We start from the raw sequence: 131,929 nt of genomic DNA on the forward strand, positions 1-131,929 counted from the left end.
GTTTTTGTTGACATATCATATCAAATCTCTTCAAACTCCTAATGGAGTATAGTCACTGTCTTGCCTTCTTTGTAGCTGCGTTGATATATTGGGACCAGGTTAGGTCCACAGATATCTTGACACCCAGGAACTAGAAACTGCTCACTCTCTCCACTTCTGATCCCTCTATGAGGATTGGTATGTGTTCCTTCATCTTACCCTTTTGGAAGTCCACAATCAGCTCTTTCATCTTACTGACGTTGAGTGCCAGGTTGTTGCTGTGGCACCACTCCACTAGTTGGCATATCTCACTCCTGTACACCCTGTCAGCATCTGAGATTCTGCCTATAATGGTTGTATCATTAGTAAATTTAAAAATGGTGTTTGACCTATGCCTAGCCACACAGTCATGGTTATAGAGGGAGGGTAGAGCAGTGGGCTAAGCACACACCCCTGAGGTGCACCAGTGTTGATTGTCAGCGAGGAGGAGATATTATCACCAATCTGCACAGATTGTGGTCTTTCAGTTAGGAAGCCGAGGATCCAATTGCAGAGGGAGGCACAGAGGCCCAGGTTCTGTCACTTCTCAATCAAGATTGTGGGAATGATGGTGTTAAATGCTGAGCTATAGTCCATCAACAGCATCTGGATATAGATGTTTATATTATCCAGGTGGTCTAAGGCTGTGTGGAGAGCCATTGAGATTGCATCTGCCATTGATCTATTGTGGTGATAGGCAAATTGCAGTGGGTCCAGGTCCTTGCTGAGGCAGGAGTTCAAAGCATTTAATCACCGTAGAAATGAGTGCTACTAGGTAATAGTCACTAAGGCTCACATTATTCTCCTTAGCCACTGGTATTATTGTTGCCTTTTTGAAGCAAGTGGGAACTTCCGCCTGTAGCAGTGAGAGGTTAAAAATGTCCTAGAATACTCCTGCCAGTTGGTTGGCACAAGTTTTCAGAGCCTTACCAGCTACTCCATTGGGATTTTCCACCTTCTGAGGGTTCACCCTCTTTAATGACAGCCTAACATCGGCCTCTGAGACAGAGATCACAGAGTCACTGGGTGCAGCAGGGATCTTCGCAGCTGTAGTTATATTCTCCCTTTCAAAGTGGGCATAGAAGGCCTAATCTTTCTTGTTTTTTTGTGTATAGGGGAGGGTGATGGGGGGGGGTCAATGTGTCTGTTCTGCTTTTGTTCATTTTTTTCTGCAGGGAAGAGGGATTCGTGGGGGGGCGATTGATGATCGTGCTGCCATTCTTTTCTTTTTTTGTTTCATAGCTATCTGGAGAGGAAGAATTTCAGAGTTGCATACTGTGATAGTAAATGAACCTTTGCAACTTTGAACCATTCCAGAATCTAGTGATTCTTGAAAGATCATAACTAGGTGGCTTCACAATCTCGTCAGCTACCTCTTTCAGAATCCCGGGGTGTAATCCATTTTGTCCAAGTGACTTATCTATCTTCAGACCTTTCAGCTTCCCAAGCACCTTCTCCTTAGTAATAGTGACTATACTCACTTCTGCTCCTTGACACTCTAAAATTTCTGGAATGCTGCCGGTGCCTTCCACAGTGAAGGCTAACACAAAACCTCTCCGGCATCATTTTCCAGCAGTCAATGTTCACTTGTACTTCCATTTTAATCATTATATATTTGAAAAATCTTTTGGTATTCACTTTTACAGTACATCGTTGGCTTGCTTACCTTCATATTTTATATTTTATCTCCTTGTTGCCTTTGTTTGGTTTTTAAAAGCTTCCGAATCCTTTACCTTTCTACTAATTTATGTTATATTGTATGTCCTCTCTTTTGCTTGTATCTGTCTTTGACTTTCCTTGTTAGTTACAGTTGTCTCATCCTATCTTTAGAATGTTTCTTCTTTGGGATGAACTGATCTTGCATATACCTTCTGAATTACTCCCAAAAACTCCAGCTATTCCTGTACTACCAATACCCTGCTAGTTTCCCCCTACTATCAACTTTGGCCAGCTCCTCTACTGTACCTTTACTCATCTGCAATCCAGTTTTAGCTTCTCCTTCTTGGAATCTGCAGGGTAAATTTTATCATAGAATGATCACTGTCCTTCATGGTTCTTTTTCCTTAAGCTCTCAAATCAAATCTGGTTCATTACATGACACCCAGTCCAGAAATGCCTTTTCCCTGGTGGGTTTGATCACAAACTACTCTGAATGCCATCTCGTAGGCAATCTTCTCTTGGGATCCAGCACCAAACTAATTTTCCCGATCTACTTGCAGATTGAAATCTTGCATGACCTTCACAAAATTGCTTTGTTTTTGAGGCCCTTCCCATTTCCCATGGTAATTTGTAACCCACATCCTGCCTACTGTAAGAAAACAATAACAGAAAATTTAGTGATATTTGGAAGAATCCATGCACATTTATGAAAGAGCTATCATGTTTGGCAAAAGTTTTCTAGTTGAGTGAGTACCAGATAATGTAGAGTTTTGGACTCACAAAAGGCTTTTGATATAGTGCCATTCTAGTGGTGATCAAACAAAACTAGAGTTTGTGGGATTGGGGTTAGGGTATGATATATTATCATGAATCGCAGTTTGTTGAAGAATTTAAAAAAGAATAGATAATTGGGTAATTTCTGGTTGTGACCAGAGGGCTGTTCAGTGGCAGTGTTGTGGCACGAGACTTCACCATCTATGTTAATGATTTGGAAGAATGCACTAAGGATATCAATCCAAGGTTAGAGATAATAAAAAGCTGGATGCCAATGGTGTATTGTGAGGATGTTACACAGGCTTTGGGGGATGTAAATAGCCCATTAATGGATAAGACCCTTGCAGATGGAAAATAATCTGAAAAAAATGGGAAGTTATCCACAATGATAGGAAAAATAGAAAAAAAAGTATTAAAAACAGTGAGAGATTGAAATGAGGCTGTTCAGAGATACTTGGGTGTTCTTGTACATGAACCACTTAACACAAGGGTGCAAGCAATTAGGGAGGACTTTTTGAGAGAGGATTTGACAAGAAGAGGATAGGTGACTTACACTTGGATCGGAGGAGCAACACTTTATATTCTGTCTGGGTAGCCTTCAACCTGAACATCCAATTCTTGAACCTCTAGTAATTGCCCACCCCTCCCTTCACCATTCCCTATTCTTGTTTCCCTCCAACACCTTCACTTCTTACCTGCCCATTACTTCCCTCTGGTGTTCCTCCCCTTTCCCTTTCTTCCATGTTTTTCTGTCCTCTCCTATCAGATAACCCCTTTCTCGGCCTTTATGTCTTTCACCAATCAACTTCCCAGTTCATTACTTCATCCCCTCCTCCTATCACCTGTCACTTGTACTTTTTCCTTCCCTCCCCCCACCTTCTTATTCTGTCTTCCTCACCTTTCCTTTCCAGTCCTGATGAAGGGTCTCAGCCCAAAACGTTGACTGTTTATTCCCATGTGTAGATGCTGCCTGACCTGCTGAGCTCCTCCAGCACACTGTGTGTATCACTCTAGATTTCCAGCATCTGTAGTACCTCTTGTGCCTATGATTTACTGAAGTTGTATATTGTGTACAGTTTTGGTCTCCCTCCCTAAGGAATCAGAATTAGATTCAGGTTTATTATCACTGGCATGTTTCATGAAACATGCTTAGCAGTAGCAGTTTAATGTAATACATAATCTAGCAGAGAAAAAAAATAAATAAGTAAATCAATTACAGTATATGGATATTGAATAGATTAAAAATCATGCAAAAACAAATAATATATGCTAAAAAGGTGAGGTAGTGTTTACGGGTTCAATTTCCATTTAGGAATTGGATAGCAGAGGGGAAGAAGCTGTTTCTGAATCGCTGAGTGTGTGCCTTCAGGCTTCTGTATCTCCTACCTGATGGTAACAGTGAGGAAAGGGCATGCCCTGGGTGCTGGGGGTCCTTAGTAATGGACGGTGCCTTTCTGAGTCACCACTCCTTGAAGACATCCAGGGTACTTTGTAGGCTCGTACCCGAGATGGGGCTGAATAAATTTACAAACCTCTGCAGCTTCTTTCAGTCCTGTACAGTAGCCCCCCGCCCCCAATACCAGACAGAGATGCAGCCTGTCAGAATGCTCTCCACGGTACATCTATAGAAGTTTTTGAGTGTATTTGAAAGTTGGATATGGCCCTTGTGGCTTAAGGGATCAGGGGGTATGGAGAGAAGGCAGATATAGGGTTATGAGTTGGATGATCAGCCATGATCATACTGAATGGTGGTGCAGGCTCAAAGGGCCGAATGGCCTACTCCTGCACCTATTTTCTATGTTTCTATGTTTTTTGTTGACTTGCCATATCTCTTCAAACTCCTAATTAAGTGTAGTCGCTGTTTTGCCTTCTTTGTAGCTGTGTTAATATGCTGGGACCAGGTTAAGGTCTCAGAGATCTTGATACCTAAGATTATGAAACTGGGTTTCGAGGAATGAAACACTTGCAATAAAAGGAGTGCAGCAAAGGTTCATCAAAATCGATTCCTGGTTGGGAATGTTGTGGGAGTGATGTGAAACCAAGAGATTTGCACAGAGTTCAGAAGAATAAAAGGTACAGAATTCCTACAGAGGTTGGTGTTTCCCCAGATTGGATGTAGTTTGAATTGTCTACCCAGGAATCCTTTGGATGCGCAGTCACTGACCATATTCAAGACAAGGTCTTGATGATTGAGGAGATCATGATCTGAGTGCTGGGAAGTATTGCTGAGTAGATCACCAGTGATCTTGTTGAATGGTGGAGATGGGTACTTCTTTCTGCTTCTTTCATTTTCAGTTACACAAGTTTAGATCAATTTCATGAGTTAACTTTTTCTGGCATTAGGTTAAATACCTTTTAACTCATTTGTTACAGGCTATTATGAAATATAATTTACTACAAGTTACTAAAGTCTGTTGAATTTTCAATGTGTTTTACAAATATGAATATGTAGTCTCCACTGCCTGATAAGACCTACATTTGTTGTCCATATATTCAGCATGCCATCTGAATGGAAAAGAGGCATCCAGTTCTTGTGCTTAAAATTGGTCTTTGGTTCTTTCTCTATGCAACTAGGGCTCCCAAGATGCTTTGGCAACCTCTTTGTACAATCCGGATGTCTTCACTGTGTCTAGAATTTGGTCAAGTTAACTCAGGAAAATAGTTAATATGTGGTTTAGCAGCAGTTCCTAAACAGTTGCTCCACCAGGAAAATAACCTGTCAAGCTTGCAGACTCATTAATGTTGCGCATTACAGATCTCTGTGGACCAACTGACAGAAGTACTTACAGACATAGACAATCTCTCACTTCTGCACTGAGGTTCCCACCCGTTTCATCTATTTTACCAGTACCCAAGACCTGCGTGCTAATCTGCCTCAATGAGTACCATCTGGTAGCACTTACAGCATCCATAGTGAAGATTATCATAGCACAAAGTCTTAGAGCTAATCTGGATCCACACCAATTTGCCTACCACCATAATAGACTAATAGCAGACATGATTTCTCTGGCTCATACCTCTGCTCTGGACTATCTGGACAACATAGACTCATACATCAAGCTGCTTTTCATTGACTGCAGCTTCTTGTTCAATGTAACTTTCCTATCCAAATTCATCATCAAATTTCAAGACCTGGGTTTTTGTATCTCCCTCAACTTCCCCATTGGCAATCTGCAATGAAAGAGGATTGGTAACAACATCTCCTCCCTGCTGACCATCAATACAGTTGTACTTCAAGGCTGCCTGCTTAGGCCCCAACTCTACTGTCTGTATGCACATGACTGTGTGTCTAAGCATGGTAATGACGTCATCTTCAAATTTCCTGATGAAAGTACTGTTGTGGATGAATGATAGAGGTAGGTCATCTAATTGAGACAAGCTGCAAAAACAATCTCTTTCTCAATGTCAGCAAAACTAAGGGGACTTCAGGGAGGGGAAGGCACTCATGTGCCAATCTAATCTGGGGGAAGTGGCAGTGAAGAGAGTCAGCAGCTTTAAATCCCTGGACCTGGCTCCAACACATAGACACAATCATAAGGAAAGCCAGTGTCTTTACTTACTTAGGAGGTTAAGGAGGTTTGGCTTATTGCTGAACAGTCTATCATATTTAAACAGTTATATACTCGTACTGTTAGAAGTATCCTGACTGGAAGCATTATCATCTGGTATGGCAACTTGACTGCTCAGGAATGTAAGAAGCTGCTGAGAGTAGTGGACTCTACCAAATGCATCACAGACATCTCCTTCACAGCCAAGAGAAAATCTGCAGATGCTGGAAATCCAAAGCAACACACAAAATGCTGGAGGAATTCAGCAGGCCAGGCTGTAACAGCCTGGAAAAGCATGGAAAAGAATAAACATTCAGTGTTTCAGGTCAAGAGCCTTCAGCAGGACCGTTGAAGGGTCTCAGCCTGAAATGTTGATGGTACTCTTTTTCATAGATGTTGCCTGTCCTGCTGAGTTTCTCCAGCATTTTCCGTGTGCTACAGGCATCTCTCTCCCCACTACTGGCAGTATCTACAAGTAGAAGATAACATCTATCAAAGATCCTCAGGATCCTGGCCATGCCATCTTTTCAAGCTACCCATCGGGCAGGAGACACAGAAGACCCTCCCCACCAGGTTCAAGAAGAGCTACTTCCCTTCAACTATTCAGTTCATGAACCAACTGGCAAAACCCTAATCACCACATGATATGATCACTTTGCTGTAAAACACTTCTTTTCTGTTCTATTTGTGTTTTTCTCCTGTAAAAGTTTGTGTTTGTTTTGCTTGTGAATGCTGCTACGTGCCTGTGGTGTTGCTGCAAGTAAGTTTTTCATTTCACCTGTGCGTATATATGTACAGTACTTGTGCATCTGAAAATAAACCCAACTTTGACTTTTGTCTGCAGCATCAGATACTTTCATTTCACTTTTGTTCCTGAGTTTACAGGTTGGAATGCATATTTTTTGCAGCCTTAAATGAAATTATGGTGAAAACATGAGGTTCTCTCCATTATAAATAACTGATTTATGAATTAAGAATTTTGAAGCAGAACATTGTTAACCTTTTGCATTACCAGCACCCTCCCATACTTGCTTTATTAAAGAGTTTATTGAATGATCATTTCATTCTTCAGCCAAAATATGCAAACATGCATATTAAAGAGAATCTTATATTTGAAATGCACATAATTAATACTTGCTTTTACCTTAATTCCACGGAAATAGTCCTGGTGATTTGAGTCTTTCTTTGTAACAATGTGGAATTAGAAACATAGAAAGCCTACAGCACAATACAGTTCCTTCAGCCCACGATCCTGTACCAAACATGTACTTATTTTGAAATTACCTAGGGTTATCCATAGCCCTCTATTATTCTAAGCTCCGCGTACCTATCTAGGAGTCTCTTACAAGGTCCTATAGTATCCGCCTCCACCACCATTACCAGCAGCCCATTCCATGCACTCACTAATCTCTGTGTAAAAAAACTTACCCGACATCTCCTCTGTACCTACTTCCAAGCACCTTAAAACTGTGCCCTTTTGTGCTAACCACTTCAGCCCTGGGAAAAAGCCTCTGACTATCCATACTATCAATGCCTCTCATCATCTTATACACCTCTATCAGGTCACCTCTCATCCTCTGTCGCTCCAAGGAGAAAAGGCCAAGTTCACTCAACCTATTCTCATAAGGTATGCTACCCAATCCAGGCAACATCCTTGTGAATCTCCTCTGCACCCTTTCTAGAGTTTCCACATCCTTCCTGTAGTGAGGTGACCACTTAATTTCTAAAGTAAGTACATGTTCAGCACTGCATTGTGGGTTGAAGATCCTGTATTGTGCCATAGGTTTTCTATGTTTCTATGAAAAAGTTTTACACTTTCCAGTCTCTTTGAAAGCATTATAGGATTTGTTTTTGGAATGAAGCATTACAATTTTTTCATTTCTACCAATATTGGTTGCTCATGATGATGAGCAGCAATTTGTAAGCTGATTGTATTAGCAAAATCCTGTAATATTAATATTGGTGGATCAAGGATCAGTCTCGTTTGATATCTCAAGATCTCCTATAGTTTAATTACATAATAATATGGTTTAAGAATATTTAGAAAATGTGCATTTCACTGTGAAAATGTCCATATAAAATTTATTCCCTTTGGTATACAATAAAGTTGGAATACATGTTTTCAAATGCATGTCAAAACAAAATCAGTGAAACATTTTCAGTGATACAACAAAGTTTGCTGTAAAAAGCCCTTTTCCATCTTATTCTGAACAAACTGGATCATAATTATCTGGAAGAAATAGAGACACTTAACTGGAGTAGTATGACCATTTACCAAAAATATGCATAGACAGAGTCCTTCCCTATGTAACTGTACAAACCTGCAATAATGCTTTGCCTTGGCTATTAAAGTCCAGGGCCTCATTATACAGTATTGTAATGAAAAAGATGTTTTAGTATGAGTAAATTTTTCTGAAGCTTTTTGTATTCTTTTCTTTCATTTTTACTTAAATAGGGGAATACTTACTTTCAAGTATTTTTGTCATTACTCCGAAGCAGAGAAATAAAAAGACATAATTTTCAAAGTATTTCTCAGTCCTGTAGTTGAAAACAGGATATTTTCTCAAGATTAACTTGAGGGTATTTTCTCCAAAATATGCCCCAGATGCAATGGATGGTGGCACTGAAATTTAAAGCAAGGGACACCCCCCCCCCCCCCCCGTGATGCAACAGCATCCATCGAGGTTAGGGGCTCATTTTCCTTGATGAAAGTTCTAACTACACCAGAATGCATCACAACCTGAAACCTGAAACATCCATGGGTGAACCTGCCTCAGGATTTCAAAGAAAACTAAACAGCCAGAACTGAATTAAAATGGAAGCTGGCAAATCTGGACTTCAGACTTTGTAAACAGGCAGATATTTGGACACCTCAGTAGACATGATCACACATGAAGTTACTCCAGCAAAGTGAACATTATTAGTAATGTGCCTTAAAAATATATTGGCAAATTTTGAAAACGTTCATTATTATTGAATCTAGTGTGTTAAAATTTAATATCAAATTATTTACCATAGGGTAACCTACAAAGTAACTGTTCAGTGCACACTTAATTTAACAAGAACAATTAGTTGTTCTTGATACCATTCAAATGCATTAAAACAGTTTATGGGCTGAAGTGGAAAAATGTTATACTAATGATTGCAGGGACCAGTTTAAGGATAATCACTGTCTGTATGAGTGCATCATCTCAGTTAACTATTTGATTCAAAAGAAGTGCAAAAGCTGGCCTCAAATTGTCAGCTTACTGGAAAAGAACACTGCATTTTTAATAGCTCTTTACAGATTCCCAGGAAACCCAAAACATTTTTAAACTTGCCTTAACTATTCATCTAAAGAAAAGCAACATTTCATCATAAACTTTTAGAAATGCAGTTGTGTTTTGTTTAAATACAATTCAAACAATACAATTCATCTGTAAATCTTAGACCCTGACCCTCAGTCTTAGTAAACTGACTGTTTTGCAAATTACTATGATAAAAGATTGTCCAAACCTATGTATATAGTTCCATGATAATATATTGCACTTAACACACATACACACAAAAATGGCTTTATTTCTATGGCTTCTTTTGCCATTCACTGTATTTTCCTTTAGTTATGCCAGTCCAATCCCTAAGAAAGGAGGCTTACTGCAATTATTGAAAAAACATCATAAATGATTTCAAGTGCTCTGTCTCAAATGTTGTTTCCTGCAGTTTTTTAAAGTTATCAAAAGGTAAGCTAAATTTCTAAAATCTGAAATAAGACACCATGTGAATTGAGACAAAACATCATTTAACTTCCATAATAAAAATATAGGATGCACAATTAATGGGCTGTCTATAGGAAAGCTGCAGCATACCAAAAGGATCAGGTATTATCTGAACACCAGGATGCATTCAACTTTGAAAGACATTGCTATGCACTTTATAATCTATATATAATATGTACAAAACTAAGAGCTTTATTATTGCCATTCTCTTTGGTTACAACACAAGGGGATGATATCTTTTATGCCTATGTCCTCAATGTGTTTAAAGTAACATTTGTATCACAGTCCTGGGGAGGCCAAAGGAATGAAAAAAAAATCAAAATCAATAGGAGGAAAACATGGATCATGGCTTTGGAGCAATTGACTGTTGATTTTTATGTTATCTTATTAAGGTCTTTATTCCAAAGCAATATAGAAATACTGTAGACAGTTTGGACCACCTGCCTCAAAGCCCAGTGCAGATGTCACTACACCACCAGGAGGCACACTTTCCATCTGTGCTAGATTGAGTGTCAAGCCAGCAACTCATTAAAAAAAAGACAAAAGCTAAAGAAATGGCAAGGTCACCACCTGATGCAGCGAGGAACAATAGCAGCTTGCTAGTATAGCATGCTCTTTCACTTTGAACTTTTGCAGTAACTTATGTAGCGTGGATTTATATAATAAACTCATACTTTTTCTTTCATTCCTTTGCTCTCACATTGTGTATGGTTCATTAGCTTGGTCATAATTGCTGAGAACTATATGAACCTCCAGTTTATCCTCTTCATATTTCAGCAAGAGTGAGCTTGTAGGATCCTGCCATTTCTTCAACATTCAGTTGGAATGTGTCTTCATTGGAGTAGTGCTTCACAATGTTATCATCCATATTCACTAAGATGCTAACAACAGAATGACAATAGGTCAATATTTACTTTTTTGATAATATTCCTGTAGATTTTATTCTGCAATTTTACCACCTTTAGATCTTAAATGGCATTACAATCACAGAGCATCATAAGGACTAAAACAATTTTAGAAATGATGAATCAATTAACATTATGGAATAGTAAATATAAGCTTTGAAATTGACAAATTGAAGGAGGGAAATTTTAAAAGGAGGACAATTCTATACATTTCGAGTTCCTGAGTCAGTCTCAATCAATTCCTTTAGTGGAAGTTCCCTTGATACATCGAGGGGGGTGGGGCGGGGAGCCATCTCACAGAAAAATATGCTGGAAAGGCATTGGAGTAGAACATTGCCTGCATCTGGCATTTAAGGCTCTTGCTGAAGATGGGAAGGATGACCAGCTGAGGTAATACTACTAAATGGCAGTTGTCGCATCAACGTAAGTTGTCTTAGAGTTATAAATAGGGCAGGCATGGGATGAGGGTGTTGACAGAGAGATGGGCTTAGAACTGGTGGACATCAGCATGCTCAGGAGGAGTTTGGATTGTGAGTGAAGAGCATGAATGCATCACAAAGAGCCTCTTGAGGAGTGGACAGGAGTGAGGAGCAGTATCGAGTTGATGAAGCTTTAACACTGTTAGCAAATCAAGAGTCAATAAGCAAAGCTGGATATGAGGAAGGAATTGACGAAAAAGGATGAAATGCATGGAGTAGGTGAGATTGGCAAGGACAACTGGGGTAAACGGTAAGATGCTGAGCATATTCTGGAATGTGAGAGGAGCTGAACTGTTATTCCAGAAAGGTGAGAAATGGGGTTTGTAAGAACTAGAAACATTTCTGCAGTGCCTCAATTTTAAAGATAGCAACTAGTTTATACTTAAAGGAGGAGGTAGTAAAGGGGGTTTTAAAAGATAAGTTGTCAGGAATGTCTCACTTACAAGATAATCTTATATTAATTTGAGTTATGAGAAGGAGCAAAATCATCTTTAAAATGGCTGAGCTGGAGCTCAGAGCAGAGGGTGAGATTTTTTCAGAGTAATTATCAATTCTGTGAATCTGGGCTGTGATCAAAGTGATAGCGGGGGAACAGTTAAATATAAAACTAACATTGTTGAATGATTTATCCCAAGACAAGCAAAATAATTCTAAACCATTACACACTCACCCCTTCTTGCACTTTTTGTAGACTTTTGCAATTTTCTCAAGGGGAAATTCATATTTCTCTGAAATCTAGAATGAGAAGTCAATTACTACTTCAAAGAGACGAAGAGAATACTATCTGAGAAGCTGCAAAAAATGGAACATTAATTAGTCATCAGCAAACATAGTCACTACCGCAAGAGATACAAAATGCTGGGGGAACACATCTAGTCAGTCAGCATCTTTGGAAATGAACCAACAGTTGACATTCCATGCCAAGACCCTTCAGGATTGAAAAGGAAGGGGATAAGATGCCAGAATATAATGGTGAGGGGATGGGAAGAAGGACAAGCTAGAAAGTGATAGGTGAAGCCGGGTGGGTGGGGGAGGGGAGTTGAGGTAAGAAACTGGGAGGTGATAGGTGGAAAAGGTAAAGGGTTGGAGAAGAAGGAATCTGATAGGAGGGGAGAGTGGAATATGGGAGAAAGGGAAGAAGGAGGGACACCAGGGGGAGCTGCAGGTGAAAGAAGAGGTAAGACACCAGAGTGGGGAACAGAAGAGGGAGGAGGAAAACAAACTACCGTAAAGAGAAATCTATGTTCATGCCATCAGGTTGGAGGCTACCTGGAAAAATACGAGGTGTTGCTCCTCCAACCTGAGGGCTGCCTCATCTTGGCAGAAGAGGAAGCCACGGATGAACGTTGTAGGATGGGAATACAGGTAGGAATTACAAAGGTTGGCCATCAGGAAATTGTGTGCAGATATAGCGGAGGTGGTTGACAACATAGTCCCCCAATTTATGCCAAATCTCACCAATGTATAGGAAGCCCCATCAGGAGCACCAAATACAGTAGGTGACCCCCAACAAACTCACAGGTAAAGTGTTGCCTCACCTGCAAGGACTATTTGAGGCCCTGAATGGACGTGAGGGAGGAGATGAAAGGGCAGGTGTAGCACTTTGACCGCTGGCAGGGTTACGTGCCAGGATGAAGATTAGTGGGGAGAGACAAATGGACGAGGGAATCACATTGATTGTTGCAGAATGCGGAGGGTGGTGGGAGGTAAAGGTGCGTTTGGTGATACCAATTGAAGATACCAGAATTGCGGAGAATGATACATTGCATACGGAGGCTCATGAGTTGGTAGGTGAGGACAAGATGAACTCTTTCCCTGTTAAGGTAGTAGGAGGATGGGGTGAGTGTAGATATCTGGAAAATAGAGGAGTTACAGGTAAGGGCAGCATCAATAGTGGAGGATGGAAAACTCCATTCTTTGAAAAAGGAAGACATATCTGATATCCGGCAAAGGAAAGTCTCATCCTGGGGACAGATGTGGTGGAGTTGAAGGAACTATGAAAAGGGAATAGCATTTTACAGGATGCAGGGTGAAAGAGGAATACCCCAAATAGCTGTGGGAATTAGTAGGTTTATAAAAGATATTGGTAGACGCTTTGTCTCCAGAGATGGAGACAGAGTTCGAGAAAGGGGAGAGAGGTATCAGAAATGGGCCAAGTGAAGTTAAGGGCAGGGTAGAAGTTGGAGGCAAAGTTCATTAAATTGATGAGTTCAGCATGGGTGCATGAAGCAGCACCAATGCAGTGGTCACTGTAGCAGAGGAAGAGTTGGGGAGTGTTACTGGGAAAGGCTTTGAACATGGACTGTTTTACATAGCCAGCGAAAAGGCAGGCTTAGCTGGGATCCATGCAGGTATCTATGGCATAGAAGGTTTGGAATATGGAATGTTCCATGCAGGCAATGAAAAGGCAGGCATGACTGGGGCCTATGAGGGTGCCCATGGCACACCTTGAGTTTGAAGAGAGTGAGAGGAGCCAAAAGAGAAATTTTTGAGAGTGAGGCAGTTCAGCCAGATGGAGAAGGGTAGTAGTGGAGGGGAACTGGTTGGGTCTGTTGTCAAGAAAGCAGAGAACTTTAAGATCTTCTTGATGTGGGATAGAATTGTATAGGCTCTGGTCATCTATAGTGAAAATGAAGCAGTCAGGTCCAGGGAATTGAAAGTTGTTGAGGAGATCAAGAGCATGTGAAGAGTTATGGGTGTAGGTGGGAAGGGACTGAGCCAAGGGGAACAGAATGAATTGAGGTATGAGGATACGAGTTCAGTGGGGCGGAAGCGGGCAATACAATGGGCCTACACAGTCGGTCAGGTTTGTGGATTTTGGGATGGAGGTAAAGAATGTGCAGAGCGGGGTGAGGGAACTATGAGGATGGTGGCAACTATGAGTGATCTCCAGAGTTGATGAGGTTTGTGATGGTGTGGCCTAATAGTCCAGAATGGGGTCCTTTTCAGGGAGTAACTAAGCAGAGGTGTCTAAGAGAGCTCCCATCTGGCCTCAGCAGGTCAGTTTGCCACACTACATCAGCACCCGTTTTGGCTGCGGGTTTGATGGTGAGGTCGAGATTGGTGTGGAGATAATGGAGAGCAGTGCTTTCAGGGGGGGTAAGGTTCAAAGAAAAGAGAGGAGTGTTTAAGTTGAGCTGGTTGATGTCTCCTTGGCAATTAGAGATGAAGAGATCTAGAGTGGAGTGTCCAAGAAGAGGTGAAAGGGTCATTGATGTGGGGTGGTGAATTTTTGGCAGAGAAGTGAGCTCAGAGACGGTGGCAACAGTAGAAGAACTCAACGTTGTGGCAGGGACAATGGAAGAAGAGCTTGGCGTTGTGGAGTCATTCTGGCCTTCTGATGGAGGGAGGGGGTGTATGTGACAGAACCAGTGAGGTACAGTTCATGCCTCACAGCCTCAGCAACCCACGTTCAATCCTGGCCTCTGTGCTGTCCGTGGAGTTTGCATATTCTCCATCTGACTGCATGAGTTTCCACCATAACCCAAAGGCATGCAAATCAGTAGGCTAATTGGCCCACTGTTAATTGCCCCCCATGTGTTAATGAATTGTAGCATCTGGGGTTAGTTGAAGAGAATGGAGCATATAAGGAAAACAGAGTGGCTAATGTGATTGCTCACAAACAACAGAAAATCTGTAGATGCTGGAAATCCAAGTGTAAAGGGGGTTTCTTCTTTTTTGTTACTGTGTATGTAATCAAAAGGGCTTCTTTTGTTTTGTTAAAAGCAGGAATGTTTCTTTGTTGCGAGAGAGTGCTGGAAGAATTGTATTCCTTTGTAAACCAAATGGGGATTAATGTTCTTTCTTCTGAGTCTGTAAGCTTTTGTTGACGGGCTTTTGAGGAGATCGGCGCGAGGGGATCGAGAGAGAGGACGCAATGCTGTAAGCGGGGCGAGGATCGGACCCCCCCCAAGCGGGGGTCCGATGCCGGGGTCTGAGGCCGGGAGGTACTCCGAGGAGGGGGGGCATGAAGCTAGATGTGCTTGGTTGGCCACTCAGAGGGTCCTGAGCTGCGAGTCGAGGAGTTCGGAGGGGATCGAATGGTGGCCAGAAGACTTCAGAAATTGAGCTCCAACGGTTGTGCATGAAGTGGTTTGGACTTTGATAAGTTTGGCGCCTTTTCTTTATTTTTTCTCTTCATATATACTGTATCGTTATTAATCACTTAGTTATAGTAACCTTTATAAATTGTACTCATTTAATCGCATATGGTGTACTGTCTGTTTTTGGGCGAGGCGGGGACATCACACAGTATCCACACCAGCTGATTACCCAGTTTGGCGGGGCCGAAGGCTGCTCCCCCTAGACGAGAACGAGCTGAGCGAGCCTGAGGCGACCCAGGGGGTTACACAAGCAACACACACAAAATGCTGGAGGAACTCAGCAGGCCAGGTAGCACCTATGGAAAGAAGTACGGTTGACGTTTCGGGCCAAGCCCCTTCTGCATGAATGCTCCATCAGTGAGCTTGACAGTCTGAAATTGTCTCCTTCAATGTTTTAAGAAAATGTGAAAGATGATTGAGTCTAGATTGCTGTCCCGAAGAGCTCTTGCAGTGATGACCTAGGGCTGAGATTATCTTCCCTGCAGTAAAAATGATCTAGTTTCTGCTCAGGCTAGCTCCAACCATTTGACTTTTACCAGAGTTATGACACCATACTTGGTCAAATGCTATCTAGAGTCAGGAGCAGCTACTTCCACCCATCTTTGTGAGTCTAGTCTTAGGTCAAAGCATGGACTAAGTTTGCACTAAAGTCTAGAGTAGTGTGGACCTAAAGAAACCCAAATGGAACATTGTTGAATATAGAACATTGAATATTGTTGTAAAGAATAATCGAAACTTACTGCCTCCATTAGTCCTTTCAGCGAAGGAGCTTTCAACATTAATGCATCAAACACCTCTTCACATTCCTTCCTGACATAAAGCAAAACTGAAAACAGATAGGAGTTTGAATGTAAAGCAGAACTCAGTGCTTAGCGAAATTTGCTGACCTTTCTGTAACATTTTAAATTAAAACTTTATACAATTGATTAAAAAAATAACTATTTTTGAAAATGATTTCAAAGTGATTCAAGCATTTAAGCATATTAAATGTATCATTGTATACTGATATACAATACATACAGCAAATAGTTCACAATTTCATATATGTGACAGTAGGATTCATAAAATCAGTGTTGTCATTCTTCATAAATTGAAAGCCAATCCAACAAACAATCAGCCAAAAATCCACATTGAAACTGAGTGAAGGTCATGTTTAATGAAATTTTCCACTGTCCATGTTTCTGGTAAGTGCTGGACCAACTCTGCATAACTTACCTTGTCAACATTGTGTTTGTGAACACAGTCCAGGTTCATATTTGCAAAAGTGCCAGAACATTTTGTGTACCAATATGCTGCAAGCTACTAATGTTGACCAAATAACAACAATTGTACCACGGGAATTTGATTCACGTAAGTCAGCTGATGGCCAGATTTTCATGTGATGTTGGAGAAAGTTTCTCAATAGTATGCCATCCCTTATCTATCATGGTATCCAGGTCAAATTATCCTTACCTCTAAGTAAAATCAAAGGCATTTAAAAGCAAAACAAACACTATACAAAGCATGCCCACATGCACAAATCAATGCTCAGTTGCTTGAGCTAACCTTTCGTTTATAGTATTCTTGTTAGCCTTTATTAGCTCCTCGCTAACTCAAAATTGGTTACATTCTCTAAATTACACTATAACCAAGTATAGATCCCCCACTAAAATTACAGGACCAAGCACTGCAGATCGAGTTAACATTTATGTAGTCTTGATGGATTATGATCTATAACAGAAGAGGGAATGTGGAGAGCAGCATCAGTGGGGAGAGACTATATTAATGAAACCACAGATCATGATCACAGTTTATCTCAATGGGAAGCCTAAATCAGGTTCTAGTTAAGATACACCTGTGACTGGGTGCAATTCTTAGAATCAGTACGTGGTAGATTAATGGGACAATCAAATATATATATATATATAAATAAAAAACCACACACACACACACACACACACACACACACACACACACACATACACACACACACACACACACACACACACACACACACACACACACACACACACACATCATACATTATGTTTATAAAATTATAAGTGGCATATTGTATGTAGGTTAGACAGTCAAATAGAACGTTTTTCCCCGGGTAGAGCTGTCAAGTACTACAGAACATGGTGAGAGGGGAAAGTTTAAAGAAATAGACAGTAGACAATAGGTGCAGAAGTAGACCATTCGGCCCCTCGAGTCTGCACCGCCATTCTGAGATCATGGCTGATCATTCACTATCAATACCCAGTCCCTGCCTTGTCCCCATATCCCTTGATTCCCCTATCCATCAGATATCTATCTAGCTCCTTCTTGAAAGCATCCAGAGAATTGGCCTCCACCGTCTTCCGAGGCAGAAATGAATGCAGAAATTTTTTTTTAAACACAGAGGGTGATAGTTGCCTAGAATAGGATGCCAGGGATAGTGTTGAAATCAGATACAACAAATACACTTAAGAGGCTTTGAAGATTGGCACATGATTAGGCAGGGAATAGAGGATATGGATCACACACAGGCAGAAGACAATTTAATGTGGTATCATGTTCCCATGGACATTGTGGGCTAAAGGACTGTTTCTTGTGCTGTACTTCTCTGAGATCCAGATTCTAAATGGGTGGCACAATACAGTGCTGCTAGTAGAGCTGAGATCTGGGTTCAATCCTGATCTTGGGAACAGTCTCTGTGGTGTTTGTACATTCTCCCTGTGACAATATGGCTTTCCTCTTTGTGATCAGGTTTCTGTACACAGCCAGAAAGGCATGCACGTGTCTAGGTTATTTGGTCACTGTAACTGTCCCTGGGATGTAAATGAGTGGAGAACCTGGAGAGGGATGATGAGAATGTGAGGAGAAGGGATTAGTATAGGTGGATGTTTGATGGTCAATGCAGATGTGGTGGGCCAAAAGGTCTATTTCTGTGCCGTATTTCTCTCTGACTGAAATCCAAAATATTTGCTTTTCAAGCATTTGTTTTTTGTTCAGATTAAACAACTGCAATCTCTGAAGCAACATGGAGGGTGTAAGAATGAAGTTCCAAAAGTAATTAGGAGGGCTAAAAGGGGCCGGGAAATACTTTTGGCAAGTAAGAGTAAGGAGAATCTAAAGACATTCTGTAAGTTTAATAAGAGCAAAGGGATAGCAGGATGTGGGTCCCACTTGTGTCTTTGGGGTAATCTATGTATGGAGCCAAGGGATGTATGGAGCCAAGGGATGTAGTCCATTGGCCTCCAACCCTCTGCTGTCCATGTACTTATCTGGATAGCTTTTAAATGTTGCTAATGTGCTCACTTCAATCACCAATTCTGGCAGCTCATTCCAAATAACCACTACCTTAATACTCTGCCCCTTTTAACCTCTCTCCTCTGATTTTAAACCCATACCCTCTTTTTCTTTTAGCGCCCCTTCCTGGGAAAAAGACTATGTTCTTTGACCTATGAAGTCACCCTTCTATTTCCTACATTCCAGGAACTAAAGTATTATTTTATGCCAGCTCTCCTTGTAACTCAGGCCCCCAAGTCCAGGCAATATACTGGTAAATCTTCTCTGTACTCTTTCTAACTTAATAACATCTTTCTCAAATCAGAGTGATCAGAGCTGTGCACAATACTCCAAGAGCAGCCTCACCATGTCTTATACAGTATAACTGCAATTTAACTTCCCTGACTGGCCAGCATGCCAAATGCCTCCCTATCTACCCTTGATGCTACCTTCAGCTTACTATGCACATGCACTCCTAAGTTACTCTGTCCCAGGGCCCTACCATTTACTGTATGTCCTATCCTGGCTTGATCTCTTAATATCCAGTCCATCCCATGACTGTGCCTGGATGGAAAGCCATTTACCAGTCCTCAGATCACATACCAGGCTGATCATATTACAACATGACCTATTTCAGTATCATCTGCGGATATACTAACCGTGCCTTGTACATTCACATCCGAATCATTCATACAAATTGCAAACAACAGAGGTCATTCTGGAGGACACAGACCTCCAGTCAGAGAGTTAAAAAAACCTCAACCATCACAATCTGCTTCCAATCACTGTGCCAATTATGAATCCAATCTGCTATTTTGCCCTGGATCACATGTGATCTTACCTTCTAGACCAGTCAATAAACTGTCTGTATTTACCAAGGAAATGGACATGGAGGAGATGAGTTTAAGGAAGGATGTGTTGATTGTCTAGAGTATGAAGGTATTCAGGAGGTGGAGGTACGTTTTGGAATCTAGGGCTAGATATGATCTATCCCATAATGTTAGAGGAAGCAAGTGAGGAGATCCTTCTAGTGACTTTTGCATCATCATAACTAAAAGTGAAGTACCAGAAAGCTGAAGATAGTTAATATTGTTCCTTTATTTAAGAGCTGCAGGAATAACCCCAGGCAAATTCAAACCAGTGAGCCAGTGCCAGGGAAAGCATTGGGGTAAGTTCAAACAGAAAGAATTCATACACATTTGCAAAGACAAAGGCTTAAAAATGGATAAGGCAATTAGCTTTGTGAGGGGCAAGTCCTGTCTCCCTAATTGGATTGAGTTTTTTAAAGGAGTTAAAAAGATTCATCTAGGCAGGACAGTAAATGTTGTTCCATATGGGGAACTGAGAGAGGCACTCTATATGACTTTATAAGTCATATACAAGGTAAGTAGTCAAGCTCTCTTTCCCATGATAGAAGCATCAAAAATAAAAGGGTATATGTTTAAGGTAAAAGGAAAGAGTTTTAAAGGGGATTTAAGGAAAAGTTTTTTTTTGTTTTACACAGAAAGTGGTTGACATCTGGAATGTGTTGCCAGAGAAACTGCTGAAATCAGTTACAATTACATTTCAGAAGCATTTCAAGGCATAGTTGGACATGACCTATTGCAGGAAATTGAGATTAATGTCAATGGACAAAATAGTCGCCATAGATGTGGTAAAATGAGGGACCTGTTTCTATCCTGAACAACTCCACTGCTTTGCACAACAAATACAATGTAGATCAGGACAGTTTAGGTTATTAGCGCTAGCACACAGCAGCGGCCACGGAAACATAATATATAATTTTAATTGCATCTTGTTGACCACCCAGTAGATCTTGGCTCAGCACTAGAAAAACGTGTGCCAAACAAAAAAACAAACAGCTTTTTTGGAGCTTCAGCTGAATCATTGTGCAGAGTACTTGACTTTGAAGTCAGTTTGTTCTTGGGGAATAACGTCTAACGGTCACAAAGATAAAAACATAAAGGACAGTCAGAACAAAGAGAGGATTGTAACCAAAGCTCTACAATATTTTTTAAAAGAGATATTGTAGAAAAAATGCTTAATATTCCAAGATACACAAGATGTCCAAAAAGTCATGTACAAAGGAATGAGAGAACTAATTGATATGTAACATTTTATTTCAATGTGTTGAAATGGATTGTCAGACAAACTTTACACCTGGGCCATCAGTAAATACCCATAATGGATAATTTACACAAAACTACTTTTTAATTCAATCTTGATGCGGATATCGCTGGTCCAGGATTTATTCCCCATTTCAATTGCCCTCAAGAAGGTGGCACTGAGTTATTTTCTTATGAACGTTTCCCACAGTGCTGACGGGGAGTGAGTTCCAGAGATTATACTCTGTGATCATGAAGGGACATCCACTTACTCCCAAGGGTGTTGCGTGAATTGGGGAGAAAGTGCAGCAGATGGTTCTCCCATATACTGGTTGCCCATGCTTCTTTTAGTGGAAGAATTTGTGGGTTTGGGACAGGCTCTCAAGAGTAGCCTAAGTGAAGAACTGTAGAACATTTTGTAGTGGGTATATTCTGCAGCAGCAGTGCACAAGCAGAGAGAATATTCTTCCCTACATCAGGATTAGTAGTATAAATTACATTTACACTCATGAGTAGATTAATTGTATAATTCTGACCACCAGTTATTTTGGATTCAGACAAGAATCCTGTCAATTCATTGTTGCTATTTTTGTCTCTTGCCTAAATCCGCTGCCTCTATTTTAATCCAATTCCTGCATCACATCCACCTTCATCCTTATCTATCCAGGCATAGGCTGAAAATCACTGGTAATGGATTCTCTCCATGTGTTTCCACATGCAGACTGACTATTCCTTATCCATCTCACCACTACTTCCATCAACCCTCTTGTGTCTCCAAATTAAGAACATAAGCAGATGGAGCAGAATTAGGTGATCTGCACCATCGCGTCTTTTCTGCCATTTCATCATGGCTGATCTAATTTTCCGCTCAGCCCCAATCTCCTGCCTGCTCCACGTATTCCTTCATGCCCTGACCAACCTCTATCAACCTAGAAGATTCTATCAATCTCTGCCTTAAATATACATACCAATTTAGCCTCCACAGCTGCCTAGGGCAACAAATTCCCCAGATTACCACTCTCCAGTTAAAGAAATTCCTCCTTATCTTTATTCTAAAAGGATGCCCCTCTATTCTGAGGCTATGTCCTCTGGTCTTAGACTCTCCCACCATAGGAAACATCCTCTCCACAATCATTCTGTCAAGGCCTTTCACTATTCTGAATTCCAGTGAATACAGGCCCAGAGCCATCAAAAGATCTTCATATGACCAGCCATTCAAACCTGGATTCATTTTCACAAGCCTCCTTTAAATCCTCTCCAGTTTCAGCACATCCTTTCAAAGATAAGGGGCCCAAAACTGTTCACAATACTCAAGTGAAGCCTCACCAATCCTTTATTAAGTCTTGACATTACATCCTTGCGTTTACATTCTATTCCTCTTGAAATAAATGCTAACATCGCATTTGACTTCCTCACCCTGCAAATTAACCTTTAGGGAATCCTCCACAAGGACTCCCAAGTCCCTTTGCACCTCAGTATTTTGTATTTCTCTCCATTTAGAAAATCGTCTACCCTTTCATTTCTTCTACCAAAGTGCATGACTATACACTTCCCAACACTGTATTCCATCAGCCACTTATTTGCCCATTCTCCTAACCTGTCTAAGTCCTTCTGTAGCCTTGCTATTTCCTCAAAACTACCTGCCCCTCCACCTATCTTTGTATCATCTACAAACTTTGCAACAAAGCCATCAGTTCTATCATCAGAATCATTAACATATAACGTAAAAAGAATCGGTCCCAACACAGAGCCCTGTGGAACACCACTGGTCACCGGCAGACAACCAGAAAAGGCTCCCTTTATTCCCACTTTTTGCCTCCTGCCAGTCAGTCACTGCTTTATTCATGCTAGAATCTTTCCTGTAACACTATGAGCTCATAGCTTATCAAGCAGCCTCATATGTGGCAGCTTGTCAAAGACTTTCTGAAAATTCAAATACACAACTTCAACCAATTCTCCTTTGTCAATCCTGCTTGTTATTTCTTCAAAGGATTCCACAGATTTTCCCTTCAGGAAACTATGCTGATTATGGTCTGTTTTATCATGTGCCTCCAAGTACCCCGAAACTTTTAGCAATCAACTCTAACATCTTCCCAGCTACTAAGGGCAGACGAACCTATAATTCCCTTTCTTCTGCCTCTCTCCTTTTTTGAACAGTGGATTGACATTTTCAATTTTCCAGTTCTCCGGAACCATCTAGTGATTCTTGAAAGATTATTACTAATGCCTCCACATTCTCTTCAGCCATCTCTTTCGGAAACCTGAGGCATACACCATCTGGGCCACGTGACTTACCTACCTTTAGACCTTTCAATTTACCAAGAACCTTCTCACTAGTTATGGTAACTTTACACACTTCATACCCCCTGACACCTGAACCTCCATCATACTGCTAGTGTCATCCACAGTGAAGACTGATACAAGATACTCTTCAGTTCATCCACCATGTCCTTGTCCCTCATTGCTATCCCTCCAGCATCGTTTTCCAGCAGCCAATATCCTCTCTCACCTCTTTTACACTTTAAGTGTCTGAAGAAACTTTTAGTATCCTCTTTAACATTAACAAAAGTAAGCTAGCCAACTTTACCTTCTCAATGCCTTTTTAGATGCCTTCTGTATCCTGTAACTTCCCATTCATTTTTGCTCTAATATATGCCCTCTCTTTGGCCTTTTATGCTGGCTTTGACTTCTCTTCTTAGCCATGGTGGTGTCATCTTTCCTTTAGAATACTTCTTCCTCTTTCTGGAAACAAATTTCCAAATTGCTTCCAGAAATTTCAGCCATTGAAATTTCAGAAATTGAAGTTACCATTCAATGCACTTTAGTAAACTATTTAAGAACTTTTTAAAAGCTATTTATTAATGCTTTTTGGGAGGGTGATTTTAGATGCATATCATATTTATACTGAGTTAAATACTGTATGTAATTAGTTTTGCTACAATAAGTGTATGGCACACTGGAAAAATGTTGAATTTCCCCTTGGGGATGAATAAAGTATCTATCTATCTATCTATCTATCTATTGCTGCTCTGCCCTCATCCCTGTCAATGTTGTTTTCCAATCAATTCTGGCCAGCTCCTCTCTCTTGCCTCTGTAATTCCCTTTACTACATCTGACTTTAGCTTCTTTTTCTCAAATTTTAGTGTGAATTCAATCATATTGTGATCACATTCCCCTAAGGGTCTCATCAGCAAGAACAATGAATCAGCATACAGAATGGAGGTGCAGCGGCTAACAGACTGGTGCAGAGCCAACAACCTGTCTCTGAATGTGAACAAAAGAGATGGTTGTTGACTTCAGGAGGGTACGGAGCAACCACTCCTCGCTGAACATTGACGGCTCCTCAGTAGAGATCATAAAGAGCACCAAATTTCTTGGTGTTCACCTGATGGAGAATCTCACCTGGTCCCTTAATACCAGCTCCATAGCAAAGAAAGCCCAGCAGCGTCTCTACTTTCTGCGAAGGCTGAGGAAAGTCCATCTCCCACTCCCCATCCTCATCACATTCTACAGGGGTTGTATTGAGAGTATCCTGAGCAGCTGCATCACTGCCTGGTTCGGAAATTGCACCATCTCGGATCGCAAAACCCTGCAGTGGATAGTGAGGTCAGCTGAGAAGATCATCAGGGTCTCTCTTCCTACCATTACGGACATTTACGCTACACGCTGCATCCGCAAGGCAGACTGCATTATGAAGGACCCCACGCACCCTTCATACAAATTCTTCTCCCTCCTGCCATCTGGGAAAAGGCACTGAAACATTCAGGCTCTCATGACCAGACAATGTAACAGTTTCTTCCCCGAAGCTATCAGACTCCTTAATGCCCAGAGACTGGACTGACACTAATTTACTGCCCTCAACTGTGCCTATTGTCTTGTTTATTATTTATTGTAATGCCTGCACTGTTTTGTGCACTTTATGCAGTCCTGGGAAGGTCTGTAATCTAGTTTGGGTTTTTTTCCTGGGTTGTTTTTCACGTAGTTCAGTGTAGTTTTTTCGTGTAGCGCCATGGTCCTGAAAAACGTTGTCTCGTTTTTACTGTGTACTGTACCCGCAGTTATGGTCGAAATGACAATAAAAAGTGACTTGACTTGACATGGGATGTATTAGCATTTCTAATCTAATCTTCCTATCAATAACAGTCCTTCTATTAGCTACTAAGGCCCTCAATGGACTTTCTCCCTAAACCCCTCCACTTTGCTCTCTCTCTTTCCTCCCTCAAGATACTCCTTAAAAGCTCTTCCTCCCAACCTAATTAACTTTTAATGATTCAATTATCTGTTTGACTGCATTCTAGTCAAATGCTTAGACTATTTTACAATGTTAAAGCATGATATAAACATGAGTACCTATAGTTGTTGTCATTTCCTTCTCACTAAACTAGGTTTTTTGCAACACAACAATCTAAAAGCCAGTGTCTAGCCTTTTACATTATCATTCTTAAGCAATTGACATCAGGAAATGGGATGAGAAATATATGTGAAGGTTATCTTAACAAATTGGCAGAACTTATTCATAGGGAATTATTCAATGTACCTCCATTGATAAGGCACTCTAACTTCACAAATCAATTAAACCACCTCCCACCCATAATAAATATAATAAATGATATCTATATCAAAATAGGTCATATAATGTTAGGGAAGTTATTATCATTTTCACTTTTCAAAAAATAAAATATTTTCTTTAAGGTTTCCTTCAAAAGTTAATCAAAGTGTATCTTCTTCTGTCACCCAATGGTATATTAAGATAGGTGCTCATTACTGCTCTATTTCACCATTTCACCAGAACCATTTACCTTTCTTTGGTTCTTCTATCCTAAGAATCTTGTTGGGTGATCCAAAATCTTCATCTGGTGAGTATGGCAGTCTTTTTAACCCTGATCTGAAACATTAATTGTGTATTCACTTCAGAATTGAATTGCAGCAGTACATGAGAAATTGTTTAGAAATTAAAAGCAGAATATTCTCATGGCTTATTTTTATTGGCCATGCATTGTTACAGAATAGCAAAGTTGCATTCGTCATTCTTTGTAACATGCAAGACAGTGACCAAAACTTAAATTAGCAGATTGGCTGAATATCAAACCACAGGCACACATCAATAAGGTATATTGCGGTCATGGTGCTCTTTGAAAGGATTGGGATTAATACCACTCAGTACACACACATTTGCTACACCAGCTATTTCAAGTACTTTCAAGAATCCAGGTTGACCAAGGTCCTCATGAGACTTGACCCACGTTGTATCCTCAGATCATTCTCACCTCTGAATCGTAGACTTAAAATATATTCAGGCAAAGGAAAATAAGCCACATTACATAGATAGATATTGGCCTTGGTAATAGCAATGTCCTATTTTGCCTTGATTAGAGATGTCAGAAGTCTTCAGTAGGCAAAAATTTAGTTCAAAAGCTTGAAGCCTACCATCTCCCTCTCTTTATATTCCTCTGCTACCATTATCTTGAAAAGATTGAGATTTAATAGTGAAGATGTGAGAAATTAAGTTGGTTAGCTTCTGAAACTGAGTGTGATGCATGGTAAACATATAAATATTAATGGCGATCCAGGCAACATGTCAGTTTTGTGTTGCCTGCTCATGGCAGTTGTATCTGCTTAGAGTGCACTGTAGATGCATCAGCTGAGGTCCAATGAACTTGCAAAAACTAAACCTAATTACACTAACTAAAGTTAACTTGTATCTCTTACAGGGAATGTCTACTGGGGCCGAAACAGCTGCTGGCAGACAGATCAAATAATTGTCCAAGCACTTGGCAAATGGAGTTTCATGTCATGCAAGATGCAGCACTTTGTCAGAGGACTCTAACGGCAGACTGTTATCTAAGAGGAGAGGCATTGTAAATGAGTGCAGTACAGAGGGATCCAGGTGTTCTAATACATGATCATAAAACATTAGCAGGAAGGTTCAACAAGTAGTCAATGAAAGAAGTGGCACTGTGGCCTTTGTTGCAAAGGGTTTGCGGTTTTAAGATATGTAAGTTTTGAACAATTGTACAGGAGTCTCGTGAAGCTACTAAAAACCTGAAATACAGGGGACAATTTTGGTCGCCTAACCTAAAAATGGATAAAGTAGCATTGATGGCAGTCCAGAGGAGATTCACCAGGCTAATCCCTGGAATGAGTTGGATATCTGCCTCCACCACTCCCGCCTAAGTAGCCTCCTTCCTGCCGGCATGAACATCCAACTCACTGACCTCCGTTGATACCCCTCCCCTTCCCTTACCCCCATCCCTATCTATTATTTTAGTCTGGTTCTCTTTCTCTCTCTTTTCCCCCCTCACTATAATCTCTCTCCCCCAGCCCTACCTTTCTTTCTCTTTTATTTCCCATAATTCTCCACCTTCCCCCTAGCCCATTTCCCTCCAGCCTATCACTTCCCAGCTCTCTAGTTCATCCCTCCCCCCACTTCTTATCCCCCTCGACCATCCCATGTTGCTTCACTCCCGATGAAGGGTTTCGGCCCGAAACGTTGTCACTACCTCCTCCCATAGATGCTGTCTGGCCTGCTGAGTTCTGCCAGCATTTTGTGTTTTTTATCTACACAGTTTATGTTTGTTTTCTTTGGTGTTTAAATGAGGTGTGAACTTATTGATACATACATGTTCTTGAGGGAATATGACTGGGTTGATGTTGAGGTGACGTTATTAGTGGAATAGTTTAAAATAAGGGCCTTAAGAAGCTATTCGTTGTACATGGACATTTATTTTCACATAAGGTGGTGAATCTTTGGAATTCTCAATACCAGAGGGTTATGGCTGCTAAAAAAATCATTAGAAGTTGGAGATAGATTCATTTTTAAAGATCAGGAAAATGAGGACCATGAGGAACAGGCACAGAAGAAGAGTTGAAGGAAGACTATGATCTTATTGAATCATGGGACGTGCTGGAGAAGTGTGGTAACCTACACCTGTGATCTTGTCTGCCATAAAAAGGACTTCAGTGGGTGAGGGAAGAGCATCATACTTAAACTATTCTTTTTTCTTTAGTCAAACAGAACTGCTGTAAATATTCACACCATCATATTTGGCATTGACAGCTTTATTGCACTTTAGGATACAAACCATCAAAACTAATGGAAAATAAAAAAAATACCAAGAGTGATACATAAATAAAATAATCAATTAATTTTAAACATCAACAAAAACTTACCCTTCACCTTCTAATTCATCTGTTCCAGTCGGGAAGCCCTGTGAAAAGTCAAGTTTATCATGACTCATTAATCTGAGTTTAGTAAAATTTTATTCTTATAACATCTTACTAATGCGCCGTATCAATATTAGTACCCTGTTATCCATATTCAGAATTAACTAACTAAAACTTTTGGCATTTTGATTCATCTGAATAATCCTTTTGCAAGTTACTTTGATGAAATGTAAATAATTTCTGTGTTCATGATATTTACGTGCAGATTTTCCCTTATTTTGGATGTTTGGGAATATAACAGTCAGAAAGTTCCAATAAAAGCTGGTTATTCTACATCAATCTGCTGCCTTTTATCTCTATACACTGTAAAGCACTTTCACTTTCAAAGTTAAGCACTTTCACACAACTACAAGACTTACACAACTCCAATGAAACACTTATCAAAAGTCAGGCGGTGGAATGTGCAAACATACAGAATATACACTGGGGAATCTGTCTACTGAAGCTGGCACAGTCTCTGTGATTCACTATAGCAGAAAGGAATGGTCCAAAGGGAGAAAAGCAATCCCAGGTGAGTGTATTTCATTATGTAGAATTAATAAACATTTACTTAATTGTTAAATGCTTTCTAATATTTATACTCAGTAATTCTTAAATTATACTATTTTAAAGAAATTGAAAATTATGTTTGGTTTTAAACAGTGTTAGAGTGTTTTTAAATAGTTGTGGATGTCAGAAACAGTCACTATCATTCAAATTCACTCGCAGGTTTGGCTTCACCAGCCCCCAAAGTACTTTTGTGGAATGGATAATCCCTGTGCTGCATTAGGTTTTGCCTCTCAGAGCTGAGCAGATGTCCAAGGATAAAAGATGAATTGGATGGCTAGGTGACCAGGAGGCTTGAGTAGAGAACAACCTTGCAGAAATTTTGGGCTAAAACCAAATCACATTTTCGAACTCAAAACTGGGAGCACAAAGGGTGGGAATTCAACAACGCAGATAGAACAGAGACCATTGCTCATGCAGTGGAGGAAGAGTTAAAATGTTTTAGTGACAAACACTTCAGATATGCACCACAAACAAACAAATGTACACATTAGGGGCAGCTCCATGGACCCAGATTCAATCTTAGTGTGGAGTTTGCACATCCTCCACATGGGTTTCCACTATGCAAACACACACGGGTATAGAAAACTGGCTTCTGTACATTCCATCTTGCTGTGACGTGAGGGAGAATAAGTTGAAGGGGTACAGGGACATAAGCAGTCAGGGGAATGGGGCTTATGCAATTACTATTAGGAGCCCATCATGAGCCAAATGGGTCAAGTAGCCTCCTTCGGGACAGTTACAAGTAACTTCTGTAGATCTGACAGTATATTGTCAAAGTACATCATGAAACAGTCTGTATAATAAATCATGACTCAATGGCATTACCAAAATGAAGCATTTGCAGGATACATGATTCCAATGCACATTGAATGTACGTGCCTGGGTTGAGTCTGGCTGAACATGGTGATCCTAGCCATTTCCGTCTGAACTCTCCCAATTTGGTTTCTTGTCCTCTTTCCCCCTGCAGTTTGAGCCTCTCCGCTGTCCTCACTGTCAGGTGTCTCCCCATCTACTCTACTAGTAACAAGCAGGAGACCCTGATCACATGCAAATTTTAAACCAGATTCCAGCCATTTACTGTCAGCTTGCCAGCTCAGTCCCAACACAGACATCATGTAACAAGTTGCACAGACTGATGATCTTTCCAGGGACTCTGACTGCCTAGCGTGTCATCCAAGGAATCCTGCAGGAAAATGGGGATTCCAGCAATATTCGAAAGATGCCCAACTACTCATTTTGAGCGATGCTTCCGGATAAAATAATGCTCATACCTCAAATGAGGAGGCAATGTAAGAAGACATCCTTTTATATAAAAGAGCAAATCCTGCAGCATATTAGAAAACACAATATATAACAGTAATGCTACAATTGAAACCACCTACTGTACAAATAAAGTGCAATTTAAAAAAAAATATTGTAAATAAACATATCCAACATACATGCACAGTACGTTGCTGGATGTCAGGAATGAAGAGAACTGGCTGAGTGACAAGATCGGGAATGGATTTGAAGATTGTGGCCTCCATCTGCTTGTGGTTGGGAATCAAGGGTATCTTTGCATCATGGACTGCAATTAGAAATTGATTATGTATTTGGATTAAATTATAGTTAATAATTATTCATAAACTGGTTGATTGCAAGACTGTGCCTGCGGTAGAATAACATATTCCTTGGTTACAGCACATACCTCATAAGCTACAGCAGTACTAATTCTCACTGGATCTTGCACTATTACCATATTTACACAATAATCTTATATTTTAAAAAACTTCAAAAGTTAATATTTATCCCACTGAGTCACGTCACAAAGACAGAAAAAGTGCATTTGAAACATCTGAAAACTAACAAATCTACCTTTTAGAGGCCAAAGCGACAAATGGGCATTTAGATAATTCAAGAGTCTTTATCTTGGGCTGATAAAAACATAATTGCATTTTTTTCTATAAATTAGCCATGTATACATAAGGTGCTGGAGTTACTCAACAAGCTGATAGCATTTTTGGAGAAAGAATCAGGGTTAATTTTCAGATCAATAATCTTTCATCAGATTAGTCTGAAGAAAGTTCATTAACTTGAAGCCTTATCGTTGTCTATCCCATAAGTGTCTCTGACCGATTGAGTACCTCCATTTTCTGATATTTTTTAAAGATCTCCAAATTTTGCAGTTATTTTGCTTTTCAAACATTAAATTGTGTTGTAAGCAATGAACTATGCAGGCTAATAACCTGTACGACATTTTTTGTGCATGTTCTGGTTATGTAGCTTCTACATTTGGGTACTCACGAGTATTAAGATGGGAGCTGTTGTCATTGGATTTGGACTTTTTCCGGGACTGCTTACGTTCCTCATCGCGTATCTTTCGTTCAGCACCCTATGCAGCAAAGACACAAGTGGGGGGAAAAAGAAAGACAATTTACTAATTTTAAAGCTATTCCCAGGAATTTTTTTTCCCTGTTGAATTAAATGTAGAAGACACTTTGAGCCACCACTGAGACATTACTCTTAGCTTTATTGTGTTACATCTTTATTTGTACCAATAGGCACAAAGAGTTTTTCTTTCCTCAGCATGATATGTTTGTAGTTAAGTACTGGTGAACATTCTGTGGAAAATCCAAATGTAACTTAAAGAGAAAAAGGCCTAGTTGGTGAACAACTTGCCAAGCAAATTGCTGCTAAATTTTAGCCTTGGCCAGTGGTGAGGCTTGGATGATTGCAAACTTGATCATCTATTTTTTTGTATACTGCTTATGATTGTTAATTCAATTAACTTCTGTAAATATGTAACAGCAAAGCAATCTTATATCATCTGCTTTGTAACATCAGTGAAGGTTAAAATTATCCCCACTTGCCTGGAAATTCAATTGTCTGACAGTTTCTCCCTCCACATTTTGCAATAGAAACTCAATAATGACCACTTTCATTACTTTCAAACCTATGTCTCCATCAAGGACACACAGGATGTAATAATTTTGGAATACTGGTTGGGAAGCATGTCCCATTGTTCCCGCAATACCCGTTGTTGTGCATTCCCAGGATCCTTATCCCCAGGTATCCAGAGCACCTCCCCAACTGGCCATCCTGAACCCACCTCTGAAAGGGGTGCCTCAGACACAATCGAAGTATTCAGCCGACAGCTAACAACCCAATTGGTCACAGAGCTCCATGGATATTTATTTAAAAGATATGTTGCCAAGAAATTCTACTCCTATCAATATATTTTTTAAATAGTGACAAGTTTGTTTCCCTGAGTTATCTCCTAAACTGTTAGCTGCCATTTGGAAAATGGAATTCATATCATCTGTGCTCATTTACTTATTGTATACCAATGTAAATATGTAGTAGGAAATAAGACACATTCATCATCAAACCTGTCCCCTGTGCAGACAATGTGCAATTTGTTCCACTATAATATTGAGAGTAATATGCATGACAAGTTTTAGAAATATAGAAAACAAACAGCACAATATAGGCCCTTCGGCCCACAAAGCTGTGCCAAACACGTCCCTACCTTAGAACTACCTAGGCTCTACCCATAACCGTCTATTTTTCTAAGCTCCACGTAGCCACCAGGAGTCTCTTAAAAGACCCTATCGTATCAACCTCCACCACTGTTGCCGGCAGCCCTTTCCACGCACTCACCACTCTGCGTAAAAAACCTACCCCTGACATCTCCTCTGTACCTGCTTTCAAGCACCTTAAAACTATGCCATTTCAGCCCTATGGAAAAGCCTCTGACTATCCACATGATCAATGCCTCTCATCATCTTGTACACCTCTATCAGGTCACCTCTCATCCTCCATCGCTCCAAGGAGAAAAGGCCGAGTTCACTCAACCTATTCTCATAAGGCATGCTCCCCAATCCAGGCAACATCCTTGTAAATCTCCTCTGCACCCTTTCTATGGTTTCCACGTCCTTCCTGTAGTGAGGCAACCAGAACTGAACACAGTACTCCAAGTGGGGTCTGACCAGGGTCCTATATAGCTGCAACATTACCTCTCGGCTCGTAAACTCAATCCCGCTTTGAGGATTCAATTCTGTGCATTTATCACTGTTTGGTTATCCTGCTCTTATTTTGTTATTTACCAAAATCCTTTGTTTACAACAAGCTTTATAAAGCACTTTTGATGACTTCAGGATACCTAACTGCTTTGCAATCCAATAATGTGGTGAACTACATATACCTGTGTGGACACGCCCCCCCCCCTCCCCACTGACTGCTCCTGTGGCTCCTCCCACAGACTGTGGCTCCTCCCACAGACCCTGGTATAAAGGCGATTGGGGACTCCGCCCGGTCTCAGTCTCCAGGATGCAGTGTGGTGGTCAATTGCTGCTTGTTCTTTCTTCCAGTCAATAAAAGCTGATATCTCGCCTCACGTCTCAGAGAGTTATTGATGGTGCATCAAATATACTGCAGCTTTTGTACATATATTATCACACTTTGTGACTAACAGATATTGCAAGGTGTTGATGTGTACTATTCAACCTTTTAAAGGTACAGAATAACGTGTCTCATTTGCTTGGTCCAATAAGCCCAGGCACAAAAAGGTATCTCCAGGTAACCCCTAAGCTGAGTATTACAATAGTCTCAAGCACAAACTATTAACTATTAGCAGAAGCAATGCTTTATCAACAATGTCATCAATTTACTGTGACTACTTGTACACAAGGAATAAAAGCAGAAATGGACCACGTAGTCCTAGCTTGCTCAGCCTTTCAGAAACATTATGGCTGAAACTACCCATCACATCCATCACATGCTTGGTTGCTTTCCTATCCAAAAATCCATCTTGCCCTTGAATATATTCATCAACTGAGCATCCATAGCCCAATCATAGTGAAATCCACATTCATAATAATGCAAAAAATTCTTCCTCATCTCAGCCCTAACTGGCCATCCCCATATCTTATCCCTCCATTCTCTAATTTTGGCTTTCCAGTCGAAGGAAACAACACTCTTGACCTTCACCCTGCCACTCCTCTTCAGAATTTACTACGACTCAGTGGGATTACCTCTCAATCTTATGAGGTGCTGTGAGAAAAGACCTTTCACTCTTCATAGGTCAATCCCCTCACCCCAAGACTCAGTTTTGGAGTCAATGCAAACTAGATTTACAGGGTGAGTACAATTTTCCTCAGATATGGAAGCTTAGTGGTTTCACCAAAGCCTTGTACAAACTCAGCAAGGTTTCTTGATGTCAGCAACAGCCATGTTCCTAAGTGTTTGCTTCACCTGCACGCTTACTTTCTATTTCTTCCAATTTAGTACACCAATGTGTTGCTTGTTGGCCAAATGGTGCCTTTCACTAAGTGTTTGGATGTGAATGTGATAAATAAATTAATCTGAATCTGAAGGAATCTGAGTTCCAGCCCTGATCACAGTTCACATTCCCACTTTGGTTTGCATCCTCAGACCAATGTGTTTTCTCAACAAATTCACTAATATGTGGATTACTGAGGGCTCAACACTAATCTCTTCAGCATTCTACCAGTGACAGTCTGCCAGCCTTATAAACATTAAATCTTACCTTTGGCTAAAGAATGGAAAGTAAACCTCCGGTGCACTAATATGTTATACCTAATCAATGAACCATAAAGCCATTTGAAGCAGTACCCTGTCAAATATCTTTTGAATATTTATATATACTATATTTAGAGGGGGGCCTTTTCTCTACTCTGCTAGTTATATTATAGTAAGAACACCTTAAAATATATTACGCTGTCTAATCATCAATTATAATTTTCTGAACATCCTATTACCAGCACTTTAATGATGGTTTCATCAAAAAGTATTTCAGGATGTATATTGCATAGATTTCTCAGACATTAAATGTACCTTTGAAACAGTTCTCTAAAAACTGATGTCAGGCTAACTGGTATATAATTCCCTGCCTTATCTATACTTTCTGAATTGCCGTTGACGTACTGTATTGTAATATTCCAGTCTGCTGGGACTATTCAGGAATCTAAAGAGTTTTAAAAGATAATTTCCAATGTAGTCACCTCATTCTGAATGCATTTTGTTGGGTTCTAGTCCCCATATTTTTTCCAGTGCTGTCTCCTTTGTGCAATTAATTCAGACGTAAAGGTGCATGCCACAGCTGTCGCATGGAGCTCACAGCAACCTAGTGCTTTGTGTGGGTAGCTATAATCAAATGCAATCAAAACACAAAAGCACTTAATTACAAAAAGTTAGGCTACTTATCCCAAAAGCATACCTTGTCACAGAATACTTTAATCTGGCAGTATGCCCTATGGACTGGCTTGTTGCTTCGGGTGTTGTAACTGTATGTATCGATCTGGATGTTCAGTGGTAGCCCTTTGACTCCTTTCTGGGACGAGAAATCTGTGCTGAGACAGTTGACTGAGACGAAAATCTGAAATGAAAACAAAGCAAGTTAGCGATCAAGTAGTAAAACAAATAGATTCAACTAAAACATGAACACATGACAGTTTTAATACCATAACATCTACGTAGGAGACAGAGGCTCACTCTGCAAAATTCCTTTTCCAGCAGAGAGCTTTTTAAGTTGCAGCTAATGAAGATAGCAGCTGGGGCTTCATAGCCATCCTCTTCACCAGTGTACCAAAGGCAATGCTTCGTCGTCCTTTACCTGTCTCTCAAAATAAAGGAATCCAGTTCTCTGGGTTCTGAGGCAGGCGAGTCTTCTGTAGACTCCTTTAGAGATGGGGTATGAGGCGTGCTCTTTCCGCCATTTCTGCTAAGGTTCCAACGCATGTACTCAAGGTTCTCAACAGCATTCCAAATATCTTTTGGCCAAGTACTGTCTACCTGACAATGCACAAGACTGCCCAGGCTCATTAGCAGTGTAAATCCAACCTGGACTAATACTTCATGATCAATTTCCCCCTACTTATCTGGTTACTAGGAAGTGAAGGCAACACCAGGAAAATAGGAGCAGGAGAAAGACATCTGTCCTCTCAAGCCTGCCCACATCTCAATATAATCCTGGTGATCTGCCCCAAGCCTCATCATTATGAACCACATCTATCCAGGCAAAGACCAATTGCGTAGTGATAACGAATTTGGTCATTCTTGGGAACTTACAGCAGATGTCCTGAGAAGGTGGTCCTGGGTCTTTTCCTACATATCATCAGAGGATGGGGTTGGGTCTCTATGAAAATGCAGGTTTGATTTGCCAAGGCTGTGGTAGCTACAAAGAACCACCTGGTAGAAGCAGACTCGATAGGCCGAATGGCCTACTTCTGTTCCTATATCTTATGGTCTAAAAACTAGCTTGCTGGCTTGAATGTCTTCCTTTCTATTTTAAGTTACTGTTTCTCCAACATTCAATCGTGGGCTGATCCAATTCTTTCAGTCATCCCCAACCCTCTGCCTTCTCCAGAAGAGATGTCAGGGGTAAGATTCTTATGTAGAGAGTGCTGAATGTGTGGAATGGGCTGCCGACGATGGTGGTGGAGGTGGATACGATAGGATCTTTTAAGAGACTCCTGAACAGGTACATGGAACAGAAAAATGGAGGGCTATGGGTTACCTTAGGTAATTTCTAAGGTAAGGACGTGTCCGGCACAGCTTTGTGGGCCGAAGGGCCTGTATTGTGCCGTAGGTTTTCTATGTTTCTATGTTTTCTGTTACTCACCATACCCTTTGATGCCCTGGCTAATCAAGAACCTATCTATCTCTGCTTTAAATACACCCAATGACTTGGCCTCCACAGCCGCTCGTTGCAACAAATTCCACAGATTTACCACCTGTTGACTAAAGTAATTTCTCTGCATCTATGTTCTAAATGAACGTCCTTCAATCCTGAAGTCGTACCTTCTTGTCCTGGACTCCCTTACCATGGGAAATAACTTTGCCATATCTAATCTGTTCAGGCCTTTTAACATTCAGAATGTTTCTATGAGATTCCCCCTCATTCTCCTGAACAGGGAATACAGCCCAAGAGCTGCCAGGCGTTCCTCATACGGTAACCATTTCATTCCTGGAATCATTCTCATGAATCTTCTCTGAACCCTCTTCAATGTCAGTATATTCTTTCTAAAATAAGGAGCCCAAAACTGCACACAATACTCCAAGTATGGTCTCACGAATGCCTTATAGAGCCTCAACATCACATACCTGCTCTTATATTTTATGCCTCTAGATATGAATGCCAACATTTCATTCACCTTCTTCACCACTGACTCAACCTGGAGGTTAACCTTTAGGGTATCCTGCACAAGGACTCCCAAGTCCCTTTGCATCTCTGCATTTTGAATTCTCTCCCCATCTAAATAATAGTCTGCCTGTATTTCTTCCACCAAAGTGCATGACCATGCACTTTCCAACATTGTATTTCATTTGCCACTTCTTTGCCCGTTTCCCTAAATATCTAAGTCTCTCTTCAGGCTCTCTGTTTCCTCAACACTACCCGCTTCCCCACCTATCTTTGTATCATCGGCAAATTTAGCCACAAATCCAGTAATCTCATAGTCCAAATCATTGACATACATGCCACACATAGTTTTCTCCAATAAGACCATTTCTGCTATTAGATTTAGATACACACTGAAAGCAAGGAACAAATAAAGAAAAACAAACAAAATTCAATGAAAATGATAAGAACAAACTAAAGTACCAGAGCCCTGGAATTAAAAACAGAGAATCTGGAATAAAAACAGAATATGCTGAAAAATCTTAGCAGGTCAGCAGGCATCTGTGGAAAGGGCACTTACTTTTAAAAACACTAAATTTCAAGTGGAATATAATTAAATACATGATATCAAACAGCTGTCATTTCCCCCTCTTTTGTGCAATGAAATACAACCTGCAGTTTTTCTGACAAAGAATGTAAACCTCCAGCATGTGCTTCTCCCACAATGGGAGCTGCCCTCTGCTGGAAAACTGCAGCAACAATCTTTTGTCAATCTATTAAGCTTCAACCAGGGATGACTGGTGAACTGAAGTCACCCAAAATTGTACCAGGGAGCACAGACCACTCAGAAAAATCACATAGAAACACCTTCAAACCATAAACTAGATTTTCTGTAACTAGGTACAGTATTTCTCTGACTAACTGATGTTGCTCCTATCAAAAGTCCACTGCAGATTTAATTTACTTTTCTTAGATGTTACCGACAGACAGACAGACAGACAGACTTTATTGATCCCGAGGGAAATTGGGTTTCGTTACAGTTGCACCAACCAAGAATAGTGTAGAAATATAGCAATATAAAACCATAAATAATTAAATAATAATAAGTTAATCATGCCAAGTGGAAATAAGTCCAGGACCAGCCTATTGGCTCAAGGTATCTGACACTCCGAGGGAGGAGTTGTAAAGTTTGATGGCCACAGGTAGGAATGACTTCCTATGACGCTCAGTGTTACATCTCGGTGGAATGAGTCTCTGGCTGATTATACTCCTGTGCCTAACCAGTACATCATGGAGTGGATGGGAGTCATTGTCCAAGATGGCATGCAACTTGGACAGCATCCTCTTTTCAGACACCACCATCAGAGAGTCCAGTTCCACACCCACAACATCACTGGCCTTACGAATGAGTTTGTTGATTCTGTTGGTGTTTGCTACCCTCAGCCTTCTGCCCCAGCACACAACAGCAAACATGACAGCACTGGCCACCACAGACTCATAGAACATCCTCAGCATTGTCCGGCAGATGTTAAAGGACCTCAGTCTCCTCAGGAAATAGAGACGGCTCTGACCCTTCTTGTAGACAGCCTCAGTGTTCTTTGACACAGGAGTATAGTACATCTTCCAGTGAACTACGGTAGTTTAAATGAGAAAACAGTGTTCTGGTGAGTTTAATAGGAGTGAGAGGTATAGTACTCTGGTGAATTTAAAGAGAAGATGAGAAATGGGACCCTGGTGAGTTTATAAGGAGGATGACCTAGTGACTTTATTGAAATGCAGAAACATATCCCAGTAAGTCAAATGCTGAACCATCAGAACACAAATGATCAGTTATACCATGTATGTCTCTTTATACCAAATAACTCATATGTAGATTATTGTGGATTTATTAGTAGGATGTGAACATTATTGGCAAGAACAGCACTTATTGCCCACTGGAAATTGCCCCTTAAATTGAATGGCTTGCTCCCACTTCAGAAGGCTGTTGGGAATACCATACCAGGCAGATTGGATAAGGATTGCAGACTAAATTCCCCCAGAAGAATATTGGTAAGCCAGATATATTTTCCTGACAGTTTCAAAATCACTATTACCATAACACATAGGAGCAGAATGAGGCCATTCAGCCTATCAAGTCTGTAAAGCCACTCAATCATAGCTGATTTATTTTGCCTCTCAACCCCATTTTCCTGTCTTCTCCCCATAACCTTTAGCAACCTATTAATCTAGAGCCTTTTAATCTCTGATGTAAATATATCTAATGACGCATGTTCAAACAAACTATCCTCCACTCTTAATCAAAACTAGGCCAAATATAAAATTTGTCGCCAACATACAAAAAATCTGTGTGAATAGGGTCACTGTTGCAACCTAAAATAGATAATATCAGGAACCTGTCACAGATATTCTACTCTATCCATACTTTCATCAATAGGTTCATTATTTTAATATTGGAAATGGTCCAGTTCATTTAATTCATTCATTAATACACAAAGTCAGGCATAATAAAATCCAACATCTTACGTACTTCATTGTGATTTCCATGTCAAGAATGCTGCACAGAACATTTAAGCACTCATTTATTTTGTAGTCTGCGGAGAACCTCACCTGGTCTGTCAACACCAGCTCCATAGCAAAGAAAGCCCAGCAGCGTCTCTACTTTCTGCAGAGGCTGAGGAAAGTCCATCTCCCACCCCCCATCCTCATCACATTCTACAGGGGTTGTATTGAGAGCATCCTGAGCAGCTGTATCACTGCCTGATTCGGAAATTGCACCCTATCGGATCACTCACAAGACCCTGCAGCAGATAGTGAGGTCAGCTGAGAAGATCATCGGGGTCTCTCTTCCCACCATCACGGACATTTACACGACACGCTGCATTCACAAAGGAAACAGCATTATGAAGGACCCCATGCACCCCTCATACAATCTCTTCTCCCTCCTGCCGTCTGGGAAAAGGCTCTGAAGCATTTGGGCTCTCACGACCAGACTATATAACAGTTTCTTCCCCCAAGCTATCAGACTCCTCAATACTCAGAGCCTAGACTGACACCTGGCCCTATTGTCCTGTTTATTATTTATTGTAATGCCTGTACTGTTTTTGTGCATTTTACGCAGTCCTGTGTAGGTCTGTAGTCTAGTGTAGCTTTCTCTGCGTTGTTTTTTTTTGTAGTTCAGTCTAGTTTTTGTACCATGTCATGTAACACCATGGTCCTGAAAAACATTGTCTCATTTTTACTATGCACTGTACCAGCAGTTATGGTCAAAATGACAATAAAAGTGACTTGACTTGACTTGACTTGAAACCATAATTGCAAAGTTTTATAGTGTATAAATCAATATTAGTATTGTTGGGTCCACAGGTAGTGGCACATAGTCTCAGAGTGTTTCTGTTTTTCATTATAGAAATTCTTTTATAATTGGGCAGGTCTTTACCAAACGAGGTGGACTTAAAGCAAATACAGCACTTTATGTTTTACAAAACAATGAGGTCAAAACATTTGAGAAATAAAAATCTACAGAAGGCAAAAATCTGAATTAAACATAGAAAACTCTTGAAATGCTCAACAGGTCAGGAAGCATCTGTGGAGACAGAAACAAGGTTAATGATTCAAGTCAATGAACAAGGAAGAATTAGAAATCAATTACTGTATGTTTCAAATTTCAAGAAGAGAAAAGGTAGAGTGAATGAAGGAAATATCTGTAATAGTCTGGATTAAATAACACAAGTGGTGGTGATATCAGATAAGAGAAGGTAGTGAAGACAGCACCTAAATATTTTGAAAGAAGATTTAAAATAGGAAGAAATAAATGAGATCAAAGACAGGTTTGTGTAAGAAAGGGGTAGATAATTATAATAATTGGCAACCGGAAGCTTAGAGTTACCCATGTGGACTGAAGGGCAACATTCTGCAAAGTGGTCACCCAATTAGTGTTTGAGTCTTCCAACGTACAGAAAACTACATAGTTAACTAACACTGTAGTAAACTAGAGAGAGGTGAATTGCTGCTGTGCCACAGAGAGATTGGGTCCCCAGATGATGGAATAGAGATGGCTAATGGGCAGATATTGCATCCCCTGCAACTGCACAGAGGTTACTATAAGAAGGGAAGTAGGTGTTGGCAGAGAGGCAACGAAAAATAAACAGGAAATCATACTGGAGGGGAGGGAAACTTGTTACTGGTGGCATCATCACATTGCAAACAGTGGGAAGATTACGAAGTATGATTGTTGTATGATACATGGAGGCTGGTGGGATGGAAGATAAAGTCAAGGAGACTCCCATCCTTGCTCATGGTGGGGAAAGAGTGCGTGAGACACAAGTACAGGACACCAAACAGCCATGGTCATAAGTCTTGTTAACAGTGGCAGGAAACCATCATCATTGGAATAGGTATCATGGAGCCAGGAAAATTAGGAGAGTGGAATGGAGTCCTAATTGGAAGCAAGTTGACAGAAAATGTAGTCAATACGCTACGGGCAATTAATCTATATTGGTTGCTAGCCTGTTCCAAAATGATATGGAATTAAATTTCAGTTTGAGAACTGCTTTAGCCAGGTAGTGGTGAAGAGGGTCTTGTTGGGTAAGGAAGAAGGGAAGGGGTCTCAGGCCATCCTGGTGAAGGAGGGAGCAGTAGAAGGATTGATATCCAAGCTAGTTGGGGCCAGAAAACTGAACTGTGCTAAAGTGTTGAAGAACATCAGAAATGGAAAGGAATCACAAAGTCAAGTAGGTCAGACTATGTTTGGTTGGCAAAAATAAGCTGAAATAACAAATCTACCCGGACATCCGGGCAGAGGTAGGAGCTGTCAGTGAAAGCCTGTGGCACTAGGGAGAGACACTGTGAAGGACAGATTTGCAGACAAAATAAGGGCTGGGAGATAATGACATGATATAGCAGGTGCCATGGTAATGTAACAGTTAGCACAAAGCTATTACAGCTCAGGTGCGTCAGAGTTCAGAGTTCATTCTGACGTCCTCTGTAAGAAGTCTTTGTACATCCTTCCCGTGGAATGTGCATGTTTTCCCACAGTTCAAAGACATGGTGGGTAGGTTAATTGGACATTGTGAATTGACACATAATTAGGGTTAAATTGGGGTTCTTGGTGTTTGCTGAGGTAGTGCAGCTCAAAGGGCAGAAGGGCACATGGTATCACTAAAATCAATAGACATTCATTGGTGGGCCACGGCCCAGAGGAAGTGTCAGAGAGCTGGTGCTCTGTGAGGTGAAGGTCAGTTCCCCAAGCCACTATAGTACTATAGTTTGATAACCATATTGGCATTGATCCTCAGTGACTGGAGTACTGTGTTCAGAAGAGTGAGTGGGTACAGTGGAAAAACTGAGACAGCCACTGCCCAACACAGACAAAGCTGTAGAGTACAATCACATTTGTTTAGACAGGTTCATGGATAGGAAAAGATCAACATGGGTGGTTCGGGCCGAAGGTCCAATTTCTCTGCTGTATAGCTTTAGGACTCTATAACAGAGAGCAAGTAATATATCTTCACAGGTCTATTTTAGAGAGACAAAGCAGTCTCACTCTACCACCAATCTGCCATTACTTGACTGAATTTATGGTCACATTGAACAACTTCTGCTTTAACTCAATTAATTTTGTCTTTATTAAAAGTTGGCATTTTGGAAAGCTGCCCTGGTCCACCTGTCTCATTGTGGGATATGTTTCAGTCCCACTCTTGTTGTCCATCCACTCCACTTTTTTTTTCTGGAACAAAGAGGTAAAATAAATTGGGAAAAAAAGCAGAAGAAAAAAGGAAAGAAATAGAGGTAGAAAGAAAACAAAAATAAAATTATAGAAAAAGCAAGCAGAAGCAAGAAGGGATGAAGGACTCCCAGAACTTTGTCACGGTAGCTGAATAAGATCGAAGAAGGCAGGGAGAAGAGGTGGCTTTATGAAGGAAAATGCAAATGAGAGGATGAAATTGTAATCTGTGTTTGGAGAAGGGGAACAAATGAAGGTGGGCAAGGACAAGAATAAGGGAAGCAGGGTATCATGTGAGTAAGAAGAAACCAATAGCAGCTAAGGCTAGGTGATAAAAGATGATAATTTCTGTGCACTGAAATGAGTAAAAGCAAGAACGAAAGTTGACAGCATTGAAGAAGGGCAGTAAATATTTCCATTAGGGCCTTCATGTAAAATCAGATTTCCAAATATGGAGCAAACAGGAACAACATCCTATGAATTTTTCTTTGGACTGGTGAAGGAAGATTTCACCAGGTCAAGCCAAATGAAAACCAGGTAACATATTACACACTGTGAGTATCTCTGTAACATTATTATCGTGATGTTGCTCTGCCATTAACTTGCTTTTGGTTATTGAGAGATCACTGTTCTCTACACAGGGGGTTCCTCCCACATTCTAAAGATGTACCAGGCAGATTTTTCCGAACCAACTCCAGGACAATGACCCAACAACAGAATTGCATCTCATTCATGGAATATATATGTTAAAGGGGTGAAACACTATAGAACAATGTCCTGATATGAACTATATATGTTTTGAGCCCTCATACAATCATTGTTCTAAGTAAACATAAAAATACAACATGATTGGAAGCTGAGAGTAGATACCAAGCAAAAGCGAGCAAGGAGCCTGAAAAGAGCCTGAAGAGATAAAATGTTTAAAGTAAAAGTCAGGAAACACAAAAAATGAAAAATATATGGGCTATTCAAGCTGCAATTAAATATCACACATGAAAGAATTAACATACTAGAGAGATGAGCTTCTCAGAGGCTTCTCCTATCATTTTGTTGTTTGTATTTCGCAGGTATTTCAGCTCGCCAGCAGATGGCGCTCATTAGCTATAGCAAGGAATGAGGCTGTCATTGAGCAATCCAACAAGTTGGAGCTTATTTATGCAACAGGTGTCTAATTCACTGTTAAGAACTTCCTCCAAGAAAAACCAAAGTGTAGCTTGTCTGATTTTTTGACTGCTTCTCCACCCTTTAATGACTCACTAATAAATTAGTATTTTAGTAGACAAATCAACCTTTAGATTTGGATCAGGTTTAAAAGTCACCAGGAAATGAAATTGATGATCCTTTTGATAACTTGCATTAATGACTTGTCTTCCACAACAATTTTCTCAAAAACTACAGCGCATGATGTATAAAGTAAAATAAATGTTATGTCATTTTTGACACTGAAACAAGATCCATCTAAATTTATATACAACCATACTGATTTAGTAACTCAATAGGCTGTGTTATATAATTCTGCACATCAAGTATATACATAGCTGAGATTTTTATTTACTTTTGTGATTGAAGGTATTATTTTATTACCCTTCTCTCATTATCCTGAATAGTGGGAGGTGTTGTAATGTGAGTATTATTAAAAGTAAGTTAATACTAATTGGGAAGCTGTTGGTAGCAAGAGGCAGGATCCGTGGCGGGGTCTTTACTTCCGCTCTTTTTACTCCCAGTATGCATTATATATAGTTCCTCCACCCATGCCGCACGAGGTACCTGGAAGCTTCTGTATTGTAAATATCATTTGCCGTCCCAGATAAAGATGCTCTTTTGGCCATCAAGTTGTCGAGTGGTCTTTTTGTAAAGTAGAAGTTACCACAGGAGGGGCAACCTTCTGTGTGATAAAGGCATCCTGTTCTAATGCTACTACACTTGATAGTGATTTAAATCAACCAGAGGCTTTGACAAACTTCTTTAGAGAAGAGCCAACAGTCCATCTCACTACATACCACCTTCCACATTGAACTGTGGCTTCAACACATATGACAAAGAGAAACACGAAGGGAATGACTTTTTGATGCTGCACCAATTGTCAGCTGTCCAGCAGATTATAATGATATCAGAATGTAATTATTACTCAGAAGCAAAGCTCTTTGCAGTAAGCCCAAGATGCAGTAAGCCCAAAATGATCCAGCATTTGGTATTGTCTAAAAATGTCTGGGGCCCTGAGCCAATGCCTGTTTTAATGCAAATCACAGTAAAATCACAGGGTAATGTGAAACAGAATCACTAAGATACAAATATTTTTGATGGCTGAGCCCACCCATCATTTTACCTTTGCTGATTCTTCACTTTGTTATATTTGATGATTATCTGTTTTTGATGGGGTACCGTTCCACCTCCAGCGCTGACTGCCGGTTGCAGATACATAAATGCATGGCAAGGATTACTTTAGTAATGAAGGGCTGCTGCTTTTCAACAATACTAAAAGATGTACTGAGAAAATAGAAACCACTTTTCACTGCCTCAGTATTTCCAAAACCATTTTATTAACAATGATGGACTTTTGGAAATCCAATTGTTACTGTAAAATGGGAACCACAGTAAGTTGAACACACTGAAGGGAATGTAAAATATTACAAAGCAGATAGTCCATTCAGTGATATTGCTGAAGGCAGCAGGGGAAGCCTCGCACCTTCTTGTGTCTCATAACTTCCAGCCTCTTTCTCTACCACCCCCCTCCCCAGCTCCATCTGCCCCCTCTTTCCCCTACACCCTTGCCTTTCTCTCTTCTCACCCACTAGCTGTTGTCTCCCAACTCCACCCCTCCTCCCTCTCCATCTGGCTCCACCTATCCATCCCTCTCCTCACCTGGTTCCACTCATGACCTGCCTCACCCCTCAGTCTCACCTCCTTATATCTACCCTCTTACGCTTCCACTCTGTCACTGACTTTCAATCCAAGATGTTGTCCATCTCTCCACCTCTCAACATCAATCCACTCAGTTCCTCCAGCTGTTTATTTTTGCCCAAGGTTACAGCATCTGCAGTTTCTTCTGTGTCACCAGGACTGTCCCCCAGCTTTTCTACATAGTGCAATGGGCTTGTTACCATCCACCAGACAGGGAAGGCAGTGTCTCCTTTTGATATCTCATTCAAAAATGGCACCTTATTGAATACAACATGCTTTCAGTTCTACACTGAAATTCAGGCTGCACACAAATGAAACCCCACCCCACCCCTTTCTGGGCTCCTTTGGAAATGCGGGTGGTTAGCCCCCTCACTAACAGCCACTGGATCCTGCGGCTATAAACCCGTCTTTCTCCGGCTTCATATGTTTAAGGTGTTACGACTTTGGTCCCACCAAATCCATGAGAATGCGATGTCTCGCCCACCCAGTCCCCAGTTTGTGTGAATGCTGTGTGATTAACTGCCCTGCAATAGCCTGTTGGCATTAAGTAACAGATTGCCCACTGCATGCAACCATAAAGAAATATATTTGTGAATATACTGCCAAAGAGTTAATAAAAAAAAGAAAGAGAAAAAAACAAAATGGCCCATTATAATTAATCGGTCAAACATGCACAGGTTGGAACTCAAACCTTCCAAAAGCCGTTTTCATCGATCCTTGGCAGAACTCTGCGCTGGGCTACATCAAATCACGTTTCCCCACCAGATCAAGTCCTATGACCAGCTCTCTCCAGTGTCTTCTCTCTTCCTCTTCCTCCGAACAAAGGCTAAGACCCACACAGCGGTGTCCGTCACAAAACCATTCCCCCAGCTTTCTCCAGAACCTTCTCCCTGTTCCATTCTCCTGAATGGATGGCCACATTCTCAAGCATCCCTCATCTCCCACGGTAACCTAAACACTGCTTCTGCAGAAAGACCATTGCAGAAATACCCTACACCATTATCAGTAAAAACTTTACCAGGTATTACACAAGGTTAGAACATGATGAATCCATTGTACATCGTGTGTATTTCACCTGCAAGCATTTGAAGAAAGTTTTGGATATAAATTGTCACCTTTCCTGTAGATTTATTTGAGAATCACATTCAAGTAACAGGAATAGCACTTGACTTTTTAAGTTGAAATGTAAAACACAATTCAGTAAGGTCAGATCTTTACATACAGGGTCCACGTCGAGGGTCCGGAAAAGAGCCCATTGCTGCCTTCACAAATTCTACTCATGTTCCCTTCACAGCACTTTTTATTAATAACCTGCCTAAATCTGCAGGTTGATAGAATTCAACATTTTGAGACAAGACTAGTTTCATATTAAACCACAAATGCACATGTAAATCTGTTATTAAATTCCCTTCACCACAGAAATACTCTCAACAAAAGCTTCTCATTAAAATTAATTGCCTGAAATTTCCACAGGGTTCTCCGGTAGACAAGTCTTGGGAATTTGGATTTTAAAATGATGGAAATAGCCACTTGTCAGGTTTAATATCACTGGCATATGTTGTGAAATATGTCACTTTGCAGCAGCAGTACATTGTAATACATAACAAAAAGCTATAAATTACAATAAGAAGTATACATATATTAAATTAAACAACTCGTGCAAGAGAGCTAAAAATAATGAGGTAGTGTACATGGATTCATAGTCCATTCAGAAATCTGATGATGGTGGGGAAGAAGCTGTTCCTGAAACATTGAGTGTGTGTCTTCAGGCTCCTGTACCTCCTCCTTGTTGGTAGCGATGGGGAGAGGGTGATGGGGGTCTTTAATGATGAATGCCACATTTTTAAGGATCACCTTTTTAAGGTGGTCACAATGGTAGGGGGGCTAGTGACAATAATGGATTTGGCTGAGTTTACAACTTTCTGCAGCTTTTTCCAACCCTATGCAGTGCCCCCTGCATTAACTAGTTAGAATGCTCCCCATGGTAAATCTGTAGAAATTTGCAGGCGCCTTTGGTTACATACCAAGTCTCCTCGAACCCCTAATTAAATATAGCTGCAGTTGTGCCTTCTTTGTAATTGCATCAATATAGTTGGCCCAGGATAGATCTTCAGAGATGTTGACACCCAGGAACATGAAACCGCTCACCCTTTCCACCGTTGACCCCTCGATGAGGACTGGTGTGTGCTCCCTCAACTTCCCTTCCCTGAAGTCTATAATCATTCCTTGGTCTAAATGACATTGAGCGTACGGTTGTTGTTGTGGCACCACTCAACCAGTTGATCTATTGCTCGGATTTTCAGCATCTGCAGATTTCCTCTTGTTCGTAATTGATCTATTTTACTCCTGTATGCCTCCTTGTCACCATCTGAAATCCTGCCGACAATAGTTGTGTCATCAGCAAATTTATAGATGGTGCTAGAGTTGTGCCTAGCCTCACAGTCATGGGTGTAGAGAGTGGAGCAGTGGGCTCAGCATGCATCCTTGAGGTGTGCCAGTGTTGATCGTCAGGGAGGAGGAGATTGGAGCTGATTAATCACTCATATCTTATACAAGACACCCCAGAGGCACTTAGTATTTTGCTGTTGCTGCTCAACATTGCCATTGAGGGATGAGCTCTTGGATTTTGAGTCAAGTCTATTTCTGAAGCTTATGAGAAATGTACTTAAAAGTGAGTAAGTCTATGCATAATAATCCCAAGACATAGTGATCTCAGTACAGTGAGTGCTCAGGATGTTTCTAAGCTCGTTGAACAATTCTGGTCCCTTCCATGGCTTCAGTTGCAGATCCTCTATTGACGCCATGTATCCTGCTGAAAGTCGAATCTGCATTATTAGTGATGCATGGCCCAGAAACAGGTTCAGAAACATTGAGCCTTGCAAGCAAAAAAGTTCTGGTGGCTAACCTGCCCCAGGGAAATTCTGGCTCCAGTGAGGCTACTGCCTGAAATTAAGGACGGCAGCTTCCTAGTATTTTTACTGCAGAGCTATAGCTTCAGTAAACATTTGTTCAAACCCCATTTAAATGTATAAACAGTAGTTCTGTGGAGTTTATGACAAAAGAGCAGTTGCACCTTCAAAATTCACAGAGTTAACTTCATTTCTTATTCTGGTTAAGAGCAATCTGGGTGTGCTGGTGGTAATATAGACAATCAGGTTGTGCAGGTTTTTGCATCCAACCACCATAAATTAGTTGTCTAACAGGTCCAGTCATCATACAAACATCCATCAATTCTTTATCTTTTGAGTTTTTGGAATTTTCATTGTTTGGGAAATCACTCTTGTTCTCAGATTGGTAACAGATAATTCATGGGCGAAGTATTTTTGAACAAGTTTGTACCCTGGGAGAAACTCAAAAGTAGCTTCGAAACATTGAACTAAAGCAGCTCTAACCCCAGTATGCAAATTATTCTCCCTTCCTGGAACTCCACCTTTAACTAACACTGAACCACAATCTGAAAGCCCCTGTCCCAGTTTAAATCTTCACAACACTGGCCAACAGATCAAGAAGAAATGCTCTCTCTAGATTAGAACCATTATTGCATTCAGACATCCTGAAAGCCAAGCCACTGAAGAAGAAATGTTTATCGCGAGACATTGCTATGCTTGTCAGCTGAATTTGGGGTCATTGTTTAAAGATTTTAAAAAATGGGATGCCTATTTAAAACCATGGCAAAGTGAACAGCTTTCTTTTAAGGGTTCACAAGTCTCAAGAACCCGCTTTCTGAAAAAGGGATGGAAACAGTTCTTTTAATCTTTTTACGGCAGAGTTAAATAGAACTTTGATGAGGGTCTGGATAGGTACCACCATGGGTAAAATTGTAGAGCTGAGATTTAAGTCACAAACCTTTTAAATAGTGAAGCAGGCTTGAGGGGTCAAGTGGCCTACTCCTGCTCCAGATTTACATGCAATTAATATAAAATGTCAGTAGACCAGTGGAGTTGTTTCCCGCGAAGTTGCTGCTAAGTTTTTAAGATCTGTATTCTTTGCAGCCTGCAAACCACACTGGGAAGATACTGTATTCAAACATGTATTTTCTTTGCTTTAGCACACATTTTCCACAAGTAGGAGACAGAATTATGCCTGGAGTTTTTTTACATGAAGCTGAACTGATAAGCGACACTGTGAAGATAGATGCACAGGGAGAAAGAAAGAATAAAACACACATGCAATGCAGTTTACATTTTCTAATCAAACAAACTGGTCATCATTTCGTGGTATCTTCCAATTTACCAGTACAGCAAGGTTCCTTTATTGCTAAGAACCTCCATTTGTGAACGTTTCCTCGTTCCTTTCAATTTGTGGAATGAAGATTAATCATGTGGATATGTACTTTCTTTGTTCATAAGGGCCCAGCATGTAAGTGCAATCACAAAGTGCAATTACAAAGGAATCATGGCAGTGTCTCTGCCTCCTTAGGAGTTTGCAAAGATTTGGCATTACATCTGAAACTTTGACAATTCTATAGATATGTGGTGGAGAGTACATTGACTAGCTGCATCACAGCCTGATGTGGAAACACCAATGTCCTTGAAAGGGAAATTCTACACAAAACAGTGGATACAGCCCAACCCATCACAAGTAAAGCCCTCCCCACCACTGAGCACATCTACGCAAAGCATTGTCACAGGAAAGCAGTATCAGGGAACCAACCACCCAGATTGCGCCCTCTTCTCACTGCTGCCATCAGGAAGAAGAGACAGGAGCCTCTGGACTCACACCATTAGGTTCAGGAGCCCCTCAACTATCAGGCTCTTGAACCAAAGGGGATAAATTCACTCAACTTCATTTGCCCCACCATTGAAATGTTCCCACAACCTATGGACTCACTTTCAAGGACTCTTCATCTCATGTTCTTGATATTTATTGCTCATTTATTGTTATTATTTCTTTCCTTTTGCATTTATACAGTTTGTTGTCTGTTGTACAGTGGTTGAACGCACAAGTTGATGTGGTCTTTCATTAATTCTATTATGGTTATTATTCTATTGTGGATGTATTGAGTATGCCTGGAAGAAAATGAATCTCAGGGTTGTATATGATGACATATATGTACTTTGGTAATAAATTCACTTTGAACTTTAAATTAGGAGACCTATTTAATTTCTCAACCAATATATTTTTGATTAAGAGTGAGGGTTACAGTATTTTAGGTTATGATTAGTAACTCTAAAAAACAAGTATGGCTGAACTAGCTCAAGATACATAGAAGCAAGGGAAGTTACAAGTTCTTTGTGCCCATGTCACCTTTACATCAATAACACTTTCATCCACAAATCTCATATCCGTTCACTTTTTTGACATCTAGAAAAATCATTGGTTTGTGACGAACACCATCAGATGTTATGTTTAGAGGCAATGCTCAGTTTTTTTGTGATTGTAACTCTACCCAACTATAAAAACAAATAAGGGAAAACAAATTGCTGGAGGAACTCAGTGGGCTGAGCAGCATCTGTAGAAGCAAAGTATAGAAAACATTTCAAGTCAAGACCTTGCATCAGAACTTATGCATAAAAGATTTTTGATCTGAAATGTTAACCTTTTGCCACCAGACACTGCTTGGCCTGGCGAGTCCCTCCGGCAGTTTGTTTTCTGCTCCAGATTCCAGCAACTGTAGTCCTTTGAGTCACCAATTATAAAACAGGTTTTGTCAGAATAGAGTATTCTTGCCTGTGATCTGTTCACCAAAATAAATTGCAAAACAATGATCCCAGTTCTCATTCAAACCAACAAAGGAGTGCCAAGCCAAGAAGCTGAATGGTGCACCATGACAGTGGGGGGGGGGGGGGGCATTACCGATGGGACGCGATGTTCTAAACACTGTAGGGTCAAAGGTCAGAGCAATCTAACATTGCGCCCAGCGTAAGGAATTCAGGAAAGAGGGGAGAATGGATAAGCTGGATGGTGGGGGGCAGGGAGGAGAGACAGTAAGATGAAGGAGAAGGAAACCCAGTGTATAACGAAACTGTATTACTCTATTAAACTTCAAGGCATCATTGCTTATATTAAGCGTTTCAATTTTGCCTTTATTCCATTTGTGAAAACATGATAAAATTGCATGCAATTATTTTGCTGTGAATAGAAACAGTAAATGTTGCAATACTCAGCAGACGAGCAATGGCTCATGACACAGTTAACATGTCAAGCCAAAGATCCTTCAAAAGTATTCTGATAAACAATAATTGTTATGAAACATCATCAGGCTGAAACCACAGAGGAATTGGACCCCCTTTACCCAGCATCTTGTTAGCAAAGGAGCAATCACTGAAGAACAAACTTGAGGACCTGAAGGCAACATTGCTGTATCAGAGGGAAATGAGAGATTGTTCTGTTCTATGTTTGACTGAGATATAGCTTACTCTCAGCACACCAGATATGGTGATTAGACCCAAAAGCTTCTCGGTTCACAGGATGGACTGAACTGCTGATTCAGAAAAGGCATAAGGTGCAGGGGTATGTGTTTCATGATAAACTCTCGGTGGTGCTTTGATGTGGCGGTTTTTTGAACTCATGTTCCCCCGACCTTGAACACCTAATGTTCAAATGCCATCTATTCTATTTATCTAGGAAGTTCTCCTCCCTAATCCTGACCACAGTTTTCATTCCACAAGTAGCTGACAATAAACAAGTGCTTGAGATACTACATGATACTGTCTCCAAACAAGAAACAATCCATCCCGACAAATTTCAGCTCATGGTCAGGGACTTCAACCAGGCTTGTTCGAAGACGTTCCTGCCCAATTACCATCATCTTATAATTTGTAGCACCAGAGGTCGCAATACAGTAGTCCACTGTTATACTAAGACAAGGTAAGCCTACCATTCCATACAAACACCACAGTTTAGCAAATCTGATCACCTGGCTGTCATTCTCCTACCCACGTACAGGCCGAGACTAAAGAGCAAGGCTCCAGAGATTAGGACAAGAAAGGGATGGGTGCAGGGGGCAGAGGAGCTGCTATGCGGTTGCTTCAAGTCGGTGGACTGGGCCTGTTCAAGGGCTCATCTGGGGACCTGGATGGATACACTGTGATTGTCGGGGACTTTATAAAAAACAGTTGTTGATGAGTGTGTCCCCAATAAATCATTCCGAGCCTTCCCAGCCAGAAGCCCTGGCTGGACCTTGAGATCCACAATCTGCTGGGGTTCAGGTCAGAGGCACTCAAGTCCGGAGACCAACAAAGTTAGAAGAGGTCCAAGTACTAACTCCAGAAGGCCATCTCATGGGCGAAGTGGCAATTCTGGACTAAACTTGAATCAATGGAGAATGCTCGACAGCTGTGACGGGGCTTGAATACCATCTCCTCTTATAAGTGAAATCAAGCAACATAGGCAACAGCAGGGATTCGCTTCCAGATGAGCTCAATGCCTTCTATGCTTGTTTTGGCTGTCAAATCATGGAGGACTCATAATGAATTCCCACAGCCCCCAGTGATCCTGTGAGCCGGACGTGCATGCAGCCTTCAGGAGGGTGAACCCACGAAAAGCATCCGGCCAGATGGGGTACCTGGTCAGGTTTTAAAGACCTGCACTGTTCAAGTGGCTGGAGTGTACATGGAGATCTTTAACCTCTCACTTCAGCTATCTGAGGTACCCACCTACTTCAAGCAGACTTCACTTGCCTAAGAAGTCCGTGGTGACCTGCTTCAAGAACTTACATTCAGTGATGAAGTATTTTGAGAGTTTGGTGGTGAAACATTGGAAACACTCTATTGGAGTCAAGGGATATGGGGAGAGAGCAGGAACGGGGTACTGATTGTGGATGATCATCCATAATCACAGTGAATGGCGGTGCTGGCTCCTGCACCTACTGTCTATTGTCTAAACATCATCTCCTGCCTGAGAAGAGACTTGGATCCGCTCCAAGTTGTCTACTGGCGCAACAGGTTCACAGAACATGCCATTTCATTGGCTCTTCACTCCACCCTGGAACATGGGGACAGCATATATGGAATCATTGGGATGCTCTTCATCAAATACAGCTCGGCTTCATCTGCATCCCACCCAAAACTAATCAATAAGCTTCAGGAACTTGGCCTTGTACCTCCTTATACAATTGGATCCTTAATTTCCTCACCTGAAGACCCCAGTCAGTTCAGATTGGTAACTTCTCCTCCACAATCTCCATCAGCTTATGTACACCACAAGTCTGTGTAACTAGCCCCTGCTCTACTCTCTTTACACTTATGACTGTATGGCTAAGCACAACTCCAATACCATATCTAAGTTTGCAGACATTATCACTGTCATTGGCCGAATCAAAGGTGGTGACAAATCAGCATACAGGAGGGAGATTAAAAATATGGCTGAGTGGAGCCACAACAACAATCTCTTATTCATTGTGATCAAGACCAAGGAACTGATTATTGACTTCAGGAGGAGGAAATCAGAGGTCCATGAACCCAATGGCCTTGAATGGAAAATACTACAAAAAGCGATGGATACAGCCCAGTCCATCTCAGGTAAAGCCCTCCCTACCATTGAGCAGAGCATTGTTACAGGAAAGCAGCATCCATCATCAGGGAACCCCACCACCCAGGACATACTCTCTTCTCACTGCTGCCATCAGGAAGAAGATACAGGAGCCTTTGGACACACACCATTAGGTTCAGGAGCCCCTCAACTTTCAGGCTCTTAAACCAAAAGGGAGTAACTTCACTCAACTTCATTTGCCCCATCCTTGAAGTGTTCCCACATCCTATGGAGTTATTTTCAAGGACTCATCATCTCATGTTCTCGATATTTATTGCTCATTTATTTATTATTATTATTTCTTTCTTTCTTTTTGTAATTGCACAATTTGTTGTCATTTGCACCTTGGTTGAAAGCCCAAGTTGTTTCATGTTTTCATTGATTCTGTTATAGTTACTACTTTATCATGCACTTATTGAGTATGCCCACAAGGGAATGAATCTCAGGGTTGTATATCGTGACATAGATGTACTGTGATAATAAATTTATTTGGAACTTTATTTCTCTCTCAATTAGTGCTTCCTGACTTGCTGAGTGGTTATAGTATTTTTGTTTTTTATTTCAAATGTCTCGCATCTGCAGTTTTTTTATTTTTGTTTTACTGTGATCATATTTAAATAGTTTGGAGAAAATATATTCCATAATCTGGATACATATTCTCCGTAGCTTTACCCTAGCATAGGTAGTTAGACATGACTTCCCATTCACACAATCAGTCTCCATTTCTCCAAGTATTGGTAGATCCTATCCTTTCAGCAATTTACTCCGTGGTGATATCAGGCTCATTGGCCTGCAGTTTCCTGGCTTGTTTCTGCTACCCTTTTTAAACAATGGTACCACATATACCTATCTACAGTGTCAGTGTGGGTGGAAATCAGAAACAGGAAGGGAGGAGTCACTTTATTGGGAGTATATTATAGCCCCCCCCCCCCCTCCGCCCAACACCCACTCCCAAGCACAACAGGGAGCAGATTTTGGAAAGGTGCAAAATAACTGGGTTGTTATTATGGGTGACTTCAACTTCTCTAATATTGACTGTCACTGCTAATAAGGCTCAGGTAAGGCAGAATTTGTAAAGAGTGTCCAGGAAAGATCCCTGACACAGTATGAGGCCAGGTCAACTAGAGGAGAGGCTATACTATATCTAGTACTGGACAATGAATCTGGTCAGGTGACAAACCTCTCAGTGGCTGAGCATTTTAGACTCAGTAACCACAGCTCCCTGACCTTTAGCACAGCTTTGGATAAGGATAGGAGCAAACAGTGTGGATATTATTTAAATGGGGAAGGGTAATTATAACACTATTAGGCAAAAACTTGGAAGAGTAAATTGGGAAGAGATGTTCACAAGGAAATGTACAACAGAAATGTGAAGGTTGTTTAGGGAGCACTTGCATGGAGTCCTGGATTAATTGGTCCCTTTGAGGCAGGGAAAGGATGGTAGGGTGAAGGAACCATGGTTGACAAGAGAGTTGGAACATTTAGTCAAGAGGAAGAAGGAAACATACCTAAGGTTTAGGAAGTAAAGATTATACAGGGTTTTTGAGCATTATAAAGCAGCTTGGAAGAAGCTTAAGAAGAGACATGAGAAGACCTTGGCAAGTAGGATTAAGGAAAACCCAAAGGCATTCTATATGCATGTGAAGAACAGGAAGATGACTAGAGTGAGGGTAGTACTGATCAGGGGTAAAAGAGGAAATATGTGTCTGGAGTTGGGAGAGGAAGGAAAGGCCTTTAATGAATACTTTGCTTCATTATGCACCAGTAAGAGGGTCCTTCATGAATGTGAGGTCGACACAGAACACACTAATACGTTGGAACATGTCGAAGTTAACCCATAACCACTAGTTGTAGTCCCACCCACCCTGAGTGGGAAAAGCATGCTTGCACTTACCCTATCTATAGCCCTCATAGTTTTGTATACCTCTATCAAATCTCCCCTCAAGGGAGCTAGGGCTTTACTCTTTGGAGAGAAGGAGGATGAGAGGAGACATGATAGAGGTGTACAAGATATTAAGAGGAATAGACAGAGTGGACAGCCAGCACCTGTTCCCCAGGGCACCACTGCTCAGTACAAGAGGACATGGCTTTAAGATAAGGGGAGGGAAGTTCAAGGGGGATATTAGAGGAAGGTTTTTCACTCAGAGAGTGGTTGGTGCGTGGAATGCTCTGCCTGAGTCAGTGGTGGAGGCAGACACACTAGTGAAGTTTAAGAGACTACTAGACAGGTATATGGAGGAATTTAAGCTGGGGGGTTATCTAAGGTGTGAGGCAGGGTTTGAGGGTCAGCACAACATTGTGGGCCGAAGGGCCTGTAATGTGCTGTACTATTTTATGTTCTGTGTTCAATCTTCAATGTTCCAAGGAATAAAGTCCTAATGTGTTCAATCTTTCCATATAACTCAGGTCCTCCAGTCCCGGCAATATTCTAGTAAATTTTCTCTGTACTCTTTCAAACTTATTTACATCTTTCCTGTAGATAGATGACCAAAACGGCACACACGGGGAGAAGGTAAAACTCCTCACAAGCAGGATACAAACCCGGATCGGTGAGCAGTAGTGTTTTAAAACCTTGCACTCATCAATACATTATTGTGCCACTGTAAAACCACAATAAAAAGCAGTGTAGGATGATGAATTGAGGATGATTTACCTCCTTGTGGATCCTGAGGTGGCTAATGATGCCAATGAGGGAAACATAGATTTTTCCACAAATGATGCAGTTGCTATATAACAAGTAGTTTCTAACTAAAAGTCTATTTTCATCTCCTCCATAAATTTCCCACGGTTTTATTTTCTTCATTTGTATTTACCCACCCTTCCACACCAGCTATGCATTAACAAACAAAACTCCTCCAACCAAGAGAAGTTGAAGGCTATCTTGATGGTTGACTTATAAATAGTGAAAGAATTTCTTTTCTCCCTTTCTGAAAGCTGAAAATTGCATCACAACATCTACTGTTTAAACTTTTCCACCCCCTTTCTTTGAAATTTACAGGTAATTTAATAGACCTCTTAGCTCCCAGCAATGTAATAGCCTGTTTACACATTGACATCACCACATACACCCATGTTTGCAGACAAGGCATTTTGTTCTCAACATATTAAAGCCCCTTTAAAAACCATAATTGTTATTTTATTGTTTATAATTCTCCTGTTACTGTCCATATTTATCTTTTATTTTCCCCTAAACCACAAACCCACACCCAGTATTATTCGGTAATTTTCAACCATTTCCAATAACAATAATTTTATTTGAAGAGGAAAACAACTACAAATCTTAAAGCAATCAAGGTGTTGACCACTTTTCTGATGATTGTGTGAAATGTGAATTTGCTGAGTGTAAGGTACAACAATGATAATATTCATTTATCACCATTCTCAAGCAAGCAAGTAACTTTAACAAATTATAATTATTTTGTTCAGGCAGCTACAGAGCTTTGAAAAGTAACAGACTGAAATGAGGAAAGTGAAGCTCACCAACTATAAGGCAAATACCCCGACAGATACTACTCTCAAATTACCCAAGTGCATCCCAATTTTAACTTCATACCAATCCCAACTATACTACGTCGCGATGCATATAAAACTATATCCGAACTGTATTGTGTCATTACAGAAGATTAAATCCTTTTTCAAGGTAAACTTTGCGTGTTTATCTTAAATAAATCTTTTATTCAATGAGTAATCTGTGTCTACTTAGTTTTGGTAGAGAGGGAATTTCTGTATCAGGAGCCCAATATTCTTTTTACCCATGTCATAGAGAATATTGGACCAACTCTACAACTTTATTATTTTTTCAGGGGTGTGTGCTTAGCCCACTACTCTACTCTCTATACCCATGACTGTGTGGCTAGGCATAGCTCAAATACCATCTATAAATTTGCTGATGATACATCCATTGTTGGTAGAATCTCAGGTGATGACAAGAGGGCGTACAGGAGTGAGATATGCCAACTAGTGGAGCGGTGTCGCAGCAACCTTGTACTCAACGTCAGTAAGACGAAAGAGCTGATTGTGGACTTCAGGAAGGGTATGACGCGTGAACACATACCAATCCTCACAGAGGGATCAGAAGTGGAGAGAGTGAGCAGTTTCAAGTTCCTGGGTGTCAAGATCTCTGAGGATCTAACTACATCATTAGGGGTTTGAAGAGATTTGGTATGTCAACAAATACACTCAAAAACTTCAATAGATGTACTATGGAGAGCATTCTGACAGGCTGCATCACTGTCTGGTATGGGGGGGTGGGGAAGCTACTGCACAGGACCAAAAGAAGCTGCAAAGGGTTACAAATTAGTCGGCTGCATTTTGGGTACTAGCCTACAAAGTACCCAAGACATCTTCAAGGAGCGTTTTCTCAGAAAGGCAGTGTCCATTATTAAGGACCTCCAGCAACCAGGGCATGCCCTTTTCTCACTGTTACCATCAGGTAGGGGATACGGTAGTCTAAAGGCACACATTCAGTGATTCAGGAACAGCTTCTTCCCCTCTGCCATCTGATTCCGAAATGGAAATTGAACCCTTCGACACTCTCACTTTTTTAATATATATTATTTCTGTTTATTGCACAATTTTAATCTATTCAACATATGTACACTGTAATTAATTTATTTATTCATTATTATTATAATATTTTTCTTCTAGATTATGTATTGCATTGAACCACTGCTGCTAAGGTAACAAATTTCATGTCACATGCCGGTGATAATAAACCTGATTCTGATTCTGATTTCTGTTGTCTTAAAGGACAATAAGAACAGCTAACTTCAAAGCAGATCTAAGGTTATGTCATCTTTAATTATACTTGAAAATTCATGACTCTGGTCTCTGGTCCATGTTGTGGGAGGAAAAAAGTTGACCGTGTGATATAGGGCTTGTCAACAACAGAGTTGATTAGGTTAAATTCATTATCTCTCACCCACAGAAAGGCTGCCACTAACCCATGTTGAACAAATGGATCCGAGGCAAGGAAGCAGCAGAATTGCTGCAATTCTGTCCTTGACTATACCATGTCAAGCCATTATAAAAGACTCTTGGCTCACTGCCTTAACTGAAGAATTAACAAAAACGCCAAGTATCATGAATTTATATCACTGCATGCATCATCAGAAATTGATTAATAAATGGGTGGCATGGGGTGGAGGGCAAGCTTTATCAAGGTGAGAACTAAAACTTTCTGCTGACTTTTCCTTCCATCTGTCAAAAGTGTGCTGGCCTTGCCAGAGTCTTCTAATCAGTCGAACACAAGCTGGAATGATCTCATAACTGTCTGGAAATTTGAATTCAGTTTAAGAATAAAGAAATAAGATCAATATCAATAACATGCCTACTAGACTTTATTATCATTGTTTGAAGAAAGAAACCTTCCATTCATATTCCATACTGCTGTCTGTATATGACTCCAGATCTTCACCGAGGTGATTGACTCTTAACTGCCCTCTGAAGCAACCTATTCAGCCACTCCATGGCATTTTAAACAAACGGCCCACCACCACTGTCTTAGAACAACAAATCCCAACTTTACTGGTGTCACTCAAATATCTAAACATCAGCCCCTGCATGAAGGACCCTCTCCTTTGCAAGCATTCCCCTCACTCTTGGCCAAAATGAAGAATGTACATTTCATGTGTAAAATCTGTGATATAGTTTCATGCATTTAGCACCATTACAGTGTAGGTCTGTAGTCTAGTGTAGCTTTCTCTGTGTTGTTTTTTTTAATTACATAGTTCAGTCTAGTTTTTTGTACTGTGTCATGTAAACCATGGTCCTGAAAAACATTATCTCATTTTTACTATGTACTGTACCAGCAGTTATGGTCGAAATGACAATAAAAGTTGACTTGACTTGACTTGACTAATAAAGCGTGAAACTTAATCTGGTACTAAACTCCATTAGCACATGAGAAGACGAAATAGATTTATGAAAGGATCTCAAACAAAACATCAGTTTCCTCAAACTCTGACCTAATCATCACAAAGTTTTCTCAGACACTTTATCTTAACTGCCCATTGAGTTTTGCCTTTCTTTCCAAGTGGAATGATCTTCAATACTTTCTTCAAGCAGATTGGACCTGAGTACAATAGCCAGGGTTTGGAAAGAAACTCCAGCAAATCAAGAAGAAGCAAGAGAAGGAAGGTAGGAAAGGGAGGGCAAAGAGAACTCTGACAGTGCTTGCAGAATCCTATTTTGCACATGATTAATAGATAATGAATGAATGGGGATCACAGCAGTTCACTAAAGCTGCAACATCCATCTCTCTGTCCGAAATCTAAGAAGTGCTCCTTGACTGGAGTGCAATACACTTGTACATTACAATTGGACACAAATTAATAGTGATGTTTAGAAAACGTAGAAAACCTACAGCATAATACAGGCCCTTCAGCCCACAAAGTTGTGCTGTATATGTCCCTACCTTAGAAATGACTAGGCTTACCCATAGCTCTCTATTTTTCCAAGCTCCATGTACCTATCCAAAAGTCTCTTAAAAAACCCTATCGTATCCACCTCCACCACTGTTGCCGGCAACCCATTTCACGCACTTACCACTCTCTGAGTAATAAACTTACCCCTGACATCTCCTCTGTACCTACTCCCCAGCACATTAAACCTGTGACCTCTTGTGGCAACCATTTCAGCCCTGGGAAAAAGCCTCTGACTATCCACATGATCAACGCCTCTCATCATTGTATATACCTCTATCAGGTCACAACTCGTCCTCTGTCACTCCAAGGAGAAAAGGCTGAGTTCACTCAACCTGTTTTCATAAGTCATGTTCCCCAATCCAGGCAACATCCTTGTAAATCTCCTCTCCACCCTTTCTATGGTTTCCACATCCTTCCTGTAGTGAGGCGACCAGAACTGAGCACAGTACTCCAAGTGGGGTCTGATCAGGGTCCAATATAGCTGCAACGTTACCTCTCCGCTCCTAAATTTAATCTCACGATTGATGAAGGCTAATACACCATATGCCTTCTTAACCACAGAGTCAATCTGCGCAGCTGCTTTAAGCATCCTATGGACTCGGACCCCAAGATACCTCTGATCCTCCACACTGCCAAGAGTCTTACAATTAATGCTATATTCTGCCATCATATTTGACCTACCAAAATGAACACTTCATACTTATTTGGGTTGAACTCCATCTGCCTCTTCTCAGCCCAGTTTTGCATCCACAACACCCCCCAACCTTTGTGTCATCAGCAAATTTACTAACCCATCCCTCCACTTCCACTTACTCATCCAGATCATTTATAAAAATCATGAAGAGTAAGGGTCTCAGAACAGATCCCTGAGGCACACCATTGGTCACTGACCTCCATGCAGAGTACAACCACTCTTTTCCTTCTGTGGGCAAGCCAGTTCTGGATCCACAAAGCAATGTCCCCTTGGATCCCATGCCTCCTTACTTTCTCAATAAGCCTTGCATGGGGTACCTTATCAAATGCCTTGCTGAAATCCATATACACTAGATCTACAGCTTTTTCTTCATCAATGTGTTTAGTCACATCCTCAAAAGATTCAATCAGGCTCGTAAGGCACAACCTGCCCTTGACAAAGCCATGCTGACTATTCCTAATCATATTATACCTCTCCAAATGTTCATAAATCCTGCCTCTCAGGATTTTCTCCATCAACTTACCAAACACTGAAGTAAGACTCACTGGTCTATAATTTCTTGGGTTATCTCTACTCACTCTCTTGAATAAGGAAACAACAACTGAAACCCCCCAATCCTCCCTCACCTCCCACAGTAGCCTGGGATACATCTCATCCGGTCCCGGCGACTTATCCAACTTGATGCTTTCCAAAAGCTCCAGTACATCTCTTTTTTAATATCTATGTGCTCAAACTTTTCAGTCCACATCCTCTTTCTTAATATCTACATGTTCATTACCTGCAAATTTGTTGTCAGAAGAATAAAGTCATTGACAATGAGATCACCTTTCGTACCGACACTGCAATGTCTGCAGTTACCCATTGTCTGGATTAACAGAGGCGCTCAGTGATGCTCCTTGGGCTCCTCTAGTTGCACGGCCCTGACAAACACCTTGTCCAAATTACATTAAGTGTGCAGTGATATTTCTGAAACGCCATTCTGTTCATTACACAATGTGGCAGTGATTTGCTATGTAAAAGTTAGACCTTCGAAAGTATCAGAACTCCAAAACGTCTCACATACAAATGGACTAAAAGTTCTCAACTGCCCTGAGCAACCTTACTAAGGCTGATGAAGAGGACGAGATGTACTGGTTATGGTAGCTTTTGCAGCTGCTCCCAGAAGTTTCTAAAAGCAATACTGACTGGTCTGGTGCCTCAGCATCCATTAGTTGGCTGTTATTTGTCTCATCCCTGAAACTAGCAGTCAATATTTTTGAAATACTGTGATCACTGCTGGATTAATCAGTGCCAGTGTGTTTGCACTCTTTTGTTGACAGGATCAGTCAGCAGTAAGCTCTTTCAGGTCTAAGCCACAAAAAAAACTAAGGGTCCACTTCTAATAATTATAATACAATAGTAATTTATATACTACATTGAAGTTCATAACAAGATGAACATTAAGCAACACAGAAAATAAATCTGCATGCATTGATTAAGGTAAAGGTTAAAATAATGAGTATCTGGACAATGGCAGTGATAAAGCTAATAATTCCAACTTGCACTCTCTTGCCGGGAGAAACCAGATACTGAAGTATACCAGCCCGCAAGAATAAGACCTACCTTAGCTTCATCATTGATGTCCCATGTAAAGGAGATGGCATTGTAGGCAATTTCTTCAATGTTACTAATTGTGTTGAAACTTTCTTTGTAATCGGCTGCAGAAAAATAAGAGAAATGAGAAGGTGATGATTACTTCTTGCAATTTTTAAGTTTCAGTAAGTTTCATTGTTAAACTGCATAAAATTTATCTCATATAGCTCAAGAAAGTCTTGCCTTTGTCCAAACTCCTGTCTGTATACTGAGTCACAATTTGCTATTAGTCAAACCACATGGAAAATAAATTACTTTGTACATTATCAAGTAATTGAACTTCAGTTCCCAGCATAAAGCATTGTACGTAGAAAGCCCTGAAGTAGGGATTTTAAGTATAGGGCCTATGGAAAATACAAATCTTCTTAATACCTCAGAGGTCTTACTAATCCAAAGTTCTGCATTACAAACACGAGTTCATAAGATTTGGTTGATTTCTGAAAGTTCCCATAAAAAGCCACAATATTGCTTTTAAAGCAGTTAGATTCAAACCAAAGGTTCAGCTTCAGCCTCCAGGGCAGCAGTAGTTCAAATTTACATACTTGTTTTTTTACTTCTTTCTGAAGCTGATAGTGCATTTATTTTACTGATTACAAAAATGCTTACTTGCATGATTAATGATTTCTTGAACTTTAATTACACAAAAGAAAATTGAGTATAAAAATGGGTTGGTGTGAAATGTGAGGCTGCCGGTATTCTCCTGTGATTGCATGTCAGATTGCATTGCTGTTCTGACTCATCAGATTTTCTTAGTGGTCTTAAAGCTTCATTAAGTACCTAACAATTGGCACCCTCTGGCAGTCTGGACAACTGGGGCTATCTGTCTGAATTCCAAATGTGAAGTTTTAATGCTGAGGGCCTAGGGGATAAGTCCAAAACATTGATGCTTCTCGTGGTTTGGGAGAGCTGGAGGGTAAGGAGGGGTTAGACATTAACCCGATGTCAAGGGAGGCTACCAGCACTCCTGAGGCACTCACTCACGCAATTATCAATTTGTATTTCTTAACTAAATTGGCCACTTAATCTGAATATGGTGTTCAAATTCTACACAAATGTCCTCAGTATACCATTTTACTCCTTCACTAAAATAGGTTGCCTCAAAATTCAGCCCTAGACAGTAGGCTTCATGAATGGATTGGATTTCCATGTTAGAGCACAATGCATTAACAATAAAACATGAATTTGCTGGCAATAATCTCTTATAAATCATGTACTTTGGTATACAAAACTTGGGTAAGGCTTTACAGGCAGGTTCGACTTCGTTTACTATTGTCTTCAAATGCTAAGTTCTGTTCAGAAATCAACCCAAGGTTTCACAGGAAAAACAAAGCCATTCAGGTTAGACTCATCTGTTTGGAATTGCAACAATATTCACTGACGCTTGTATGACAATCAGCTATGACTAACCTATAATTATTAGAACCTTGCTATTGGTGTTAGGTTACAATGCAAAACTCTGCGGTCCTTCAGCAGTTAAAAGTTGAAGAAAGAAGGGTATTTGCATATGTGTCACTTTGTATCAAAGATCAAGATTAGACATCCTCCTTAAACTCCAAAATACAGTATGCTTTCAGAATTAAAAACTACACTTAACACAATTCCAGATTTTTACTAAATTCAGACAGACGTTGACCTTCACTGATCACTGCTGCTTTACTCAAGAGTCATCGATCCTTGGGGGGGGGGGGGTGGAAACACAGCCCAATTCAAGAAAATAATTTATTCACAAAAGCCAAATCCGGGAATTTATAGAGGTAATCCGATTCCCTCTCCTGGCAATCTGCCAAAACCATTATGATCCAGGATCCTGTGCTGGCACAGTAACATCAATTTAAGTTCCACGCAATTAGTACGCACCTCACCCAACCCACGCATACTTCCAGATAAAGCTTAAGGGGACAACCAAAACAACAGGCAGAGCAAAACCCATTAGCACAACCACTTGCAACATTAGTTCTTAGAGTCTAACATAAAAGAGACGAGTGAAAGAAAAACCTTCTTGCTACACATCGTACCATACTCATCCATGATTACAAACGTAACATTATTTGACAAGGGTTTATCTACTTGTGAGAATTCAGTCACTTTTACACCTGCACCAAAAAGAAGTGAATTACCTGACAAATGGAATTAAGCAATACTGAATCAATAACAATTGTGATCAATACTGGGTCATCCCAAGTGGCATTTCATGAGAAACAAAGAAATCCCAAACCACTTGAGATGATGTCAAATGATTAAAGGATTAGTCAGATATTTGGTAAATTGCATTATTATTGTTACATGTACTGAGGTATAGTGAAAAACTTGTCTCGCATACTGTCCATCCATAAAGATCAATTCATTGCAAGTAAAACTGAGATAGTACAAGTAAAACTAATAGTGCAGAATAAAGTGTTGAAGTATAGAGAAGGTACAGTGTAAAAAATCAGTAAAGTGCAGGGTCATAACAAAGTAGATCGTGAGTTCAAGAGTCCATTTTATGGAACCATTCAGTAGTCTATAACAGCAACGTAGAAGCTGTCCTTAAGCCTGGTGGCAGATACTTTCAGCTTTTGTATCCTCTGCCTAGTGGGAGAGTGAAGGAGAAACAAAAGAAAGAATGCGGGGAAGACAGAGAGGGAAGTTGAAGCAGGGAATTTTCGAAGACACGGAAGTCAGTGGTGGAGTGATTAAATTCAGGGACCAGCCAAAGGCTACTTGGAGGGAATTCTTCCCTGCTAATTAGACAGTTCCTTGGAGTCAAAATGAGATTACAGAGATAAGAAGGAAGTGAGATTACAGAGCAATTCAAAAAAAGGAAAAGTTTAAAGTGCATCATTGTTTAACCAGGAATATTTATAAATCCACAAGACTGTGTGTGTGTGAAAGAGAGAGTAGAATGTGGAAGGTATTAGGACTGAGACCACAACTTTGGGTAATATCATATTTATGAAGAGTGGATGGATGTCAATAGGCCAGTACATTAGATAATGAAGTCTAGGAGAGAATGAGTTACAGCAGCACATTAGCTGAAGCAGAGAAGGTCACAGATGCAAAAATCAAAGTTCAACTCAGGATCAAATATGGCATTAAGACTGAAAGGAAACACTGGAACCAGAAATAACTACAATATTTTGATGAGACCAGTCGTAAATTGAGGGACTGCTTTGTCGACCACCTCTGCTCTTACTGCCAAAAGTGGCCGAGTGTTTTAATTCCGATTCCTATTCCCATTCTGACATGTTGGTCCATGGCCTCCTCGTGCCCTTCTCACTTGCCTATCACTTCCTCCCTGGGTGCCCTCCTCCTTCCCTTTCTCTGTGGTCCATTCACCTCTCCTATCAAATTGCTTCCTCTCCAGCCCTTGACCTTTCCCACCCATCCGGCTTCACCTATCACCTTCTAGCTAACTTCCTTCCCCCCCCCCCCACCCTTTTTATTCTGTCATCTTCCCCCTTCCTTCCCTGAAGAAAGGTCTCGGTCCAGAACGTTGACTGTTTGTTTGTTTCCATGGTTGGTCGCTGCCTGTCCTGCTGGGTTCCTTCAGCATTTCGTGTGACTTGCTTTACAATATATAGAAACATCTATCTGTAGCTGTGCATGTGGGGTGGATTCCCTGCATGTATCAAGCATATTAAGCAAAGTTATTCTACAGCATTGGGCATTGGATGCAAATCAAGATTCCCAGGTGAAATTATGGAACCAAGGTGACTATAACTGGAAGGCGGAGGAAACAAAAGGTCCCGCAACATAACTGGCTTAGAGTCAGTAGCATTGAACAGTTCTGAAGTTGGAAGCAGATGAATGTTTCTGATCTGAGGGGCTGGGAAGTGCACAGTGTTGGTTCTTCCCGTTGGACAGATAAGCTCCATTAACTAGTGAAGCTTTATCATGGAAGGCGTTTTTTCTATAATATATAGATAGGGTGGAGGAGGAAAAATAAGCAGCAAAAGGCAAGGAAAGCTGAAGAAGTTTTCTGAGAAGCTAAGAGAGACAACCTGCCCTCAGACATTTCATCAATCTAACAGGGATATGCAGGTCTTTCCAGGAATGTCTGAAGGAATCACATTTCTCATGACTGGTAATCTCTGACCTTAACACTCTCAGGCACTAATGTCTGTGATTACTCTGAGGTTATAAAAATGACCTGATCTTCTTCACCTTCCTGTGTGTTCATGCATTGTTCTGGTTCACCTCACAGTTAAAACTCACAAGTACCTCAGAGGGATGCCAGCTGGTTTATTTTGACAGGTTAACCATTACTCTACAGGCGCAGAGTAGAGTAATGGCGCAATGGCGCAGTCCACAGGGGTGATGTAGTAAGGGTCAAACACAGCACATGAACCCACAAAGTAACTCGTTCCTTAGTCAAAGTGGTTCTGATCAGAAGAGAAGTGAATGGCTTCATACCGATGTCAATGCAGCGCTGTTTTGCAGTATGCTGCCGGGAGTGCCAGTATTTCCAGTGCCTGAGTTGCTCATCACGTATTTTATCGTCGCCGAAAACAACCATGATCACACTCTGAAAATGGGGGTAAGACAGTCACTGTTATTATGCAATAACGTTCACCAGGATTAGCCTTAATGAAAATTAATATGATGTCTAGAAATCCTGGGGCTTGAAGGAAGGGGCTGTAAGCATACAGGTCAGTGCATTAAATTCTGTGCCTGCTATTTCAAAATTCAGGAGTATCACTTATTCAGGGGACCAGGTACTAATGAAAATAATATCTGGTTCCCTGGATATAAGATACAGGGGATTGGCTACCCTGTATCTTACATGCTTTCTGATGTCAGAGAGTGAAAATAATTAATAGGTGGGCTTCAGTTAAGTTAAGGGGAAAAGTGGTGGGGAGGATATCAAAAGTCTGACCAATTGGAGTGGAGGAGTGGCCTCCAGGGACAAGACTATGGGGCAAAGCTGACCTGGGTGAATGTTGCAGTGGGAGAGCTGGGAAGTAATTATAGGGACCTTACCCAGGTCAGGTTCTTGCATTTGGCTGAGGCTTGTTCGAATTTCATTCTAGGGTGCACAAGGAAATGCACTTTGGAACAGAATGATCCAATTTTCTCAGCTACACTCTAAAGGAGCATTGCATGAGGATTAACACCAAAGTATAAGCATCTGACGAGGAAACCGTGCCATTTGTGGAAGTGGACTTCACAACTAAAAGTGGCCAATTAAATTTCTAAGTGGTGTGTTGTAACTCAGAAATTATAACAGAATTGTATCCCACTCTAAAAAATTTTTCAAAACAGAAATATTCATAAATTAATTGCTGGTCCTTGTATGCAGTCTTTAAAAGCATAGGAGTGGATTTTTAAAATAATTCTTAGCAAATCAGCAAAATTGAAGGATGATGAGTGAGTTGGTGAGTTGTCATCATCATTTTGCATTGTTTCACAATGTCAATATTGCTTTCCCTCATTGAGGTCTGCATTTCAGCCGTGTAGAAAAAATATTTTACAATGCATGCTTCTTTCTAAGACTACTTCAAGATTCCTTTTCAACACTGGTTTCTTAAATAACATTATAGTACAGTACTAGCTAAGTCAGCAAAAATAACTTATTATGAATAACATCTGAAATTGGTACAAATCGTGCACACTTACTCTGACTTTACTGACTGGGTGATGGATTTCTTTGTTGGCGCTCACTTCTTTGAGTGTGATGGGATAAAACTGGCCCTTGTTCAGGTACGTCATAGTCCCATCACATGACTTCTGTTTAAGAGACTTGGAAGCTTCCAATATATACTCAAATGAACTTTTGTAAAACAGAACATAGAATGTTAAATTAGATATTCAATCTCAGCAATGTGACAAAGATAAAGCCATTATGAAAGTATCTGTGACAGGATTACAAATATTAGGCACGCTGAAGTATTCTTGATTGCAAATAACAATTCACTTTCTGGTCCTAATCCTATCAAAATCAAGCTACACTTCACTTACTAAAGTGCTTAACTTTCTAAGACATTTAATGTCTCAATCATTTAAAGTCAATGGTCTACAGGTTGTAGTTCTAATTAGATTCTCTATTTTGTCGATAGTTTCATAGAATAGTTTCATATCAATAAAAAACAGGTATTTAACCTATCAAATCTTGGCACAGTCTGGATCAAGTTCTACAATACTGCTAGAATGTTACTATATAACACATAGTATTGCTGGCTGCAAACATTCTGTAATGCCCTGAAGTACCACACATCATAAATTAAGATATAACTGAAATGACTGAAATTTTAAAACAATTACTGATACTTAGAAACCTACATGGGAGTTGTATTTACACATGTATTCATAAGTATCAGTAATTGTTTTAAAATTTCAGTCACTTTGGTTATATCTTAATAATATCTTAATAGCTTCAGTTACATTTTAAGTATTTACCCCATTCTATCAAATGGATACTCCTCCGAGTCTAAAGCAGGCATTCGAATGTGGAGATCAGTAGGAAAGCCAAATACCTGATGGTGAAACAAAATATAAATGAGTAAAAAGGCCACAGCCTATGGTGGCTTTTCTTCCTCAAATAGCTTACAATTTATCATATTGTATTATTGTACTGTGAATACTTCATCCTGACTCCAAAGACAGGAGTGATCATGCAATCTTTGCTTATGAAATATTTGTGTGCTCAGAACGATGTCTTCTTGGTCACAGCATTAGAGTAACTACTGTGCTCCATCTTAAGGAAAAACTTGTACAGAATGAAGTTGCGTTTGCATTGCATTTTAAAGTGGTTTCTGTTCCATATACAGTGAAAAGTATCTTTTTTAACTCTGAATATTTTACATTACATTACTAATACAGATCCTCCCCAGTTTACAAGTCCCTGAATTATGTACAGCTTGTAGATACACATGGGCATTTGGGACACCAGTAGGATGACCCACCAGCAGTGCTGCAGACATCTTCAGCTGTGTGGGAAATCTGCCAGAGTGGTGCCTCAACAATAACCTCTAACTCAAAGTCAGCAAGACCAAGGAGTGGATTATTGACTTCAGAAGGAAACCAAAGGCCAGTCATCATCTGAGAATCAGAGGTGGAGAGGGGCAGCAACTTAAATTCCTTGGTGTTATCACTTCAAAGAATCTGTTCTGGGTCCAGCATGTAAATGCAATTACAAAGTATGCACAGCAGCACCTCCACTTCCTTAGGAGATTGCGAAGACTTGGCATGACATCTAAAACTCTGACAGACTCTATGGATGTATGATAGAGAGTATATTGATTGGCTGTTTCATAGCCCAGTATGGAAATACCAAAGCCCTTGAACAGAAAGAGGATAACTTCAATCAACTTCGCTTGCCCCATCATTGAAATATTCCCACAACCTATGGAGTCACTTTGAATGAGTCTTCATTCATGTTCTTAATATTTATTGATTATTTATTTATTTATTTATTTATTTATTATTATTTGTTATTATTAATTTCTTTTTTTTTGTACTTGCATGGTTTGTTGGCATTTGCACACTGGTTGAACACCCAAGTTGGGTATTTCATTGTTTCTATTATGGTAATCAGTGCTTTATTGAGTATGCCCACAAGAAAATGATTCTCAGAGTTGTATATAGTGGCATATACAGTTTCAAGAAAAAGTTGGTGAACCCTTTGTAATTGCCTCGTTTTCTGCATTAATTACACATAAAATGTGATCTGATTTTCAGCTTAGTCACCATAATAGACAAACAGAACCTGCCTAAACTAATAACACACAAACAATTATACTTTTCATGTCTTTATTGAATACATTGTTTAATCATTCACAGTCCAGGCTAGAAAAAGTATGTGAACACTTTTACTCAGTAACTGGCAGGACCTCCTTCGGCAGCAATAACCTCCACCGAAAGCTTCCTGTAGCTACTGATCAGACTTGCACAACAGCGAGGAGGAATTTTAGATGATTCCTCCATTCAAAACTGTTCCATTTCATCAATATTTTTGAGATACCTTGTATGAACAGCCCTTTTCAGGTCATGGCACAGGATCTCAATTGGGTTAAGGTCTGGACTCTGACTTGGCCATTCCAAAACACAGAGTTTTTTTCTTTTGAAACCGTTCTGTTGTTGATTTGTGTTTCAGATCATTGTCTTGTTGCATTATCCAACATCTATTAAACTCCAGGTAATGGACTGCTACCCTGACATTCTCCTGTAAAATGTCTTGATATAATTTTGACTTCATTGTTCCCTCAACAATTGCAAGCTGCCCAGGCCCTGAATCAGCAAAGCAGCCCCAAACCATGATGCTCCTTTCTCCATGCTTCAAGTTGATATGAGGTTTTGATGTTGGTGTGCTGTGCCCTTTTTCCTCCAAACATAGTGGTGTGCATTTCTGGGAAGAAGTTCAACTTTTGTCTAATCTGCCCACAGAACATTGTCCCAGAAGCATTTAGGAACATCCAGATAGTCTTTTGCAAACTTCAGTCATGCAGCAATGTTTTTTGGAGAGCTGTGTTTTCAGCTGTGGTGTCTTTCCCTGTATACCATTATTGTTCGGTGTTTTTCATATAGGGGACACATGAACAGAGGCTTTGGGATGTTCACATACTTTTTTGAACCTAGACTGTGATTGTTTAAATAGTGTACTCGATATTAATGAGAAGACGTACAATTGTTAGTGTGTGATTAGTTTAGGCAGATTGTGTTGTCTGTTATTGTAACTTAGATGAAGAGCAGACCACATTTTATGAGTAATTAACACAGAAAACCAGATAGTTGCAAAGGCTTCACAAACTTTTTCTTGCAACTGTCTGTACTTCCAAAATGAATTTACCTTGACCCCAGTTTGCAGCCACATTTCCGACCGAAGAACTATTCAGATTACAAATGATTCACAATAAAGGAACTCTGTTACAACTTGGGGACACCTGGATCTACCTATCACTGTACAGCTCTTGTTCCACTTTTACACATCAGCTCTTTATGTTGGCCATCTCCCTCTATCTTTCATTCTAGGCAAAGAGCCTCGACTCAAAAATACTGCCTAACCTGATGAGTTCCTCAAGCATTTTATTTTTTTTTAAATGACCTGCAGTGTTTTGGACAACTTTTCAGTAGCATCTTAAGTAGCTCCAATCTGTCTATAATCCAGAAATATGATACTGACAGATAAACCTAAAAACCACATCAACCACTTAAAGTACGTCAAAGCCTCATTTCAATACATATATACATATATTCAAAGGCTCATTTATTGTCAAAGTATACAACTTGAAATTCTTCTTCTCTGGAAGCTATGAAACCAAGACAGGTAGCACAATCATCAACCCCCAAAATCCCCCCTCCCCTCACAAAAAATGAACAAAAACGGGACAGGTACATCAATTCCCAAATCCCTCTTTCCGCACAAAAAAACAAATGGAGCAGGCACATCAACCCCATAATCCCTCCTCCCTACACACACAAAAAAAGAAAGATCAGGCAAAAAAACACCAACTATGAAAAACTATAAGACAGAAAAAATATATTTGATATTTTAGTGCAGGTTTTGTAGGCGGCTGCATTATCAGCAAGTACCAATTTTCAGAAAATAACGAAGTTCCCATTTAATTATATTTGTTAACAAAGAAGTTCATGTTACATCATTTGAAGAAAAGAGATGATTCTCCCATCTCTATTCTCACCAAAAGTGGTTTGACTGGTTATGAATTGTATTGTGGTTTTCAGGGGTCATAGCTGTTGTTTTTGGATACAATATACAACAGTGAATACACTCCAAAATATTTCAGTGTACTGTATGTGAAGAACATTGTGATGCCTGTGTGAATACAAGCTATTTCGATCCCTAAGTGGTATGCAATAATGCTGTTATCTATCATTGCTTTTGACATTAGCCCTAGTAAAAGGCAATTGCAAGTGAAAACTGGCTAAATCCTCCTATACTTTTGGAATATTCATCCACTTAAAAATCATCAAATGGGATTAAATACACATAAGTGTATCACAAATCTTCCTATTCATTGGGCACCAATTTACATAGCACATCAATCAATATCTGGAACTTATATAGTAATGCATTCACTGCCTTATGAATATTTCCAATATGTTTAATTAGATTGGTGGGGTTGTACTTGGTGTGAATTTAGCGACTAATGGAAAACCAGGATTGTGGATCATATCATTCTTTAATCTGAAGTCCTGTTTGGTCTGCAGTAATGATACAACCTCCGGCTAATGCCACAATGTTTATTGAGAGCTCTATCCAGATCCTGCTTGAGTGCTAAAGCATTAGCATATCATCAGACTCGTTCCCATGAAGACAGAGTGGAGTGGAAACAGGGAAATAACCAAGTAGCTTTTGTGACAGAAATTATGTAGATAGTTCGTTGCTTTATTAATCATTAGCAGCAAGAGAAATATTTTGATTAAGAAACACGAGCACAAGGTTGAGTACTAACGTAAGGAACATCAGTGCAAGAAGATGAATTATATCAAAGTTGATTAGATGAAACACAGAATGCGTAATAATATCAGTACAGACTATTTACCACTTCACCATCCTTGAGCTACAACATGGTGAAACGTGAACACTCAATATTGAAAAGGGTTAATTTTAGTATTATTTGAAGTGTGTTTGGCATAAATTCATCTAAAACAAATGCCTAATCTGAATGCTGTTCCAACAGCGCATCATCTCCCCAGTAATGCTTTGGAATTTCAGCCATGAGAAAATCTGCAGATGCTGGAAATTCAAAGCAACACACACAAAATGCTAGAGGAACCCAGCAAGCCAGGCAGCGCCAATGCAAAAGAACAAACAGTTGATATTTCAGGCCAAGACCCTTCATCAGGTCTGGGAGCGACCCTTCATCAATATCCAGTCTTGATGAAGGATCTTGGCATGAAACCTCAACTGTTTACTCTTTACCATTGATGCTGGCTGGCCCGAGAGTTCCTCCACCACTTTGTGTGTGTTGCTTTGAAATTTCAGCCCACATTTTTGTGCAATATCAAGGACGTGACATGGTTGAGGTAAGGTCCTATAAAACCATAGCAAATGAAGCCCCTTTGGGCTTCTTACTGGGATGAACTTCTACACCAGAATTACAACTGAAACTGTCTTAATGTCCTACTGTAAGTTTGGAGGGTGTTTGATGACATCCCAGGGAAACACCTACAATGGACATTTCTGTTTTTCTGTTAATTATATGACAAGAGATCAGAAAAGGAAATAGAGCAATTATAATCCAAACCTTCCATCATTGTATCATTGTCACATGTGGTGAGCAGAGAAGGTTGTATACATTCAGCAAACAAGAATTGTTGGAACATAAAGAATGAAACCCGGCTGCCTTGCAAGAATTTTTAGATAAAACAGAAAGACAACAGAGATTTTCTTGCATGTTTAAAAGTATTGAAGGACCAATGTACTGAACAGTCTTACTTCACTGGAAATTTAACTGAAGCCTAAAATGGACAAAAGAGAATTTCTCTTTATTGTCAATAATTTGACTTGCATACAAGACCGTAAGAAAAAAGAGCAGAATTAGGCCATTTGCCCCATCAGATCTGCTCTGCCATTCATCACAGCTGATCCAATTTTCCTCTCAGCACCAGTTTCCTGCCTTCTCTCCATATCCCTTCATGTCCTGACCAATCAAGAATCTATCAACCTCTACCTTAAATATACCCAATGACTCAGTCTCCTCAGCTGCCTGTGGCAAAGAATTCCACAGGTTCACCACTCTTTGGCTGAAGTTTTATCTATATTTGTATAGTTATCCATATCCATAATTATATCCATATGCAAGCTCTATTTTGTGGACTGCACTCATACATGCCAATTCCTGCTCATGTATAACTATGACAAGAACAGACAGGCTGTGGGGTTAGTATAATCTATATAGTTATTTATTATAGATGTTCACGATTATTGTATCTGATTGGAGTATGGGCCAATATATAATTATCTAGTCAGACTAGGAAAGTTTTGGCTAATTATAACATTTAAGTGCTATTGCTTCATCGAATCGTGTAATTGTTCCATAGTACAAAATGGGATGTGAAAGTAGTCAACAACTGAATAATATCGCCATCACCAGCATCTTGTATTTATGTGGAGAAACTTCCCAGAAACCACAACAAAACAAAATCAAAGAAGTGGCTCTGATTAGGGGATTGGCCTGGAGGGCCAGGTGTCTGGTGACAGAATCCTGCTTTAACAAGCATCGTAAAGGATGAAATACTGAGGTCGACAACTTTAGGAAGCAAGACCATAATTTAGGATGCATACTGTGGTGAACTACATATACCTGTCTGGACACGCCCCCCTGCTGACTGCTCCTGTGGCTCCTCCCACAGACCCCAGTATAAAGGCGATTGGAGACACCGCCCCGGCCTCAGTCTCCAGGATGTAGCATGGTGGTCAATTGCTCCTTGTTCTTTCTTCCAGTCAATAAAAGCCTATATTTCACCTCACGTCTCAGAGAGTTATTGATGGTGCATCACATACAAATGGCAGAGGTAATATAATGAAAACTAGATACATGAAAGGGTGAATTTGAACATAATGCAGATCTCTCAAAGCTAAAAATAAAAATGTTTCCGAAGATAGAAAAAGTCAAGAAGAGATCAAAGAATTAGCATATAGATGGACAGAGGCCCAAAATAGATCAGTTAATACAAGGATAAATAGAACATGGTGCAACCACAAAGTTGGGTAGCAGAGTTTTGTCAACTATGGTCTTGTCATTTCTGGATTGTATGACATCAACCTACATCCAAAGGGCTGAGACTTGGTACTGTGACAAGGTTGACTACAACATGATGTTGGGCCAGAACAAGCCTGCACTTGGAATGGCCACAAAATTACTTTGGTAAATATTTCAAAAAGTGCAATACTTCTCAATAAAACTGATATTCAGAACTTTTTACAAACTATTATAAATTGAACCAATGAAGCAAGGAATCTTTTTACTAAGTAGTTTTTAATCACTTAAACAAAATTAAGATTAAAGCAAACAATTGAAGTATATAAATTATATTTTACTTGCCCTTCCCCCTTACAGCAATCCCTCCCCATTGAACAGGCCAACTGTGCCAGAACCAGGACATAACGCGGCAGAGATTCAGCAGGCTGATTGCCCAATCTACCTGCAGGGGAAACGCAGCGATGAATCATATTCACAAGGAGGCCAACAGTAAAAAGCCACTAGTCAATCAGTCAGCACATCCAGGATTTACCCCACTGCACAGGAGCCCAACTAAACATCTACACTGCCCAGAACAACCCACAAATCCCAGCACATTCTAGTCAGAGGGATTTTCATTATGATCCATCAGGGTATTGTCAAATTCAACTGTATTCCCTGGTGTTTAATGGAATAAAAATCAAGCTGAATTACCTTAAAAGTCACATTGCTGCAAGAACATTTTCTATGTGTTCAACTATTTATCAATGACACATGAAACTTGTGGCATGCACTCAGAAACTGCACAGGTAAGCTATTGCAGTATTACAGTGATCCCGAATTCAAAATATAAATAAATAATACTAACGAGTAAATGGCTGTGTCCTATCTTAGATTCTCCCTCAGAGCACTTTTTATCTTGCATAAGAAATAAATTCAGTCAGTTCAATTGCAGCCAGGGACTTTTGGTATGGAAGTGCAGCTTAATTTATTGACCTGAGCTTCAGCTCATTTGTTGAACTTGCTGGAGGCATGTAGTCACCTAGGAATTTTACCTGTACGTTTATCAGGCCACTTGCCAGCAAAAACCTACTAGTGGTGGGTGGTGATGTTGTGGCTATTTTGTATCTGCACAACAGGCACAGAAGTAAGACAAGATGAGCAACATTCCTACATTCTTGGTTATTCACTGATGTAGTTAATCATTACTCAAAGCGAAGCCAGCTCTCCATAAAAGAGGAAAAGAGGGGGGTAAAGGCAACAGGTTAGAAAGAACCTACAGGTGGAGGAATTAAAATAATGACTGAGCAAAATAGACAGTAGAAATTTAGTCTCAGAATCATAGAAAGGATACAGTGGAATGGAGGCCGTTTGATTTTTCGACTACATACTGGCTTTAAATATAGGCAGTTAAACTATTCTAATAAGCCTACATGTTAAAATCAATAAAAACCTGCAGATGATGGAAATCTGAAACAAAAACAGAAAATATTGGAAACCATCACCTGGTCAGACAGCAGAAGTGGAAAAAGAAAAAAATAAATGTTTCAGATCCAAGATTCTATACGAAAGGGACAGTAATTGAAATAATTTATTTAATTCCTTTTGTTTTAAGGGAAATGGTTTGATGTGGCATAAAAACAGAAAATGTTGAGAAAACATAGCAGATCAGGCAGTAACTGTGATAGGAAATAACACACAACAGTTTGGATTCCCAAACGTTCCACAGATTCACCTGATTTGCTGAGTTCTTTTAATAATTTCTATTTTTATTTCAGACCTTGAGCACCTGCAGGTTTATTCCTTTCCATGTGGCAGTTACGAGTAGATTATGTTTCTTTGACTGTATTATGTTAGCAGGCTGTGTAGGGTCAAGCCCAGCAGATCAGCCTAGTCAATCTATCCGTACTATGAACAAACCGAACAACACACACCAAGTGCTGGAGGAACTCAGCAGGCCAGGCTGCCATGGACACCACGGACAGTCGACGTTTTTGGCCAAAACCACAACAGGACAGTGTATGAACAAACCAGTTGTTTACAAAGGTTCATCATTCTTTCTTCCTGGACTCCATGCTTCTATTGCTACATATAAAACCCAGGATCCAGTACAACTATTTAAATTACATTCACAACCTGCATGTAATAATTTATGCACATAAATTAATTACTTCTTCTTGAAGTCTCTTACTTGTTTTACTTGCAGTTTACTATACTTCTGAATTTTGTGCTGCTAATGCCTAGTTTTAACTTCACATTTTTGCCAGACTGGTTGCAAATTGTCTGCTGAGCCCTGGATTTGTTATCTTCAATTTTGCACGCACTGCTAAAGTTGAATTTCATACCTAATAATTGCCTGGTCTCTGAATAAACCCAGTTAAAAAGATTATTTTGGTACCTTCAACTTAAAAAGCTGCAATGTCTACTGGAAAACATTACGACACAGCATAGGTCCTCTGGTTCAGCTCCTTCCACTCAAGGTGAAGTAGCTTCAGCAAAGGTAAAAATTTGTCAGTCCAGGCCTACTTCTGCATTCCCAGACCCTTACTGGCAGATCATTTCCTACCTGTCCTCAGGACAGCTGGAGTTAAAAAAGGGACATTTATTCTGCCATAAGAAAGTGAACAAAACCTCAAAAGTTGCTCAATAAAGTGATAGGCTTACCTCTTGAGGCCCTTCTTTGAATGTCTCCGTGAAAGTGGTGTCTGGAGTCCTCCTTTGCGAAGACAAAGACGAGGCAAAGTGGTCAGTGTGCAGATTTCGGTCACAGATGACGATGCGCTCGGGAGGCTCACCACAGTACATTGCTGGAGATGTCCCCACTGTGAAGCTATTGGGGTGGCATTCTGTTTTGATGGAATGGGGTGGTATTGTTGTAACAGAGACAGTGACAGTGGTGTCTGGTGCTGTAAACTGATTCACTTTGTCATGTCCAATGGAGTGGCTGGGCAACACTAGATTGACTGGTAAAACTCTCAACTGTTGCACTCTGCTGTCTATTGTAGAAATAACTGGCTGATCTGTCGCAGATGGCATGGAGTTCCTTGAACATGAAAATAACACTTTCAAAAAGATTGTAACACAAAGATAAAGTTGCAAACCATTCATCAAATTGAATTCTCAATTTGTCCTTTATTTCTTCAGTCTCTGCCTGAATATCAATGACCAAAATCATTAGAAGAAGTGGCCCTTTCTCATCCCCAGACTAGATTCCCCTTCAAGGCACACACAGAGTTAGCATCATAAAGTGTTGACTGTCATGAGTTCTTTCCACTTTACCAAATGCAAGTTTTAAGTTAAGAACAAAGGTGAAGGCTAGCCAGAAAGGCACTAATGTGTGAGTGGTTAATGCAATGTTTGAAATACAAAGCACTAGTAAGAAAATTAGGTTACTTGCACAACTGTGTGGAATATTCAGTCGACACCTAGAAGTTCATTCCTTGCATTTGCTTTTTTATTTTCCATTTTTCTTAATACAAATGTCACAAGCCTCTCAGCTCTTCAATTACATCAGAACACAGCAGGAATGCCAGTGTTTAATGATACCTTCTAACTCTGCTATTGTTAAAATTACCATTCTGGTGCTTTTCTTTTTTAAAAAAAGGTAAAATTAACTTATCTTTTAAATCAATATTAATGTAAATATTGTGATCTTCAGAATTTAATATAACTTCTAAAAGGAAGCAATAACTGCATTTGCCCCTTCTATCAGGAATAAATCCTATAATACAAATTACAAACTACAAAAAAACATGAAAAATATTGGCAAAGCAATTGACATTTTTACTTACAAGCCTAAAAAGCTGCAATAATTACAACACAAATTAAAACTACAAGAAATAACATTTAAAGTCTTGGTTTATTCATAATTTCAATCAACAAAGGCATCTTACTGATTCAGATAACCTAAAGTGACAACTGCAAGGTCTATCCCTCTGAATAATTAATAAAGGGAAGACAGAATATTATAATAAAATACTTAGCATAAATCACTGCTTAATGTAACATCTATAAGCAGATCAATTGTTATTCTTACGAATTGTGTGTATTTAACAGGATTCAGTGTAATTTAGTAACACAAGAGGCAGACTGCTTGCTTCACAAATGGAATTTTACTCATTCAAGTCTTAGTCAAATCTGTATAACTTTATTGAAGTTTCTCAATTTCAAATCAGGCTTCCAGATGGAGTGCCACACTATGAGAGGCAATGTATATTAGAGAAGGGAGGTGGTGGGGGAGAAAGCCCAATGTTGTCTGCTCACCCTGTTTGAATCGTGCCTCCTTCTGGACGATCATAAAGCAGCATTGATGTTGGTTGTGAAGGAGGCAGCATGCCAGATCGTACTCCCCTTCTAACACGAGGGGGATGCATGGGAGTGAGTAATCTTCAGCCAATAAAACAAAATGGAGAGAAATGGTAAAAAATTTTCAACTGAGTCAATAGCACAAAGCAAAAATTCAAAAATGAAATATTGCTGTAAGTCTGAAATAAAATAGAAAATGCAGGACAAGTAAAGTCAGCAGAGGGAGAAAAATAGAGTCTATATATCAGAACAGTGAACTTCTGTCAGGTTAGCTCTGTGTTTTTCTCTCCTGTTGAGCATACTCTCTGGCTAGAAAGTGTAAAACAGGCTTTGTCATCAAATTTGGGTAATCATTTGTAAACTCCATTCAAACGTTTGTGCAGACCAGTCTTTCCAACTTGTTCAAATTGAGAGCATGGGCAGCTATTTACTGGCCTTAAAAGCAATAACAAGATGTGCAGAAGCCATGAAATGTACTGATTCAAAAGAGAGCAAGTCATTTACTGGGAGCCCTTCTCAGTCCATTCAAAGTTTTGAATGAATCAAGAAACGCATTTAAAGAAAGCCTTTTGAGATCTTCCACGGACTTTTTTTATGACCAATGATTTTTTTTTAGCAGTACTATATCTGCTGCAGCATAGGTAACAGAGCAGTCAGTTTTTGCCATTCCCAGGTTTGATGCATCAAACATTAAAATGAAGAATTATACTGAATGAGATCACTAAACCTAAACTGTAAGATAATTTACCCATAGCCAACAAGCTCAGGATTCATGAAAGAGTCCCCAGCATGGTAGACTTTAAGCAAGTGAATGCGTCAGTTCCTTGTGAACTCCTGACAATCTTGGTTTATCTTGATGTGTGCTGCAGTATACATTGTAATTAAGCAACTTAGACCTAGTTTGGACCAAATTTTTGGATTTTGAAAGGGAGAAATGAAATGAAATGAAATGAAATGAAATGGGGCAATGATTCTTGCTAATCACCTAACCATGCCTCATGGAAAATGTTCAGGTCTTCATGGACAACAAAGAATAAACAGATAAGCAAAAGTTACTGTCTGAGTTCACGAACGGCAACATGGAAATACTGAAGTCATGAATCATTTAGACAAAGGGTTTGTCTAGGAGAGGGGAAACAGCTTCCATGAGCAGCATAATCCAACAGTTACGGAAACAGATTTACTTTGATGAGGACATGGTAAATGAATGTCATGATGAAATAATGGACTTCATAATAAATATATTAGTCATTCAAAAGCCCAAGAAAGACACAGTGGACCAAAGAAGCTCTTCCTGCCACATTGAACATATCAATAGTAATAACACTTCTACCTTTTGTTGTGTTCCGTGTCAGTATTAGAACTTTTCTCAGGTGGTATTGTCCTCTTCTCCCTGGGCACCTGAAGTTTAAAAGGTGTTTCTGTTTCAGTGCTTTGTAAACAGCATCTTTAGCATCAATCAAATCACAGCTATTTCTATGAGTGGTTTCTGTACTTTCAGCACATATCTCTCGCTATTTAGCCCAAGTTTATACTTACAGTTAAACAACGAACACAGTTGTCAATGCTTTTGCATTTCTTACTACCAAACAGAAGATAATAATTTAAAGGATGTAAAATTATTTTATTTAAACAGAAATATCATCTAATTCAAGACAGCTGCCGTCACCTACATTCCATATCACAAATGTACTAATTTTATTATGGTTTAAAACCAATACAAACTCCAAATTGAAGAGTTGCTTAAACAGTCTAGAGGTAAGCAACAGTCACAAATTACTATATTAACCGTGGAAAATAGATTACAGCCAAAGAATTATAGCACCAAATATTTTATAAAATGACAGAAGGCCAGCGTCAGTGGCAGTTCAGAGATACTGTTTCTGTGCACAAATCATTTAGTGTCATGTACAGGTACGATCATCTAGCACCTTGCAAACCGTATGTTTGCCAAGAAGATCTGGAAAGGGACATGGCGGTCCTTTTGAGGTTCATCTTGAGCAGCTGCATAACCTAGGACCTTGTGATCTATGAGCTGCTCTCAGGGATATAAAACAAACATCAATTGTTTCTGGAAGATGATCAGCTTAGTTGATCTGCCTAAACTTGTTGGAAAATGTCCTCAAGCGAATGTTGCCAACTGGCACATTCCACAGGAGAGAAGTACACCGTGACGGGGACACTGAAACAGTGTAGCCACCATGAAGCCTTGGGAACGCAGATAAGCGTAGAGGGATGGTGGACTACAGTTTAGGCTGTTGCTCCTACTGAACAACAAGCAAATGGGCTCTGTTTAACAGCTGCCCAAATACTCCACTAATGCAATGTGGAAAGTCATTAGTAGAATCAATGGATTGTAAGGGAATGCAATGAGTTGCTTAGTGCAATGAATGTGGATAATGGCAAGTGCTTGATGTGTGTATATATGTTTTTTAAAGTAAAAAATAAGTGTTATGATGTTATGGACAAGTACAGATAATAAACTGAGAAGAATGCTGGCCTGAATATCTAGAGGTTCAGAGTATAAACAAAGAGACATTATTCTACAGCTGTACGTGTTCTAGATAGATCACACCTAGAGCAGACTGGGCATCAATTGGGAAAGCCTTAGAGAAAGTGCAGATTTACACTAAAAGCAGTGAAATTAAAAATGTGAAGAAGAGAATCTGAGGTCATATACCCCAATATTTAGAAGACTAATGGGTGATCTCTAAAAAAATTATGAACAAAACTGTAGGAGCAAAGAAACATTTTCACTGATTAGGGAGTCTAGTTGTGGTGGAGACTTAAAATCTACTAGAACCATGCCTTTTAGGAGTGTACCTAGGAAACACTTGCACATGCAAAGCTTGATAAAAATTTGGAACCCTCTTCCACAGATAATAATTGATGATAGAACAATATATTTTCCATCATAAGGCGTTAAGGAGCGAGGAAAATGGAGTTAAGTTAGATATCAGTAGATTCCATTAAATGTTTTTCTATTTGTTATCAGGGCCCAAGAGTTTTCAAAGGTTTCGACTTTTATTGTGCTTAGTTGTCAAGCAAGTCAATTCATAACCAATGGGTCTAGACAATCAGGAGTTTCCTTGAGCTTAGCAGCTGTCTTAGCTCTAAATAGAGAGAAAAAATGTTTTCAGACTATTCCCTTAATGATTAAACATGAGGAAATCTGCAGATGCTGGAAATTCAAACAACAACACACACAAAATGCTGGTGGAACACAGCAGGCCAGGCAGCATCTATAGGGAGAAGCGCTGTTGACGTTTTGGGCCGAGACCCTTCGTCAGGACTACCTGAAAGGAAAGATAGTAAGAGATTTGAAAGTAGTGGGGGAGGGGGAAATGTGAAATGATAGGAGAAGACCGGAGGGGGTGGGATGAAGCTGAGAGCTGGAAAGGTGATTGGTGAAAGTGATACCAAGCTGGAGAATGGAAAGGATCATGGGACGGGAGGCCTCAAGGAGAAAGAAAGGGGGGGGAGCACCAGAGGGAGATGGAGAACAGGCAAACAACTAAATATGTCAGGGATGGGGTAAGAAGGGGAGGAAGGGCATTAACGGAAGTTAGAGAAGTCAATGTTCATGCCATCAGGTTGGAGGCTACCCAGCCGGTATATAAGGTGTTGTTCCTCCAGCCTGAGTTTGGATTCATTTTGACAGTAGAGGAGGCCATGGGATAGACATATCAGAATGGGAATGGGACGTTGAATTAAAATGTGTGGCCACTGGGAGATCCTGCTTTTTCTGGCGGACCGAGCGTAGGTGTTCAGCGAAACGGTCTCCCAGTCTGCGTCGGGTCTCACCAATATATAAAAGGCCACACCGGGAGCACCGGATGCAGTATACCACACCAGCCGACTCACAGGTGAAGTGTCCCCTCACCTGGAAGGACTGTCTGGGGCCCTGAATGGTGGTGAGGGAGGAAGTGTAAGGGCAGGTGTAGCACTTGTTCTGCTTACAAGGATAAGTGCCAGGAGGGAGATTGGTGGGAAGGGCTGGGGGAGACGAGTAGACAAAGGAGTCATGTAGGGAATGATCCCTGCGAAAAGCAGAAAGGGGAGGGAGGGAAAAATGTGTTTGGTAGTGGGATCCCGTTGGAGGTGGTGGAAGTTACAGAGAATTATAAGTTGGACCTGGAGGCTGGTGGGGTAGGAGGACAAGGGGAACCCTATCCTGAGTGGGGTGGTGGGCGGATGGGGTGAGGGCAGGTGTGTGGGAAATGGGAGAGATGTGTTTGAGAACAGAGTTGATGGTGGACGAAGGGAAGCCCCTTTGTTTAAAAAAGGAAGACATCTCCTTCGTCCTGGAATGAAAAGCCTCATCCTGAGAGCAGATGCGGCGGAGACGGAGGAATTGTGAGAAGGGGATGGCATTTTTGCAAGAGACAGGGTGGGAAGAGGAATAGTCCAGGTAGCTGTGAGAGTCTGTAGGCTTATAGTAGATATCAGTAGATAAGCCGTCTCCAGAGATGGAGACAGAAAGATCAAGAAAGGGGAGGGAGGTGTCGGAAATGGACCAGGTAAATTTGAGGGCAGGGTGAAAGTTGGAGGCAAAGTTAATGAAGTTGACGAGCTCAGCAGGCGTGCAAGAGGCAGCACCAATGCAGTCGTCAATGTAGCGAAGGAAAAGAGGGGGATGGATACCCGTATAGACTTGGAACATGGACTGTTCCACAAATCCAACAAAAAGGCAGGCATAACTGGGACCCATATGGGTGCCCATGGCTACACCCTTGGTTTGGAGGAAGTGGGAGGAGCCAAAGGAGAAATTATTGAGAGTAAGAACTAATTCTGCTAGGCGGAGGAGAGTGGTGGTGGAGGGGAATTGGTTAGGTCTGGAATCCAAAAAAAAAGCGAAGAGCTTCGAGACCATCTCGGTGGGGGATGGAGGTATATAGAGATTAGATGTCCATGGTGAAAATAAGTCAGTAGGGGCCAGGGAACTTAAAATCATTGAAAAAATTCAAAGCATGAGAAGTGTCATGAACATAGGTGGGAAGGGATTGAACAAGGGGGTATAAGACAGTGTTAAGGTATGCAGAAATGAGTTCAGTGGGGCAGGAGCAAGCTGAGACGATAGGTCTACCTGGACAGGCAGGTTTGTGGATCTTGGGTAGGAGGTAGAAACGGGAAGTGTGGGGTGTGGGAACTACAAGGTTGGTGGCAGTGGATGGGAGATCCCCAGAACTGATAAGGTGATGGTTGCAAACATCAACTGATAAATATGAAAGGCAGCACACTCATTTGAGATTGCTCATGGTGGGTGGTGTATAAGTAGAAACAGTGGCTATCAAGGCCAGATCAGACCAAGAGTAGCTGCAGTACCACTGGATTACTTGAGCATTGCTGTTAAAATCATGGCATCCCCATCATTTGCACACGTTAATGTGGTGGACATTTGTGCACTATGTTTACATACCTTGTAGTAATCATATAGTAAGCCCAAAGCCGCAGCACTATCATCGTCCCCATTGATGCTCATCATAGCCTTAGTGGCAGCAGTCAGCGGGTTTTCCAGAAATGATTTCCAGGCTTCATCTTCACTGGTGTAGGAACGGCGTTGGGGATAAAGAGACTCATTCTGTAGCACTAAAACCGCTCTCTTACTGTAAAGGATGTGAAGGAAAGTTAGAGGAGACTACTTGCACCTTCCAGAATTAAAATCCCCCAATAGCCATTAGTTTTGAAGCAGACAAGCGAGTTTTGTTCAGCAAGTAAACTAAGTAATCAAATGTCTTTAAAAATGCAAAACCTGTACTTCAGGTGTTGTTTTCAAATGGGAAATTTTGCCCAAACTGGTTTGGCAACAATCATTTGTGACACAATTTCATGTACCATTGTAATGTTTTAATTTATTTTTTTCAGTTACTGATGATAATTCCCAGTCACTCAGATTACACAACTAGTGTATCAGATTTTACAAACTGCATGTAAGTTTGAACGTAGGAAAGCTGAAATAAAAATAGAAAATGCAGGAAACGCACAACAGATCTCTGAGAAGAGGCATGGATTCAACATTTCATGAAGAAATCAAGGGCTCTCAAACCATCCTTCCTCACCAACCCTAGCAATCCCCACCTTCTCCACAATGGACAATCTTTTACACTTCTAAATTTTCTCAGTTAACAAGAAAAAACATTAACTCTGTTTCTCCCTAGTCCAAGGGTTCCCAACCTTTTTTAAGGCATGGGCCAATACCATTAAGCAAGGGGTCTATGGACCTCAGGTTGGGAACCCCCTCTCTAAACTGATGTTACCGGATCTGCTGTTTATATGAAACATTTTCTGTTTTATTTCAGAGTTCCAGCACAGCAGTGTTTTATTCCTTTGTCTCTGTTTGTCCAAACCCTAATTCTATTATGAAAGCCTCTTAAAGCTTTCAAAGTAATGTCTTCCATTCTTCTACTATTAAATATAAGCATTGATTCATGTTGATATAATCCTCTCCATTGCTTGCTCAATCTTTATGAAGTAGTTATGCCAAGGAAACTATTATTATGTTTATAAACAAACAACTCAAAAGGTTTCTCAATTTTGACATTTAAAATATCATTAGGTTCAGCAAGGTCACCCAATTCCCTTCTAAGTGTGAAACCATTAACAATGGGAAATCAACAGCAACAATAGTGGTGTGGATCAGTGTCTGTCAGACAAAATCCACTTTACAAGAAATGACGTTACCATTTCATACCAAGTGGTTTACATCACTGAATGTCATAGGAGAGCAAGACCAATACATCAGTGGGGCGCAGCTGATGTAATTTTAGAAAATTACTTATTCTTGAGTCCAAACTTGTGTAACCTATAATCAAATTGCTTTTAAACATTTTGAAGGCAACCTACCTCTCTGAAAATACAAAATAAATAATGAACAAGGAAATATTATTCAGCCAGAAGCAAAACATTGCAGACACCAGACGTCTGAAATAAAGACAGAGAAGTTTATGAAACAGAAATTGCTGGTTAAGCAGCACTTGTAGAGAGAGACACAATGTTAATGCTTTAGGTTTATGATACCTCGTCGGTACTGGTTACCCACCCATCTTTCATCTTCCCATTTATAATTTTGTTTTATATTTTTCACATTTGTGTGTGGTTTTTTCTCCCTTTTGAGTATATTTGGTGGAAGAAATTGTTGGGTTAGAGGAGTTCTCTGCCCTGACTCAAATGTTTAAAGAAGTGATTAGATTGTCTTTTTAAGCAGAGGCATAAGACCACGCAGGCGAATATAAAGAAATGGTTTACTGCTGTCACATGTACTGAGGCACATTGAAAAACTTTGTTTTGCATACCTTCCATGCAGATCATTTCATCACATCAGGGCTTTGAAGTAATGCAAGGAAAAAACAATTAAAGAATACAGAATAAAGTATTACAGTTACAGAGAAAGTGCAAGGCCACAGCAAGATACATGATGAGATCAGGAGTCCATCATGTCATACAAAGAGATCAGTCAATAGTTTTATAGCTGTGGGACAGATTCATGTATGTACTGCCCAATGGGAAGGGGAAAGACAAGAGAATGATTGGGGTGGTTGGGATTTTTATATCACAGTTCTTCAGTGATGAGGCAATCTAAGCTCACATGTACCCAGACCTCGACAATATTCAGCCTTGTACGTAAAGACAGTACTGAGCATTTGTGGTTTAACTATCTAGATTCACTTTGAACAGGATTCTGGTCTCTGTGGTGCAATGGAGAGGATCCATTTGGTAAATGAAAAGGAATTCAAAAGTTATGAGCTCGAGATTCACCAGAGGGGCAGTTTTGACAACTACTACGGTGCAGCAGGTGGTGTTGCTGACAGAAGATCTCCAGAGACCCAGGTTTCATCAGGAATCTCAGAGCTGGGTGCGTGGAGTTTGCATGTTCTCCCTGTTCTTCTGAGGACTGGTTTCCTCCCTTATCCCAGGGGCATGAAGACAGGTAGGATAATTTGCCACTGTAAATTGACTCTAGACCTAAGCAAGCCCTAAGATTAGCTGAGTGGTGGATTGGAAGATGGGGAGAATAGGATTAATTATATGAATGTTCAACGGTCAACATGGACCTGATGGGCTGAAGTGACTCTTTCTATGCTATACGACTTTATTATAGTCATCAGGTCTCAATTCCAAGAGAGACGTAGGGAGCACCATCACTCCTTTTCACCCCAATAAATATTTAAATTTGTGAGCAACCTTCTTCAAATGTGGCTGCATGCAGAAATTCATCTCCATCTTGCAGCTGCTACATGATGCATGCAAGCCATGACCATTACCAATATATCTGCATCAGAAACAGTATCAAGGAAATACTTATGTTCCCCAAAGGAGTGGATCAAATCCACAGCTGAGAAACTCTCCAGTTTATATTGCTTTCAATGTGGAACCAAGCTAACTTCAGCCTCGGATAACGTGCTTCAATTGTGCATTTGACACACATTTGGAGGCACATGGGTGAAAAAGAAATTGAGGGCTATGTCGGAAGGAAGGGCTAGATTGATCTTGGAATAGGTTAGAAGATTGACACGCCATTATAGGCTGAAGGCCAGGTATAGTGCTGAACTGTTCTATGTTCTAATTCAAGCTATGAGTGACTCACTAAAATGTACCTGCATAAGAGCCTTGAACTATATATCTGCAAGGAAAAATAATCCTCCACCAACGTCCTTCCATCATGCAGTATCCATTCTAGACAGTAAGGATCCATGACGTGACCCTGGAAAATGTGAAATATGCCTATATCTTGGGAGTCTATAAGGCAGACATCATCATCTTTAGTGTGCTAGGCAATCCTTTTGGATATATGAGAAAACAACAGACTAGACCTACAATTCATTATCTATCTGGCAGCAATGTTGCTTACCCTCTTGCTTGCATTCTCTGCAGTAAACACAGCAAAGCAATGTGGAGATACCATTCACACTGTCACGCAAAATCCTCCAAATCCAGAGACAGGAAAAATGAATTTATCTTTCTCTCATCTCCCAGCCCAAATATGGCAGTATTAATATCTGAATCACATTCAGTTGCCTCTTTTGGGCAGGCCACAAGAATCAGCCCCCCCCACCTTACCACCAGACTCCTGAAGCAGATGTTTTATTCTGAATTCTGTTGTGACAAGAGGTTACCATCTGGACAGAAATATAGAAAATCTACAGCACAATACAGGCCCTTTGGCCCACAAAGCTGTGCCGAACATGTCCTTATCTTAGAAATTACCTAGGGTTACCCATTGCCCTCTATTTTTCTTGAATAAGAGAACAATATCCGCAACCCTCCGGAACCTCTCCCATCCCCATTGATGATCATCACCAGAGGCTCAGCAATCTTCTCCCTCGCCTCCCACAGTAGCCTGGGGTACATCTCGTCTGGTCCCAGTGACATCCAACTTGATGCTTTCTAAAAGCTCCAGCACATCCTCTTTCTTAATGCTCAAGCTTTTCTTAATGCTACATGCTCAAGTTTTTCAATCCGCTGTAAGTCATCCCTACAATGGCCAAGATCCGTAGTGAATACTGAAGCAAAGTACTCATTAAGTACCTCTGCTATCTCCTCCGGTTCCATACACACTTTTCCACTGTTACACTTGATTGGTCCTATTCTGTCACATCTTATCCTCTTGGTCTTCACATACTTGTAGAAATTTGTAGGAAAGGTTCAAGAATATTCTCAAAGCCACTTTGATAATATGTAGCAATCCACTGATCATGGGAACCCTGGCCCACCACCGCTCAAAATGGAGGACTGTTTTCAGCACGATAAGGAGAATTTCAAATCTCTTTGCTGAGCACACATTGAAGCCCAGCATCAGCTATGACGGCATGCCCAAACCATACGTGCAGCTGCCCTTCGGACAGAATCTGGGGAGTCATTCATCAGCACATCAAAACGTAGTGGAATGGAAGCAGGTCATTGTCTACTCCACAGAACCGCTTGAGAAGAAGGGCCATCACCCACGAGAGAGTAAAACCATCTCCTCTTAATGTGAAAAGTTCAAGGAGGTAATTGACTATCAGCTTCACAAGGTTGATTATGGATAATGTAGCTTTCATTCTGCTGATACCTACTATACAGCTTATGAACTGAAGAGAAACCATAGAGATTGTGGATGTTCAGCACGTACAATCTGCACATTTGGTTTAACACTGTACTGGCCTGTTGACATATCATGTTAAAATCATTCTTCCCAAAGCTTCTCTTTAATGCGCTGGAGCAGGCTCACCTTTAAACAACCATTGTCAATGCTGTCACTAATAGCTAATGGGCTTGTTCACAATCAGTGACAATAAGATAAAATGCATCCTTGACACGCAGCTATGTAAAAACTCTCAGAGCAACCTCACCCTGGAACTTCATACTGGAACTAGGCACAGCAATAAAAGCAACAACTGTATAATGAATTAGCTATTTGGAACTCTTTATTGCAGAGCATGTAGCAAGACTGTATGGCATAGCCACAAAAGGCATAACCATCCACCACCTCTCCCACATCTTTTAACTTCAGCTTAGCCCACAGATGTTTGAATTATAGTGGATTCTGGTTAATTGAGACACATCAAGAACAGTACATTTTGGCCCAATTAAGCTGCTGTCCCAATTAGTCAAAGTTTTATGGAAATAGTTAAAAAGGTATAAAAACAGTCAAATTGGGTAGCAAATTATGTATTTAAATGAAATTTGTTACAAATTAGAACACTACTATATAGTTCATAATAATTATCAATGGAGGAATTCATCAGTGTATATGGCAGTGTTGACTGTAAATGAACAAAATCAGTACAGATAATGGACTGTCTTCATACAATGCTTTTGATGACTGCATCCTCCACATCTTCATTTTCAATATAACATTGAAGTTGATTGCCGATACCTTCAAATTCTCCATAGTTCTTAACTTTTTGAAGTATTGAAGTCATATCGTTTTCAGTCCCTGCTGCTTCTGGCATCTTCAAGCCTGAATGCTTGAACCAGAGTGATCAAAACAGTTCTGAATTGTCTCAATGATTATTTCTTGCTAAATATAAGTGACAAAAATCACTGCTTTTTGAACACAGTTGCAACTGACACTATTTAAAAACTGTTCACTTTAAGCAAAGTGTAGAGCCTAACAGCCACATATGTGTACAGGACAGATGCTAGTTAGAAACTGTTTGGCAATAATTGCCCACCCCAATTAAGTGGCATAGAGTCTCAAATAAACAAAGGGATTCCCAGCAATTTTCTGGTTAGTTTTTGTTCTTTAAGAGCTATCCCAAATTAATGGCCGTCCCAATTAACTGATGGCCCAAATTAACCAGAATCCACTGTATTTCTGTGACCAATACAGCCATATGGCCAGATTCTCCCTCATTGTCTGAACTAACAGTGCCAGCCAACTGTGTTCAATTTCACCAGAGTCTGTAAGGAATTTGAGTATTCTGCATTAATGCATGGGTTTCCTCTGGGTGATCCAGCTTCCTCCCACATTGCAAAGATGTATGGGTCAGTAGGTTAATTGGCAAATTGGCAGATACATGCAATTGGGCAGCATGGGCTCATTGGTCAGGAAGGGCCTGTTACCATGCTGTATCTCTAAATAAAAATAAATAAAACAGTATCTACTTCTATGAATGACTGTAATAAGTCTATTTAATTTTAGTGCCAACTCAAAATCAACTCAAGAGTCTAAATTTATGTCAATTGGCTTGTTCAAACTAGACAACACTGGCTACGTTGTTTAGTTCAAGGATGCATGAAGACCAGATTGATATTGTGTCTTAGCATATCAAACAGCTGATCTGTTAATAGTTGGAAGATTCGTGCACTCAGGAGGTCAGCAGTCACAACATTAATTGTAGGTACATGGGATCTCTGTCTCCAGAAGCTTTTAGACAACCTGTATTAAAAGGTATCTGAAAAATTATCACATATGTGTGAAGTCATCCAAGTGGCAGAGAAACAGTAAAGTGTGGAGAGCAGTCCAGCCCTTTTAGGAATGGTCCAATTAAGAAGAATGACAAAACCATGAGTGAGCTAGAATTCATTCCTCTGCCTTTGATTTCTGCAACGGATGACTAGTTTGTGTACAGATTGTGCTCATGTCTTTTAGATTATAAGAACTGTACCTGTGTTTTGGAAACAGTTAGTAAATTGAAGTCTTTAATTAGATAGAAATCCTCTGTGAATTTTAAATGTGTTTTAAGAATGTTAATTGAATTTAAACGTGTATCACTGAAAATGAATGAACTCTGTTCAATCCACTCTCCTCCTTGTGGGGGAACACACCATGTAAATATTGGGTACTGGCAGCTAAACTTGCCATGGAGGATGATAGGGAAGTGAAGTAGTCTTTGAAGATTAGGTAGTTACGGTATAACGTCCCTTTAATGAGAAGTTATCCATACTTATCTGTATCAGACAAGGATTAAGGTCTTTGTTTGAGATTAGAATTTAATGGTCAGCAAACCCAATACCATCGCATTTGAAAATAGTCAACAGTTTGAAAGTTCAAGGTAAATAATCAATCTCTGACAAGATTTTTGAAAAGACCGTTTTGGTAGCCAAGGGACGAATAGATAAATATAATAGATCTCTTCATCTCTTTTAAATCACGATTTAGAAAAATTGAATTAAGAACATTTAACAAAATCTCTGTTCTACTCAGTTTGTCACAAAATGTTTCAGCCTTGATGAACTGTTGCATTAGATTGCAAAGCTACAAAATTGCAGATAAGAACATGCATAACAAACTGAACCTCAAGAATTACTCCCACAACATATAAAACATATCTGGATGAGCACTTGGATTAACAAATACTGGTAAATGGGATTAGAACTGCTGAGTATTTAATAGCCATTATAAATATACAGGAGGGCTGAAAGATTTGTGTGGTATGTGACTCTAGGAGAAAACAGAAAATGCAAATAGACCATATAGCAGTGGATAGAATTAGGAAATAGAACAATAAACATACAGCATAGAATAATAAAATTGAAAATTTGAATCATTATAATATCAATGAAATCCATCTAGCTGACCACGGACAGTTGTATCCCCTCTCCCTACCAGATGGTGATGAGTTCCACTTAGATTCCAAAGGGAAGCAAACCATTGTGGATCAACCTTCAAGATAACCTCTGTAAGTTGCTTCTTCAGCTTCTGAGCCACCGCTCCTCAAAACAAACATCTAGAATGCTAATAGAGCTTAATATGCTACAATTACTGCTTGACATTTAACAGTTATGTAGAATGTTTGATTATCAATGGATGTTCTTACCTTCATTATGTTCAATCATGCTCCACACTAAATATTCACTAATATTTAACCAGTTATATAATTAACCAGTTAATTTTGGCACCCTACTTCAAATTTTTACAATGGAGGAAGTAAACAAGCTGACTCAGTCTCTAGTTTTGTCTAAAACCTATAGCATTACTGCTCCATTCTGTAATTAATGTAAAATGTCTATCACCTATACAAACCTAATCATGACTCATACTTTTTTCTCCTAAACTCTGTCTAGATTCCCTGTATCAATCTCTATACCAAAGTTTGGCTGTTACATGCCAAACCAAGCAATAAAATCCACATGAAAAAAAACACACGTTGATAAAGGAAATCAGTAGGCCAAGAAGCTTCAGCTTCTCGGATCACTGTTGAACCAAGGTGTTGTCTAACCCTTTACTTCCACAGATGCTGCCTGCTCTGTTGAGTTCCTCCAGAAGTCTCGATGCAGATGGAATTGGTTGCACAGTGGAGGTTGTGCAGCTGCCTCAGCTCCAGTGACCTGGGCTTCATTCTGGCCTCCAGTGAAGCCTTCATGGCATTTGCATGTCCTCCATCACTGGGTGGGGTTCCTCCCATATCCCAGAGTCAGAACATTTGTCAGATCAATTAGATGCTGTAAATTGTCCCCTGGTGTAAGTGGATGGTAGGAAGATCAAGAGTGTGTTGATGGGTGTGTATGTGAGAGAATAGTATACAGAAGAATGAGGCTTGAGATTGTCCTAACAACCTGCTGAATGCCCTGATATGTCATAATGAAATAAGAGAAATATATGAATGCCTACAAGATGGCTTTTTAGAGCAGTGTGTGCTCGAACCTTCTTGAGGAAAGGCCATCTTAGATTGGGTGTTGTGTAATAACCCAGATCGTATTAGGGAGCGTAATGTAAGGGACCTTTAGGAGGCAGTGATCATAATATGATTGGATTCATACTGCAATTTGAAAGGGAAAAGCATAAGGCACATGTATCAGTACTGCAATGGAATAAAGGGAATTACAGAGGCATGAGAGAGGAGTTTGCCCAAGTGGATTGGAGCAGGGTACTGGTAGGGATGACTGCAGAGCAGTGATGGCTGAATTCTCTGGGAATAGTTCACAAGGCACAGGATAGCTATGTCCCACAGAAGAAGTTGTTCTCAAATGGCAGGGGTAGGCAACCGTGGCTGACAAGGGAAGTTAAGGACTGCATAAAAGCCAAGGCAAGGGCATATAAGGTAGCAAAAGTGACTGGGAAGTTGGATGATTGAGAAGCTTTTAAAATCCAAAAGGTAACTAAAAATCTCTAGGAAGGTAAAAGATAAAATATGATGGAAAACAAGCCAATAATATGAAGCAGGATACTAAAAAATTTCTCAATTATATAAAGAGTAAAAGGGAGGTGAAAGTTGATATTGAATCACTGGAAAATAATGCTGGTGAGGTAGTAATGTGGGACTAAGAAATGGCACATGAACTTAATAAGAACTTTGCTTCAGTCTTTGCTGTGGAAGATACTAGTTATATGCCAGAGGTCCTTGAGTGTCAGGGAGCAGGCGTGAGTGCCATTTCTATTACAAAGGAAGAAGTACTAGGCAAGCTCAAAGGTCTTAAGGCAGATGCCACCTGGACCAGCTGGACTACATCCCAGAGTCCTGAAGGAGGTTGCTGAAGGGAAAACAGATGCATTGGTCATGATCTTTCAAGAATCGTTTGATTCTGGCATGGTCCTGGAGGACTGGTAAATTGCAAATGTTACTGCACTCTTTAAGAAGGGAGGAAGTTAAAAGAAAAGAAATTATAAGCCATTTAGCCTAACCTCAGTGGTTGGGAAAGTGTTAGAGTCCATTAAGGTTTTGGTGTACCTGGAGATTATTTGGAGGCTTCTAAAAAGAGAAATCTTGCCTGGCAAATCCATAAGAATTCTTTGATAAAGTAACAAACAGGATGGACAAAGGAGAGGTAGTGGATGTCATTTACTTAGATTTTCAGAAGGCATTTGATGAAGTGCACCACATGAGGCTGCTTAACAAGATAAAGTCCTATGGTCACAGGAAATATACTGGCATGGATAGAGGAATGGCTGACAGGTAGGAAGCAGATAGTGGGATTAAAGGGGGCCTTTTCTGGTTGGCTGCCAGTGACTAGACATGTTCCTCAGGGGTCAATATTGGAACCGCTACTTTTCACATTGTTTGTCAATGATTTGGACAATGTAATCGATGGCATTTTGGCAAAGTTTGCGGATGATAGAAAGGTAGGTGGAGGTGTAGGTAGTGCTGAGGAAGCAATGTGATTGCAGTAGGACTTATACAAATTGGAAGAATGGGCAAAAAAATGGCAGATGGAATACAGTGTTGGGAAATGTACGATAATGCATTTTGGTAAAAGAACAATAGTGCGGACTATTATCTAAATGGTTCAAACATCAGAGGTGCAAAGGGACTTAGGATACCTTGAGCAAGTCTCCCTGAAGGCTAATTTACAGATTGACTCTGTGGTAAAGGAGGCAAACGCAATGTCAGCATTTATTTCAAGGGGAATAGAATATAAAAACAAGGAGATAAAGCTGAGACTTTATAAGACACTAGTCAGGCCACACTTAGAGTACCGTCAACAGTTTTGGACACCTTAGCTCAGAAAGGATGTATTATCATTGGAGAGCATCCAGACGAGGCTCACGAGGATGATTCCAGGAAGGGAGTGGTTAACATATGAGGAGCATTTGGTAGCTTTGGGCCTGTACACACTGGAATTCAGAAAAATGCATGGGGATCTCATTGAAACCCACCAAATGTTGAAAGGACTAAGTAGGGTGGATGTGGAGGGAATGTTTCCTCTGGTGGGGGTATCCGGAACTAGAGGGCAACCCTTTAGAACAGAAGTAAGGAGGAATTTTTTAGCCAGAGAGTGGTGAATCTGTGGAATGCTCTGCCACAGACTGTGGTGGAGGTCAAGACCATGGGTATATTTAAAGCAAAAGTTGATAGTCCTAGTCAAAGAAATGTACCGTGCAGAAACAGGCCCTTTGGCCCATCTAATCCATGTCAAGCCATTTAACCTGCCTACTCTTTCGACCTACACCCAGACCATAGCCTTCCATCTACGCCCCTATCCAAGCTTCTCTTAAAGGTTGAAATCAAGCTTGCATGCACCACTTGTGCTGGTGGCTCATCCCACACTCTCACCACCCTCTGGGTGAAAAAGTTTTCCTTCATCTTCCTTTAAACTTCTCATCTTTCACCCTTAACCCATGACCATTTGGTTGTAGTCCCACACAACTTCAGTGAAAAAAGCCTGGTTGCTTTTACCCTATCTATACCTTTCATAATTTTGCATTCCTCTATCAAATCTCCCTTCAAACTTCCATGTTGTATATATATGTACTTTGGTAATAAGTTTATTTGGACTTTGAATTTGAATATACTCGAATTTAGACTTTGGAGAAAGAGGCCCTTCCTGCCCATCAAACACCCACTTACATTTGAACTAACCTACACGATTCTCATATTTAATTCTCCCTACATCCTCATCAACTCCATCCCTCCAAGATTCTTCCACTCACTGACTAACTAGAACAACTTACAGTGGTCAATTAACCTACTTTCCTCCAACAACTTCAGGGCATGTGAGGAAAACAAAATAACTGGAGGTTAACATGCAAATTCCACACTGGCATCACTGAGTTCAGATCTGAACACAGGTCTCAGGTGCCATTAAGTACATTTATAAGGGGTGCTGCCACAAGAAAGCACATTTATCATCAGGGTCCTCCACCATCCAAGCCATGTTCTCTTCTCACTACTACCACTGGGCAGGAGGTACAGCAACCTTAGGTCCCACACCACCAGGTTCGTGGATAATTAATAGCTTACACCCATGAGCCTCCTGAACCACTGTGGACAATCTCACTCACCTCAACTTTGAAATGATTCCACAATTGACCTTCAGGGACTTTACAACTCACGTTCTGAGTATTATATTTTTTATTTGCACAATTTGTCTTCTTCTGCACATTGGTTATTTGTCAGACTTTGTTTACATATAGTTTTTTATAAATTCTGTTATATTTCTTTATTTTCCTTAAATGCCTGCAAGAAAATTAAACTGAAGGTATATGTGGTGAAGTATATATAAATTTATTACTGAAGTATATATGTACTTCAGTAATAAATTTACTTTGATTTTTGTCTGAACTCACATCCCTGGTGCTAAAAGTTAACTGCTTTATCAACAAAATGAAAAAGGAATCTCAGGGTTGTATATGGTGACATATTTGTTCTTTGATAATGAATTTACTTTGAGCTGCGTCACTGGGCTAAAATCTATTCACAAAACCCAATGTTCCTTAAAATTAATATTCACAGTTGGTTAGATGTAAATGACTTTTATGTCATTATATATTCCTGACTTTTATAGATCCCTGATTTGTTTGGGCATCAAGGGATATGGTGAGAGGGCAGGTGTATGGGACCTGGGATCAATCATGATCACAGAGTGGACTCAGTGGGCTGAGCCGTCAAATTCTGCTCCTAAGTCTCATGGTCTTAAGTGATTATATCAGTAGAAGATTTTAAAAAGCTTTACCAACAGCTTTACTGATCTTCTCAGTGAGATTCCATTCGAAGCACTGGCCTCTGAGATCCACAATACCGCAAAACCCAATGGGAGGCTGATTTTACCTGGAGATCCCCTGCTAGTCATTACACACCCTGCCCACTTTCTTTACCACAGCATTAATGGCACTCATCACACTTCATGTAATTGCAGATTAGTATTCAGCATACAACAAAATGGGAAGCAATTCAGTTTCATGCAAACAATGCAGCTAGACCAATCCAAAACAAAAAAAAAGGATTGAACTTGACAAGGCCCACAACCTTGGCAAGAATCACTGGCCCTCAGCCCCAGCACATAGTAGATTGACGGGAATTCGCTTCCACCTTGCTCTCAGATGCAATGGCTTCACCCCCGCCCCCCCCCCACCCCAAACCAGACTACGGGATCACAATACCTCAGCTGGTACTCAACTCTTGCTTTACCTCTCTTGTTTCTAATTTGGACATCAATGCTATTCTCAAAAGAAAACATGTAAATCCTCATTTAGTAAAAAGGTAGCTGTATCAGTTAACTGGAGACAAATTATACTGTAACATATCAGACAGTGTTATTGTACCTTCTCATTTATACACATGGTTTAGATCTACAATGAACTAAAAGGAAAGAGTTAATAAACAATATGAGAGAGTAAGAGGCTGCATTGGAAGAACACAAGAAATTGGGCAAATGCAAGTTCGTCCCTCCCCACTAATCTCCCTTCTGGCACTTATCCTGGCAAAAAGTGCCACACTCGCCCAATCACATCCTCCCACACCTCTATTCAGGGCTCTAAACTGTCCCTCCAGGTGAGGCAACTCTTCACCTGTGAATCTGTTGAGGGCATCGACAGTGCCTGCTGCCTCAGTTGCACCTCCTTTACATTACTGAGACCTGATGAAGATTGGGGGACTGCTTTGTCGCACACCTTCACTCCATCTGCAAAAATTATTTCACTCCATCTGCCAATTATTTCAATTCCAATCCTCATTCCCATTCCAACATGTCAATCCATGGCCTCCCCTATTGCCATGATGAGGCCACACTCAGGCTGGAGGAGCAACATCCCATATTCCATTTAGTAGCTTCCAACCTGATAGCATAAACATTGATTTCTCGAGCTTCCAGTAATTTCCCCCTCCGCCTCTCCCTTCCACCTTCTTTCATTCCTCACTCTGATTCCCCTCTTAATCTACTCTTCTCCTCACCTGCCTATCACCTCCTCCTTTCTTTTCTCCCACTCTCTTCTTCAACTATCACCTCCCAGCATCTCACTTTTTTCCCCCTTTCCCTCACCCATCACTTTCTGCCTTGTACTCGTCTTCCTCTGCCCCACCCTCAGCTTCTTATTCTAGCTCCTTCCCTCTCCCTTTCCAGTCCTGATGAAGGGTCTCGGCCTGAAGCATCATCTGGTTTAGACACTGTCTGACCTGCTGAGTTTCTCCAGTGTTTTGTATGTTTCATTGGGAGAAAGATAGGGAGAGTGAACAAATAAAGAGTAAATAAGCATTATCCCAAATTTAAGACATTTCCTTTGAAAATCTCTGGGAAATGTTTTTAAATTCTAGACAGATAACTTCTTTAAAATGCAGCTTACTTTATTGTAATATTCTTTAGACTTCTATGCATTAGTTTCTTGCCAATGACAGACTTAATTTTCATCTTAGGGTTTAGTTTTTACACTTTCAAAGGAATTGTTTTAAATGAAGTTACTTCCTTTACCAAGATTTTTGTGTGATCACTTTTCTCCTTTTTAAACCTAAATCCCCAACTGAAATAGTGTATTTTAAAAGGACAATTTCCTGAAAGCGTTTGAAAACTAGGTCTTTGCAAGTACGACCATAAAATTGTTGAGTACAACTATTTAGAGAAATGACATTCCTTGGCCACACCTCATTTTAAGTGTGCACCCCTAAGCTGTATCTGATTAAGCCTGACACACCTAAGAATTTGCCAGAGCAGCTCTCATTGCTGTCAAACTGAAAAATTCAGCTCATTTTAACATTAAGCTATTATTATAATTTTGTACTTAAATAGTCACAGTTAATGGGTGAATTTTAATTATTCATTGGCAATTTGTTCTAATTTACCTACCTAAGTTAATTTTCAGAACATTAAAAACGTATTTGTAGATGCTATAGCAACAAAGTAATTCAGAAGTAATGATCTTGAGAAGTGTTTGCCACTGTGGCTGAAGTCACTTACAAAACACCTTACCACATTTACACAAGTTGAATAAGAAACAAGTTGTGATGGGGTAGAAGTGCCCGGGTTACTTGATCATATTTGGTACACAATGCATCTTTGTTACTTTTATAGCCATTTGGAAAATAAACAGAATAATGCTATTTAGATCAGAAACAAAGTTCTGAAATTTACAATGTTACATATTTCCTGAAAAATTTGAAGTTAACATATTCATCAAAAGAAATTACACTTATGAAGGATTATTTACAGTGTGAAAGTATTAATTGCTGTTCATTTCAATAGTTTGCATGATTTGGATATTTTTGTCTTTCTCTTGTGCATCAAGTGTTAGTCTTTTTATTTTTTTCGTTCTTTAATTGGGTTCTTTTGGGTTCTGGTTTTGTGGCTACCTATGAGCAACAGATCTGAAAATTGTATAATTTATACATTCTTTGATATTAAATGAATCTTGAATTTTAAAGATATTTATAAAAATGAACATTGTACTTTTGAGGAACCTAGAAATAAGGTAGGTCAACAAAGCCAGAAGTAATGTAAGAGCGTGACCTACTATAGGAGAACAGCGGGGGAAGTCAGTGTCGCTGGATTCTGTAAGAATTTTCATAAAAATCAAACCAAAATCCATTGTCCCTTGAAAATCAGGGAGAATGGCTTTAGGATTATTCAAACAGAACTACCAAATACTCAAGGCTGAATTTTGGAAAAGCCAAACTGTAATGCTGTGGTTGTGGAAGATTTGAACCAAGGCAGCATGGTGTGACTGAAAATGATTACTTTAACAGGCAATGTGGAAGGCCAAAGAGGGGGGTTTGAAATGGGGAGGTCTCCTGTGTTAAAATTCCTTATGGTTGAGTAAGGGCAGAGCAATGACAACATTTCAGTAAGAAAGACAACTGTCCTCCAGCTGCTTTGAGTCAACCAAAAATAAACTTCTTTTCTTCTTTACCGTACTGTATAAGTGGGAGAGAGTACAGTTCACATGCCTGCCTTATGAACACCAGTTTTACATATGTGAAAGTTCAGAGACATAACAGGTACAAGCCCTCTTGCCATTATTTAATCCAAAGTTAATAAAATATACTATCTCAAAGAAATTTGATGAACTTGCTATGCACATATCGACAACTCTATTTCACAAGAGTAATTGAACTTCAAAAGTATTTTACTGGCTGATAAGCTTTTGTGACATAAGATGACACAGCCAGAGGTCGTGGTACATATTGGTACCAACGACATAGGTAGGAAAAGGGAAGGGGTCCTGAAAACAGACTACAGGGAGTTGGGAAGGAAGTTGAGAAGCAGGACCACAAAGGTAGTAATCTCAGGATTACTGCCTGTGCCATGTGACAGTGAGTATAAGAATAGAATGAGGTGGAGGATAAATGTGTGGCTGAGGGATTGAAGCAGGGGGCAAGGATTCAGATTTCTAGATCATTGGGACCTCTTTTGGGGCAGGTGTGACCTGTACAAAAAGGATAGGTTGCACATGGATCCCAAGGAGGACCAGTATCCTGGTGGGGAGGTTTGCTAAGAATACTGGGGAGAGTTTAAATTAGAATTGTTCGGGGGTGAGAACCGAACTGAAGAAACTGGGGAAGAGGAGGTTAGCTCACAAATAGAGAAAGCTTGGAGACAGTGTGAGAGGGAGGATAGGCAGGTGATAGAGAAGGGACACGCTCAGACCGAAGGTTTGAAATGTGTCTATTTTAATGCAAGGAGTATTGTGAACAAAGTGGATGAGCTTAGTGTGTGGATCAGTACTTGGAGATATGATGTGGTGGCCATTACAGAGACCTGGATGGCTCAGGGACAGGATTGGTTACTTCAAGTGCCAGGTTTTAGATGTTTCAGAAAGGACAGGGAGGGAGGGAGGCAAAAGAGGTGGAGGTGTGGCACTGTTGATCAGAGATAGTGTCACGGCTGCACAAAAGGTGGACATCATGGAGGGATTGTCTACAGAGTCTCTATGGGTGGAGGTTAGGAATAGGAAGGAGTCAATAACTCTACAGGGTGTTTTTTTATAGGCTGCCCAATAGTAACAGGGATATTGAGGAGCAGATTGGGAAACAGATCCTGGAAAGGTGTAATAATAACAGAGTTGTCATGGTGGGAGACTTTAATTTCCCAAACACCAATTGGCATCTCCCTAGAGCGAGGCGTTTAGATGGGGTGGAGTTTGTTAGGTGTGTTCAGGAAGGTTTCTTGACACAATATGTAGATAAGCTTACAAGAGGAGAGACTGTACTTGATTTGGTATTGGGAAATGAAACTGGTCAGGTGTCAGATCTCTCAGTGGGAGAGCATTTTGGAGATAGTGATCATAATTCTATCTCCTTTATAATAGCTTTGGAGAGAGATAGGAACAGAAAAGTTAGAAAAACATTTAATTGGAGTAAGAGGAATTATGAGGCTATCAGGCAGGAACTTGGAAGCTTAAATTCAGAACAGATGTTCTCAGGGAAAGGTATGGAAGAAATGTGGCAAATGTTCAGGGGATATTTGTGTGGAATTCTGCATAGGTACATTCCAATGAGACAGGTAAGGTATGGTAGGATATAGGAACTATGGTGTACAAAGGCTGAAGTAAATCTAGTCAAGAAAAAAAGAAAAGCTTACAAAAGGTTCAGAGAGCTAGGTAGTTTTAGAGATCTAGAAGATTATAAGGCTAACAGGAAGGAGCTTAAGAAGGAAATTAGGAGAGCCAGAAGGGGCCATGAGAAGGCCTTTGAGGGGTAGGATTAAGGAAAACCTCAAGGCATTCTACAAGTATGTGAAGCGTAAGAGGATATGACGTGAAAGAACAGGACCTATCAAGTGTGACAGTGGAAAAGTGTGCTTGGAACTGGAGGAAACAGCAGAGGTACTTAATGAATATTTTACTTCAGTATTCACTATGGAAAAGGATCTTGGTGATTGTAGTGATGACTTGCAGCGGACTGAAAAGCTTGAGCATGTAGATATTAAGAAAGAAGATGTGCTGGAGCTTTTGGAAAGCACCAAGTTGGATGAGTCGCAAGGACTGGATGAGATGTACCCTAGGCTACTATGGGAGGTGAGGGAGGAGATTGCTGAGCCTCTGGCGATGATCTTTGCATCATCAATGGGGACGGGAGAGATTCTGAAGGATTGGAGGGGTGTGGATGTTGTTCCCTTATTCAAGAAAGGGGGCAGAGATAGCCCAGGTTTATAGACCAGTGTGTCTTACTTCAGTGGTTGGTAAGTTGATGGAGATGATCCTGAAAGGCAGGATTTATGAACATTTGGAGAGGCATAATATGATTAGGAATAGTCAGCATGGCTTTGTCAAGGGCAGGTTGTACCTTATGAGCCTGACTGAATTTTTTGAGGACGTGACTAAACACATTGATGAAGGAAGAGCAGTAGATGTAGTGTATATGGATTTCAGCAAGGCATTTGATAAGGTACCCCATGCAAGGCTTATTGAGAAAGTAAGGAGTCATGGGATCCAAGGGGACATTGCTTTGTGCATCCAGAACTGGCTTGCCTACAGAAGGCAAAGAGTGGTTGCAGACAGGTCATATTCTGCATGGAGGTCGGTGACCAGTGGTGTGCCTCAGGGATTGGTTCTGGGACCCTTACTCTTTGTGATTTTTATAAATGACCTGGATGAGGAAGTGGAGGGATGGGTTAGTCAGTTTGCTGATGACACAAAGGTTGGGGGGCATTGTGGAAAGTGTGGACGGCTGTCAGAGGTTACAGCGGGACATTGATAGGATGTAAAACTGGACTGAGAAATGGCAGATGGAGTTCAACTCAATTAAGTGTGAAGTGGTTCATTTTGGTAGGGCAATAGGATGGCAGAATATAGCATTAATGATAAGACATAGAACATAGAACATAGAATAGTACAGCACATTGCAGGCCCTGCAGCCCACAACGTTGTGCCGACCCTCAAACCCTGCCTCCCATATACCCCCCCCCCCCACCTTAAATTCCTCCTTGGCAGTGTGGAGGATTAGAGGGATCTTGGGGTCCAGGTCCAAAGGACTCTCAAAGCAGCTGCACAGGTTAACAATGCGGTTAAGAAGGTGTACAGTGTATTGGCCTTCACCAATTGTGGAATTGAGTTTAGGAGCCGAGAGGTAATGTTGCAGCTATATAGGACCCTGGTCAGACCCCACTTGGAGTACTGTGCTCAATTCTGGTCACCTCACTATAGGAAGGATGTAGAAACCATAGAAAGGGTGCAGAGGAGATTTACAAGGATGTTGCCTGGATTGGGGAGCATACCTTATGAAGACAGGTTGAGTGAACTCAGCCTTTTCTCCCTGGAGCGACGGAGGATGAGAGGTGACCTGATAGAGGTGTATAAGATGATGAGAGGCATTGATTGTGTGGATAATCAGAGGCTTTTTCCCAGGGCTGAAATGGTTGCCACAAAAGGACACAGGTTTACAGTCCTGGGGAGTAGGTACAGAGGAGATTTCAGGGGTAAGTTTTTTACTCAGAGAATGGTGAGTGCGTGGAATGGGCTGCTGGCAATGGTGGTGGAGGGGGATACGATAGTGTCTTATAAGGTATAGGTACAAGGATAGGTACAAGGAACTTAGAAAAATAGAGGGCTAATGGTAACCCTAGTAATTTCTGAGGTAGGGACATGCTCGGCACAACTTTGTGGACTGAAGGGCCTGTATTGTGCTGTAGGTTTTCTATGTTTCTATATTTTTTATATTGAGATCATACAGCACAGAAACCAGCACTTGAGCTGAATGGCCCATGCCAATCAAGGTGCCCATCTGGGTTCACATTCCCTCATTTGGTCCATATTGCTCTGAATCTTTCCTACTCATGTCCAATGTTATTGATGTACTTTCCTGAAATACTTCTTCTGGCAGCTCATTCCATATACTGATCACTCTCTGGGTGAAAACACTGCCTCTCAGGTTCCTATTAAATTTCTCCCTCGTAGCTTAAACCTACGCCCTCTAGTTCTTCATTCCCCAACCTTGGGAAAAAGACTGTGTGCACTCACCCTATCTGTGTTCCACATAATTTTATAAGGTCATCACTGATTCTCCTATGCTCCAATGCATAAAGTCTAGTGATATCAACCTCTCTCCCTTGAGTCATTGTAATATCCTTTATAATTCTTTTCTTCACTCTTTCCAGCATAATGGCATCTTTCCCATAGCAGTGCAACTACACCTGGACACAATAGTTCAAATGTGACCTCACCAGTGTCTTGTGGAACTCCATCATAACGTCGCAACTAAACTCAATGCCTTGACTGATGAAGGCCAGCATGACTCCACTCTTTCCCATAGATGCTGCCTGGCTTGCTGATTTCCTCCAGCATTCTGTGTGTGATGCCAAAAGCCTTCATTACCACCCTGTCTACCTGTGATGTCACTTTCAGAGAATTATTTTGAACATAGAACTTAGAAATCTATAGCATTTTACAAGCCTTTTGGCCCACAATTTTGTGCTGACAATGTAACCCACTCTAGAAACTGCCTGGAATTGCCCTTCCACATAACCCTCTATTTTTCAAAGCTCCATGTACCTATCTAAGAGTTTCTTAAAAGACCCTATTGTACCTGCCTCCACCAACATCACCAGCAGTGCATTCTACACACCCACCACTCTCTGTGTGAAAATCTTATCTCCAACATCCCCAACATCCTACTTCCAAGCACTTTCTGTGCCCTCTTGAGTTAGCCATTTCAGTCCAGGGAAAAAGCCTCTGGCTATCCACATGATCAATGCCTCTTTACTTTTATTTATTTCTACTCCTCGGTTCTACAACTCTTCCCAGGAGCAAATGTTTATCTACCCAACTTGCAACACCTCACACTTATCCAAATTAAACTCCATTTGCAATTCCTTGGCTCACTTACACAGCTGAGCAGAGAGACAACATCTACCGGAAGTAAATACCTTGTATGTGCACAGGTACTTGGCGATTAAAGTCTGATTCTGATTCTGATTCTGATTAAGTTCCAAATATAATTTCTAATAACCGTCTTCACTGTCTATGACACCACCTATTTTAGTGTCACCTGCAAACTTACTAACCACATCTTCTACATTTTTCTGTGATGTAGATGACAAATAGCAATCGACCCAAAGCACAACGCTAGTCACAAGCCTCCATTCAAAGAAATTACTTTGCACCATTATCCTCTGCTTCCTACCATCAGTAAAAATGTGTATCTAATTAGCTAGCTCCCCCTGGTTTCTATACAATCTAATTTTCCATAGCAGTTTTCCATGAGGATCGATATCATACTAAATAGCCTATATCAACTGCCTAGGGCCCTCATTGACTATTTATTGTTAGTTCTTAAAACTCATTCATATTCATGAGATGTAATTTTTCATGTACAACAGTGTTGACTATCCTTAATCAACCAGTATGCTGCTTTGCACTGAATGGAGTAGCAGTGCAATCCTGTTCTCAGCTCTAACTACCTAACGAACCCGTCGTTCCAAATGCACACACATCTTATTCCTCAGAATCCCATCCAGACATATTGAAGTCATCGAAAACACAATATAAAAGGGCCTTGGCTTTCTTCAAAAGATTCTAGTCAATAAAACTCCATAAACATAAGGTGTTTTAAGTTAATGGAGCAATTTATTGTTTGGTAACTCTGAAGTGGTTAGTAATCTTTGAGACATATAATATGCAAAAAGCATGCAAAGATCTCCAATGTGAAACATTTTGTGTAATCTGTTCAAAGGCTGCCAAAAATCTACTGCACCTGCATTAAATCTCTTGCTGGAGAGCAGGATAATCTGCAAATGCCTGAACTCTTGAAAAAGGAACATGGCTCATGACAATTTTACTTATAACAAAAACGAAAATCTGTCGTTAACGTTAGAAGCTCACTATACAAACAACCATATTTTCCCTTTTATCGAATATTCAGCTGCTATTGACCAGTGTACGGAGTTGGCTGAAGCACAGTTTCTCCTTCTCAAGAAAAATGATAATAGGTACATTCTAAACACATTCTAATTCCAACCTGTTTGTTTAAGAACTGCGCAGACACAACATTCTCCTGCCAGTCAGGTGAAGAGCTCTGAAAGGAAGGTAGCACCTAGCAGAGCGGTCATAGAAACATAGATATCTACAACATGTTAGTAGACAATAGACAGTAGGTGCAGGAGTAGGCCAATCAGCCCTTCTAGCCAGCACCACCATTCACTGTGATCATGGCTGATCATACACAATCAGCACCCCATTCCTGCCCTCTCCCCATATCCCTTGACCCCGCTATCTATAAGAGCTCTATCAAACTCTCTCTTGAAAGCATCCAGAGACTTGGCCTCCACTGCCTTCTGGGGCAGAGCATTCTGCATATCCACCACTCCCTGGGTGAAAAAGTTTTTCCGCATCTCTGTTCTAAATGGCCTATCCCTTATTCTTAAACTGTGGCCTCTAGTTCTGGACTCACCCATCAGCGGGAACATGCTTCCTGCCCCCAGCGTGTCCAATCCCTTAATAATCTTATATGTCTCAATCAGATCCCCTCTCATCCTTCTAAATTCCAGTGCATACAAGCCCAGTCGCTCCAATCTTTCAGCATATGACAGTCCTGCCATTCCGGGAACTAACCTTGTGAACCTACGCTGCACTCCCTCAATAGCAAGAATGTCCTTCCTCAAATTTGGAGACCAAAACTGCACACAATACTCCAAGTGGGGTCTCACCAGGGTCCTGTACAGCTGTAGAAGGACCTCTTTACTCCTATACTCAATTCCTCTTGTTATAAAGGCCAGCATGCCATTAGCTTTCTTCACTGCCTGCTGTACCTGCATGCTTGCTTTCATTGACTGATGTACAAGAACACCTAAATCTCGTTGTATTTCCCCTTTTCCTAACTTGACTCCATTTAGATAGTAATCTGCCTTCCTGTTCTTGCCACCAAAGTGGATAACCTCACATTTATTCACATTAAACTGCATCTGCCATATGTTTGCCCACTCACCTAGCCTGTCCAAGTCACCCTGCATTCTCATAACATCCCCCTGACATTTCACACTGCCACCCAGCTTTGTATCATTAGCAAATTTGTTAATGTTACTTTTAATCCCTTCATCTAGATCATTAATGTATATTGTAAACAGCTGTGGTCCCAGCACCGAACCTTGCGGTACCCCACAGGTCACAGCCTGCCATTCCAAAGGGGACTCGTTAATCGCTACTCTTTGTTTCCTGTCAGCCAGCCAATTTTCAATCCATGTCAGTACTCTGCCCCCAAAACCATGTGCCCTAATTTTGCCCACTAATCTCCTATGTGGGACTTTATCAAAAGCTTTCTGAAAGTCCAGGTACACTACATCCACTGGCTTTCCCTTGTCCATTTTCATAGTTAGATCCTTAAAAATCTCCAGCAGACTAGTCAAGCATGATTTTCCCTTCGTAAATCCATGCTGACTGGGACTGATCCTTCTACTGATATCCAAATGTGTCGTAATTTCCTCTTTTATAATTGACTCCAACATCTTTCCCACCACTGACGTCAGGCTAACCGGTCTATAATTCCCTGTTTATTCTCTCCATTCTTTCTTGAAAAGTGGGACAACATTAGCCACCCTCCAATCCACAGGAACTGATCCTGAATCTATAGAACATTGGAAAATGATTACCAATGCATCCACAATTTCTAGAGCTACCTCCTTAAGTACCCTGGGATGCAGACCATCAGGTCCCAGGGACTTATCAGCCTTCAGACTCAACAATCTATCCAACACTGTTTCTTCCCTAATATAAATTTCCTTCAGTTCATCCATTACCCTAGTTCCTTTGGCCACTATTACATCTGGGAGATTGTTTGTGTCTTCGTTAGTGAAGGCAGATCCAAAGTACCTGTTCAACTCATCTGCCATTTCCTCATTCCCCATAATAAATTCACCCGTTTCTGTCTTCAGTGGCCCAATTTTGGTCTTAACTATTTTTTTGCTTTTCACATACCTAAAGAAGCTTTTACTATCCTCCTTTATATTCTTGGCTAATTTACCTTCGTACCTCATTTATTCTCCGCATATTGCCTTTTTTGTTATCTTCTGTATCTTTTGTTATCTTCAAGCCCTTCGGCCCACAATGTTGTGCTGACCATGTAACCTACTCTAGAAACTGCCTAGAATTTTCCTAACACATACTCTCTATTTTTCTAAGCTCCTTGTACCTATCTAGGAGTATCTTAAAAGATCCTATTGTATCGGTCTCTACCACCGTCGCTGGCAGTACATTCCACACACCCACCACTCTCTGTGTAAAAAACTTACCCCTGACATCCCCGCAGTACCTACTTCCAAGCCCCTTAAAACTATGCCCCCTCATGTTAGCTATTTCAGCCCCAGGAAAAAGCCTCTGGCTATCCACATGATCAATGCCTCTCATAATCTTGTACAGCTCTATCAGGTCACCTCTCATCCTCTGTTGCTCCAAGGAGAAAAGGCCAAGTTCACACAACCTAATCTCATAAAGCATGCTCTCCAATCCAGGCAACATCCTTGTAAATCTCCTCTGCACTCCCTCTATAGTACCCACATCCTTCCTGTAATGAGATGATCAGAACTGAACAATGTGGGGTCTAACTAAGGTCTTATATAGCTGTAACATTACATCTCAGCTCTTGAACTCAATACCATGGTTGACGAAAGCCTACTCACCATACGCCTTCTTAGCAACACTGTCAACCAGCGTGGCAGCTTTGAGTGTCCTATGGACACGGACCCCAAGAACTCGCTGATCTTCCACGTTGCCAAGAGTCTTACCATTATTATATTCTGTCTTCAAATTTGACCTACCAAAATGAAACACTTCGAAGTTGCGTCATTGTGGGAGCAGTTGTCGTTGGAGTAGTAAAGCTTTGGCAGTAAGTAAGGCAGGGCTTCAGTGAGAACAGGTGGAGGCAAGGTAAGGAGGTAATTTCATTCCTTATTTCTTATTCTGAATAGGGGAATGTCTACAGATCCAGTGTTGTTTTGTATGTCAGATGTTGGATTTCTGGGACACTTCCAGCCTCCCCAATGGCCACATCTGCAGCTCCTTAGAGACCGTGTTATGGAACTAAAGCTACAGGTCGATGTCCTTCCACTTGTTAGGGAAAGTGAAGCAATGATAAACAGGAATCCCAAGGAGGAAGTCACAGGAGACAGATAAACGGGTGACAGTCAAGAGAGGGAAGGAAGAACATCAGAAAGTGGAGGGCACCCCTGTGGCCATCCTCCTCAACAATAAGTACTCCAATTTGAAGCAACAGTGCCCGTGCCTCTGGCACTGAATCGGGCCCAGTGGCTCAGATGGGTGGTAGATAAAGGTGTGGTGGAAGAATTGGAGCAGAGGGAAGGGATTCAAGATTTCTGGAAAATAGGGACGTCTCCTGGAGCAGGTGAGACATGTACAAAAGGGACGGGTTGCACTGGAATCTGAGGGGGAACAGTATTCAGGCAGTTAATAAACAGGCAGGTTTACTAGAGCTTTTGGGAGTGGTTTAAACTAATATGGCGGGGGATGGGAACCAGTGATATAGAGCTGAGGCTGAGCCAGCACGTTTGCAAGTAGATGATGGGTATAACTTGGATGTAAGGAAGGGCAAGCCAATGATTGGGTACAAAGTTAAATTGTACCACAGGGGCAAAATTCAAAAGGGCAAAAGAGCAGGACTGAAGGTGCTGTATTTAAATGCATGTAGCATTCAGAAAAAGGTGGATGAACTCATGGTGCAATTAGAGATTGGTCGTTATGACTCTGTGGGCATCACTGAGTCATGGCTGAAAGAAGGTCATAGTTGGGAGCTTAACATCAAACATTGTATCGAAAGGACAGACAGTGGTGTGGCTCTGCTGGTAAGGGATAGAATTACATCTTTAGAAAGAAGTGACATGTGGTCAGAGAATGTTGAATCTTTATGGGTGGAGTTAAGAAACTGCAAGTGTAAAAGAACCATTATGGGAAATCATATTTAGGCCTCCAAATGGTAGCCAAGATGGTGGGGTTGAGATTGCAAAGGGAGCTGGATAAGGCATATAATAAAGGTAATTACACAATTGTAATGGAGGACTTCACATGCAAGAGGATTGGGAAAAGCAGGTTGGGGTTGGATTGCAAGAGAGGGAATTTATTGAATGCCTACAAGATAGCTTTATAGTGCAGCTTGTGGTTGAGCCTACTCAGGGAAAGGTTATCTTAGAGTGGGTGTTCTGTAATAACCCACATCTTTTTAGGGAGCTTAATGTAAAGGAACCCTTAGGAGACAGAGATCATAATATGATTGAATTCATACTGCAATTTGAGAGGGAGAAGTACAAGTCACATGTATCAGTATCACAAGGGAATAAAGGGAATTACAGAGGCATGAGAAAGGAACTTATCTAGGTGGATTAGAGGAAGTGGTAGGGATGATGGTAGAGCAAAGATGGCTGAAGTTTCTGGGATTAGTTAACAATGTGCAGGATAGATATGTCCCACAGAGAAAGAACTTCTCAAATGGCAGGGCTCAGAAACCATGGCTGACAAGGAAGTTAATGACTGCATAAAAGCCAAGGAAAGGACATATGAGATAGCAAAGGTGAGTGGGAAGTTGGATGATTGGGAAGATTTTAAAATCCAACAAAAGGCAACTAAAAAAAGCTGTAAGAAAGGAAAAGATTAAATATAGGGGCAAATTAGCCAATTATATAAAGCAGGATACCAAAAATTTTTCAGTTAAATACAAAGTAAAAAGAAGATGAGAGCTGATATTGAACCACTGGAAAATGATGCTGGTGAAGTATTAATGGGGGACTAAGAAATGACAGATGAACAGTGTTGGAGTCCATTATTGAGCATGAGGATTCAGGGTACTTGAAATCAGCATGGTTTCAGCCAAGGGAAATCTTGCCTGTTAAGAGTTCTTTGAGGAAGAATAAGCAGGGTGGACAAAGGAGAGGCAGTGGATGTCATTTACTTGGATTTTCCGAAGGCATTTGATAATGTGCCACACATGAGGTTGCTTAACAAGATAAAATCCTATGGCATTACAAGAAAGATATTGGCATGGAAAGAGGAATGGCTGACTGATGGGAGGCAGTGAGTGAGGTTAAAACAGGCTTTTTCTGGTCGGCTGCTGGTGACTAGTGGTGTTCCACAGGGGTCAGTATTGGGATGCTACTTTCTACATTGTTTGTCAATGATTTAGATAATGGAATTGATAGTTTTGTGGCAACATTTGCGAATGATACAGAAATAGGTGGAGCGTAGGTAGTTTTGAGGAAGCAATATATTTGCAGCAGGACTTAAACACATTGGAAGAATGGGCAAAAAAGCGGCAAAGGGAATAAATACAGTGTTGGGAAATGTGTGATAATGCATTTTGGTAAAAGGAACAATCGTGCAGACTATTATCTAAATGGGGAGAAGGTTCAAACTTTAGTAGTGCAGAGGGACTCAGGAGTCCCTGTGCAAGAATCTCAGAGGATTAATTCCCAGACTGTCTGTGGTAAATAAGGCAAATGGAATGTTGGCATTTATTTCAAGGGGAATAGAATATAAAAGCAAGGAGATAATGCTGAGACTTTATAAGACATTAGTCAGGCCACACTTGGAGTACTCACAACAGTTTTGGACCTTATACCTCAGAAAGGATGTATTGTCTTTAGTGAGCATCCAGAGGAGGTTCATGAGGACTATTCTGGGAATGAAGGAGTTAACATATTAGGAGCGTTTGAAATTTTGGGCCTATACTCACTAGAATTTAGAAAAATGTGTAGGGATCTCATTGAAACCTACCGAATGTTGAAAGGACTAGATAAGGTGGTTGTGGAGAGGATGTTTCCTATGGTGGAGGGTATCCAGAACTAACAGGCACAGACCCAAATTGAGGAGCAACCTTTTAGAACAGAGGTAGGGAGGATTTTTTTTAGCCAAAGAGTAATGAATCTGTAAAATGCTCTGCCACAGACTGCAGTGGAGGCCACGTCCTTGCATATAGTTAAGGCAGAAGTTGATCATTTCTTGATCAGTTGGGATCAAAGAATATAGCAAGAAGGCAGGTATATGGGATTAAGTGGGATCCAGGATCAGCCAAGATGGTATGGTGGACCAAACTCGACAGGCTGAATGACCTAAGTCTGCTCCTAGGTCTTATGGTCTTATCTTATCTTTATTAAGTTGACTGTGACAAAATCTACCAGTCTACCATAAGAAGTATAAACAAGCTGTAAACACCATCCCATTTGCCCAATCCCAAAAAGCTCAAACGTAATTCTACTCTAACCTGGAGGAAAATCAGCAGCCTAGGTTGTGAACCCTCACAGTACCTGTTTTTTAAAGCTATGTTTAAAATGTATCCTGCTACCTTTGATACTTCAGCTATCAAAAACCTCCTTGCATTGCAATCTTTACATAATGCCACATAAAACATCGGAAATAGAATTCTTCAATCTGATTGGATGTTCAGGAATCATTGGTTCAGGGCAGGAAACCCTCAGACGGAATCCCAATGGGAACTAATACTAGAAAATGAAAGTCCAACACAGAGATTCTATATTATTGGGATAATTTTCTTTGAGGCCAGCTGCAACCACAATCATTTTGCCCCTGACCAAGAAGTACAAGTAAATATTGTATAGTATTGTACGATAAAGCACTCTTTTGGTGTAATATCCTGCAGGACTTTATCTTGATTTTAAAGTAATTGCCAGCTAAATTATCCTTTTTAAACCCATGGTATCATTGAAAACTTATGATACACAAAAGGCCATTCAGTCCATTACATATCATATTTCATATTTTGGTTTCAAACTTCCTTTATTTTTCCTATTGTTTGGGAATATCATATTCCCTTTGGTAATTTATTTTTTATTCCTTTTGTAATTTTCTTACACCTTTGCCTTACAATTCATCTTTAAGTTGATCCTTAGAGTTGCTTTCTTCACATGTTTGTTCTCATTTTATATTCAAATGCAACTTTTTCTAAATTTTGCATTTCTCTTGAACAATGATCAATAGCCAGTTTTGTCAATGCTCCTCCTAAGAAACATTTCCATAAGGGTAGCATTCATCTTCATACTTTGTCACTTCAAGCTGCATAAGTCACCAGGACCAGATGAGATGTATTCCAGGCTACTGAGGGAGGAGATTACTGAGCCTCTGGTGATGATCAATGAGGACAGGAGATGTTCTGGAGGATTGGATGGTTGCAGATGTTGTTCCATTATTCAAGAAAGGGAGTAGAGATAGCTTAGGAAATTATAGAACATTGAATCTTACTTCAGTGGTCGGTAAGTTGATGGAGAACATCCTGAGAGGCAGGATTTATGAACTATTGAACAATATGATTAAGAATAGTCAGCTTGGCTCCATGAAAGACAAATTGTGCCTTAGGAGCCAGATTGAATTTTTTGAGGATGTGACTAAACACATTGATGAAGGAAGAGCAGTAGATGTAGTGTATATAGATTTCAGCAAGGCATTTGATAAAGTACTCCATGCAAGGCTTATTGAGAAAATAAGGAGGCTTGGGATCCAAGGGGACATTGCTTTGAGGATCCAGAACTGGCTTGCCCACAGAAGGCAAAGAGTGGCTGGAGACAGGTTATATTCTGCATGGAGGTCGGTGACCAGTGGTGTGCCTCAGGGATCTGTTCTGGGACCCCTACTCTTCATGATTTTTATAAATGACCTGGATGAGGAAGTGGAAGGATGCGTTAGTAAGTTTGCTGATGACACAAAGGTTGGAGGTGTTGTGGATAGTGTGGAGGGCTGTCAGAGGTTACAGCAGGACATTGATAGGATGCAAAACTGGGCTGAGAAGTGGCAGATGGAGTTCAACCCAGACAAGTGTGAGGTAGTTCATTTTGGTAGGTCAAATATGATAACAGAATATAATATTAATGGTAAGACAATGTGAAGGATCAGAGGGATCTGAATCCATAGGACACTCAAAGCTGCTGTGCAGTTTGACTGTGTGGTTAAGAAGGCATGCAGTGCATTGGCCTTCATCAATCATGGGATTGAGTTTAAGAGCTGAGAGGTAATGTTACATTATATGGGACCCTGATCAGACCCCACTTGGAATACTGTGCTCAGTTCAGTTCACCTCACTACAGGAAGCATGTGGAAACCATAGAAAGGGTGTAGAGGAGATTTACAAGGATGTTGCCTGGATTGGAGAGCATACCTTACGAGAATAGGTTGAGTGAACTTGGCCTTTTCTCCTTAGAGTGACAAAGGATGAGAGGTGACCTGATAGAGGTGTATAAGATGATGAGAGGCATTGATCATGTGGATAGTCAGTGGCTTTTTCTCAGGGCTGAGATGGCTAGCACAAGAGGGCACAGTTTTAAGGTGCTTGGCAGTAGGCACAGAGGAGATGTCAGGGGCAAGTTTTTTATGCAGAGAGTGGTGAGTGCGTGGAATGAGCTGCCAGCGACAATGGTGGAGGTTGATACAGTAGGGTCTGTTAAGAGACTCCTGGACAGGTACATGGAGCTTAGAAAAATAGAGCGCTACGGGTAAAGTCTAGGCAATTTCTAGGGTAGGGACATGTTCGGAACAACTGTGCGCAGAAGAGCCTGTATTGTGCTGTCGGTTTTCTATGTTTCTAACATTATGATAAGCATATTAGCAAACACAAGGAAATCTGCAGATGCCGGAAATTCAAACAACAACACACACAAAATGCTGGTGGAACACAGCAGGCCAGGCAGCATCTCTAAGGAGAAGCACTGTCGAAGTTTCTGGCCGTGATCCTTCATCAGGACTAACAAAGGGTCTCAGCCCGAAACGTCAACAGCGCTTCTCCCTATAGATGCTGCCTGGCCTGCTGTGTTCCACCAGCATTTTGTGTGTGTTGCTTGATAAGCATATTATGTTACCACCTCTATTCTTAATCACTTTGGTTCATTTTCTATTACTAGATCTTTTAGATTTTCCCTCCTAGCCATTTTATTTGGCTAGGGCTGAAATTCCCTATGTTTTTTTTATTTTAGTGATTCTTCTTCGGCTTCCATTCCAATATTTGGTAATCTGTGATATATGTCTGTAGCTGATCTCTTCTAGTCCCTCCTCTCAACCCAACTGGAAACAGTTTCCACTGCTTTGTTAATTATGTTCTTTCTTGCCCATGTTATTGCTCTATCCAGGAGCCTCATTTCCATATGTTTCCCCTGAAAGTCACCAATATTTGATTGCCCAGCCTAGTCATTGGACTCTTTCTTAACATCAGTTTCCTCATTCAAACTAACGATTACAGATGCTCACCCAAACTAAAAAGATTTGATTCCCATTAACTGAAAATTATGAAATGATGTTGCCATTTAATCAAAGAACTACAGTTTACTGACTAATATATTCCATATGTAGTACGTTGATAAAATTATGGAAAGAACAAACTTTGCATAGGGGACCTCTATCAGTAGGAATTTTATGATAATAGTGGTGACTGAAGTAATGGTATCTGTCTTATCTGATTGTGTGTGTTTATAAAGCTACTGATGCAATGAAGCATATAACAAACCTGTTCTATTTCAATTCTCATTGAATTCAGCTGTAATCTTTAGACAACATTAGTATATTTTTACAGAAGGGGCTACATCTAGAAAATGAACTTAAATAACCATTGGCATGGTAGCACAGCAAATGCAAAGAGAATCAGTATCAACCGATTTCTAAGAACTCTGCAGGAAAGAGTTCTAAAACTCGTTATATGCTGATTATCACGAGCCTAGAGAGCACAAATGACAGCTTATAATTAATTATTGAAGGATGTCCAGGAAACTTAGTTTAGTATGCAGTTCCTATCTCGGGTTTAGCAATTCCCTTAGAATTAGTGCAGTTGAAAGTGAATTCGTAAATCCATTTGCCTAACGTTTCTTTTACTATTTAACCAAAACTTGAGAAATAATGCCTACAAAAATCAGCGTAGGAGTTTGACACCAAAAGCAAAACAAAAAATAGTATGATGGCTACTTCTGCTGCCCCTTTCTTTGGTTAACCGATACCATCTTTCAAAATTTGGACTGATAGCTATGGGGTACGTGGCTGAGTTCCAAAAAAACTGTGCTGATCAGCTGGCTGGAGTGTTCACCGATACCTTCAGCGTCTGAGGTACCCGGCTGCTTCAAGCAGGCTTCAATTATACCTGTTGTCGCTACAAGACAGAAAACCTGACAGCGATTTCAAAAACACGGCGACTTTTTCAATCCTCCTCAAAATTTCAGATCTGGGATTCAGGGTACGCGTTAGCAGTTTGCAGATAACCTTTCCCAGGCTGGTGTTTGTTACTGCAACTCTTATTTTTTTCTAAGCTAAATCAAATTGTTTTTAGATTTTAATATCAAGTTATCACCAGCGTCTCAACCTTGCGAACTCATGGAATTGCCCGCATACACGAACTGAGGGCCATTGCGAAGGGAAAAGGAGGGGATGAAAGAAGAAGAAATAAATATTTGAGGTTTAATTAGGAGTTGGGACATCAGAAGCAGCCAATAGTAAACTGGAAGTAACGAAAAAGAGTCTTTGAGACAGACGCCACAGTATAATGGTCTTTTTGGCGGGCAGACGACGCATCGTGTTGCAGATATAATTAATGTCAGTGTAACATTGCCTGAGGTTGACATTCTTCACAGGAGTGTTTCAAACAGCCCGTAACACAGGGTCATGAGAGCGGCGATCAAAACAAGGTCAAACTAATGCAAGTTGATGGATCCTTAGTCCCCTCTCCCCCTACCTGTAAGCAAAGTGTTTATTGCTAAGCACCTGCCAGCCGGTTGTTCTCCTGAGTCAGGGATTTTGGAAGATGACGGCCAACGCCTCGCAGGTGTAGAGTTTCACCGCTGTCAAGTGTCTCCGCGCTATATCCTTCAAGTCCCCTTGTCGAAACTATCAACTCGCGGGCAAACGCTCAGCAAAGACCCTCGTGCCCAATTTGCTGCTCTGATTTACGAACTTGATTACCTGAGCTGTTTGTGACCGAGGTGAACAGAGGATGGGGCATTCACTGTGAACATTACAGTAAACTCTTTCTTGTTGTGGTAACCGGTGGTGAGAAGAGGCCGCCTGGCTCCACATCCAAAGCGGCTTCTGCCAACGCCGACCCGCAAGCGAATGCAGCCTGGGATTTTCTGTCTGCTCCGTTCCCTCGTCCAACACCCCTGCCACAAATCTCCCCTCCACCTGATACTGTGAAACTTGTCCTCCATGCTTTAACTAAACCGAAACGATTCGTGGTTTGGTTAATTCGGCCCAGAGCGTAATCCCAGCGACACCCCCGCTCCACCTGCCCAGACCCCTAAGGTCAGTGTCAAATCAAGGCTGGTGATCTGCCACTTGCCCACTCATCACCCCGAGCCGAGGAGCTGGGGGTGGGGGGGGGGGTGGGAGAGAACACTTTCACACCATAAAAACTGCAACATAAACTATAAACAAGAGAAAATCTGCAGATGCTGGAAATCCGAGCAACAGACACAATATGCTGGAGGAACTCGGCAGACCAGACAGCATCAATGGAAAAGAGCACAGTCGACATTATGGGGCGAGTGCCTTCATTAGGACTCCAACTGGCCGCGGAGGCAGTCCATTTAAACAGAAGACAAAAGCCCGGACACTTCTGCCGAGATTATCTGAAGAACGTCCTGAGTCGGTTGTGGGGATGGTTGGAGCTGGCCGCGGATTTACAGCCGTTAAATCAGATGGAACCAGATTAGCTTTACCCTCTCGAAAGTGACAGTAAATGTAGGCGAGAGGACCCCCGATCCGGGTGGAAGTTCCTGGTACACCAGACCGCGGGCATCCCTCGCCCATCCACTCTACAACCTGACGGCTCAAACCCCCTGGGTGGTAAACTGGGGATTGGGCCGACCCGGGGAACAGGTGCCGGCCGCTCAGGTGCGGCGTTAACAGGTGCGCTGCGTTCCCTCACTCACTGGCGGAGCCCGAGGCAGAGAGCGCAGAATCCCACTCTACTCCTGTAAGAGGAAAGACCACTCCTTCCCTTGCTTCTGGGTGGGGGGGGGGCGTAGCTGTGAAAGAAATAGACCCCATAATATCCTTTCCTCCTTAACCAACACCCGACACCTCCCCCCGCCCCGAACCCTCAGATCCAACTGGACTTGAAGTAGCAGCAAAACGAGTGCGTGCACTTACTTATCGTGTTCTTGTGTCATCTTCTTTTTTCCCCCCACCCCGTCACACAATCTCAATCTCGCTCTCCTCCGTCGGTCCAACTGGACTTTCTAGTTGGGCCAACGTGCGGCGAAACCCGACTAGCCAGCGTCTCCGCTCGGCGCGGCGGTTAAACGGGTTCTGCGGAGATGTTTTTGTTTTCCTTTCTCTTGCGCGCACACACACACACAAACTTTACAACCCAGTATCGTTGCAGCAATTCAGGTACAGAATGAATTGCGGGTCTCAATAGGATTGGATTGCCAGCGTGTTTCCCCGTCCCTCCTTCCTCTGTCGCTCGCATGTGATTGGCCATGCTAATAGCTGCAGGTAACGGGGTGTGAACTCAGCTTTCACGAGCAACCTGTTCCCGCTTTCACCTGTGATCTTGAGACAGATGGGTGAAAAAAAAAATGCTTATAACCAGGACTGGCTTAAAAATGTTGATACATCGACTTTGGATCCTCACCCCTATCACAAAAGGGACGCTTGCGTTCGTATGGTGGCATTTAGCTTTCAAAGCTCTGCAATGCCAAGTTGCTTAACGACTAAAAATGATGGAACTCTGCAGATCTATCAACGAAGAAAAACAAATTTTAAAGATCCTGCATGTTTCTTTTTGTAGTGACTGTTGTAGCAAATACTCCGACACCAGTTATCTCGTGCATTATCTGCCGCGAACTGCAAAGTGACATTGACCGGATGATGCCCGGTGAATGTTTGCATTATATATTATCCCATTACAATTTGATTTGCGTGGTTAGTTGAAAGTTCTTCACAACCATCGACTAAAAAAGATGAAAATAATGTTGATTTTAACCTAGTCTTGCTTTTCACAGTAAATATCTGGCGAAAATAGAGACATGGTACAATTTGCTATACACGATGAACATTGCGCAAGGTATTTCCAAAAATGGTCCAAGTTTAAGGGGAAACTTCTCCACTCAGAGGGTTGTGAGTGGTGCGTGCATGCTAGATTTCAACGTTTAAGATAAATTTGGATAGGTGCATGGATAGTAGGGACATGGAAGGCTACGGTCCTTGTGCAGGTCGATGGGAGCGGGCAGTTTAAATGGTTTCGGCATGGACTGGATCGGCCTAATGGCCTGTTTTGGTGCTGTACTTCTCTATTACTTGTTTTTCACAAACAAATTGTATGAACTTGTTTAAGAGATAACTGTCCGTAATAGCAACGTAGTTTATTGTACTATGACTATTGTATAAGTAAAAGTTCTTTGTAATTGCTTAATTGTATCTTTTTGTTACACCATTCCAGCTTAAGGGAAATTTTCTATTATTCATATAACAGTGACCTATTCAAGCAATGGACTAGTTTAATAAATAAATGCATGCATTCAATGATATTTTCTGTTAAAGTCAGTTTTAGAGTACTATTACTCTATTTCATTCCATTTCTGCAAAGAATAGATTAATATTTGAATATATGATTGGATTTTCCCTGTACCATTGTACTTTAGACTGCCTTTATGCAAGTCAACCCTCAATTTTGTTTCTTTTTCATGTTGAATGTATGTATTCTTAGAATATACACTATAATCCAATCAACAATTTTAAAACATGATCAGTTGAAACTTAATCTCTCTCTTGTAGTTTTACCTTCTACTTATTCATATGTGAGTTTCAAGCTCTATTTCATGCCCTGTAAAACATGTTAGAATGATGAACCCTCCAGATTGCCAGCTATGTGAGCATCTTAATGTTGTCAGCTGCTATCTCTGAGCAAAGATCATTCTGCACTGACTCTGCACAGAAAATCCAAGCCAATATATTCCATTTGCAATGTGCTGTCCTCAAACCTCCCAACTCCCAAGATTGCATCAAAGTCTGAGAAATCTAACACGGATTTGAAAGTAGCGACTGCACCAAGTTCTCACATTATTGCTATTTTGTATTCTTGTAGTGCTGATTTGGTGCATTCTTTCCAGGAGAAACAGTTTTTTTTTGTTATTCAGCAGATCAAGCAGCATCTGTGTAGGAAAAGAATTATCAACATTTTGTGTCACAACTCTGCATCAGATAAATACTGTATCCAACTTAAGGTGTCTAAAAGCAGACTGGTAGAAGCTATTGACTGTCATTGGGAGTGGACAGTTTGGGTAGTGAGAGTAAGGTGGGTTTCTTCTGTAAACACAAAACTTTGTGATTAATAGCAGTTTCCAAAAAAAGGACACATTCAGTTTCTGAGGAATTTGTCTCAGTACTTGAATTCAATGAACAAAACCAAAGAAAAACATTTGACCTCAAATGAAGCTGAACTGTTAGCTTTGAAGTTCAAAGTTTATTATCATGTATATGTCATCATATATTATTCTAAGAGTCATTTTCTTCAGGCATTTACAGTAAAACAAAGAAATTCAATAGAATCAATGACAAACGGCACCCAAAGACTGACAAACAACCAATATGCAAAAGACAAAATGTGCAAATACAAATAAAAACAAATGATAATAAATAATCCCGAGAAAATGAGTTGTAGAGTCATTGAAAGTGAGTCCATAGTTCAGTGTTGAGGTGAGTGACATCATCCATGCTGGTTCAGGTGTCTGATGGTTGAAGGGTAATAATTGTTCCTGAACTTGGTGGTGTGGGACCCAAGGCTGTTCTACCTCCTTCCTGACGGCAGCAGCAACAAGAGCATGGCCTGAATGGTGGGGATCCTTGATGATGGATGCTGCTTTCTTGTGGCAACATGTCTTGTGGAGCTTAGTGCCCTCTACAATAATTTTAATTAAGAAATGATAATAAAAGTAATAAATGCTGTGTCATTTATAGAATTTTAAAGTTCCAAATTATATCGCCAAGCTTCCCTTGGTTAATCTATACAGGTACATTTTGCCTGTTAGATAACTTATATATGACAACGTTGTCCCAGAGTGGTAGATAAACACAATGTCAGGACACCACTGTTTGTTAAGGTTATCAAAAGGTAATTGGACCCTTAGAACCCATAAAGATTAGGCTAGGACAGCTAATCAATCTCTACTCACTTACTGTCAATTCACCAAAAACTATGTATGACAAAAGGATGCAGGATACTTTTATTGGAAATACCATATCTGCCACTCATTCCACGACATCTTGCATGTTCATCTTGTGTCAGTGCATATGGAGTTATGCTGCAGGTGCAAGTTGCTCAGGCAAAGCTGTAATAAGGAAGAACCTGTTATTTTTCTGAAATGTACTATGAAAGTAGATTCTGCAGGGTACCAGTGGAACTGAGAAATTGTTTTGGATGACAGCCTGCTCTTTTCTAAACTTCTGGAAACATCTGTAATTGTTTACCATGGGAAGAGCAAGTTCTGAAACATACCACTTAAGTTCACTGCTGAATAAGATCTATATTTGTACTTGGTACAGAAGGTTTGTTTGATGTCAGTTATCCTAGCATACCTGCTTTGGTAGTACAATGTTTTTGTTTACATTTATGCTTTTACTAGGCATTTACATTTCTGGAAAGACCAGGATTACCATCAGTCCTTTGTTCTGGCCACAGCATGCCACTTTTTTTGAACTGCTGCAGTTAGTATGGTAAAGGTTCATTAAACGGGTAAATTCTAACAATAAAGAGACAGTAATAAACAACCAAATCCAGATGGTGCATTATTTAAAGAGAACACAGAGAGATGTGTTCCTATTACCCTCTTTCTTCCAGGTAGCAGAGGTCACAGGTTTGAGAGGTTCTTAACGAGAAACATTGATAAGAAGTTCACACGTATAAACAAGCTGGAGGAACTCAGCAGGTCAGGAGGCATCCGTGGAAACGAGCAGTCAACGTTTCGGGCCGAGACCCTTCATCAGGACTGAAGAAGGAGGGGGCAGGGGCCCTATAAAGAAGTGGGGGGAGGGTGGAAGGTGCCAGGTGAAAAACCAATCAGAGGAAAGATCAAGGGGTGGAGGAGGTGAAGAAGGAATGTAAGGGGAAAGCACTGTGGGTAGTAGTAGAAGGCAGAGTCATGAGAGGTGATAGGCAGCTGGAAGAGGAGGCAGAGTGAAGGTGGGGTGGGGGAAGGGAGAGAGAGGGAATTACCGGAAGTTGGAGAATTCGATGTTCATGCCAAGGGGCTGGAGACTACCCAGATGGTATATGAGATGTTGCTCCTCTAACCTGAGTTTGGCTTCATCATGGCAGTAGAGGAGGCCATGTATGGACATATCCAAATGGGAATGTGAAGCAGAGTTGAAGTGGGTGGCAACCGGGAGATTCTGTCTGTTATGGCAGATGGAGCTCGATGAAGCAGTCCCCCAATCTGCATTGGGTCTTGCCGATGTAGAGGAGGCCGCACCGGGACCACTGGATGCAATAGATGACCCCAACAGACTCACAAGTGAAGTGTTGCCTCACCTGGAAGGACTGTTTGGGGCCCTGAATGGTGCTAAGAGAAGAGGTGTAGGGACAGGTGTAGCACTTACGCTTGCAGGGATAAGTACCAGGTGGGAGATCCATGGGGAGGGACGTGTGGACCAGGCAGTTGCGGGGGGAATGATCCCTGCGAAAAGCAGAGAGAGATAGAGAAGGAAAGATGTGCTTAGTGGTCCTGTTGAAGATGGCGGAAGTTGCGGGGGATCCAGAGGCTGGTGGGGTGATAGGTGAGGACAAGGGGAATACGATCCCTGTTGTGGTGACTGGAGGATGGGGTGAGGGCCGAAGTGCAGGAAATGGAGGAGATGTGGGTGAGAGCATCATTGATGACGGCGGAAGGGAAACCACGATTCTTAAAGAAAGAGAACATTTGAGATGGCCTGGAATGGAAAGCCTTATCCTGGGAGCAGATGCAGGGGAGACGGAGGAACTGGGAATAGTTCCTGGCATTTAAAAACTAAAACTGACAAGTAAAAACTGGCATTTTTACATTTGGCAGGGTGGGAAGAGGTATAGTCAAGGTAGTTATGAGAGTCAGTGGATTTATAGAAGATGTCAGTGAACAGTCTGTCTCCAGAGATGGAGACCGAGAAAGGGGAGAGAAGTGTCCGAGATGGACCAAGTGAATTTGAGGGCTGGGTGAAAGTTAGAGGCAAAGTCGATGAAATTGACGAGCTCAGCATGGGTGCAGGAAGCAGCACCAATGTAGTCGTCAAAAGTTGGGGAGCAGTACCAGTGTAGATTTGGAGCATAGACTGTTCTACATAACCCACGAAGGGGCAGGCATAGCTGGGGTCCAGGCGAGTGCCCATTGCTACACCCTTGGTCTGAAGAAAGTGGGAAGAGCCAAAAGAGAAGTTATTAAGTGTGAGTACCAGTTCCGCCAACCTGAGGAGTGTGGTGGTGTTGGGGAACTGGTGAGGTCTATTGTCAAGAAAGTAGCGGAGGGCTTTGAGGCCTTCTTGATGGGGAATTGAAGTGTATAAGGATTGAACATCCCTCTCCCTTCCCCCATCCCACTTTCACTTTGCCTTCTCTTCCAGCTGCCTATCACCTTTCTCATGATTCTGCCTTCTTCTACTACCCATAGTGCTTTCCCCTTAGATTCCTTCTTCACCTCTCCTGCCTATCCTCTCCCTGCTTCACCTCCTCCACCCCTTGATCTTTCCTCTGATTGGTTTTTCACCTGGCACCTTCCTCCCCCCACCTTCTTTATAGGGCCCCTGCCCCCTCCTTCTTCAGTCCTGATGAAGGGTCTCGGCCCGAAACGTTGACCGCTCGTTTCCACGGATGCTGCCCGACCTGCTGAGTTCCTCCAGCTTGTTTGTACGTGTTGATTTGACCACAGCATCTGCAGTGTACTTTGTGTTTACGATCGATAAGAAGTTTCTGTGCATCTGGGCACAGTAACTCAAATATCCAAAGGCTTTTTTTTAAACTTGCGATATTTTTAGTACTGTGCATCAGATTTTCAAAATGTGAAAGTAGGATGTTTTAGGATTAAAAAAATGGGTGTCCAATTTTGATCATTTTGATGTTGAAATAGAAAACAGAATTAGTTTGTATGAAAAAGTAATTACAATACTGTTTGTTAACAAAATACTTCTGATTATGAGGATCTACTATATTCTGAATTTTACTTAGTTAACAGGAAAAGTGAAGATGCTGGTGTGCTGTGAAGTCTCAGCTTGAAAAATCAAGAACACCCTGAGTAGCAGCCCCAAAAGAATACAAAATATATAACAATACTTAGCACAATCTTGTTGTGCACCCCAGATCACACAATGAATGTGGTAAATTGCTCAAAGAAGTCTCACTGAGCCAAATCAAACACAAATTGTTCATAACTATTGTACACTTTTGCAGATGAAAAAGAATTCTGCAAATGATTTTCAGAATCATAGAGTATGGCAGTCAATTCATATTTAGAAACCATGTAGGGGTCTGAATTAGCATACAGATATAATAATGTAAAGAAAAAATATCAATAATAAATTTTAAAATTAAGATTTGTATAGAAAAGATTCACAGAGTAAAAGCATCAGTTAGCAAAATAAAGAAAAATTAATAACTGCAGAAACATGTAGATATATATGTGTCACTAAAACAACGTGTGGTACGTTCATGTCTTATGTAAATGCTCCACAATAACAAGATTTAGATATTTTCTCCCATCAATATGTGGCCTTTTCACTTTAAACTCAGTAAAACACTGAAAGAATCTCATGAACATCTCCTTTGCTGAATTTTAATTTATTTGTTATTACAGATAGAGGACAAAAGCCTACCGAAAATGGACTCAGCAAGTCCCTGCGTGCTCAGTTTCGACATTTCTAAGTAAGGAACTCCCATCTCATGATTAGGTCATTTTGCCTTAGGGTTAAGGCAAAAAAAAACTAGTACTTATTGTATCTCTAATTTGAAATACACCTTTCAACTTTTCTGTTAATAATCGTGGGAGCCTTTTTGCTTCTGCATTCACCTATGAGTTTCTGTCTGCTAAAATAAATGGTTTCACAACTAAAGATGAAAAACCAGGAAGAACGTGCGCTTACAGGTAGAAAACTGACCTGGGAAGCAGTCATCAAAACCAGGAAGCAGTGTGAATTAAACATATTTTAAAGGTCATATGTTGCTAAACACTGACTGTTAGCTACTAGGCTAAAAGCATCAGGAAATCAATGTAAAGTGGCTGATCATTGTTAAAACTGGATGTCTCAAGACCCACTATTCAGGCCATGGGTGAAGTTTGAGGAATGGAGAACAGCAAATGGAAACAGATGCTTACAGAGAGGACAGTGTTTGCATTTCAGAGGAGTTGCAGGGATGGGCAGTTGAAGAAGTAGGTGAAGGTCTGATGGGGTCTGGAGAACCAGCCCTCTGATTGGATCTCAAAATGCTCCTTTCAGGAATACTGCAGTTAATTCCTGCTCAAGAGAGATAGCAGAAAAAAATCAGTGGTCAAGTTCCAGGAATAACTTGTAAACAAGAATTCTAAACTCAGTAGAATTGTTCTCCATCACCCTCCCCTCATCCCCCCTCTCCCATCAGTAATGCTTGATTTCCAAGCTCAGTGATCATGACGACTAGAAGATGCTGGAACCTGGAGCAACAGCCTATAGAAAGAACTCGGCAGATCAAGCAGCATTTGTTGGAGATGGGGTGGGAAGTGGGCAGGGGAGGCATTAATGTTTTAGGTTGAAACCCTACATAGGAACTGAGGGTTGAGCACAGTCATCCCAGGGAGGTACGATAATAGTTAAAAAATCAGAAAAATAAAATCCTTTCCTGTTTGTTTTGGAATTTACATTTACTGGCTCTTGGAAAGCTTGTGATGATGGGAATGTTGGTGGGGGGACTGAGACATAAATTTCCAAGCTATGTAGTATAAATTTGAACACCTCTGCTTTAGGCAACACTACAAAAGAATTTAAAAACACTGACAGGTGATTACAAATGCATGGGATTATAGAACACAAATTGAGCAAGATTACATTGTGGCTAAAAAAGAGAAAGAACATATTTGTTTCTATTTTTGGATGGGTTTGTGCCATGAAGAGTTTACAGATATATCAATACAGTCTGGACAGATGTTTACAGTGATAAACTCATAACAATACAGAACACTAAATAGGCTTGTGCAGGTTGGTGGAACTTGAAGCTGAAAACACAGCTGAATACTAGCTTGAGTAAGGAACTACAGTATAAATGGCTATTTTTCACTGCTTCCTTTTAACTTCCAATATAAATGATTACATAGAAATAGAAATTTACAGCACATTACAGGCCCACAATGTTATACCGACTATATAACCTACTCTAGAGACTGCCTAGAATTTCCATACCGCATAGCTCTGTATTTTTCTAAGCTCCATTTACCTGTCCAAAAGTCTCTTAAAAGACCCTATAGTATCCACTTCCACCACTGCTGCTGGTTGTGCATTTCACGCACCCACCACTCTCTGTGCCGAGAAGCTTACCCCTGACATCCCCTTGGTACCCATTTCTAAGCACCTTAAAACTATGCCCCTCGTGTTTGCCATTTCAACCCTGGGAAAAAACCTCTGGCTATCCACATGATCAATGCCTCTCTTCATCTTATACACCTCTATCAGGTCACCTCTCATCCTCTGTCATGTCAATCTATTCTCATAAGGTAAACCCTCCAATCCAGGCAACATCCTTGTAAATCTCCTCTGCACTCTCTCTATAGTCTCCACATCCTTCTGGTGGTGAGGTGACCAGAACTGAACACAGTACTGCAAGTGGGGTCTGACCAAGGTCTTATATAGCTGTAATATTACCTCACAGCTCTTGAACTCAACCCCATCGTTGATGAATGCCAACACACCATCTACAATCACCCTTTGCCTTCTGTGGGCAAGCCAATTCTGGATCCACAAAGCAAGGTCTCCTTGGATCCCATACCTCCTTACTTTCTGAAGGAGCCTGGCATGGGAACCTTATCAAGTGCTTTACTGAAATGCAGATACACTACATCCACTGCTCTACCTTCATCAATGAGAGGGATTTTATTTCTTACTCCGAACAGATTCCATGGCAGATTATTGAAGCTAAGTGAATGAAAAAATTACACCGCAGGGTTCAAATTAGGACACTGAAAATTTGGAAGATATTTGCTCCCTTGAAAAGTATTTTATAGTAACTCATAATTGCATAGAATGAAAATAACAATCGTAAAATAGAGTTACTAAATATCTTGATTTGAGTGTTTAACAAAAGGATGAAAATTGAACATTGGAAATAACAAAATCTAAAATACATAATTTGAGGTCTCTTCTGCGTAAGGTACAATCGGTAGAAAATGGACAGGTTACAGCTGAACTTAAAGGGCCCAATATCCTTGCAAGAAGGTTTGCTAGAGCTGTTGGAGAAGCTTTAAACTAATTTCTCAGGTGGATGGGAACCAGAGTGATAAGTCAGTTGGTGTACAGGTAGATACAGTGTGTAGAGAGACTATGAGAAAAGATAGGCAGTTGATAGGGCAAAATTGCAGTCAGTTTTGAACAGCAGCCAGAGGTTGAGAGTGAGAGAAGGCATGATTTAATCAGGTTGGCAAAGTGCATTAAAAAGCAGTGCTTCAGGGGAGCTTCAGTGTTTGAACAGTGTTGAATCAGAGATCAGCATTTATTAGCAAGTGCAAATTAGAATAAGGCAGGGGCAAGTAGAGCAACCTGTGTTGGAATGGGCAGTGTTAGAGTGGGGATTTTGAGGCTTTAGCTCTTCAAGGCTTCAGCAAGGAGAGGCTTGAGTGAGAGAAAGGGAAAAACTGTAGGTAGGTTATTGCCCCCACAATTTATTTATTGTTTTTCCTTCTTTATATTTGCTCAGTTAAAACAGTAGGGATGCCAGGCAGGATCATTGATTGTCCCTCTTGTGATGTCCGAAGAAAGTGTCCCTGATTACTTCACCTGCAAAAAGTGCATCCAGCTGCAGTTTCTATCACTCCACGTTAAAGATTTGGAGCTGGAACTGGATGAACTCTGGATCATTCAGAGAGAGTCAGCAGGGTGAAAGGAGTTAAACAGCCAGTGTAGAGTAGCTCAGTGGCCTGCCCCTTAGCAACAATTATACCACTTTAGACACTATTAGGGGGGATGACCCAGCAGAGGGAAATCACAGTGGTCAGGTCTCTGGCACTGAGTCTGCCTCTGTGACTCAGAAGGGAAGGGAGAATAGGCAAGCTGTGGTGATAGGGGATTAGTTACTTAGGGGAACAGAAAGGAGGCTCTGTGTATGAGAACGAGATTCCTGGGTGGTATGTTGCCTCCCCGGCACCAGGGTCTGGGACATCTTGGATCGAGTCCTCAGCAAGTGGGAGGGTGAGCAGCCAGAGGTCATGGTCCATATAGGTACCAATGACATAAATACAAAGAGGGATGAGGTTCTGCAAAGTGAGTTCAGAGAGTTAGGTGATAAGTTAAAGGACAGGACCCACAAGGTTGTGATCTCAGGATTGCTAGCAATGCCATGTGCTACTGAGGCTTATCTGCTAAATAAGATGACAATACAGGTTAACACAAAGCTAAGGAGTTAGTGTAGGAGGGAGGGTATAAGATTTTTCGATCATTGGGCTCTCTTCCAGAGAAGGTGGGACCTGTACAGAAGAGATAGCTTGCACCTAAACTGAAGGGAACTAACACCCTAGCAACACACAAACAACGCTGGAGGAACTCAGCGGGCCAGGCAGCATCTATGGAAAAGAGTAGAGTCAATGTTTCGGGCAGAGACCTCTCATCAGGATTCTGGCATCTGCATATATTTCTTGTTTTATGATGGGAAGACTAATATTCTGGTGGGAAGGTTTGCTAGTACTGTATGGGGGTGTTTAAACTAGAGCTGTGGGGCGGGGGAGGTGAGATGGGAACCAGAGTGCTAGAACAGATAGCAAAACAGTTGTGGAGACAGATGCTGTTAGGATCTCAGAGTACTGTAACCTGCTCAACGGACTGATATACAAACTCAGCTTGTTAGCTAACTCTGCACAGGAGTACATTCAGCCAGAGACTCATTTCACCGAAATGTAACACTGAGCGTCATAGGAAGTCATTCCTACCTGTGGCCATCAAACTTTACAACTCCTCCCTAGAAGAGTCAGACACCCTGAGCCAATAGGCTGGTCCTGGACTTATTTCCACTTGGCATGATTAACTTATTATTATTTAATTATTTATGGTTTTATATTGCTATATTTCTTCACTATTCTTGGTTGGTGCAGCTGTAACGAAACCCAATTTCCCTTGGGATCAATAAAGTATGTCTGTCTGTCTGTCTGCTAACAGTCACGTGACTCAGCAGTGAGGTCACCTTTCATAAACATATATATCTAGGGTCGGTACGATTTGGGGTTTAACCAAACAGGAACTTTCTGATGTTCCAGTCAAAGAAACTTAGAATGTTTTAACTGTAAGGGGCCCTTTTCTTTTTTTCTCTTAATAACTGTTTGATAAAGCTGAAATTAGTAAATATACTTTCTTTATAATCTTATGCGGTGTACAATCTGTTATTTCTTGCCGACCAATAATTGTGTAGGGTCAGTACTTACACACCATCCCTGACAGCATGTTCTACGCACCTACCACTCTCCATGACTATAGGAGCTCGTCTCTTCCAAAAGCTAAGTTAACCATTACTCATGGCACTGAATTCTCATCACAGGAAGAGCTTCCCATCTTGAACTCCTTCATCTCGCCTTTCCACTGGATTGAATCCAATGGGTGTCTCGCCCAATCTTCTCTGTACCGCATCTCTCACCAAAAAACCACAAATCCCACCAGTGTCCATCACAAATCTCTCTTGAGAGCTTTCACCTGATCCTGCCATCCTGATTGGCTGACACAACATTCCTAAGCTGAAAAACACATCCCCTTATCTTTAGCCAAAGCCAGAACATTCTACCAACAGGATACACTGCTTTTACAGAAAACTACTAAAATGAAATAGTTCACAGCATAGCAATAAAAATCCTAACCAGGACGTTACAGTCAGGAAGCAAAAGGTTGAGCGTGGTGTAACTAATATTCTGAGTTGCACATATTTCAATGAAAGAAGTATTGTAGGAAAGGAAGATGAGCTCAGGGCATGGATCAACACCTGGAATTATGATATTGTAGCCATTAGTGAGACTTAGTTCCAGCAGGAGCAAAACCAGCAGCTCAATATTCCAGGGTTCCTCAGTTTTAGATGCGACAGAGCAAGAGGGATTAAAGGGTGAGAGAGGCACAACCAGTCAGAGAAATTGTCGTGGCTGTGCTCAGTTAGGACAGACTTGAGAACTCATAGAACATAGAATAGTACAGCACATTACAGGCCCGTCGGCCCACAATGTTGAGCTGACCCTCAAACACTGCCTCCCGTATAACCCCCCACCTTAAATTCCTCCATATACCTGTCTAGTAGTCTCTTAATCTTCACTAGTGTATCTGCCTCCACCACTGACTCAGGCAGTGCATTCCACGCACCAACCACTCTGAGTTAAAAACCCTCCTCTAATATCCCCCTTGAACTTTCCTCCTCTTACCTTACAGCCATGTCCTCTTGTACTGAGCAGTAGTACCCTGGGGAAGAGGCGCTGGCTGTCCAGTCTGTCTCTTCCTCTTAATATCTTGTATACCTCTATCATGTCTCCTCTCATCCTCCTTCTCTCCAATGAGTAAAACCCAGGCTTCCTTAATCTCTGATCATAATGCATACTCTCTAAACCAGGCAGCATCCTGGTAAATCTCCTCTGTACCCTTTCCAATGCTTCCACATCCTTCCTATAGTGAGGCGACCAGAACTGGACATAGTACTCCAAGTGTGGCCTAACCAGAGTTTTATAGAGCTGCATCATTACATTACGACTCTTAAACTCTATCCCTCGACATGAAAGCTAACACCCCATAAGCTTTCTTAACTACCCTATCTACCTGTGAGGCAACTTTCAGGGATCTATGGATATGTACCCCCAGATCCCTCTGCTCCTCCACACTACCAAGTATCCTGCCATCTACTGAGGCTTTAAGGATGGAACTGAGGAATAAGAAAGGTATGACCAGGTTAATGGGGTAGTATTACAGACCACTCACCAGGCTGAGGGATGTATGGGAACAAATTTGTAAAGAGAGTGCAGACTTTTGCAAGAAACAATAGGTTGTGATAGTAGGCGAATTTAACTTTTCAGATATTGATGTATTGACCACATTATAAAAGGACAAGATGGGATACAGGTTGTCAAAGGTATTCAGGAAAATTTGCTTAATCTGCACATAAAAATCCCAACAAGAGTGTGTGCAATACTTTGTCTATTAGGGAATGAGACCGGGCAGGTGACAGTAGTTTGCGAGGGGGAACACTTTGCTCTTAGTGATCATAATACCATTAGCTTCTAGATAATCATGGAAAACATAGAAACATAGAAAACCTACAGCAAAATATAGGCCCTTCGGCCCACAAAGTTGTGCCGAACATGTCCCTACCTTAGAAATTACTAGGCTTACCCTATAGCCCTCTACTTTCCAAGCTCCATGTACCTATCCAAAAGTCTAAAAAAGACCCTGTCATATCCACCTCCACCATCATTGCCAGCAGTCCATTCCATGCACTCACCACTCTCTAAGTGAAAAACTTACCTCTCTTTTGG

At 40.8% G+C, this 131,929-nt stretch overlaps 1 protein-coding gene across 1 annotated transcript; it reads right to left on the reverse strand.

The window, feature by feature from the left end:
- Nucleotides 1-8,064: 8,064 nt before the first annotated feature.
- On the reverse strand, nt 8,065-118,828 carry grhl1 (grainyhead-like transcription factor 1). Its single transcript, XM_059981900.1, has 17 exons — nt 118,389-118,828; nt 84,678-84,864; nt 80,592-80,659; nt 79,217-79,339; nt 77,618-77,996; nt 68,709-68,785; nt 67,929-68,082; nt 66,726-66,837; nt 62,304-62,398; nt 34,586-34,744; nt 30,652-30,739; nt 29,808-29,935; nt 27,766-27,803; nt 25,395-25,480; nt 15,982-16,067; nt 11,809-11,873; nt 8,065-10,635 (listed from the first exon to the last, which is right to left on the reverse strand). Exons 1-17 carry the CDS (start codon nt 118,406-118,408, stop codon nt 10,521-10,523), a joined length of 1,980 nt encoding a protein of 659 aa, XP_059837883.1. The 5' UTR covers nt 118,409-118,828; the 3' UTR covers nt 8,065-10,520.
- Nucleotides 118,829-131,929: the final 13,101 nt, after the last annotated feature.

Source organism: Hypanus sabinus, chromosome 10 (assembly GCF_030144855.1).
Source record: "Hypanus sabinus isolate sHypSab1 chromosome 10, sHypSab1.hap1, whole genome shotgun sequence".
In the NCBI taxonomy this organism is placed as follows: Eukaryota; Metazoa; Chordata; class Chondrichthyes; order Myliobatiformes; family Dasyatidae; genus Hypanus; species Hypanus sabinus.

Coding starts and splice junctions, on each gene's coding strand:
- grhl1 (XM_059981900.1), bottom strand. CDS start 118,408: ATGACACAAGAACACGATAA. Junction 16,068..25,394: donor GATAGAAGAACCAAAGAAAG/GTAAATGGTTCT, acceptor ATCTGTTTTCAG/TTTTGCTTTATGTCAGGAAG. Junction 11,874..15,981: donor TGAAAGGACTAATGGAGGCA/GTAAGTTTCGAT, acceptor TTCTCATTCTAG/ATTTCAGAGAAATATGAATT.